At 36.2% G+C, this 129,680-nt stretch overlaps 4 protein-coding genes, 1 long non-coding RNA gene and 6 pseudogenes across 9 annotated transcripts; 5 read left to right on the top strand and 6 right to left on the bottom strand.

Moving 5' to 3' along the window:
- Positions 1 to 31,000: 31,000 nt before the first annotated feature.
- LOC109057661 lies at positions 31,001 to 35,088 on the bottom strand (annotated as a pseudogene).
- Positions 35,089 to 36,558: 1,470 nt separating this feature from the next.
- Positions 36,559 to 38,630, bottom strand: LOC122142472 (annotated as a pseudogene).
- Positions 38,631 to 39,638: 1,008 nt separating this feature from the next.
- LOC122134160 lies at positions 39,639 to 41,792 on the bottom strand (annotated as a pseudogene).
- Positions 41,793 to 46,611: 4,819 nt separating this feature from the next.
- Positions 46,612 to 62,200, top strand: LOC122134595 (annotated as a pseudogene).
- Positions 62,201 to 69,315: 7,115 nt separating this feature from the next.
- Positions 69,316 to 70,090, top strand: LOC122134203. The gene is made up of 3 exons (XR_006158613.1): positions 69,316 to 69,379; positions 69,464 to 69,580; positions 69,815 to 70,090. It is a non-coding gene; the product is annotated as an uncharacterized LOC122134203 (long non-coding RNA).
- A 131-nt stretch (positions 70,091 to 70,221) lies between these two features.
- On the top strand, positions 70,222 to 72,629 carry LOC122133998 (annotated as a pseudogene).
- An 895-nt stretch (positions 72,630 to 73,524) lies between these two features.
- LOC122142359 lies at positions 73,525 to 79,394 on the top strand (annotated as a pseudogene).
- A 4,765-nt stretch (positions 79,395 to 84,159) lies between these two features.
- LOC122142360 (protein NEDD1-like) lies at positions 84,160 to 88,075 on the bottom strand. The gene is made up of 5 exons (XM_042752778.1): positions 88,020 to 88,075; positions 85,476 to 85,593; positions 85,235 to 85,376; positions 85,048 to 85,156; positions 84,160 to 84,217 (listed from the first exon to the last, which is right to left on the bottom strand). Exons 1-5 carry the CDS (start codon positions 88,073 to 88,075, stop codon positions 84,160 to 84,162), a joined length of 483 nt encoding a protein of 160 aa, XP_042608712.1.
- A 6,978-nt stretch (positions 88,076 to 95,053) lies between these two features.
- LOC109046249 (endophilin-A3-like) lies at positions 95,054 to 99,775 on the bottom strand. 5 transcript variants are annotated; one of them, XM_042753179.1, is made up of 11 exons: positions 99,528 to 99,775; positions 97,844 to 97,912; positions 97,672 to 97,744; positions 97,378 to 97,521; positions 97,159 to 97,292; positions 96,320 to 96,478; positions 96,093 to 96,196; positions 95,891 to 96,006; positions 95,762 to 95,794; positions 95,583 to 95,657; positions 95,054 to 95,485 (listed from the first exon to the last, which is right to left on the bottom strand). In XM_042753179.1, the coding sequence occupies exons 1-11, from the start codon at positions 99,570 to 99,572 to the stop codon at positions 95,277 to 95,279; spliced, it is 1,161 nt and encodes a 386-aa protein (XP_042609113.1). In that variant the 5' UTR covers positions 99,573 to 99,775; the 3' UTR covers positions 95,054 to 95,276. The 5 variants fall into 5 exon arrangements, with proteins under 5 accessions (XP_042609113.1, XP_042609114.1, XP_042609116.1 ...); XM_042753180.1 differs by having other exon boundaries at positions 95,903 to 96,006; positions 99,528 to 99,771; XM_042753182.1 differs by lacking the exon at positions 99,528 to 99,775 and adding an exon at positions 98,719 to 99,093.
- Positions 99,776 to 100,759: 984 nt separating this feature from the next.
- Positions 100,760 to 111,658, bottom strand: LOC109060819 (glutaminase liver isoform, mitochondrial-like). The gene is made up of 21 exons (XM_042753223.1): positions 111,497 to 111,658; positions 110,930 to 111,030; positions 108,562 to 108,629; positions 107,102 to 107,195; positions 105,583 to 105,712; positions 105,420 to 105,486; positions 104,921 to 105,033; positions 104,679 to 104,808; positions 104,447 to 104,514; positions 104,015 to 104,178; positions 103,823 to 103,881; positions 103,708 to 103,752; positions 103,572 to 103,630; positions 103,419 to 103,485; positions 103,273 to 103,323; positions 103,022 to 103,198; positions 102,459 to 102,590; positions 102,054 to 102,146; positions 101,891 to 101,952; positions 101,167 to 101,307; positions 100,760 to 101,070 (listed from the first exon to the last, which is right to left on the bottom strand). Exons 1-21 carry the CDS (start codon positions 111,541 to 111,543, stop codon positions 100,974 to 100,976), a joined length of 1,965 nt encoding a protein of 654 aa, XP_042609157.1. The 5' UTR covers positions 111,544 to 111,658; the 3' UTR covers positions 100,760 to 100,973.
- Positions 111,659 to 112,900: 1,242 nt separating this feature from the next.
- On the top strand, positions 112,901 to 113,525 carry LOC122142361 (UPF0235 protein C15orf40 homolog). Its single transcript, XM_042752779.1, has 4 exons — positions 112,901 to 112,911; positions 113,002 to 113,120; positions 113,211 to 113,368; positions 113,445 to 113,525. Exons 1-4 carry the CDS (start codon positions 112,901 to 112,903, stop codon positions 113,523 to 113,525), a joined length of 369 nt encoding a protein of 122 aa, XP_042608713.1.
- Positions 113,526 to 129,680: the final 16,155 nt, after the last annotated feature.

The raw sequence follows: 129,680 nt of genomic DNA on the forward strand, positions 1-129,680 counted from the left end.
GGTTCAGCTCTTTGTATCTATATTTCTTAAAGCATGTCTTAGCTGGGCCCCGCTCCCCCCTTTCATTAGCTTCGCATTCTAAAAGCACATGTTCTATTTTTTTAACAAACCCCGGTTTATCACAATTTCCATTCTCATGTTTCCCAAATTTCTTTTTAAAGCATTGTTTTAAATAAAAAATGTCCAATGCTTTCCCTTGTGACAAAAAACGTCCTCTTTCCTTTTTTCCCGAATCTTCTTCTCTCTAAACCCAAATTTTTTTCCTTAAATCAGTAAAATGTCTCCCTTTTTTTGTTCCTTCTTTCCCTTTCCCTTCTGCCAAATTTCCTGTTTTTTTTTGCTTTTTTCATTTTAATTTCTTTTTTACTTAAGGGCCACTTAAACGTCAATTTGTGAATGTTTTTTAATGCCTTTTTTGGGATTTGTCAGCCCCTCTTTTTCCTTTCACCCCATATCGATGGAACCCATTAAAAATTTTTTAAACCAAATTTCCCCTACTGTTTTTGTTCTGTAGAGCCCTCTGCATTTTTGGGTTTTTATCATGCCCTTGCCTTGCGATGTTTTCCCCTTTTTCCAAAAGTATTTAAGCTGTTAGAAATCTGTACAAATTACTGCCCTTGTTGGTTGTATTTCTTCTACCCCACTAAAGGGGCTAGACATATTCTTTTTTCTGCAGTGAAAAACCCGAAAATATGATCTGAAGTTCTTTTTGACATTCTAATGTTAAAAAGTGGAATAAAACCCAACCCTATTTGGGGGTTTTTAAATTTTCTGGGCCCTTTTGAACCTCAGTATATTTTGCACTGCACTATAATAATTTGATCTATGTATTGCTGTATCCCCCCATTTTCTAATCTATTTGTTCGTTATCCCTTTTTTTTAAGAAATTTTGGATATAAATAAAAGGGCATTGGGAAAAACCCCAGGAGGAATTTTGCCCCTAGCCACGTGGGGGCCCAACATTAAATACTTAATCCTATTCCCCCGGGCTTCCCCCGGGGCCCTTCCCACCCAAAAACGATAACTTTTTATGCCATATTCCCAACATTCCTAAAACACCATTTTAACTGGGTGACTGTCCGAGTGCCCCTTTTATGCTTGGAAAACCCATCTTTAACTTGAGCCTACGAATTACTTGAGGCATTAAACCCTTCTCTACTTGCACTGCGGATATTGGGGGGGGATCAAAAGCTCCACAAAAAATTCGCTTAGCTTGTGACTAAATTGCCTCTAGTTTTAAAAGTTGTTTTTTGGATGCAGTGAAAATATCCATCGGGCCTTTAATCTTTTGCCGATCTTATTAGGCACAATAATTTTTTAAGGGACTGGCGACATGCTCCCCAATAAACCTCCTGCTAAACACCTCATAATTTTTAATGCTTTTTTGCTTTGTAAAACCATTTTCTGTATATGATTAAAATTCAGTTTCAAATCCATCCATATACCTAGAAACCCCCCAAAACGGGCTTTTTGCTTCACTTCTTGCCCCTAAAATTTTAAATTTTTAATTGTGGGGTTTTATTTTTCCTTTTTGAAAAGCAAATTACCTGATTTTTTAATCTACTAAAAAACAAAACCCCCCATTCTTTTCCCGGTTTTAAAACCTTTTAACAGCTTTCTGCAAACTTTTTTCCACATCTTTTACTTTCGCCCTCTTTTTCCGGCCCCCATCTCTGCATAAAAAGATTTTCCCAATGCCCCTATAAACCTTTGTAAAAATGTCGGTTAACCCTTTAATTTAAACAAATTGGGACTCTTCCGCTTCCCTGGGGTTTGTTCCATTCTCTATTGGGTGTATCTGGGAAAAAGCGGGGTACCCCCCTTCTTATTTTGGAAATATTCTTTTAAAACCGGGGGAAATCCTGACCCATTTTCCTTCCCCTTTTAAATTTTTCCATTTTTTCAAACCCTTAAATTTAAAAAGTCCCTCTTTCCACATCATTTTCCTTATCCCTTTTTCGCACAAAAAATACCCCAACTAAACCCTTCCTTATTTACCTGGCCTTTCTTTTTTCCCGGTTCCAGGCACAGTCCCCAGGCCATTGTATTCGTCCTTTCCTAAATCCATTTTGGTAAGGTGAAAAATTTTTCCCCTTTCAATGACATACACTGTCTACTCTAACCATACGCTCCATTTTTTTTGCATAAATTAATGTTAAAAACTTAGGCTTAGTTACTTGGCTGTGTATGAACCCTTTCCCGGTTTGGAATTGGCATAGGAAACCCCCTGCTTCCCCTTCCCTTTGGTAACTTTCCGACTCCCAAACCTTATTAAAAAGCCTCAAAAATTTGGGTCCCAATGGGTGTCTCTGATAAATGTTTTTACCATCTCATAACAAAAATCATCTCTGCCTGGAATGTTTGCTTAAACCCCGCAAAAGGGTTTTTTTTACTTCATACCAAAAGGGGGAAATTTTGAAACCAACTTTCTACCCGAAAGTCCTTTTTTCCTTCCCCAAAAAATGGGATTTCCAGGGGTCCCCGGTCCCCAGCTTTCCCCACATCCCTGTAAATTTGAATTACTATGAACTTTAAGAAAGTTTCTGCAAAAAACCTCTGCTTTACCGGTTTTTGGGTAAATTTGTCTATTATTATTTTTTTTTTTAAAACAGGTAAAGTTGTTTAAACTCCCTTTTTATCCACCCCTCTTTGGGATCATATTCCATAACCCCACTTATTTTAATGTCTTCCCCCCATTCTATTACAAAAAATTCCCCCCAATAATTTCTTTTAGGGTCCGAATAACTCTTCTCCTATAGCTTTTTGCCCTTTTTAACTAACCAAACGTTAAAGTTCTGACCTTCTTACCCTCTTTATGCTTTTTTCTCCTTTTTTTTTTGCCTCATTACATTCCTCCCCTTCCACCTTTTGGGCCTTTTGCTTTCCTCCCCGGGGGTGCCCCCTTTTTTTTCCCCCTTCCCCAAAACTTCTTCAGCTGTACTCTAAGAACTTTGCATATTTCTTTGTTAAAAACATCAAAACTTTTTTATTTCTTTTCTTATTTCCTTCATTTTTCTTTCACATAAATCCTTATCCCTTTTCCCAGTCCGCTGACTTGGGGCCCTCCACCTTTTCATTTTTCTCCCCCACTCTTTTTTCAATCTACTCCCAAATTTCTGCAAAAAAGGAAAAAGACACTTCCTATTGTACTTTTTATTAGTACCCTTTTCCCTTTACATTTACCGCTAAACTTTTTAGAGACATTGTCAAGTCTAATGCTGAATGCCTTCCCCCTTTTAAAAATCAATTCTATTAAATTCCATCATTAAAGCAAAACTAATCTTCCCCAATCTACATACCCTTGATGATCTCACCATTATAATCTGTTTTTCGCTTCCCCCTATTGAACTGTAGCATTAAAACCCCCACACCCCACCGTTTTTTTTATTCCATTCCCCCCTATACTTTCTAGAATATCCTTGGGAGCCTAAAACCCTGGATTTTAAAAATTAATTTTTCTAATACACCCTGATCCCTTTCCCCTATTTCCACCAACCCCCAACTTTTTATTTTTCCCCGTCCCACCTCAACCCGTTTTATCCCAATTCCTTTTTTATAAAAAGTTTGCTACTTCCCCCCTCCTTCCCTTGTGTCTATCCCCCCGAAAGTAATATAGCCCCGATAAAAGTTTTTATTGTGATTTAAACCAAGGTTTCCTGTATACATATAAAATCTGGGCCTTTCTCTTGGTTTTTTATAAATTTCTTAAACTCCCGTCCATTTGCTTCAAAATTCTTGCATTCCATTTCCCAAAATAGATAACACCATTAAAATCCACCACAGTTTTCGACTACTACTGTTTTAAAATTTTAAAGTTTGGAATCTTGAGGCCTTTTTTATCATTTAACAGTAACATTCCCCCGAAACCAAAATACTTTTTTTCGGCTCTGAAAAAGATTTTTTTATTCTTTCAGTCCGCTTTTAGTTTGAGCTGAAAGTTCCCTACTTCAGCAATAAATGCTACAAAAGCCACCTTATCATCCACTACTACCTTTTTTATCTCTTTGCTCTTTCCCCCTGTTTTTTTAATGAAATTTTTTCATTCCCAATTTCATTTTTTTTTGGGATCTTGGTTTTTTTTTCTTCAATGCCTCAGGTATTTTATCCCTTTTTCATTTTTAAAATTTTGAAAAACCCGCTGGGTTTTTTTTTCCTTTCCTGGGCAACCACCGTACCTGCACTATGTTCCCCCCCAGTTGCAGCATTTAGATTTACACCTTGCCCCCACTTCCCATCCTGTTCGCCTCCCCCACGCCCAAACTCTGGTTTTCCTCTGCATACTTGGGCCCCTACGTGACCAATTTTTTGACACCTTTTAACATCTTATGGGTGGGCGTATTTGGCCCTTTCCGCATATCTTTCAAATCCTAATCTTTCTCCCGGCATTTTATTTTTTATCAAAAATTTTTCATTACTGAGAGGGGTTTCTGTCTTTTGGGTTTTTCTAACACCCGGCCGTCTGACAAACTTTTCCGCGCCCTTTGATATTCCTTTTAAACTTCTCCTCCGTGACTCTGTCGGAATCCCCTTTATACAACACCCTAACCCCAAATTTTTTTCTTCTGGTATCGGCAATCACCTTTATGTCCAATCATTGGTTTTTTTTACCCCGAGCGATTTTTTTCTGCCTACTTTCCTTAAAAAAACAGCATCAGATTGCCCTCCCCAAAATCTTAATGCTTTCAACCGTCCCTATGGGTTTTTTTCAATGTTTTTTTTCAGCTTCAAAAAATTTTAAATTCATTTTACCAATCAACAAAAATTAAAACCCGTACCTTTTTACTCCTCTTTCCCTCTAGCCTGGAGATTTCCTTTCTCACTGCCCGAGTTTCCCCAATTTTTTCTTTCTTTTCCGATTTTCTACTACAAAATTTCCCCTTTTCTTTCATTTTTCGCCGCCCCCACTAAAACCACATCCTCCATTTTCCCGGGTCACTTTTTGGGAATTCGCTACTTTCCCTTCCCTCCCGCTCCAGTCCCCTCCAGCGTCCCCCCGCCCGCCAAGAGCCACCCCATCGCCCCCAACAAACCCCCCCCGTTCAAAGTCCTTAAATCCCCTTTCTTCCCCATTCTGAGGGTTTAGTTTGAACTTTATCAAATCATCTTACCACATCTAGAAAGGCTAAATGCAAAATTTCTGCCATTGAGGGGTGATTAGCAATTTGGTTCCCAAAAAAAATGAACAGGTGTACCTAATAAAAGTGGCTGGTGTGTGTGTGTGGTGTGTGTGTGTTTTGGTGTTGGGGTGTGTGTGTGTGTGGGTGTTTTTGTGGTTTTGTGTGGGGTATTAATGAAAAAATTCATGTAGGGTAAAGGTTTACCTAAAACAAATGGGGTGGAAATTCTAAAAGGAAATATTTTTTATTACTTAAAAAAAACTTAAATTTTTTACATTTTTTTTTTATTTTTTGAAATTTTGAAATATGTAAATTTAAAGAATGTTCCCGCACTTATTTGGCAAAACATTTTTTTTTTCTCTATGTAAAAAAACAACTTTTTTCCCTCTGATAAAAACTGATAAAAAGGGTTTGGGTTTTTATAATTTTTTTTTTATATAAAAGCCCCGTACTGTTTTTTTTGATCGTCAGGGCGATTGGTTTTAATACTTTTTAAAAATTTTCCTAAACTCTTAACACAGTTAGCCAAAATCTTGGGCTGTGTAGGGGACACAAATTTGCACATTTCTTGTTGCTTTGGAAAAAAATGGGAAAATTTTAAAATAAATTTAAAAAAGCTTTAACTTTGTTTTAAAACACAAGCTCAACCAAACCAAAAAAATGTAATTTTACTGGAAAATTTTAATGGTTTCCCCGGGATTCCCGAAACAAAAAAAACATTTTTGGGTTTTAAAAAATAAAATTATAGGTTAAAAATCAAAAATGAACAGCGTTTAAAAGTGAACTAAGGGACAAAATTTTTTTTTTTTTTCCATAGCTCATGATAAACAGCTGAAGTTTTGCAAATATATATATATATATATATATATATATATATATATATATATAAAATATATATATATATATATATATATATATATATATATATATACATATATGCTGATTCCCATCTAGGAAACATACTCAGGTGTTGAGGTTCTTTCAATCGCATGATCATACAGTATACAGTAAAAGAGGACCTCTTTGGGCTGATCTTGTGTGGAAAAGTGCACTCCTGCATAAATGTGAGATTTAAGAAGATCTGTACCAAAGACTGGTGCCAGAGAAAGGGGACAGGTGGGAGACCACTTGTCAATATATGTTATCACTGGAACAATGTGCCATCCACCATTCCCAGAGAGGTCAGTCAATGATGTCCCTCTTTTCCGTTGGCCCTTACTCCACTTTCTCAACCCCACTGAGGATTTTTTCTGAGTCCGGGAGATTGAAGGTTTTTGACATCCGGGTCCACAGGGCCAAATCTGCTCCCTGCCAATGGATACTGCATGGATGCCATAACAGCTGAACATACCAGAAGTGATAAGGCATACCAAAAAGATACTCTCCCAAGATGGCCTTGCCAGAGCAGATATCAGGTGTGATGTAGATGAGATCATGTGACTCGAAATGCAGACCATTGAGCAGAGATTAGATCACATTTATTATTTTATTTTTTATTCTCCAGCTTTTCCTGTTTACTTTTTTTGTATATTTTGTATTTTCACAGAAGGACATAAATATATACAGTAAATAAATGACAGCTAAATTGCATTTGTCTTGTATTTTTTTCCTTTCCGTCCCTACTGTCCTTTGCAAATAACCTTGAATACTGCAGCATTCTGTCTCTGTCTTCATTCCCCACATAAACCACATGTGCATTTTTATAAAGCTACTCTGGATAGGGTCATTCAGGTATTTTGCACTGAATTTCTGCAGCAAAATAAACAAAATACATGCATTTACTAAACCCAAAAAAAAAAAACTGTAGTGTAAAACACAAATCTATGATAAAGCAATATACTGGTCTATTGTGTGCGTCTCGAACGTCAGTCCTGACACCTAGACACTATAAGTGCAGGATGGGAATCATCTGCGGATCAAGAGAGGAATTCGCGATATATTCTCATGTTACACAAGAAATTGTTTCTGGTCCTCAATTGCTCCAAACAGCACTAAACCCTATTGTGCGCGAAGGCCAAATGCTCATTTTGCCTGAAACGCACTGAGTTGAAAGTGCATCAGGCCTCGGCTTGATGGTGCGGACGAAACCATAAGCGCTTTTCACCTGTTTAGACAGCGGCCAGACTTGCCATTTATTTTTCCATTGTGGATGAACCCATGCTGCATAATGGTGCCACTGGGTGACAAAATCAAACTACAAATAATAGTCTGCAAGCAGCACTACCGGGCCAAGCAGCGACTCCACGGCAAATTGAGAGTCCGGACAGACAGCATGGCAATGGAGCATCACAACAAGGTAGATCAGCAGTATAATCAGGTAGGTAAGCGAGGGGGGGGAGCTTATTGGTCGTAGGATAGATTGGTTATTGAAATGGCGGAGAAAAATCATTTTATACAAGCACTAGTATGCCGAGATTAAATGGCTGATATCACTTTTGACCAACAGGTGAAAAACGTTAATCAAATCTCATTTTGTGTGTTAGAATTGAGTCTGTGTGAGGTGACAATGGGCAACACACAGGAGAGAGCGAGGGAAGGAAGGGAGGAATAGGGGATGACTTTTGTGTCATAGTATGGGCTAAAATGCATTGTGCAGAAGTACAGGCTGAAGAAGATGGTCCATTTTGGCATCAAGGCCTGAAATTCGGTCGCTGCTGGGTTTGGCGTCACAGAACGTTACTTTTGTCTATCGATTAAAATCCATAACATTTAAGTCAGCACGATCTGCAAGATCATCTGAGGATGGTCATGAGTTTTGGTGAAAATCGGTTAAACGGTTGCATGAGGGAGTTACGGAGAAAAGGTAGGTTTTCCAGACATAAATCGGAAAATGAACGGGAGCAGAAGTTCAGCGTACTCTGGCAGCTATTTTGTATGCTCCTGATTGTAGGCTTTAGAACCATTTCAATTGCAATAGGCCTGTTGCAATAAATAGTTATTAGGCATTATTTATAAATCTTCAGTAATAAGTGGTTAGTGATAGTTGTATTCCTCGTGATGCATAGGTGGGCCTGTTAAACCAAGTGTTGATGTGGCATAGTCAGTGTGAGGTGACAACATGGCACATACAAAGTTTAATTACAAATATTGGGTCATAAGCTTGGTTAGCCGAGGGTATACAGCTTCAGAATGTTATTTTGGCATCTTAGGCGAACAATTTCGATTTAATGTGTCTCAACCGAAAACCTTTGTCGTATATCAACGACAAATCCAACTTTTTGTTACACGAAACGTGTTGTTCTAAAGCATTATCCGAGGACCCAATTGGTAGGGCGAGAATCTGAATTAACGATCTGGGAGGAGTCACGAAAAAACGAGTTTTCAACTTTAATATCAAAATGGCAGACGGGAAGTATGGCCGAATTTTGGCATAATTATTATCGATGTTCTCCGCATGACCCAAAGAATATGCGAAGAACCACCTTCATCTCAATAGTCTAATTTATATTCAAAAGTTATTAGCATTTTTATAAATGTAATTTTTTTTAAAAATGGTGTTAATGAAATGGTTTATTACTCTGACCAATGGGTGGCGCCGTTAACGAAATTGATGTGGCGCTAGTCGGTGTGAGGTGGCAGCAGCACATACCAAGTTTGGTACGAAAATATGTCAAGCGTTGCCGAAGATATAGACTCAGAACTCATTTTGGCACAGTGCCTAAAATTTGTAACGGTTCGGTAGGAAAACGGTTTTGTCAGTCCGACGCGGAAATGCATAACTTTTTGTCAGCACAGTCCCTTAAGATGATGATATACCGATTTTGGTGCAAATCGGACCAACAGTTGAGGAGAGGAGTTTTAAACATAAAGATTTGATTTTAACATAGATCAAATGGCGGACAGGGAGGTCAGAATTTCCTACAAAAACATTGATATGTCTGAAGATTTTGAGACCGGGTTTTCATTACAATAGCCTATGAAATCAAATTTATTATCATCTTAGAAATTTTGCAGTAAAGGTGTATGGGCGTTTTATTACTGCTTTTGCCAATAGGTGGCGCTGTTACCAAATTGATGCTGGCGCGGTCAGTGTGAAGTGAACAATGTCACATACAACAGTTTGGTGTAAATATGTGGAAACCTTTAACGAGATGCAGCTATAATTTGCAGTTTTGCATCTTTCTAGCAAATCCGTTCAATGGCTAAAGCGAAAGCCGTTAAGTGTAGCAACCACGAAATCCCATAACTTTTTGTCCAGCTGTGTGTGAAGAGGATCTGAGCAAAATTTGAGAACGAAAGAATCGGACCAACGTCCTTGGAGTAGTTTGAAAAAGTAGGTTTGGCCAACGCGGAATCCAAATGGTGGACAGGAAGATCAGCAAATATTGGTAAAACTTGTACTTCGGTGTTCTCGTCGACAGTCCAAGGAATCTATCAACATCAGTCCGGTTACATGAGGCTAATGTAAGCAACGTTGTGCTGGCATTTTTTCTAAATTTCATCATAACTTTGACCACAAGGTTAAGCTGCACCAAACTTTTTGAGTACCGCAACTGGGGCATGGAGCCAAAGATTTTTTGTAATTATTTTAAATAACGATACAATAATGCATTCAAAAAATACAGCATTTTAAAACATAATTCAAAATGTCCGACACCTAAAATGGCCGACCACGGGAAAATTGGATATCTTTAGAGCAACATGAAACCCACCGAATCTAAAGCGAGACCAGTTTTGTGATTTTTTGGCCAAACCATTCCGAATTTAAACCAGCAAAATCATGTCATTTTTCATATCTCCTGACCACTAGGTGGCGCTTTATCAGAAACACTGCAGATAGTCCTGGAACCATGATTGTTATAACACACACCAAGTTTGGTCTCAATAGGCCAAACCGTTGTGGAGTTATAGCCTCACAAAGCATTTTCGCATGCTTTTTGTAGAATTTGTATGCGTGGTATTCGAGAAACGATTGAATGAATCAACTTGAATTCCATAACTTTTGCCATCATCATCTGAAGATGACCCTGAGCCAATTTTTTCGTGAAAATTGGACTAGCCGTCTAGGACGAGTTCGTAAAAGTGTTTTTCGAACATGTAAAGAGCGAAAAAAAACTAAACCTTGTGATTTTTGAATTGTGGGGGTCCATTCAAACTCGTCTAAGCCAAGGATTCAGAGGAAAAAGAATTTTCCTTCTGTGCCTTACATTTCAAAAGTTCGAGCAGTAAACGATATTGAAAATTTGGACAAGTGGGTGGCGCTAGAGAGTTGGAGTTAGAGACTCCAAATTTGCTTATGGTTAATGTTGACACTGTCCTCTAGCACATGTACCAAATTATACAACTTTCCCGCAAGCGGTTCTATGGGCTGCCATAGAAAACCCTTGCGTCGGAGAGAAAAATCAAGCTAACGGATACAATAGGTGCATAAGCACCTTTCTGTGCTTGGCCCCTAATTAAAGCACAGATGTCACCCATTGAACACAACAACCTCAGAATTGATCACACTTGTGGCTAATGATGTTGAGGGGAACATATACAGTAAGCCAGTTCAGAGAGTACTGGTTTGTGGGGCCCTACAATGGATAGAAATCGGAGAGGAATAGTTCGTGTGAGAGGAGGGTCGAGGTGGTCGATGTGGTCAGCGAAGGACAAAGAACAGTAACATCTGATGAAATCAGAGCTACTGTGATTGACCATGTTCTTGGTCCATGGTAATGAGCATGAGGGAGGTTGCCAAAGGGTCCAACCAAACATCAGTAGATCACTGTATCCACCATAATCCGAGCAATTTAGAGAAGGAGAACAATAATGACTTTTTTGACATATATTACGTATGTAATGCTTGAACAGCAATTCCCTGTATGACATACTATATACTGTACCACGTCTACTGTAAGTACCTATATTGTTTTCAGTACAATCACTGTACCAATCTACTTAGTATTGTAATGGAGGGTTTGTCTACCGGTTTGTAAGGCCTAGTATTCCATGTATATTTTTGTACTCCATTTCTCTTTTTTGTAGAATTGAAAGACCTTGCCACATGGGGTGGAGGACAATTGTTTCTCACCCACCAAGAGAACGCCTAATTGTTGATATGTCCATGAGAAAACAATGCATTAAACTGGTGCAATTCAGCAGAAGATCATTGAGGACCAAGTAAATTTTGAGGCTATCAACAGTCGTAAGCCTCTCCTACGGTTGATCGTTGTCCTAAGCGCAACAGACTGCACATGAAACAGCTATACGAGTTCCCTTTGAATCGAACTCAGACAGGTCAAAGAGCAAAGATCCAGTATGTACAGGTTGGCATATAATACCAGACACATTCACTGTTGATTGACTCTAAGTAGTTTGATTTACTGTAGTGGTACTAAAGTTAACTATTTTCCGTATCACTTTACCAAATCTATATATATTTCTACAGAGGGTTTTTCAACTGGATGCAGTTGAAACGACCCATGAATACATCTACATGGATGGAAGCTGGGTTATACCATCTCACCAAAAGGAGAGGGGCGGCATAATGGCCCCACTGGCCATCGGGCCAATTGTTGGTGTTCCATCGTGGCAGCGTTAGGCCCGTACTTTTTTCCCCCCCCTCCTCGGTGGCCCACGTTTATTCGTCTCCATTAGCTTGTGCCTTTTTTTACGCCATCAGCAATCATGGGGATTCGTCCACCATACATGCCAGCACATCTGGGGCGCCTACGATTACACATCACCAGCTCCTCATTTTCTCCATCCGCAGAGCAATATGTTTCCAGAACACCCACGGCTAGCAGGAATGAGCATCCCACTCCATGTTTGTTGTGTTGGGAACATTGTGTAGTTCTCACGATGGGCGCACCAGAGCCCTCCAGGTTTAGAGAGTTTGGTTCAGTCATGAACCAAGGTTTTTTCAATCTTTGCCTTCCACCGTAACTCCCCTTTTTCTAAACCCCACTGAGGAATTCTTCTCTCCTCATGGCGGTGGAAGGTATATGGACGCCAACCTTACACCAGGGTAAATCTCCTGCAAGCCATTGGGACTTGCTGTGGTGACATAGGGTGTGGAGGCATGCCAAGGCCTGTTATACGGCATGCCAGGGTTTTTTTTCCCCCCCGCCGTTGCCTTGCCAGACAAAATTGTGTGCCTGTGATTGTGGATGAAGTCCTGTGGCCTGACCCAGTACGGAGACACTATGACCGCGAGGTGCGGCCTGAATAATGTAACTTATTTTATATATTTTTTTGTACTTTATTTTAACATGGGCTTAACTACTGTACACAAGTGGACAAACGCATAAGATTTCTGTTTTCTTTTTGTACAAGTGCTATAATGCAGGTTTTTTTTTTGTTTTTGCAAACATGCTTTAGCCTACAGGGTGAACAACAAACTTTCATTTCTCTAGCTTACTGATGTCCTGTCTAGCATTGTGTTTTTCTATTTTTCCTCTACTCCGTAGTGTTTAGTGACTGTTTCAGGTAGTGTTTTAATTTTGATTGACCTTGGGGCATGATTTGACAACATCGTTTCAGTGTTGGAGCACATCAGCTTGAACTGTTTTGAGCTGCGAGGCTGAAAGTTTGGTTTTTGCAAGAAAAGAGTTTGAGTGTTTTGTGAATGTAGCTTGAAAATTGGGTTTTGTGTTGCACAGTTAGAGAAAAGGAGAGCAGCTTTTCAAGAAACCTGTAATCAAAAACAATCTCTTAGCAATCGAGAAAAAAAACTGTAGTGTTTTTTTTGAAATATTATGTGCTATGATGTGCTAAATGTTCAGATTACTGAAAGGAACATGTGTTAGTGTTTTTGGACATAATAATTTCAATTTTTGAGATATTATGTTGCAGTGGTTTTGGTAGATGTAGCATATTGTGTTAGTGTTATCGGTACATGTACAAGTCAGACAAACGCGTGCACCGTTATCAAAGACCCCAAGCCTCGCATACAGTCGTGGGAAATATGTGTTCGGTAGTTAAAGACACGATGCGGCAGGTCGGTGGACTCGCCCTCGCTGCCCCCCCTGACTCCACATTGGAAAAAACCAATCCAGTTGTTCAGTAATTGAAGAGTCAGGGTGGCATTTCTGTTATCTGGTTTGTGACATCCTTTACGGGAAACACTGAATCATCAGAACACTTGCGCAAGGTGCTGCCCCTCAAGCAGCGCTTGGATAACATATCTCACTAGAACCGTTTTTGGAACCGGAACGTAGAAATTGCTTGCGGTTCCAGTTCTTTTCAAAAAAAGAACTGGGTTCTGAATAATAACCGTTAATAATAATATAGTAGTAAATGTTCTCGACCATATGAAGTACCGAGGTTTTAAAGCAATATTTATTAAATCAAGCAAATTCACAGACCATATTGTGCTGCGTATGAACGAAGAGCTTGTTAACATGACAGAAAAAACTAGGAAACAAACTGCGAGACCTAGGAATTACAATTAGTTGGGAAAATTAGATAAGAATGGTGAAACTGCGGTAAACAAATTTAAACAGAAAGAATGAGCAAAGTCATGGAAACTGTTTGGAAAAATTGTACTTGTTTCTTAGTGTAATGCAGTGAAAAACACTACGGCGTGAAGAGGCCTAGCGCAAAGTCAAGAAATCTTGCAATTTTAGGCGAAAGAGTTAGAACAAGCATTTGTGTATGTGTTGTTAGGCTATATTATTCTCATTGTCATTATAAAGATTTGTATGTTTATATTCATTCCAACGCTTTTATGAACACTGTTGCAGATTTTGTCTTAGTAACATGCAATACAATATTTTACTAAAAGATAACGCTATGGACTGTTTGAGTAACACTCTCGTCTCTAACACTTTTACTGTCGAGTTTTTCACCGCTTACCAGGCACCCCCAACTAACCGAACCTCTTCCTTTAAATTCTTTGATAATTATTTAAAAATAAATATAAGGCTTCTTGCCTGACGCCTATGTTACCGACTAAAACTAATATTTTTTGCTATACAAACACATTTGCAGTTGTGAAAAATTAGAGAATTTATAGATGTCAAAAAAACTGCTCACGCGCCATGTTTTTCTTAAAGAAGAACATGTTATTAAGACAGACATGACGAAGCGCAGTTGTACTGCAGTTTCCTGGATCAGACCTAAATGAATGACTAAAACAGTCAAAATCCTCCCACCTCTCGCTTAAATTAACTACTTATCAGAGTGGTTTATTTATTGAAAGTACTGTTTTAGAGATGCATATACAAAGAAAATAGTGCATCCATGGACATCCATGACTTGTAATGTGTCATTTATACGTAATAGTTGTAACAGAGACTCACTTTTCCCCATGTTGAAGCCTAGTGTCTCGCTGCTGTTCCCATTAATTCAATGTAAACACACATCGCATGTTTAAAGACTGTACAAAACACAACCAAAACAAAAATGTATACAGTAAGTAGAAAAAAAGGTATTTACAGAGCTACATTAAAACTTTCACAATAGTTTAGAAGAGTGGATTTCAGTATACTGATACATATTTCTGATGGGCAAACATAGTTCATGTATAAAAGACTACGTCTATAACTTTTTCAAGGGTATGTAGTGTAATGTTTTGGTTCTTAATTGCGATCACATTACAACAAGATGACATAGTCTCTGTACCAAATCCGCCAAAAGTGTACAAACAGAAAAATGTAGCACTCGGTAGCTGCTTATGCTTATGACCGATGGGGTGTACACATAGACCTAAGCTTTAATATGAAGCGGAAATGTTGAAAGAAATATATGATGAGTAAAATGTGAACATTGTCGTCAGCTATCTGAACAATAGGTCTAAATCTAGTATTGTAAGGGAAAAAAAGAAAAAAATTTAAAGCAACATTTATAAAAATATACCCAAATGATCACGAGTGGAATTTTCCGCATTCATATGGTAATTTTCTGTATCCTTTTCAGGAATGTGGAACCTTAACAACCTCAAACTTTACTGAATTTCTAGTTGTGAGCGCATTGGTGAGATGTGTTTCAGTTGAAAGTGTAAAACTGCACAAAAAAAATAAAATAATAATATGCTAGATTTACTTAAAAATATACTGCATCATTTTTTGCTTCCCTTTTCTTAAGTAAATTTCACATGGAATTTTAAGTTACCTTAAAATCTTTAGTCGGCAATACTTAAATATTTGAGTATCCCGATGAACAAATTTATTATTAGTTGTTGTAACACAATATTTTAAGTAGATTTTATAATAAATGTAAGCTATTTCTACAATAAAAGTCTTGCTTACCCCATTATAAAAATTTTACTCATTTAGATTGATAATTTTAAGTTTTTGTATTTTATAAATACCTAGGTACTGCTCAATACTTAAATTAGTTATATATTACAATGAGTGGAAGACATGACAGATGAATATTAAATGACTTTTTATGAATTTTTTATGAATGCAACTTTAAATCTATTAAAACATTTTTTAAAAATGACAGTACAGATACAGTAAAAATACAGATTACTGAACAGTAAGTATCAACATTTGTGGTGTTGTGTGTGTGTGTGTGGTATAAAGTGGAGTTTTGTCAGACTCAAACTTTGGCCACAGATGATACACAAACCTGCCAAATACACAAACTACTTCACTGCCTAGAGAAAACTAGTGAGATCAGTTCAAAACACTGTTACGAGAACCTCCTTTTGGGGAACAGAAATCCTTTTGCTAGTCTATGACCTCTTTTACAGTATATGACCATAACATAGAGGGATGCAGATACAGTAAAATACAGCAATAAACTTTAAGAAAAGTTTACATTCATTACACTAGTGTAAAGTAATCTTACAGTAAATGAAAAGCACCACGTAAAAAGCAATAGAAGAGAAAAGTTCAAAGACCAAATAACTGAATGTACAGTAAACACAAGTTGGGAAATAGTGTCAGTTAAATATATTGTTTTAAATAAAGAATATAATTTAGTTTTTGAAATATTTAAACGATAGATGATATGGATAGTAAAGATACTTTTAACATAAAATATAATTACAGCCGTTAGATGTATAGAAGGTAATTTTTGGCTTTTAAAAATAAACTTTTTTGCTTTTAAATAGAGGTATTTTTGAACAGCTAAACAGAGGCCTTGCAAAATGTCTTTTTCCGCTCTGTGTCTGAAAAAAGCATAGATATGTGTAAGGTTTACGACCATAGCAAAAGTCAAATAATTACTATTTCACGGCTAGATTTGCTCCATATATGAAAACACCATTTGTGTTTACACACACTTTTTAAATGAAGCATAACATAGCCTAATGGCAGTAAAGGGCTCAGTTCTCGAATTTCATACAAGCGTGTGAAACATCTCTAGGATGCATGGGTCTGCAGAGGCATCTGCCCAACCATCTTTCATGACTGAATACAATAAAGGGTCTTTCTCTTCATCTAAACTTCACAGCCACGTCTGTGCTGTGACAAACAAACAAGCTCCTTTGCAAGAATATAAAGCAAAATAAATATTTTTATTTGTATTTTTAAACATACAGAAAGACTTTGGGAACATTTTGTGTGTGTGTGTATGTGTGTGAGAGAGAGAGAGGGATGGTATTAAAATTTTGAAGATCATGCTTACAATAAGAACTTTAAAGAATCTAAAGTGTTTCATGCATAATAAATATAATATAATATAATATAATATAATATAATAATATATAATATTATATAAATTATTATATATTATATAATATTATATAAAATATAAATATTATACGTAAAATAAATTATCATTTTGTTGAAATTTAAGAATCAACGGACATTAGATGTAGTAGGGGTACTGTTTATTTAAACTTTACATTAATGTTATGCTTTGAAATAATGTACCCCATTTACTTAGATCATGCGGTCTGGAACTCCTCCCTCACTGCGCGGGGTCTGTGAAGCAGCCCCTCAGTTTCACATAAAGGAGAATACCCCTACGAGGACCTGTGAGATTTTATGATTCAACTAGGGCTGTCAAATGATTAATCACGATTAATCACATCCAAAATAAAAGTTTTGTTTACATAATATATGTATGTGTACAGGGTATATTTATTATGTATATATAAATACACACACATAAATTATATATTTAGAAAATATTTACATGTATATACATTTATATATTTATATTCTTATATTTTATATTATATACAAATATATTTAATATATAACATAACATATTCTTCTTAAATATATACATGCATGTGTGTGTATTTATATATACATAATAAATATACACAGTATACACACATATATTATGTAAACAAAACTTTTATTTTGGATGTGATTAATCATGATTAATCATTTGACAGCCCTAGATTCAACTTAAAAATTTTAATTTAGTTTAATTTAATTTAATTTTATTTTATTTTATTTTGGGACATTTCATTCATGTTTGGACATACTTTGCGTAACTCTGTCTATCGCTTAGCAGTCTAAAAAATGTAAGGCATCATTTTTTATATTTATCGTCAGAAATTTTTATTTTATATAGTATGTTATATATAATCACATTTTATCTATTACCATCTTTTTTAAAAGAAGAGAATGGTGTGTTTTATAAGTTCGATAAACTTAAATGTTGAATACTTTTTTAAAATGAATGAATTGTTTTAGTAACATGATGTCATATATAATTATTTATTTCTATATTCTTTAACCCCTGGAGTCTGAGTGGGGTTTTGGGGCACTGGAGATATTTTGGCATGCCCTGACATTTGTGTTTTTTCAGTATCTTAAAACGTATTAATGGCTAAAGTCTGAATATACTGTATTCACCACAAACGGGGCTATAAAAATATGTGAGCAACATGAATGTTCATGTCTGTGATTTTGAGAAAGCAGCGTTTATGCATGGTTAGTGAAAAACTAAAATTAAAATGTGTTTTTAAAATGTGTTTTATAAGATCAATAAACATAAGTAAATGTTGAATACATGATTAAAATGTATGACAAATGATTTGCTTTGCTTTAGTAACATGTTTGTTACTATGATGTGTTTTATAAGTTCAATCAATTTAAATGATGAATACTTGATTAAAATGAATGTTTTTCTTTAGTAGCATGATAGTAACATGCTGTCATATACAAAGGTGTCAAGTAACGAAGTACAAATACTTCGTTACATTACTTAAGTAGAAATTTTGGGTATCTATACTTTACTTGAGTAATTATTTTTCAGCCGACTTTTTACTTCTACTCCTTACATTTTCACGCAATTATCTGTACTTTCTACTCCTTACATTTTAAAAATAGGTTCGTTACTCATTTCCAGTGGTGTCAAAAGTATTCACATTCATTACTCAAGTAGAAGTATAGATACTAGGGTTTAAAAAGACTTTTGTAGAAGTTGAAGTATCAACTCAAGCTTTTTTACTCTCAAGTAAAAGTGTAAAAGTACTGGTTTCACCGCCGCTCACTACTTAAAGTATAAAAGTAAAAGTAATGTAAGGAAACCTCTCCCCAAAAAAAATGCCATGAAGAACAAAAAAGCTTAGGCCACGCCACAGGGGCCTATTGTGCACTACCCCACCTCCTCAAAAAAACATTTTTCTAAAGGCTATAGGGCCATTATGACTATAATGTTATATTAAAATATTCATGTTGAAAAAATTTGGGATGCACTAGATTACCTGTTTCAGCCGCATATATGCCCATTGAAAATGAACACACTTTAGCACAATGCAAATACATTAAAGAACTAGAGATATGATGATTAGTTGCCTATAAGTATTGTAATGGTGCAAAAAGTCAAACTTCAGAGGCATGTCATCAATAACCTTTAATGAGAATGGATTTAATGTACATCCAAGCTTAGCTGCAGGAATCTGCGAGGGCAATGAACAAGAAAATTGGTGTACCCAGGGCAGGGCTTAGTAACAATTACCCTTGTATGTTTGTCTATTTACAATAAACATTAGTGCTGTCAAAATGAATGATTAATCCAAGTGATTAATCAAAAAATAAAAATGAAAAATAATTCATAATCCTAATACCTTCTTGATTGATAGCTTCCTGTATTCGCTACATGGTTAGAGAGTTGGACTTGTAACCTGAAGGTCACAGGTTTGAGTCTCGGTGCTAGCAGGAGTTGTAGGTGGGAGGGAGTGAATGAACAGCGTTCTCTTCCACCCTCAATACCCATGGCTGAAGTGCCCTTGAGCAAAGCACTGAACCCCCAGTTGCTCCCCGGGCGCTGGATATAGAGCTGCCCCACTGCTCAGGGTGTGTGTTCACGGTGTGTTCACTTCTCACTGCTGTGTGTGTGCACTTGGATGTGTTAAATGCAGAGCACCAAATAAAAAAATCAAAAAACACAAACAACAAACGACACGACTTTCACATTGTCAATCACAAACGCTAATTTATTCAAACGTCTAGTTACCGGACTACCTACAGTAGCTTAATTTGTAGAGGATGAAGAGAAAGCACCCATTTGATAAATGAGCCAGTAGTTGAGAAATAATAACTTTTAAGTAGGGTCCGGTGCCATTTCGATACTTTTAAAATGGTACCGGTGCCTAAACGGTGCCTGAAACGATACTTAAAAAAAAGAGCCACAAAAAAAAACTGGCTTAACAATAAAGAACATTACAAATATTTAAAATAAATCCATAGCTTTCACCTTGGATGCTCTCATTTGGCCAAGTTTGTGCTTCCCTTACTCTAAGGCTAATAAATGTATTTCACAATCCTGGGTCATTATTTAATACAAAAGCACACATAATGTTTCTACTGTATCTCTGTCAATCACTCTGATATTTAGTTAAAATGAGTGGTGTCTGTCACTGTCTTTAAGCAGTTCTGTGAATGACTGTATGGTCATTCTTTAAAAAGTAGCAACAATGTCGTTTGTAAAGTACAGTACTGTGCAAAAGTCTTAGGCACATTAGTATTTTCACCCCAAAAAGGGTGAAACAAGCCGAAATGAGCAGAGGTGTCAAGTAACGAAGTACAAATACTTCGTTACATTACTTAAGTAGAAATTTTGGGTATCTATACTTTACTTGAGTAATTATTTTTCAGCCGACTTTTTACTTCTACTCCTTACATTTTCACGCAATTATCTGTACTTTCTACTCCTTACATTTTAAAATAGGGTTCGTTACTCATTTCGGCTTGTTTTTCATTCCGGCTTGTCTTCATTCAAAAAAAAAAAAAAACACCTATCCAGATAAATCGCGCCATCCGGATGAAGTGAAGTTGATTGTGGTTGGATGAGAAGTATAAACATATACCATTCCGACACCCTATTGGTTTGTACGCGATCCATAGAACCCTGCACATGACACAGATCACATCACACTCCAGTAAGGGCATAGCCAGTGTTGGGTTCGTATATCAAAAAATATATTTCTTAAAAGTAGGGTTGGGGTATGGAATGCCTGAGCGATCGATTGAAATGTTTTGTCCTGGGTCCTCTAAACGCCCTCAGGAACGATTGAATGTAGGCCTACACAAGAAGCTTGGGGCGTCGCTAGGCTTTTTTATAGGGGCTATAGCATTTAGCTCCATAAACTGTACTCAAAATTCGCGATCGCCTCAGAGTCAGTCCCCTTAAATTTCATATGAAAAAGGCGGCAGACCGGTCTACTCTCCGTCTTTCAGCGCGCTCTTCAATCCACAGACGGCGGTGGAGCAGCGCGAGCGCACTTAAACAGAAACAGAGGACACAAGGTGTGGTGTTTATCGATAGATTGTTAGAATATCTGTATCTGTGCAGTTCTTTGTCATAAATACAGTTTACAAAGGTCACGAGGGAGCAGTCGGTTTCTGTAAAGTTTTTGCTTGTCACCGCTCATCACACCACAGCTGTTTCCTCCAGCGACAATCTAGCCCTTAACACATATAAACGATCGCATACTTCAATTGTACTTATTTAAATATACTGAATTAAACTCATACGTACTTTATACATACACTACTGTGTAAAAGTCTTAGGCACGTTAGTGTTTCACACCCCAAAGAATGGTGTTCGGACAGTTATTTTATATATTTTGCTGTAGTGTGGTCAGTAGAAATCAGTTTACATTTCCAAACATTCATTTTGCCGTTGTCAGACTGCTTGTGCATTCAAAATCACACTAGATTATTATTAAATTAATGGCAAACTGATATTTCCTACTGACACACTACAGCAAAAGATATAAAAATAAAAGACTTAAACCCCTTTTTTGGGGTGAAAATACTAATGTGCCTAAGACTTTTGCACAGTACTGTACTTTACAAACGACATTGTTGCTACTTTATAAAGAATGCACCATACAGTCATTCACAGAACTGCTTAAAGACAGTGACAGACACCACTCATTTTAACTAAATATCAGAGTGATTGACAGAGATACAGTAGAAACATTATGTGTGCTTTTGTATTAAAATAATGACCCAGATTGTGAAATACATTTATTAGCCTTAGAGTAAGGGAAGCACAACTTGGCAAATGAGAGCATCCAAGGTGAAAGCTATGGATTTATTTTAAATATTTGTAATGTTCTTTATTGTTAATCCAGTTTTTTTTTGTGGCTCTTTTTTTAAGTATCGTTTCAGGCACCGTTTAGGCACCGGTACCATTTTAAAAGTATCGAAATGGCACCGGACCCTACTTAAAAGTATTATTTCTCAACTACTGGCTCATTTATCAATGTGTGCTTTCTCTTCATCCTCTACAAATTAAGCTACTGTAGGTAGTCCGGTAACTAGACGTTTGAATAAATTAGCGTTTGCGATTGACAATGTGAAAGTCGTGACATTTGCCAAGTATGTTAACCCATACTCGGAATTGGTGCTCTGCATTTAACCCATCCAAGTGCACACACACAGCAGTGAGAAGTGAACACACCGTGAACACACACCCTGAGCAGTGGGCAGCTATATATCCAGCGCCCGGGGAGCAACTGGGGGTTCAGTGCTTTGCTCAAGGGCACTTCAGCCATGGATATTGAGGGTGGAAGAGAACGCTGTTCATTCACTCCCTCCCACCTACAACTCCTGCTAGCACCGAGACTCAAACCTGTGACCTTCAGGTTACAAGTCCAACTCTCTAACCATGTAGCGAATACAGGAAGCTATCGATCAAGAAGGTATTAGGATTATGAATTATTTTTCATTTTTATTTTTTGATTAATCACTTGGATTAATCATTCATTTTGACAGCACTAATGTTTATTGTAAATAGACAACCATACAAGGGTAATTGTTACTAAGCCTGCCCTGGGTACACCAATTTTCTTGTTCATTGCCCTCGCAGATTCCTGCAGCTAAGCTTGGATGTACATTAAATACATTTCATTAAAGGTTATTGATGACATGCCTCTGAAGTTTGACTTTTTGCACCATTACAATACTTATAGGCAACTAGTCATCATATCTCTAGTTCTTTAATGTATTTGCATTGTACTAAAATGTGTTCATTTTCAATGGGCATATATGCGGCTGAAACAGGTAATCTAGTGCATCCCAAATTTTTCAACATGAATATTTTTAATATAACATTATAGTCATAATGGCCTATAGCCTTTAGAAAAATGTTTTTTTTGAGGAGGTGGGGTAGTGCACAATAGGCCCCCCTGTGGCGTGGCCTAAGCTTTTGTTCTTCATGGCCATGCATTTTTTTTTCCTTACATTACTTTTACTTTTGTATAACTTTAAGTAGTTTTGAAAACCAGTACTTTTTACACTTTTACTTGAGTAAAAAGCTTGAGTTGATACTTCAACTTCTACAAAAGTCTTTTTAAACCCTAGTATCTATACTTCTACTTGAGTAATGAATGTGAATACTTTTGACACCACTGGTGAAATAAAATCATATATTTAATCAATTCACATACACATTAAAAAAAATATAAATAACTCTCTAACTAGATATGATTATGTATATGTGTGCTTGTTTATATGATTTATCAGAAGTCGCCGGGAATACAAATTTGTAGAGTGGCATGGATATTACACTGATATATACAAGGGTAAATGCGGGTTATGATGAAATTTCTTGAGTAGTCATAATTCAGGATCGCTTAAAAAAACTCAATTTAATTAAAAATGTAAGTGCATGCAAAAAATGTATTGTGTGGTGGTAGGTGTACAGTAAAAAAAATAAATAATTATACAGCTTTTTGAAAAAGATCAAATATACTACATGATCTTTACAATGTTTACTGTGATGGGTAGGTTTATTGGGATGATACTGTATAAAAATCATTAATATAATGTAAATATGAATATAAAAGGTTCTAAATATAATGTAGAAAATGTGTTGCGACAATTAATGCGAATTGAATTGAATTGTGCCTATGGAAAGTCTGCATAAAACATGTCAATGACATGTCCGGACATGTCGGGGTCCCCAATAGCCCATATTGTTCGGCTTGTTAAATTATGTATATTTTTCCCAATCCTGGTGAAATGTACAACATTTTTATATTTTTAGTGATGACTAAAACTACTGTAAATGTTTTGTTTTATATTGTATGTTTTTCCATGTTTATTAATAGACAACCTTACAAAATAACACGTTATTTACTAGATGTTTTGACAATTTTATTTGCTGCAGTCTATTTAAAAAAATATGTTTTCAAATAATATTTTTAAAGCTGTGTTTTAAAGTAATAAAGCAAGTTGGTAAGGAATGTACCATTATCATGCTCGCTGATGTCTACACTTCCCTCTACGACATCATTTGGGTTTGCGCAGGGGCTTGTACCAAGAATTTTGTCCAGTACATCGTAAGGTGGCCACTTTATATCGGCTGACTGTCCATTAGTTCAAAGTTTGTGTCGTGTGGCCATATATTTCTGGCGCAATTTCTTTACTTTAACCTGGCATTGCAGAGCGGTCCGGTTAAATCCTCTCTCTTTCAGTTTTGCTGAAAATTGCAGAAACACTTTTGAATTTCTGTGGGTTGTTGACAGTTGTTTTTTTAATATAGTCCTCCTTCCAAATTTGTAGATGTGCATCCGTTTCCTTGTCTGTCCATAATATCCCTCTTCTTCCAGCAGCAGCAGTAGCCATGTTGTGAAAACATGAATTTTTAAAGTAAAAAAAAAAGAGAAAAAAGTGACATTTGCCAATTATGGTAACCCATACTCAGAATTGGTGCTCTGTATTTAACCCATCCAAGTGCACACACACAGCAGTGAGTAGTGAACAAACACCCGGAACAGTGGAAAATATATTCAGCGCCCGGAGAGCAACTGGAGGTTCAGTGCCTTGCTCAAGGACACTTCAGCCATGGGTATTGAGGGTGGAAGAGAGCGCAGTTCATTAATTCAATTCAATTCAATTCAATTCAATTCAATAAATTTATTGCCATGTCAACAAGTTGATAGGAATTTGTCTTGGTACAACTCTCAGACATAAATAACCCAAAAGACAAACATCATGAGTACAAAAAAAAACAAAAAAACAGACGATGTTCACCAACAATACCCAGCAACCAGTAAGACATTAGACCAACACCCCGCAGAAAAAAGACAATACCCCCTCGGCAGAGAAAGTGCACAGTGCATACAGTTAATAAAGTGCTGCTAGCAGTCAGTGCAGGTTCAGATATCTGATAGCCAGAGGGTAAGTGCTGTCTCTGAAACGTGATGTAGGGAAGTCTTAATACTCCTATATCTTCTTCCTGATGGAAGGGAGATTAAAGAGATAATGAGCAGAGTGAGAGTGGTCCGCTATGATGTTTTTTAGCCTTTCTGATTATTCTGGTGGAGAAAATGTGAAGAAAGTGAAGGGAGACTACAGCCTATAATTTTTGATGCTCTGCATACTACTCTTTCCATCCTAGTTTTTGTCCTGAGCGTTGTGTGACCGCCGAACCAGACAAGCATGAAAAAAAGTGAGCACGCTTTCAATAGTTGACCTATAAAAGTGGGTCATGACAACTCGGCTGACTCTAAACTTTTTGAGCTGCTGCAGAAAGTGGAGAGTCGCTGGTGAGCTTTACTGATCTTAAAATTAGTGTTGAGCTCCCATGATAAGGATTCCTGGATTGTGGTCCCCAGGAACTGGAAGGAAGTGACCCCTCTCCACCTCCACCCCATTATGGAGAGCGTAGAGAGGGGACTAGGGGGACCCTTCTAAAATCCACAACCAGTTCCTTGGTTTTTGAGATGTTAAGTATCAAGTTATAGCTTTCGCACCATTTCACCAGCCCCTCCACTTCTCTGCGGTAGTCAGACTCATCTCCATTAGTAATAAGACCACCTACAGAGGTATCGTCAGCAAACTTAAACAACAAAACTGAACTGGTGTGTGATTGACAGAATTGTGTGTATAAAGAGTACAGAAGTGGGGAAAGGACGCAGCCCTGAGGAGCGCCAGTGTTCAGAAACTTTGACTGTGAGACGTAATCACCCATTTTAACCACCTGCTTCCTATCGCCTAGAAAGTTAAAAATCCATTTGCAAAGTGATGTACTAACACCTAGCTCCTGTAAAGTGTTAATTAGCTTCACAGGAACAATGGTGTTGAACGCAGAGCTAAAATCCACAAAGAGGACCACGTACATATGTAGATTTTAACTCCAGATGTTGAAGAATAGAATGCAAACAGAGTGAAACTGCATCATCAACACTCCTATTTGCTCTATAAGCAAATTGATGGGGGTCAAGTGAAATACTGGACAGGTGTTTACATATTAAACGCTCAAACACTTTCATAATGACAGAAGTTAAGGCCACAGGCCTATAATCATTCAGACAACGAGATTTGCTATTTTTCTTTGGAACTAGAATGATCACAGCAGATTTAAAACAGGCAGGCACAATACCAAAGTTGAAGAGACCAGTTAAAAAGATGAAAGTGAGACAGATGTGTTAATTGATCAGAAGCACAGTGTCTTAAAGTGGCAGTCATTACACCCGTCAGGGGGCCCGCCCGCCTTCCTGATGTTCTGCTGACGGAGCAAGATTCTTACATCATGCTCAGAGATAGTGGGTGGAGGGACACCCTGCTCTCTGTAGCGGGGGGGGGCCAGGCACCGAGACTTAACCCTGCGACCTTTGGGCCACAGCTGCCTAATGGTTAGAGACGTTTCATGTAACGAGACATGAAAAGACCAAACTAAAGAAAATGCATGAATGGAAAAAAAAAACAAGTGAACCGGGAGGATTTGTGTTCACAATGGCCGTTTTTTAGTGAAAAAAACGTGCAATATCCAAAAGTGAACTGTACTCAGATCACCTCCCGAGGTGGTCTCGATTCCGTTTGCTTCTGAGGGGTATGAGATCATTTGGAGTGTTCACATATGGGCCAAAAATCATGCAAACCATGCTCAGACCCCTGAAAAGGACCAAGTGTGAAAATATCCTAAATTAGTCATAGGCACGTGTTCTTCAGTGACAGTTCTGCGTGAAGCCGTCTACAAAAAAACATTTTTCGGACTGTTCAGGGGGAAAAGGGAAAAGAAAAGACTCATGGCTCCTAAGTGAAAAGTAAGTGAAGTCACATACTTGAAAGGGAATTTTCAAAATGACGCCGGCCCGTGGCATAGGCGACATAGGCAGTTGCCTAGGGCGCAAAATGACTGGGGGGAACCGCACAATTTTATTTTATTTTTTTTGTCGGAAGTGCGCCATCTCGTGACCATTGTGCACTCCTACACCCATATATTAAGCAAAATAATTTCTGACATTTATCATAATTTTAGTACTGATCGATCATCAAACTGATTAAAATAATGTTACAATAAAATAAAATAGACAAATAAAAAAATTATAAGATATGACAACATGTCATGTTGGACTAATTTAAACACTTTCTGCGTCATGACAATTATAATACATCATCATAACGCATTAATTATGCATGGTGCACACAGTTAAAATAGTTTTGCCATTTATGTGCTCTTAAAATACAAGGCCGATGACATTTTTTATTTTATTTTATTTTATTGTTTTGTTTTGTTTTGTTTTTGCACACAAAACGTATTCTCGCTGCTTCATAATATTAAGGTTGAACCGCTGTGGTCACGTTGACTATTTTATCGATGTCTTTACCTTTCTGGACTTTCAAAGATGCAGTGATGTTGCTGCCTATGTGTGGTTCAGAAACCTCTCGTATTTCATCAAAAATATCTTTATCTTTATATAAATATATTTACTATACTATACTATATATTTAATATATTCACAGAACCCCCAACTGCTCCCCGGGTGCGACAGCATAAATGGCTGCCCACTGCTCCAGGTGTGTGTTCACAGTGTGTGTGTGTTCACTGCTGTGTGTGTGCACTTTGGATGGGTTAAAAGCAGAGCATGAATTCCAAGTATTGGTCACCATACTTGGCTGTATGTCACGTCACTTTCACTTCTTTTTGTGTTCCGAAAATGATCTTACATGTTTGGAACGACACAAGGGTGAGTAATTATTGACAGAAATTTCATTTTTGGGTGAACTAACCCTTTAAGTCATGAATTTGTATAGCAGCTCTCTGATAAAACTACTTGGAGGGGGTGATATTACCAAAATCTTTACCACAATATGAGACATTTTTAACCACAGTAAGGACAGGCATTTCAATGTAGTAATTAAGTCAGACGTTACTCATTGAACTTAAAGCCATATCCTGTATTTCTCAACATCTCTGCTTAAATAACTGCTAATTAAATGTGGAAATGTTAAAACCCACATCAGACTATTTGACAGCTGGCTATTTTACCAGTGGTATCTTCATTAATACTTTTGAAAATTGCTTAAAAGGATAGTTCACCCAAAAATGAAAATTCTGTGATCATTTACTCCCCCTGAAGTTGTTCCAAACCTGTATGAATTTCTTTGTTCTGCTGAACACAAAGGAAGATATTTGGAAGAATGTCAGTAACCAAACAGATCTTGCCCCCCATTGACTACCATAGGCAGTTCAAGTTGGATAGAAAGACCTTTGGCATGTACTTTGTAACCTTTTTTTAAAAGAATTGTTTACATGCACAAACAGCTATAATATTACTACCTAAAGGAAAAGGAAAATCCAAAGAAGGATAATATAGGCCCATTAAATTACACTGCTCTGTACATAAACTCTTTCCTTCAGGAATTCTGTTTGTTATCCACATGTGTCATGACTAATGGTCATTCATCACTTTTAGAGTTAACCTGCTTTAATTCACTACAACACTGCTTCAGTTTTACTTTTATACAGTGTAACACTGCTGTTTTTTTTTTCTGTGATTCTTTTGTAAACATATATTGAATCCCTGGAATGTTTATCATATATGCCAACTAAAGTTTATTTATTCTTTCAAGGTTGGTACTTATATGGTGCACTGCCTCAACAACGAGACAAGCCAGGATCTACATGTCTTGGTGCTTGGAGACAAAGAAAATTCTTCCCAAGTTTTCTTAAGTTAAAAATGGAGAGGCAGTTGAAAAGAAGAACTTACTTCAACCAGTGAATGAATGCTTCAAAATGTTCTACATCTATGACATAAACTACCCAAAGCCCTCTGCTCCCATTTGGGAGTTCTTGTATCATGCAGTCTATAATATTCCTGGAGGAGTTCCTTCTACACATTGCTGCCTCCTAAAAAACTTTGTATTCCGTGTTACTGGTCATCAGTACATCCAGTAGCCAAAACACAGGGTTAGTTCACCCAAAAAATGAAAATTCTGTCATTAATTACTCACCCTCATGTTGTTCCAAACCTGTAAAGCCTGGCTCACACTACATTATTTTTAGCCCGATTTAGCCCCGATTTCCCCCTCCCGAGAATTGGAGCAAACATCTTGTCGAGCACCTCGATCTGTCCCGATGTTCGGCGCGGATTATTTGGTAGTGTGAGGCGTTCACCGATCAAATCTTGCACCTCCCGATCTGCTCGCACACAAATCGGGGCAGCCCCGATTATTGTTAAACATGTTTGATATTTAGGATTTAAATCGGGATGATAATGGCTATATGATGACGTCAGTACTTTCACAGCCAATGCGCAAAACACGCAAAATGTCCGAGCAGGACAGAGGTGAGATGTACGGCTTGGTTGGATAGTTTTGTAGTAAAACGACTGTCTGTATAATGTGTCGAAAACGCATCACAACCGTAAGGAGAAAGAGAAGTGCTGGAGTGAAATCACCTCAGTTTTGAATGCACCGGGGGAGTGCAGTAAGCTACTAGCACGCAAAAAAAAGTGACGATCTGCTGTGTGAGATCATGTGAGACACTCCCTCTAGCATGATAATCTTAATTATATCTTGCAGTGTGTGATGAGCCACGATGTTCAAATCTTGTAGTGTGTGCATGTTTAATATTTGAGGGAAGATAATCTGCAATAATCTCCTTATGTGTGTGCTGCAACCAGATTTCAAAATCGGTTATGATTTTAAAACTCCTGTAGTGTGAGCTCGGCTGAAGACCTCCGTTTATCTGCGGAACACAAATCAAGATATATTTTTGATGCATTCGTACAGCTCTCTGACCCTCCATAGACAGCAAGGGTACTATGATCAACTTGCCCATGAGTTGTGCTGGACCCTGAGCCGCTGAAGCTGTCCTGAGGCACTAGAGAGGAAAAGGAGGGGTTCCATTCTCGCCTCAGCTGGAACGCCCCAAAAAACAACTTGCTTTCACTCCTCACCTCTTCGAACACCTCTGAGAGACGGAGTCTCATTTTCAGCGGGTCATGTCCTGCAGGGGAAGCACGTACCCGATTTTACTGCTGGGGGCAGGAACAACTTTCTTTCTTTCAACTTTACCTAAATTTCTGAAGGGCGCGAGGAGACTGAATCCACCTCGCCCTCAGACAATGCCGTGTTGGGACTTATCCATGGTCCTGAGGACCCTGAAAAGGCCCCTGTTTGAGCCGCTCAGTTCAGCTGACTTGTGGCCCTTATCGCTTAAAACGGCCCTTCTCCATGCTTTGGCGTTGGTTAAGCAAGTGGGTGACTTGCAAGCGCTGTCAATGATAATTTTCACTACAAATTTATGTTTAACTTTATACTTTACACCATATATATTAAAATTAATCTAAAACTCTGATGATAGATTTCTTTCCAGTTGGCAATTCATCCTAAAGGTACTGTTTTGTGACTGTTTATAGATTTATCAATGATTAATTAAACAACAATCTAAAAGTAAAATTACTTTGTATTATAAGTTGCTTTGTGTTTATTTAGATATTTGCTTAAAGAAGTGAAAATAAGTTCATAAAGAGAAAACCAAGAAGAATTAAAATTATAGGTTTGTTGTGTTAAGATGTACATTGTAGTTGGTGAAGAAATCACTGTAACAAGTTGACACCTTTTTTATTATTTTGATTCCAAAAACATTTTTAGTAGAAAATTAATTTAACCACAAGTTATCAAAAATCGCATTTTCACAAACAGCCGTCAGCTTTGCCTCGCCGATGTGTTACATTTGACGACTGCAGTTGGCGGAAAATGAAAGAAAAACACAGTAGTTAAAATATTTCATATTCACAGATGCAAATTTAGTAGCCTACTTATGAAGGTCTGTGCGTTTCTCATTTAGAGCAAATTCAAGCAGGATATGTCGAACCTATGAGCCATACAACTGTATTTGCGTTTGTATGGAGATTAATGGTTTCAGTTCAGTAAGGTCCGAGTTTATTGGAGGGAACTGAAATCCTCCCAAAAATGAGTTCATTCATTCAAAACAAAACTATTAACTGCACCAAAACAATAACATTAATTAAAAGACCTAAAACCTAAGTTCAAATATGTAAAGAAAAAAAACAAAACACAAAAAATTTATGATTTATAGCTATGTTTTATTAAAATGTATACATCGTAGTTGGTGGAGAAGACACTGTAACAAGCTGAAACTTTTTTATTATTATTTAAAAACACTTTTAGAAGGTACAAGCAGACTTTCACTGATGCTTTGTCATTTACAAAATACATTTACTTCACACTCATTTTTAAGGTTTTTTTATTTTCATTATTTTAATTCAAACAGTGATTCATGATTAAACTTAACCTTAACCTTGAACCTAAAAAATCTAAATGATTCCTAAAGCCTCAAACTACACTTTTGTTCTTTTATTTTGATATTTCTTTGGCTGGCTGCTGCCTTTAAAAGTGATCAAGCAAGCATATGACAAAAAAATAGACGCAACTTCTGTCTCAGAGGTAAATACTGATGCGTTCTTGTGCCAGGCGCAGTCTCTCCATGCGTTGGTGTAAGTCTGCTCTCTTCCCGTCCAGCTTCTGTGTCCTCCATGAGCATCTTCACAACATCAGCTCCATCCCGCAGGTCCATAGCATGAGCCCGCAGCATCACAGCAGCTTCCTTCAGTATGAACAGCAGGATCACCATGGGAATGTAGTCGGCCAGACGCTGATACACTATCTGAAAGATTGAGAGAACATGTGGGAGGTTTTCAGTGCATTCAATACCAAAAACACAAGCAGTTAACATTAAAATCATGGACTGATTTAAACCTCGTAGTAGATGATCAGTTTATCAGGCGTCAAGCTCCTGGTGTCAAAAAACAGCACAGTTGTGAGGTGAGGTTGCGTTCTCTCCTGTATCCAAACTAATGGACTCATACTCCTGTCGCTTTTCCACAAACTTGAAGTCAACAATTTTCTGGGTAAAAATGGGATCCTGCGTGTACACAAGTTTCTCCATGTTAAATGTACTCATGGATCCTCTTCTCCACCTTGCTTTCTTGCTTTGTTTGAATGTCGTCAATATGGTTCTAGGGGATTGAACACCAGAAATGTAATGAAATGTAAAATAAAATGTAGACTTTATTGTCTATTTAATGTAATCAACAGTTGTCAATTTAACCTACCAGTATCATGTGTCTCAGATGAGGGTAGTTTGGGAAACACAGCTCACACATGACCCTGAAACTCCTTCTCCCAATACCTAAGATATTAAATGAAAACTGTAATTATTAATCATGTCAAATGTAATCCACATATATTGTTAAATACAAGCTAAATTCCAATATCAACCTCGGATGAGCTTCAAAGTATCCAAGGCAGGTTGTCTAAGGTCTCCAACATGTTTCTTCACCATTGATTCATACACACAGTAGTCACTGAAGGTCACCAGTTCTCTTCCACGATGGGCCTCGTCATATTTTTCTGTCATCTGTTTTACGGACTCTCTGACTGAAATCAAATAATGCTACAATAGTCATCTCAAATTATAAGGTTACAAGTGAATAGTGACAGTTTTGTATGTAAAAATAAAGCAGTCATCACCCTGCTTGTTCCAGAAAAGCTGTATGTCTTTGTATTGGTGGAGGAGAATATCTAGTGACTCTTTCTGCAGGTATAACATTATTCCAGTAAGTGGCTTTATGAGTGAATCAACTCAACCGATTCAAAATGAATCATTCTGGAACGAACATTACTAATGTGTGTTGCTAAGAGACGTAGCGGTTATTCATTGCCAGGGGTAATGTTTGGCCAGTAACTGGCAATATTATACCAAATATATAAGTTAGGCTACTCAATATTTACTTTTTGCTCATTGGACTGTTGTAAAAAGCAATTTCTTGCTCGCAATTATATTGTTGGTATAAATGTATCAACAACAGCCTTGTTGGCGCTTAATTATGCAGGTTTGAAACGACTAAATGATGACAGAATGTCATACAGATGAACTGCACCTGTGTAGTGTATTGTACATTGCGTCCAATCATACTAAGATTGTTATGTATCAATATTACGTACATGATGCTTTGGAGCTACTCAGATGACATTCCCATTGCTTGAACACTGGTCGAAGATACGAATAGAGGTTCCCATCGTCTGATTCTCCTGTTCTACACAAAACTCGCTTATCTGGTCACTGAACTCCAAGATTTTCTACACATACGGCAAAAGTAAGTTCAAGTGTGTACATTTCAGTCAGGCTAGTTTCAGATACTGGGCAATACAAGTAATGAAGCTTGCCCTTACTGTACCTTGCTGAGATAAGGCCCCATTCGCTCAGGTTCTAAAGGAGGACCATCAGCATAATTCTTAAGCTCAAAACCTCGCCGCAGACAAGTGGATATGAATTCGATCTCTTAGAGATGGAAGTGAGACTGTGAGATAAGGAATAACTCCCTGAGTTCAGTGTTTAGAGTCAGTTTTGGGATATTTCATCATTTTTACACTTGCCTTGATATGTTCGACCAGCTCTTTAGTGAGTCTGGTGGAAAGGCAGGGTATTGTGGCCCTCTGCTCCTCAAGAAGATGACTGGTGGAGACAAGAGCACTCTTAAATGTCTTCGAACTTTACATAAATTGAATATGTATAATTTATACTAATTCAATACCTGAAGTGTGTGTTTTTGGCGAAAAACTCCTTTTCCTGTCTTGTGGCTTCAGCCAGAGAAACGTTTTCATTGATGTCACTCTGGCCTCTGCATCGGACAATAGTGTAGCCCTTTTTGAGAGGAACAACTTTACCCTGCAGTACTTGTAAGATATCGGCCTCTGCTCCTTTATCTACCAGGTCTGGCTTTGTCAGTATTGCTGAAGCAATAAAAAAGTTTTTGAATAGATATGAATGAAATTGCTCTGCACACTCTAACGTGAAAATTAAACTGTAGTTCATATGAAAAGTTATACCTAAAGTCCTTAAGCCATCAGGATCAACACCATCAACCATAATAACTTCCTCAGTAGTCGCGATGTCGACATTGCAGGGAACAACAACCAAATTAATGGTTTCTTTTTTGGAAACGAATTTCAATATCAGGCGTCGAATCTGGAATTAATAAGGCAGTGATTACATATTTTAAACTGTAGCATGCTACATTATTATGCACGTGACATCACGTTCCAGGTTTAATTCAAGTGCCATCCAGATATCAACTTGAAAGTGTAAATCTATTATTTTATATTACATTTTATTAAATCCTTTCTTAAATGTTATTTAAAAATTTCAAATTGAATTACATAATTATTTTGCTATTCAGTTTTGTGTAAACAATTTATTTTGCTTTTGCAGAATTTGCACAGAAAGGAACTGAATGCATAAATATATGGGATTATTCACAATTATTAATTCATTGTTTTCTTCTCACCTGGTCTCCAATGTCTTCCGGTTGTCCTTTCACAGGTACTCTTGTTATTCCAGGCAGATCGATCAGCGTGAGGTCGCACACATCAGGCGATCTGATCTCCCTGATGAGATCTTCGCAGATTCCTACTCCATCTCCAGCAAGCATATTCTGTGCTGTAAAAGACAAACACTACATAATTACTCAACCTTCATTTATCAAGTAATAATGTAACTAATAAGAACTTGTAGAACTGTCATTGTATATCCTGTTATGTATTATAACTTAGTAATGATATTTAGCTTTATATACAGCCTCACCCCTTCTGACGTAACTTTCAACTTGTGCAGGATCATGAAACGTCTCACGCACTTCATTGTAGGAGATTGTGGCGGCCCAGCTGCTCCCATTATTACTTTTTCTGAGTTTAAGCTCCAGTGGACAGCGGGTGACAATACCTGAATGGACCATATTAAAATACATATATATGTTTGTATATATAAATGAATAATGTATTGTAGGTGTACAAACGTACCACTCCCACGAGGTAAAGCGACTTCCTGATAGCGCCTCTAATACAGAGCTTTTCCCTGAGCTCTGGTCTCCCACCACTGCAATGGATGGCAATGCAAGTTCCTTCTCAATGCCGATTCGCCTCATGAAGTCTATCATCGCAATATAGGGCCGAACCTGTGCCTCCCACTGCTGCAGAAATATTCCACTGTTCTCGGGACTTAAAAAACACACATTCAACAATTAGACTGCATTTCTATAAAATGAGAAGTGTGATGATTTGTAGGTAATTTTATCTGTGATTTATCAGTTTAAGTGCAGAATAGGCCTATATGTTTTACTAAATAAATAAATAAATCAAGGTTTTCCTTACCCATTTTCATCTGAAGAATCGAAATCCAGTATTTCTGGTGAGCTGTCCATGACTGAAAGGAAATAAATTTCACAGAATGATCCTTAATTTGTTAGTATATAAAAAGTTAATATATATAAAGTGATTTCTTTTAGAATGTTTAGATGAGAACTAAAGATTTGCGTAAAATATGTCGGAATTAATTCAAGCTTGCTGTGAAATCCTCAGACGACAGAACTTCTGGCAAATAAGTGTCAAATGCATACTGTGAACCTTATATAGGTTTTATATTGCTTGTGGTTTTTTGGGGGGGTTAGGGGGTCAGACAACAATACTTAACCATAAGCAGAAATCAGCTTTACAAAAAGGAAGTAGTCAGCACTTGAGCAGAATAGAACAGAACAGAATGCAAATATACTGTAATTTTGGCAGATTTTTTATGGGAAGTAGCCAATTTGTATGCCTACTACACATGAGCATTTCATTTTGTTGGTGTTTTATTATTTTATAACACTTATATCACACTTGGAAAATAATAATTCTCTTAAATTCCATTTTAACAGTTTAACAGAACCAGATTCCACCATGTGTAAATTAATTAAATATAATCACTGTCCTGTATATTTAATGTATGATAATATTTAGGGGACCTGAATGAGGAAGCAGTGACCACAAAGCTGACTTGCAAAGTCTAAAAAAATATTAGCATTTGATGTTTAATACAAACCTGCAATGCAGTTTTGGGAAATCATTTGCATAATGGGAAAAAAAACTCCCTTGGTTTATGGGCTGCAGCACAAGTTATAATATAATATATAATTTATTATAAAAATATTGCAGATCTACAACCTCAACATACTATTTAAAAGTTTTTTCTCCATTGTATGACTACTTGTGACTTTAACTTAAGCACCTCATGTTTAGAACACTGTGTAAGCAAAAAACATGCACAACAAAAACGTTTTTATTGTTGTTGTTGTTGTTAATAGTGTAAAAATATATAAAGCACGGCTCACATGGATGTCATTTTTAAAACAAGCAGCTTTCTGCTGGTCAGTTCTCCAAATCTGCATGATAAACTTGAACAAAATTTGCATGAAATATTTCACAATCATGTGGATTCCTATCGAAATTACCATATTTCACCGTTAGCGGTAAATGTGACTGCACCTTTTCATTTCTGTGCTAATAATGAGTCCCTTCATGAGCCTTTTGCATTTACAGTAAACTCATTTCATAGTTCCTATGTGTATATGTATATAATATTAAGTATGTTAATATAATATTGTGTTAAGCAGACTAACACTACAGAGTGGAGTTATGATAAATCAGATATTCAATTAGTTTTAAAACAAAAAGTAATTGTCTACGAATAAAATAACTTGGGAAAAAAAAACTTTTCTCTTGGTCATCCATAAAAAGAAACAAGAGTGAGTCTAATGATTTTGAAGCACTAAATAAATATGAAAGACAAAAGACTGAAACAATAACTTTAATCTGAATGCATCAAAGGACCTGAAAATAAGGGGGAATAAATTTAACATGAATTATCCATTATGTATTGTACTGAACTACAATGAACTCTACAGCTCTGAACACATTTTCCTCTCCTCAGAGAACTGTGTCTTGAGAGGGGCAACTTAACCTTGAAACACGTTCATTTAAGTACGTTATTATTTTAAATAACAAGCAACACTGACAGTTTTTCAGTGATTTCAAAATCTCTCGATTAGTTTTTCGAACAAAAATATTAATCTTTTTCTGTCTTCGGCATATGGGGAGTGTGGTTCAGTGTGTCCCGTGCCGTTTGTCCCAAGAGCCATGGCGGTGAAAGTCTCTCTGTCTCTTTCAAGGGCCGCTCTGTCCCGCTCCAGTCTTGCTCTGTCCTGTTCCAGCGAGGCTCTTTCCCGGTCAATCGCTGCTCGGTCCTTTTCCAGCTGCGCTCTGTCTCTCTCCAACGCCGTTTTCTCCCTCTCTGCGACGGCCTTCTCGCGCTCCAGCAGCACTCGCTCTCGGTCCAGGTCTGCGTGCTCCTTCTCCAGCAGCTGTCGCTCTCGTTTGAGTTTGGCTCTTTCGAGGCAGCTCATCTGAGTCTCTGGAGGGCTTTTTTTCCATGGGTCGGTCCCTCTCACGCTTCCTGCTGTTTCTGATGATGGTCCTCCATCAGCTACCGTCGTTTGAGTATTGACCTCGATTACTGATTGTGTCAGTAAATTCCAGAATATCACTCCCCATTTCTACTTGATACATCTTCTTGCTGGGCTGGGCTGCACATTCGGACTCAATCGGCCAGGTTGGTCAGTAAGGTCGGTTTAGGAGGGTCGGCGTCAGTGGGATCGCCATCTATGGCCTTCTCCATGAGTCTGAACCACCGCCAGGATTCTGGTTTAACTGTTTCAACGTCCTTCGCGAGAGCTTTTAAAACCTAGGAGTGAAAGGTAGAGAAAACTACATCAGGAGAATTCCATGTATACATGTTTATTTTCAAAGAAGATTTTTATATTTTCTGAAGAACATAAAGCATGGTGTGCAGCTAAACAAGTAAATAATTATAACTAAATCTAAAGACAGATTCTATGTGTCCATCTTACCTTGTATTTGCATTTTAAATTCTCCCACTTTCGTTTTGCTCTTTGAGAAGTAATATTTCCATCCAGGTTGGATTTTGTCTCTTGTATGAATAGCCTACAAACACACACACACACACACACACACACACACACTTTGTGACTTTCTCATTATTTTTTTATTTATTTTATTAAAGTTTTTAAGTGGGTATAAAACACAGAATTAAATTTATCTAAATATAACTAAACAGTAACCAAATATGTTAAAAATTATATTTTTAAATATTACATTTTATACATTATTATAAAATATTATTATACAAACATATAAAAAAAAATTAGATAAATATACTAATAAATTATAAAGCCAATAATTAAAATAGTAATATAAATAGATACCAACATTTTTATTGATAATTTTACATAGTATAAATGGATTCTCACATATGAATCATCTGTCATTGTATATTAGAAAAGGGGTATGCATAAATGGGGGTCCCTGATTGAAAACCCCTTCATTATGAGTAAAACAATAGCAACAATGCATAGACAATTGGATACGCATGCACGACATGTACTGCAGATGTAAAATGCATCACATATTGCATATGAATCACAATGAGTACATACTCCCAGCCATTTCTGCATGTGTTCCTCCAGCCTGAGAATAAATAGCCGTGGGCCATGCGCCACCTGATCAGCGCCTCAGTGTCCTTGTGAGACCCTGAAACAGAACAGCGGTGCAGACGGACAGTGCGGCGTGAGTTCACTGTAGCTCTGGTGCTGCTGTAACGTGATTTTATACATGCAAAACAAACCGCCCAGTCAAGCCTCACCATAAACACTGACAACTGTCAGTCTGGAATAATAGGAATAAATCCGTATTTATTAACCGAAAGCAGCTGCACATACCAAGTGCATTAACCCGGTTTTAAATCCACCGTGAATTATATCTAACTCATAAAAGAGAGTTAAGGTAATGTGCGAAAGTTTTGCATGCGTGCACACAGTGCAGCTGTACACAATGACACTCACACTGTTGAGATGGTTGCGCCATTTCTTACAGGGAGAGAGGCGGCCAAACTCCTCTTATGTGACATACAGTAATACCATGAATATTATTGTTATCTTTCACTTCTTCAACAACCGTTTGCATCTCTATTGCGGACAGCACTTCTTCACAGCTTTTCCAGTTTTTAACAGACGGACCAGTGATATTAGATCATTGCCCTCTAGCTGTCAGGAGAAAAACAACTCTCAGGTTTTCATACAGTCTATGGGTATACTGCATAAAAACGATCTCACTAAAATAAGCATCAATTCATTTTCATCTTTAGTTATAGATTATATCTACAAGTTCTATAAGAAATCGAGTCATTAAAAATACTGAAACCTCTAATCCACAGCAGGGTTATTATTGCCATCTAAAACAAACAAAAGTATTTTGAAATAAAGCTGAAATAAAATGCAACACAAACATTAAATTAAAAATGTAAACTAAATGAAAATAAAATTACTGGAAATAAATTTAAGAAAAAAAAAAATTAAAGATCACAAAAGCACATAAAATTACTACAAATTAAACTAAAATGATCATGAGAGCTGAAAATAAAAGATAATATAGCATATAAATAATGCTAAAATAACGGTGATCAAAGGTTTTTCTAAACATTCTTTTTTGAATTACACCCATTTAAAAATTGATTTCGTTACAAATCTGTATCTGCAATATTTATTGCTTATTTATTATACACTGTACAAATATATGTTAATAATATACATTATTTTATTTGTTTTGTAAACAAAAGTGAAGTTTCTCTGGTGTATATTTGTTGTCAGTGTGGGGTTTATTTGTTTTAACCACAAAGCTAAAACATGTATAGATATAAACCATAAAGTCTTGACTACAAAAAGAAGCAAAATGAATGACTACAAGAAAGATACTGTTTGTTGAACACACATTACCCTCTGTGACTCAATATGGGGTAAGTTGTCATTAAACAGAATTTTACTTTTCAGCAAAGTTGAATTTTCTGATTCTGAATGACAGAAAGGTGGACCATGAATCTTGTTTGACATTTATTGTGCCGGCACAAATGGTACACTTTACTTACAGACACTATTATTGTACCATCATTTCCGTAATAAAGCATCACACTCCATGTTTCTTTCAACATTTTACAAATCAAGTAAACAAATCTCAAAAATATCTTAGTTTTAGGGGCCCTTGTGCACTCTCTTAATGTACGTGGAGTCCCTTATAGACTGTGTGCATTTGACAAATGCATTCAATTTTGGATTGAAAAATACCACCAAAAAAAAAAAAAAGTTTGATAATTTTTAATATAAGCTAAATTTTAACATTTAAATATATCTTCAGACAACAACCCAAGGATTGTTCAGACAATCTCATTAACTCACTGCAGTATGTTTTTCCCTGAGGTTTGCCCTCTTCTCAGACCTGCTTCAGATTTTTTCGATCACCCTTTCTAGTAAGAATATTAATCTTTCTCTGTTCTTTTCATGTGGACAGTCCAGCCTGTTGCATCCAGAAATGCTTTTCACGTGATTCGTGATATGCGCCGACCTTCGGTCTCTTTCAAGGGGCCACTCTGTCCCTCGCCAAAGCTTCTCTGTCTTTCTGCAGTCGGGCTCTGTCCTGTTCCAAAGACGCCTTGTCTCTGTTAACCGCAGCTTTGTCCTTCTCTACCTGTGCTCTGTCCCGCTGAAGCACCGCTCTTTCCCGATCAGCAAGGGCCCTTTCCCGCTCTAGAAGGGCTTTTTCCTCTTCTCTGTCCAGGCCTCCGAGCTCCTTTTCTAGAAGCTGTCTTTCTCTTTGAAGTTTGGTTCTCATGATGTCCAACGAGTGACTTTGTGTGTCGTCTGCTTGCCTTTTGGTCTTCCCCGCTTAACCAGATCCAGTCTGGAGGCTGGCGGCACATTCCCCGAAGCTCCTTCCTCTTCCAGGAATTCCAGTATTTCCCCTCCGACTTTAATCTGGCGTAGCCTCTTACTAGGATGAGGTGCATTATCACTGTTAGCTTCTGATGTGATCACTTTGCTGGCTGATCTTTTCATCGAACTCTTCACCCACAGAGCATCATCCATGAGATTAAACCATTTCCAACAGGTGGGGTTCTTCTCCACACCGGCTGGAGGATATTTTGCATCCTTGAAAGTGTAAAATGCATTAAATTGTTGAATGTGTTCTGTGAAAGTTGGCATTTTAAAAAAACACAACTACAATTGAGACCAACCTTATATCTTGCCTTCAGGTTTTCCCACTTTTTGGCAATCTGCTCAGTTGTCATCTTTTTCCTCAAGCCCCATTTCTCTGAGTATTGCACTGCAAAAAAAAAAAAAAATAAAATAAAATAAGCAAAATGATAACTTTGAATCTGAACACAGGTTGTGAGAAATCAATGCAAATTTTAAGATTACACATCTCACCTCCAGGCTGTTTTAGACGAATTTTTCCTCCCGTCAAAAAGCGCTGAGTTGCTCGACCGCAGCTGTATCAGTTTTGTGATATCCTCAGTAGACACTAGTGCACATAACACAGCCAGTTAGTTAGCTTAATGCACACATTACTAATTAGTTTCGCGCAAAAACGAACGACTTACTTTTATAAATGTGTTTAGAGCTGGTCGACGCCGAATCCATATTTTATATCACTTCGGAAAACAGATTTCTAGGGCCCTTAATAGTGCACGATGGCAGTGTGATTCTGTTATCATACCCTCCCTGGAAAAATGGCGCCGTACGAGAACAGCCTGGATAGGCTGCCTACTAAGTGCATGCCCTTATTTTGAAGGAGTGCGTCCTTAAAATGCATATTTCTTGAAATACAAATTTGGTTTGACTTACACAGAATTATTAAGTGTGATTGGAATATTAAACTCAAACGCATTTACGAGATATTTTTTATGGCTACTGACTAGGCTGAAAGACCAAACCAAAGAAGGGTAATTAGCATTAAATTGGGGCGTGGCTTATTAGACCGATGGGTGTCTCTAATAAGTACAATAATAAGTTTTAGCTTTATTAAAATCGCTGAGTATCGTTATTATTTTTGAATTATTTTCCAGATCTAGATTAAAGAATCATAGTATTCAAAAACAACTGTAATTGGTCTATCCCGAACAGCGCTGAGAAAAATAACAGTCTCCGCGAGACAAAGTGATCACGTGACAGATGTTACTTTTCTCAGCGCTTATCAGAATTGAACAATCAGAGTCGTTTGTGATTACTAGATGAGGATTTTTAAAAATCGTTTATAAGCGAGATCGCGGCTTCGTTTTCCATCTAAGTGTTAACAAGTTAAGAGATTTAAACAGTTATTTTTAGTGTACAAATGTATCCAATTAAAACGTCCTGAAATTTGAATACACTAAGTAGCACTGCGCCACCTGGAGGAAGACAACTTTTGTTTTATTGAAATCATTGAAGCAAATATTGAAACAAACCAACATTTTCCACCCATCGGTAACGATGAGAAAATAGAAGTCTAAGCCGACAAACATAGTGTAACTATATTAGAAGAGGTATTAGGTTGTGTTTAGTTATATGGATATTTTGGTGTATGAAAAGAATATGCCCAATGAAGACATACTTGTCACAAACTCAGAGGCAGTTTCGTGACTACTTGATTTACTAAGGCCTATATAGCCTATTCATCATATAATACAATACTCTTAGATGCAAATAAACAGCTGCTTTTTTGTCCTACCCAGATCTTTGAAAGATGTTTGAAATCACAACTAATGCACTTGACCTTTACAAGCCTCTGCTAAACTATTAATAATAGAGGGGGGCTCCTTCCCTAATGAAGAAACAGTCAACAAGTCCTGTCAGGATGAAGTGTCAACATACGATTCATCAACTAATTGGATGACAGAGAGGTGCCCCAGTTAATGTTCAGGGCTGCGTTTCTCAAAAGCATTGTGAGATTTTGTGAGATTTACTTAAGCTTACGATGCTTTTTGGAAACGGAGCCCAAGTCTGGCAAGCAGTTATTGCATAAAACTGTCAGATGCATTTTAAAAAGCTGGAAAGTTTGGAGGAAGTATGGCCTCTGTGTCAGAAAAAAAGAGGAGCAGTTGTGGGTTCTGCGCTTTGCTCAAGGGTCTCACCTCAGTTGTGGTACTGAAAGTGGAAGGGTTTTTTTTCCTTTTGTTTTTTTGCAGTGCAGACAAACAAATAGAATTTTTTGATTTTTTTTTACAATAATGAGTTTCCTAAAACTTTTAAAACATCTACAACATCTTTCTGTTCTATAAACTTCAATAAATCTATAGTACATGTTCCATCTGTGTGCTTTGTCATAAACTTTTAAAAACAAACATATTGTGGTTTCGGCACAAACAGAATGCCATTATTTTTGAAAACAGCCTTCCAAAAATGGCCAAACAAGATGACATAAACCATGAACATACACATCAGCATATATTAATTCATCTTAAAAGGATAGTTCAACAAAAAATAAAAATAAATTACATTTATTCAACCTCATGTCGTTCCAAACCAATATTACCTACTTTCACAGTTGACTGTATCTGTTTCAGTCAATTAAAAATATTTTTAGTTAAACTGATTCAGGTCCGTTTGACTCCCTTTGTATTGATTAAAAAAAAAAAAATCATTATCATTATTATTCTAAATATCATCTTTTTTGTTCAGCAGAAGAAAGAAAGTCGTACAGGTTTGGAACGACATGAGGTTGAATATTATGACAGAATTTTATTTCATTTGAGCAATGACTGTATGGGCATATGTATAGTGCAAATGCAATCGTCTCCTTTTTTCCACAAATGGACCTTCACACAGAACAACTCTGTTACATCGGTCTATCAGCCACTCTGCTTTATCATATTGATATCCAAATGCATTTTTGCATCATCAGTTCAGTCATGCGAAAGGGTGTGCTTGTGTTGTCCAGTGTGGAGCAAGGGGGCTAATCTCTGTGCATATGTCCTTAAAAGCACTGTTGCTGTTTTCCTCTTAAATTATAAAGCTTCTTCAGCTGCTTTAAACCATTGAGAGAAGATTAGTGAGGTTATCCTGTGACGGTGTGTTTGTCCGTGCGCGTGTGTGTGTGCAAATGAAGCGGTAATGTTGATGGTGTGTGTGTGTGTGTGTGTGTGTCTTCTCCTTTCTGTTCATGCATTGATGCTATTCGGTATCTAAATGAGAGCAGTCCAACAGAGGCTGCATCGATCCATCGGTGCCAATTAAACCTCACTCCCTTGTCTTTCAGAATCACATTTGCTGTCACGTCACATTGCATCTGTCACTCAAGCAACCAAAAGGGCCATTTTGTACCTAAAATCAACATCTGGATCAGATACAGATGTGTATTCAGCATGTTTAGCTATATAATTAAGATCTTATTAGTGCATGCTTGTGTTTTCATCCTGAACAAAGAGTTTTTTGACATGCACTGTATTTGTAATTTCCCTCTATGTGAATCTGTGCCTCTCTAATCCAGCAGTCTGTATCCTGTGTTGGGGAAGAAGAGGGGGGGTGTATGTGTCTCTGTAATCTTGCTATGTCTGTGTGGAACTGTGTTGGTAATCCTGCTGTGTGTGTGTGTGTGTACTGAAGTGTGTTTCTCCAATGTAATCCTATGACAGCGAGCATTTGTGCACGTGAATGGTCGTCAATGTTAAAGCAATCATGCCATGCGTTTAGCATCATTTTACGTTGTATATGGCCGGCCACACGGGCACACGATCGACTCCACGTGTGGGCAGGGTTTGACATCATCAGGCGTCATTGCCGTGCTGAGGTGATATGGCAGGGCAGGATCAGCAAAGACATTTGGCTTGATCTCTAACTTTCCAGAGGCATGGCTGGGGGAAGGGAACGACTGGTTCGGAATGACGAACTGGAATTAGGATAAAGATAGGAAGTAGTCTCAGATCAGCTGTTCCAAATTTGAACCATTATGGAAAAAATCTACAAATCTGCTCTCATAGTGTAGATATCTTGGGGTTTAATACAAAACAGGAATGTGTAGTAATCCAAGTTTTTAGAAGAGGTCTGTCGTGGGTCAAAATTTTTCTTTTTTGGGTTCTAAATGCCCATCTTTTTCAGAAGAAACAGTTAACCCCCCAAAAAACCCTCAAATACAATTTTTACAAATATACTTTTCAAATTTGAAGTACACTACAAGTGCACATTAAATACAAATAAGCACTCTTCTTCTTCACAACGGTTAACGTAGCAAATTGGAGGTATGGGCGGATGCTCAATCAACTCTGGGCTATGGAGAAGTGGGTTTAGCGATGGAGCCCGCGTCGCGAGAGCCTGCCGCGCTGTAGCCGAGCGGATAGGCAGCACTATTTATAGCTAATCCTGTTTAAGAGAGGTCATGCTCTCTACCATCCCTGAGATAGAGCAGTGGAGTTAAACGCTCGCGTGCCAGCGTATCTAGAAGCACCGCGTGTGCTTTTAGCTCATCGTACCAATCATAAAACACAACACATACACAAAATCACATCCAGGATTTTCTGTGCTTATTTTGCAGTAGTTTCACTGTAGGAAGCAGGGCTGTAACCACCATAAAATCATACAATATGTAATGTGTATAATAATAAGTGCTGTCAAATGATTAATCGCGATTAATCGCATTCAAAACAAATAATATATATTAAAAAATATATATTTATATATGAAATAAATCATACTATATAAATACACACATACAGTATATATTTTGAAAATATTTACATGTAGTTACGTGTCTATATTAATATTCATATAATTTATATATATATATGTGTATATTTAATATTTTTTTATATTTTTCTTAAATATATACATGCATGTGTATGTATTTATATACATATTAAATATACACACTACACACAACAAAAACTTTTATTTTGGATGTGATTAATTGTGATTAATTGTTTGACAGCACTAATTGTAATACCGCAAAATTACAGGTACATATGGCCAAAAAGTACCCCCAAATTTGTAATAATTTTTGATGATGCTCAGCTGCATTTCATTACCCAATGCTGTTGTCATTACGATGACAAAAAATTGAAAGTTATATTTTTAGTCAGCCTCACCGCTCATCAGTGTCAAAATGTTTGAGATGGCAAATAAAAATTAAGAAGGCCAGGCTTTACTTTTCCTCACACTTGTTTTTGGTCTAAAAGTGCGTAAAAATGAACCCTGTTATTGTTGACAATATGTAACAGAATTGACAGTTATGTTTGTGTGTGTGTTTCTCTGTGTATGACTGTCAAATCTGTTACGTGCTGTCAACACTGTTACTCTTAACAGTTTGACAGTAACAGAATTGACACTAATTCAGACAACAAGGAATCATGATTTTCAGCTATATAAGACACCTTATATATGGCCTGTAACATCCTGTGATCCATGACAATGACAAATTATTAAAATAATTAAAAATAACTATCTGGGGGGGAAAAGTAGAAAAAAATAATGACTTTGGGGCACTAAATGTACCTGCATATATATAACTTTGTGAAAAAGAAGTGGTGCTTATTTGCATTTAATGTGCACTTGTAGTGTACTTCGATATTAAACATATTTGTGTAAAAACAGTATACTTGCAGATGATATGATATTAATAATGAAATAAAATGAAATACATAGAAATAATGAAATAATGAAATATATATATATATACCTATATGTTCCTTTCCATTGCGTTAGCAGCGTAAAAGCTTGTGGGTTCGATTCCCTGGGAAATACACATGGTAAAAAAATGTATAGCCTGAATGTACTGTAAGTCGCTTTGGATAAAAGCGTCTGCCAAATGCACAAATGTAAATGTAAATTATAGGGCTGTTCGTAGCTGATGCGGGGCCCTCAAAGCACAGGGCCCTGTTTATAACTTTATATAACTTGATATATATATATATATATATATATATATATATATATATATATCTATCATCTTCATTCAGTCTTATATTATATGTGGCCGGATTGTGGAGCTAAAGCCTTCAAAAGATAATAATTTGTAAATCTATACTATGGCCCTCCTCTTGTTGCTAATAATAATACATCAAGTTTAGCATGGCCCGCTTGTCCATCACACCGAAGTATCTTTGCTGATTGCTGGTGATGACAGCTGTTTCAGCAAGGGATGACACCTGTACCTGGGACAAGCGCTGGCCAATTGGAGTCTGAGTTAAATTCCGATCCATGCCTCTGACGTAAACACTCCTCAGACTAGCGCGCGGTGGGCGGGTCGTTACGGATCGAGACGCAGATCCACGGCGCGAGACTGTTGATGCCAAGTGGAACTGACGCACACCGGTTCAAAGTGAGTACACATGTAGCATATATAGACTAAAAGTGTTGTTTCAGATATTACAGTATGGAACTCGATAGTTTTTAATCAAATGGCAAGTCAATACATATCGGAATTGTTAGGTTTAGTAGCGGAAACATGCTGTTTAAAGTTATTCTAGTAATTTGATGTGAGAATCGCGTGATTAAGACTCGTTTTCTCTGCTCATGTATGTTTTATTTCTTCCTTATATAGTCCTAAATGTTATGCTTTATACCTTCCGAATATATATTCTAGAAAAAATGTTTTCAGATGAATCTCTGCTGAGTGCGTCAGTCGAATGTAGTCTAGTGATTGAGAGTTTTAGTCTTTCTTGGTAACGTAATGTGTATTATGCTATTTGTGTCGCCAAGAGGATTTTACATCGATGGCACAGTGACTTCTTAACTGCCTTGTAACATGCTTTATGCTTTGGTGGACAGTGAAATTTGAGGAATTTCAATTCAAGTAATGTTTATAATTTATGCAGATAAGATAGACCAGTAGAATGGCATTATAGCAACAATGTAACCAGTCAAGAGTGCGAATTATGGGCAGTTCGTCAAAGTTGATGGGGTCTTAATACATGCTTTGATATTTATAAATACCTTATTATGTATATACACGTTTTTGTTTATTTAACCACGAAGTTTAATTACAAGCTAGTCATGGATGCTAATAATAGCAGAAGTTGCTGAAGTTGGTAACCATAGCAACAGCTCGCCTTTTAAGCGCTTTCCTTACGTCGACTAAATGTACATCGTCTTATTATAGGTTTACACATGACACATATATCTCAGAAAAAAAAAAAACCATTAGTATTTTGTTTTAAATGTTTGAGTTAAAGTTTTAAAGATGGTTAACTGTTAAATCACTGTGTAAAGGGCCGCAAAAGACAACTTGGGTTGCGCGACAACCATCGATAGTTGAAACATCAGATTAGCGTTACTTAAGGTAAGGTACTTAAATCCTTAAAAACTACTGAAAGACTTTGAATCATTTATTTTCGTGAGGTCTTAAAGCACTAGTTATTCTTTATTTTGTCCATAAACATTAGCCATTGCTACAGTTTAAGTCAGCTGCTGGATTTCTCTGTACAAACTGCATTAGGATAAAGCTAGGCCTGTGTGAAAAGAAGTTATTTATAAGTTGAAAAAAAAATAGCCTATTTTGGTAAGGTGTTATGTGATGTTTTATTGCCATATAGCAAATTATACAACACTAGACATATTAGGCAGTGAATGTCCTGATATAGAGATAGCCTATATTTATTTTGTCCTCTAAAGTGGCGAATTCTTCCTGCCAAATGCTCATTCATTAACATTTTCTCACTTATTCGCTTTATTTAGACAGTAAGTTTCCACATCCGACTTCCAGAGCACCATGCAGCATCACAATGTGACTCACACTCCTCATTCACAGCATGAGTAAATATAGATTTTCAGCATTCGTGCCACAGAACCGTTCACAAATTCTTTCCGTATTCAGTTTATTTTTGAGAGCATTTAGTGTGGCACATAATTGAAAAAGGTGCTTTTTGTAGGTATATTTTATCAGAAGATAATCTTTGTACATAAACATCTAATAGTGACATTCAGGCTTTTCTTTCAGCCTTATTCTTGCCATTCTTTATCAAATTCCTCTTTCACTGGTACAAGTCTATTTGTGATTCAAATAAATAAAAGCTTTTTGTATACAGAAGAGTAACTCTTGTGCTTTAGGCTTTATCCGGCTGCACTTACTTTGTTCCCTCAGAAGTCTGAATGAACTGAGGGTACTGTCTAAGAATGAGTAAATATGTTTGTCTGTGTTCAATAGTGCATACTCTTCCCTACAGCAGGAGTGGCTGTGTGTCTCACTACTGCCACAGATTGACTAATTAGATTAAGCAAGAAGCTTTTCCTGAGATAATCATTCAACAAGCCATTTCCTCTAATGGAAACTGTGCTCCTCAAGACCGTCCACTGAAGGTCAAATCATTTTATGTAGTAAAGGAGAATTTTTGGCATGATGCTGTGTAGTACAGACTTTGTGTTGTTTGGAGTAATTGTACGTGACGGCGAGTCGCTCAGGCTCTGAAAACAGCACCTTCTGACTGTGCTGGTCGAGGGGCTGCATTTGTCTCGTTGTTGCAGGAATGGACATGTAAAACAAATCTGTAAGTACTTTTCTATCTGTTTTATGATAATGAATCGAGGTAGGTCAACTATCATGGTGTGTTTTAGTTTAGTGCTTCTGTAAAGTCACTATTTCAGTCATTTGTTTGGCAGTTCAGATGTTTTGTTCTGTAATCAGATAAAAAGGTAAAGGTAAAACTCCAATAGTTTTTGTGAGCAAACATTTAATGATCAAAGAAATAAGAGGTGATTTAAAGTCCTAAAATGCAAATTTATTCAAGATGACACACGAACATATTTTGTTGTTCAGTGACCTTTGAGAGGGCTTTAGATGTCACTGCCTTTGAATCTCAACATAATTTACAATTATTAAAATCCTAGATTTCATTGCTGATTGTGGTGAAAATTGTTTATTCATTTGTTCAATCCAGGATAATTATAAAACTAAAACTTAAACGAAATGACCATTAGGAATGCTGCCTTTACTGAAGTAAATTTGAGAAGAAGCACTGAAATTCTAGAAATAAACTAAAACTGAAATAAATAAAAAATTAAATAGTAATATTTAAAAAACCAAAAGTAAAAAAGTTTACTACATTTAAATGATAACTGATAATATATTTAATAACTACTATAAAATATATAAATAATACTAATATAATTTTTTTCCATTTAATTACACTTTCTTTTGAATACACTCTAAAAACTTATTTCCCACTCTGTTTTTTGATCGCAACTTTTGAGTCATGTCTTGTCTTTGGCAGGTCTCTTTTCTTGACAAGATGCCAGTTTTATGTAACAGAACTAATTTTAGCATTCTGTTCTTTAAGCAGATGTGACGGATCTTTCCGCTCAAGGGCCATTACAAAAGCCAACTGTCACTTTGCATACCGGTCAACATTATCTTTAACCAATGCCATACGGTTCGATGTGACTTCCTTTGTTGATTGACATTGGTATCACTTGATCTGGCGGTTGTGACAGTACACGAATAATCACATTTTATGTGGCATGATAGAGCATGTAATAAACTTGCTTTTGTTTTGTTTTAGATGTAACTTGGTGCAAACCCGAAGATTTGACCATCTGTGACTCCAGTCAACTCAAGATGAGAGAAGATACATCGGAAAATCAAATGGAAATGGCATTTGAATTAAATCTGGTGTGTCATCAGAAGAGTTGCTTTTTGCATCCCTGAGGAATTAAGTCTGGATATTGTCACTGCTTACCTCAGGGGAAGCCACTTCTCCTCTACTTTTTGGTGCACTTAAGCGGGACTATGGCCAAAAACTCATTCCGTGGGTCGAAGTATAAGGCAGACGCCAATCATGATGGAGAATTTGGCTGCACACTCAAAGAACTTCGATCACTCATGGAACTCAGAGGGACAGATGGATTACAAAGGATTCAGGAGTGCTATGGAGATGTTCAGGGACTCTGTTCCAGGTTAAAATCATCACCAATAGATGGTAAATAATTCCTTTGCTACCAATGGTAATGTTTAAAAGACATTTATAATATGCACTGTTCTTTTATCTCCAAACTTGGTAAAAGTGGACCAAAAGTTAAAACCAATATTAACCAATAAATGGTCAGTTTTAAATTTAAATAAATTAAAATAAAACACTAACATTTTATATGTTAAAAATGAATTTAGGCACACGACATTATAATATACAGTTTAAAAATATATTCATTTTTAGATTTGCTTAAGATTACATTTAACAGTGTATAAAATTGTGTGCTTATAAACATTAACTATAGGTGAGCTTTAGATTACAATGAATCTAAATAAAATAGAGGAAATAAGCATGCACAATTAAATATCTAATATTAATTGATACCAAATCTCTATTATCGGCTGGTTACCAAGATGGTACCAATATATCATGTGTTCCTAGATAAAACACTTTGATCGCTTTCAGTTTTGCTAAACCTCATGTCTTATATTTAACCAAATGGTTTAGTGACGCTGAGACTGGTTTTAGCCTGGTGGTTATAAATCTGAGCTGAGCAAAGATTCAAACTTCACTGGGGTTGATCCATGACCTCTCACCATTTCAGCCCTGAGCAAGCACTTAACCTCAGGCTCTTCCTGGAAGACTGTCTCTGTAACAAGTGTAGCGTAATCGCTTCAGATAAATGCCTGAGCTAAATAACTAATTAGCAATTAGACGTTTCAGACATCTTTTTCCATATGCCTTTTCCTTTAGCCATTAGCACTGTAGTTTTCATCAAGGACCATATTTTAGCATTAAAACACTCTCTCAGAATTTCCCTTTGACAGTGGAGCAATAATGGAGCAAATAATGAGGTACATAGTTTTTGACTGCATAATCCAGTTGAAAGGCCACGTTTTTTAAGAGAGAAAGTTATGCCACTTAATGCAGTCAGTTGTTAATCTAAGAGCTTGTCTATTTTTTTGACCATATTATGAAGGATTTCCATCAAGCAAATATAATTTACTTTAAGTCTAACTCATGTCTAACAGTATATAATTTTGCATTTTCATTGAAGTCACTTTTAAATAAGTTCCATTTTGTGTACAATAGTTAACAATGAAAAATACTTCTAAAGCATTTATTTATCTTAGTCAATGGGTATTTTAACTAATGCATTATTAAAATCAAAGCATTAATGCGTTAACTAACATTAACTAATGGGACCTTTTATTATGAATTGTTATTTTAAAATAACTTTAAAAGTTATTTTAAACCCTTGGACAGCCCTAATAATTTTAGTTATTATTATTTTCTGTTTATATGTTTTTCTGAATCATTCCAAGTGCTCTGGTTATGAATAAAAGCTACAATGAATAATATGACCAGTAATTTTAGGTTTTTATACAGTACATAATTTCTAACTAAATTATTGTCAATTATTTTGTGTCAGTCAACGGACAAAAGTTTAAACCGCCGGGCATTATTGCCTTTCTTCTCACTTAATTATTATCAAAGTGACCATGATGTCTTCTTGGATTTTACAGTTCCTCTTTTTGCTCATTTCACCGTTTTATTCATCTTCTTCTGTGCTTCTAGTTTAGACCAGTCGGTCTTCATATTATTTCAGCGAGCTGAACTCCAATCATTTGTCTAACACCATGATCAGCTTATGTTTCCCTTGATAATTCCAGTGAAATATGTTTACACTCTCCTCTTGTGATTCTTTCGTTTAAGATTTTTGTGTGTATTAGAAATCTGTCTACCATCTGTTATAAAAGAGTCCTATCTCTTGTTAAAATCTGACCTTGATTATTGTTATTTTTAAGTCCTATTTACCTTATCATCCATCTATATTTTCCAGTTCGATATGCATTGGCTTACTGCTCTGCACTGGCATATTTAGCTCTGTCATGAGCAATAACAGACAGTTGTAGTTGTGACAGGTGGAACCAGATAAATTTACCTCATGTAATCCCACTCACCTTAAACCGAGGTAGGCTCTTCATTGCTCCGCTTCACTCTAATCTCACTGGCCGCTGCTCTGCTGCATGGGGTTTACATTCATTTTTGCCCTTGCCAACTGTGGGGTAAACCTTTGAGGGGGCAGAGAGAACCAGCGTTTTGTAATTGAGCAAGGAAAGGAAGAGAGGGATTACACTGTGTTAGTGTTCAGGCTGTGCTCTTGCTTGCGTGGGGAGTGGAAATCTTGATATTTTTTGGAATCCATTATATTTAAAATGAAAAAAACGAAACAAAGTAAACCATCTCTAAATCCAATTCAATTTTTCAAGCGTTTTAAAATATAGCTAGAACAAGTTTGAGGATTGACTTTTTCACTTGATCCATCTGTCATTTTTTTGGACATGTTAAATCATCAGTATGTTTTCTCTGTACTATTTCAAAAATTGTTTTTAAATTGCAAACTCAGTACATATAGAGATATGCCATGAGGATGTTTAGATTATCTCAAAGTCATATGTGATTCAAACATTGTCATTAATAATAATCTTGAGAGACCCATCAGAAATCTTTGTACAGTCCGGAGGTGTTAAATTATGCTATTAGATATCTTGACTGTAATATGGTATATCTTATTTTTCTATTGTAATAACAATGGTATAATATTTTTACAACCAGGAACAAGCTATTTATAATTGTAAAAATGCAAAAAAAAAGGCAGTTTTATGACAGCAATCTTCATATTTTTATAATCTATACCCTAAAGTTTTATGTAAATCGTAATGCGATAAACTGAAAAATAAATAAATAAAACAGTAAATAAAACAGATTATTGGACTAATGTTCAATGAGTTACTAGCTGTTTGTGAAATTTGCTAGCAATATCTGTGTGAAAAATTGTTTCTACACCAAATATTTAAATATTTATTCTGCTCTTTCTCTCTGTTTAGGGTTAAGTGGGTCATTCTGATGACATTGCCAGGAGGAGAAAAGAAGAATTTGGAAAGAATTTTATACCTCCGAAAAAGCCAAAAAAACATTCCTTCAGCTAGTGTGGGAAGCATTGCAGGATGTGACTCTAATTATTTTGGAAGTTGCAGCCATAATATCCTTAGGCCTTTCCTTCTATAAACCTCCTGATGCCGAGAGAGAACGTGAGTATCATCAGGCTTTTAAGCTCACTATGAATAATATACCCGTTTCTCTTACTGAGTGGTACTGTTGAATAACAATGAATTTGAAATTTTAACATGCCCTGAAGGTGACATAGTGCTGCTATGTATTCAGCTCACCCAGGGCCTCTGTTATTATTAAAAAAATAATATTTTCAAAAATACTTTTACCTGAGCCCTGCTGTGCATTTAGCAGTAAAACCCTGCAAATTGTCATGTTATTTTGCGTATTGCAATTGCGCAGTCCTTCACTTCCTTCCTAAATGTATACCCTGCTAATGTACCTCAAATAACATTTTAGACATTTTAGATGTTAAAGCTGAATTTTCAGCATCATACTCCAGTCTTCAGTCAGTGTCACATGATCACTGAGAAATCATTCTTATATGCTGATTTGCTGCCTCAAAAAAACATTTCTTATCATTATCAATTTTGACAACAGTTCTGCTGCTTAATATTTTGGTGGAAACTGTTTTTTTCCAGAATTCTTTGATGAATGGAAAGTTTAAAGGAATCTTACTGACCCCAAACTTTTAAACAGTAGTGTATATATAATCTGATGTATAATATAAGACTTATACACACAAGTTGCTGTAGTAGCTATTTCTAACCGTGACTTTCTCATTGGTGCAGACTGTGGTAGGGCGGCTGGAGGAGGAGTTGAGGACGAGGGTGAGGCAGAGGCGGGCTGGATTGAGGGTGCTGCCATCCTCTTGTCTGTCATCTGCGTGGTTCTCTGTCACAGCCTTTAATGACTGGAGCAAAAGAAAAGCAATTCCGTGGACTGCAGAGCCGCATTGAACAAGAGCAGAAGTTCACTGTGCTCCGAGCCGGTCAAGTCATTCAGATTCCTGTGGCCGAGATTGTGGTTGGAGACATTGCACAAGTAAAATATGGTAAAATGATCTCCCTTAAGATTTCTGTTTTTAATATATTAGACAATTAAGAAAAATGTTGTTACATATTTCTTTAAGCTCTTACACTGTTAAAATGGAAAATTTTTTAAAGAACTGTTTATGCAGCTTTTGCCATGGAGTGACAGTTATGATGACCTCTCAGTCAAGTTTCAAAAAATAGACAAAAAATGTTGTACTTTTTCACTTTTTGAATTGTCCAGTTTTCAACATTTTACAAAGAAAGCATCAGTTAAAACACAAAAATTTTAAAGCAGAAAGGTTTAATCAAACTTTTTACAACCATTTTTAAAATTCTGCATGTCATTGTGTGAGATTAAAGATTCAAGGCAAGTCAAGAAATTAACTCATTAGTTAGAAAATAAAGAAAATACTTTTTTTAACTTGCCTTTTTGGAGCTTGACAGCCATTGAATGAACTGTTGTTTTATGGAAAAGTGCTGTGTGAAGATAAAAAACAAACTTATAGGAAAATACAGCATACAGGTTTGAAAACAGACCACAGAGTGAGTGATGATAAAAAAAATATATTTTTTGGCTTAGCTTTTCTTTAAAAAATAATGTTAAAGCATATAAAAATAGTTTATTTTTTCATTAGTCTGTTTGTTTCTTCTTGTTTTGTTAGCATTTTGCCGTGCTCGATTAAAAACCTCTCTTTTGCCTGCGATGCAAAACATCTGTCTGTTGTGTCTCAGATGACACCATCTGTCCCTTTGCTTTGTGCTTGCAGGTGACCTCCTTCCTGCTGATGGTGTACTAATCCAAAGCAACGATCTAAAAAATTGACGAGAGCTCCCTCACTGGAGAGTCGGACCATGTCAAAAAAACTGCGGACAAAGGACCCTATGCTTCTTTCAGGTTTTGCTCTCCTCTTTTTTAAGTAACAATAACGGTAACCATCAAAATTTTAAGACTGATGCAGTTTTGCAATTGCAGCAGTTACTGTACCATACAAGACCTGGTTACATGCCCATTTTTGTCCGTGTTTACTCAGGCACGCATGTGATGGAGGGCTCCGGAAAAATGCTGGTCACAGCAGTGGGGGAGTGAACTCTCAGACGGGAATCATCTTCACTCTCCTCGGAGGCGGAGATGATGATGATGATGACGATGAGGAGAAAAAAGAAGAAAGGGAGAGGAAAAAGAGGGGAGAAGGAGGAGAAAAAGCGGGAGAAAGAAGAGAGCAAAAGAAAGAAAAAGAGAGGAAGAAGAAAGAGAGAAAAAAGAAAAAAAGAAAAGTATGTTCCTTAATAAGATGGGTTTCTGAAACGCATTTCCAAAATAATAACTAACGTATCCATTCTGTTCTAATCACGTTTAGGTGTCCCCCCCCAAAATTAAAACTATTATTAAATAGGCATACTATTTGAAATGCTTAGCCAGGGATTTTAGATACATCATTTTTAAACCTACATGACTATGATGCCCATAAGAGTCACATCATGTCACAAATATCTGATTGATCCATCTCAATTTTCAGCAAGCAGCCAAAAAGCCAGATGCAACAGATAAAAAGAAAGGTTTGTATTAGCACATATACTGTAGCTGTATGTCATAGCATTTCCTTTAGATCGGTGGTTCTCAAACTGGTGAGTTGTGATGTAAAAATGGGTCACATGTCTGGTTCTAAAGGGTAAAAACACATGCTATTCGTAAAGTAATAAAATGCAGCAAAACTACTGTAATAATTGGGCATTGCCTCCTATATCTATATCCTACATTAAAGTTGAGACCAATACAGTGTTTTGGTGCTAATTCATCTGTCACTTGAATAAATCTAATCAAATAGGCAGATGACATGCTTTCATTATCAGAAAACATGAACAAACTATGAAAGATATGACAAAATATGAACCAGACTGCTTTAAATATGGGCCCTTGTGTTCATGTTCTTTTTTTTTTTTTTAGAAACCATCTAAATTCAAGGGACATTCTGAAACCCAAATTTGACATTTTCCTTGTTCAGCCTATGTAATTTTGTACATTGATGGGTCTATGGAGTTTATTATTGACAAATTTCAATGTTTGATATGAAACTGGTTGAGAACCACTGCAGGAACATCACAGGAAATAGCAGTCAGTGACATTCATCAGTAGTTGCTCTTTTGGCACGTATTGTGTGCCTTTCTTTCCTTATGTATTGAGTGTACAAGTTGTGAGAATGTCCTGTGAACATATGCTAACTGTGCTCTTCACTCTTTTCATGCTGATTAGCAGTAAGAAAGATTAGGGCCTTTGGCCTTACAGCTCTACTTTTTCCTTTGTCAACATACAAACATACATACAGACTGACACATACTGTAAATATTGGGCTGTCAGAAATGTTGCAAGCAGAATTCAAACTCATATTGGCCAAAATGAACATTGGAATGCAATACACTACCGTTCAACGTTTGGGTCAGTAGGACTAATGTTTTTGAAAGTCTCTTATGCTCACAAAGCATGCATTTATTTGATAAAAAAAAATACAGTAAGAACAGTAATATTGTGAAATATTATTACAATTTAAATACATTTTTTATTTTAATATATTTCAAAAATATTTATTTCTGTGATGAAAAGCTGAATATTCACTGCTGAAAATGTATTATTGCACTTTAAAAAATGAACATGCAGTAATTACATTAAGAAGCTATATTGTAATTTTTATATATCATAATGTAATGAAATTGAGTTGATTCGGTAGTATTAAATCATATTTTGATGTAAATGAAACCAGCTAATTTAAAAAGCATTTTATGTTACATGACAAACCATTTTTGGTAGTTTGATACATGCACAGCCATTGTACAGTGCAATACATTTATAAAACAGATTACAAGTTACATTTATTTTAACTTCACTCTCATTCAGAGAAGGGATGGAGGCAGAGTGGAGATGGAGCCCCCCTAACAGTGATGATGAGACAGAAGAAGAGCCTAAAAAAACCAAGATTCCAAAGAAAGAGAAATCAGTACCTTCAAGGGAAGCTCACCAAACTCGCTGTACAAATCGGAAAAGCAGGTAAAACACACACACACACAAAAAAAAACCTTTTTTTTTCCGGTGTACAAAGCGGATTGAAATATTTTCCTTGTATAAGAAACCTTTAAACAGAGGATTTTAAGTGGGTTGTGTGATGTTCATGTGTGTTTTTTCACCCCAGGGCTCTTCATGTCAGCCATCACGGTTTCTAATTCTTGTGGGGCTCTTTGGGGTGGACACTTTCTGGATCCAGGGGCTATCCTGGATTAAAGAGTGCACTCCTATCTACATCCAGTTCTTTGTCAAGTTCTTCATCATTGGCGTCACTGTGCTGGTTGTTGACGTGCCTGAGGGTTTTAACCACTGCTGTCACCATCTCATTGGCCTATTCTGTGAAAGTATGTGGTCTGTTTTTTTTTTGCAGAAGTCTCATAAGAAACTTATACATACAAAGGTTACAACTGTAGGAAAATTCATCAATGTCATTCTCTGTAGAAAAATGATGAAGGACAACAACCTGGTGAGACATCTGGGACGCTTGCGAGACTATGGTAAATGCCACTGCAATTTGCTCTGATAAGACAGGCACCCTAACCATGAACAGAATGACCGTGGTTTCAGGTGTATATTGGAGACAGACACTACAAGAAGGTCTGGGACCCTGATTTGATTCCTGGCAACATCATGAATCTTCTCTTCATCACAGGCATAAGTGTCAAACAGTGCATATACTTCAAAAATCATGGTAAGAAACTATATTTTCTGTAAAATATGTACACGTCACAAATTAGTATAACAGATTAAACATAATACTGTGTCATATTTAAAAAAAAATATTTTATTATTATGCTATATTTAAGTTATTCTATTAATGTTATAACTTGCCTATATTTCAAATTTCAATTCATGTTTGTTTAAAGACATTTATTTCTTTTATTTAAAAATAAGATATTTGTTTAAAGAAATCAATGTGACTTTTGGGCCACAGTTTAGTTATTTATGTGATTTCTTGCAAGATTAGACTTGGTTTCTTATTTTCATAAATGCCTTTTTTTTGTCTAGGCCTGCTGAGAAAGAGGGCGGTCTGCCACCGTCAAGTGTGGAAACAAAACTGAATGTGCCTTGCTGGGGTTTTACCATTGATTTACGAAAAAAGATACCAAGCCATTCGCAGTGAATATCCTGAGGAAAAACTGTACAAAGTATACACCTTCAACGCAGTCAGTGAGGAAAATCCATGAGCACAGTCCTTAAAAATCCAGATGGAAGTTACCGTATGTTCAGCAAAGGAGCGTCAGAAATCCTCCTGAAGAAGTAAGTGCACATTTAATATTTCAGATGATAATGATATTCAGGTGATATGCTATTTGCTAGATAATATACAGGTGGTATTATTATGGCGAACGGATGTTCTCATTCAATAGATAATTGCATTGGTCCTAGACATCTTTATAGTTCAGGTTGAGGAGTCATTTAGTCCAGTTTAATTTAAAGGGGTCCTCGGATGCTACGTGCTCTTTAACAAAGTTGTTTAAACTGAATTGTGTGTTTTGTAGTGTGTGTACGCAAGCACCCTATAATGAGAAAATCCACCTAGTTTTTTTTTTAATCTACTAAAATCTTTACGCCTTTTATCAAATCGAGCCAATCTCAGATGCCTGTCTGTGTGGACATCCATAAAAACAGGCCCCTCCCACACTAGTTTGATCGACAGCAGCGTTTCAGCACAGACTGGAGTCAGTCTTACATTAGACCCTCCGGGAGTGAGCTGTAATCAGTCCACCATTGTTTCACCACCCCCGGAGCAGATGTAGAGAAGAATGACTCCTAAGCGACTGAGGTGTTTTGTTGTTGGATGTAATACCATGAACATAGCAGTCGTCATTTACTCCTGACATCTTGAGCTGCTGAAGACGCACTGGATTAATAAATCGTAAAAAAAAATAAATAATTACGTTTTGAAGGGATTTGCCCCCAGATCTACCTTTAATGTGTCATATTTCTCACAAAATCATTTGTGATCCAGGTTTCCCATCCAGAAGAAGTGAGTATAAGGTTTTTTAATGAATCTTTGCAAAATCACATTTCTTAATAATGTGCTAATTAGCAAGTTTCCACGATGAAGGCAGGCTAAAGTAAACAGTCCCTCAGAGATCCCGGCCCCTCGGAAAAGAGGGGCGGGGTCAGCAGAGCTCATTAACATATAAAGGAAAATGCTACAAAACGGCTTGCTCAGAAACGAGCTGTTTTTTTGACAGGGTAAAAAAGGTGTTTTTTAACACTCACATGAGAAATTTTAAACCAACACTATGTACAGACTTTTTATTAGAGACCCTAAAGACTCATATCAACTTGTGGAAAAGGCTCCGATGAAAAAAAAACCCCTTTAAAAGTTTGAAAACACTAAAGATTGCTGTATCATTTAGCAAAATTTTGCTTGCCAAAGACGTCCTTTGTCACACTTTCAATTAGTAAAAGCGATGCATGAAGCACCATTCACATAGAAGGTCACTTCAAACCAAGCACCTTTCTTTGGTCAATGCGGAAAAATTGACCTGGAAAACGTGAAACCCGATGTGAACTCTGCATGGTTCCAAAGTTAAATGAAGGGAGACTACATACTTGTAATAACTTTCCAAAAAGTTAATAATAGTTAATAAATCATTATATTTCCCCTAGGTGCTGGTAAAGTACTTTCAGCCAATGGTGTAAACCAAAGTCGTTGGAGCCATTGATCGGGATGACATGGTGAAAGAGGTGATTGAGCCCATGGGCCTCTGAGGGGTTTGAGGACCATCTGCCTTTACATACAGGGACTCCTGTTTCAGGCGGGAGGCTGAAGTTGTTAAGGATAATGTGAGGCAGATATATTGACTGGACTTCCCTGTATTTGTGTGGTGGGCATTGAGGCTCCTGTTTAGGCCAGAGGTAGCTGGCCACTTGACTAATGCTCTATCCCTACTATTCCCTCCACTTCACATGGAAAATATGCATTTGGAGTTGTGAAAAACAAGCAAAGACCTGCTGAGGTGCTCATTACTGTAAAGTCGGCATGTGGTTGTTGGACACCTAACCCGGGTGGTATAACCGCCACAGGTCCCCGATGCTATTAAGAAGTGCCAGCGAGCAGGCATCACTGTCTTTATGGTCGCGGGGATGCGCAATGGCACCACAGCTGAGCTATTGCAGCCAAGTGGCGGGCATTCTCCCTTATGGGTGATGACCTCCTGTGCATTGAGAGAGCAAAGAGTTTACCACAGCGGATCACATGGCAATGTGAACTTGGAGAGGTAAGGGGGTCAAAATAAAAAAATTGGACAGGTTTTATTCAGAGAAAAAGTTGATACTAAGGGCTCCTCATGTTTCCAGATTGAGCAAAAGCGCCTGGACAAGATCTGGCCCAAAACTTCATGTGCTGCGAGATCTTCTCCAGCTGATAAACATAAGCTGGTGAAAGGTAATGAAGTTTTTAAACAGGACGGCTGTTGTTAGGTATTGGGGAATCTTGCAGGCTGACTGCAAATAAAAATGTTTTGCTGTCTCTTTAAGGTATAATTGATAGAACCATTATAGAACAAGGGCAGAAGTAGGTGCTGTCACTGGAGGCGGAAACATGGATGGACTGCGCTAAAAAAAGCTGAAGTTAGATTTGCAATGGTAGGATTTTTTGTATAATTGAAAGGTTTACTAACACATCACTATAATAGACCTAACAAATGCAATGAATGCTGATATGACAAATAATAAAAAAGAATCGCTGTGAACATTGAAGTTGCAATTTAGTCTGAGTACATCTTGGTCAGGGTAGTGGCATATTTCATTTTTGAAAGGAATGAGAATGAGGATGTGATTTCAGTGGATTTGTAATGTACTGTAGCTTAAAGTAATAGTTCACACAAAAATGACAATTCTGTCATTAATTGCTCACCCTCATGTCGTTCCAAACGCGTAAGATCTTTGTTCATCTTCGAAACACAAATTAAGATATTTTTACGAGAATACTTCTTGTGCGCAAAGAGACAAAAAGTCTTTGTCGTGTGTTCCACGAGAGTCGACCATGATGCAATGCATCTCTCCTGAACGTCATCGACGACTGACAGGGAAGAGAAAAAATTGGGTTAAATAAGGTCGTTATTTTTGTTTTCTAAGGACAAAAAAAGTATTCTCGTTCTGCTTTTTGCTTTGGGGAGAAAAATTACCCTTCTTTTCCCCAACCCCCCCTTTTCCCACTGCAGGATTTGGTTTTTGATTTTCCAGTGAATCAGACTTTTTTTATTTTTGAATAAGTTTTTTTTAAATATTTGTCATTAATGATATTGCTTTGTTCTGCCTTGGGGGGGTTATTTTTGCGCTCCCTGTTTTCTGGCGCATGGAAGGGCGGGGAGTTTTTCAGAACAGAAGAATTACGATTAAACCACTGATGTCAGACTATTTTAAAAGTCCTTACTACCTTTTTGGGGCCCTTTGGAAGTTGTTGCTTGCTGTCTATGCAGGGTCAGAAAGCCTTGGGTGTCATCAAAAATATCAAAATTTTGAATCGGTAAGAAGGTCTTATGGGGGAAGACATATGGGGATTTAAGAACAGAACTTTTTTGAATGCTAACCCTTTAAAAAATACGATAGCTATCATTTTTAGAAGAAACTTCCTTGAATGAAACCGTTTTTAAAAAATTTTGAGTTTTGAAATTTACAGTCTAGTCTTGCGAATTCTCCTTGTTTTTAATTGCATAAAATTCAAAAAATGGACACTGGGGTTCCCGAAAAAACATGAACGGCTTGGGAAAATGAAACTTCATGAAAATTTTCAGTGAATTTTGACCTGTCTTTTAGGGCATTGCTGGAACAGTTGGGGAAAAAGGCATCAGAATTTTCCTGACAGAGATAACTTCAGCAGCATTTAAGGGAGGAGGGGGGGAGGAACGTCTATACAGTATCTAAAATTCCCCCAGTTTCAGCTGAAAAAATGGGGTGTTCATTTTGGCGTTACGGGCCGTATCCCCAGGGTTGACTTCTGCTTCCCTTTTCCGTCCCCGTTTTTTCTATTAAACTTTTTTTTTCTTTTTTCAACCTCCCACAGGATTCCCCCCTTTAAAACTGTACAGATGCTGTGGGTGAATTTAATTTGGAACATTGCATCATCACTGGAAAAGGAGCCCCCACTGAGGCTTTACTGTTGCCAAAAGCGGCCCTAACAACCTCTATTTCCGCACCAGATGAAGAAAACCCTTGGGAAAGCTGTTTTATCAAATAACTATATCTTACCTGCTGTTTGCCCAAGTACACCAAAAAAACTAGAGCGGGTTTTACCTGGTGGTTGGGAACCCCCGGGGGTTTATGAGGGAACGTTTGATAAACTAAACGTGCACTTATTTTTTTTTTTTGGAAGAGGTCTTAGCGTATTCTGCCAAAATAAAACTTTAAAATATTTAGTTTTAATGTTTGAAAATTTGTATAGAAATATACTTTTTGATTGTTGTTGGTAACCCGGTTTAGAGCATCCATTCAGAGATACCAGCTATTATATCTTGATTCTTTTTTTTTCAGGTGAGGATTTTAAGGGCAGTGGGGAAAATCCTCTTCCCCCCTTTTAGAGCACTACACCATGCTTTAACACATTTTTGATGAGCAGCTCTTTAAAGAAAAAAACGCTCGAAAGATCCCGGGGAGAAATGTTTTGATGGGATCTTCAAAACTGATTTTCTGCTCCACGATTCGGGGCCTTTGTAACCCCCGGGCGCACATTGTAATCTCTATAAGCCTGTGTCAGTTATCAACAATTCTGAATCCCAACATGGTTTGGTTTTTTTTAGATTCTAATCGTGCAGTTTGGAGGGAGCCTTTTAGCGCAATGTAGGTCTCTCTGTTGAGCAGTGGCTTGTGGTGTGTCTTCAGCAACTGGCTCGCTTCTCTGGGGGCAGGTGGGCGCTTGAAAAGCATTTTAACTGCTGATGACTTTTGAAATTATGCACTGGGTGATGGGTGCCTCACCTCCGACCCACAGTTGGGTAACCACCATTCCGACAAATTAAGCCTGAAGTTCCTGATGGCCCAACAGGTCATGGCACTAAGAAGGAGGAGATCCCTGAAGATAAGGCGCTGGAGGAGATGGAAGACCTGGATGAATCGACCGCGTGAAATGGAGCTAAGAAGGGGGCAGGTTCTGGTGCAGGGGGTCTCAACAGGAATTCAGACACAGGTACTAAATGAGGTTTCTTTCATTTCATGCCTTGAGATAGTTCACCCAAAAATGAAAGTCTGTCATTAATTACTCACCCTCATGTGGTTCAAACCCGTTAGACTATCCCCTTTAAATCTAAGTTTGATTTAATTTTTTAGTGGGGAAATTAAAAGTGTCTTTTGGCACACTTTTGCTATTTTTAAATGTATGATTTGTCCCAGACCCAGTTTGACCATCTTAAATGTAAAGTCCATTATAAAAAGAAATATGAATGAGTTAAACTATAATTTCAACAAATTCTAAATGGTAGACAGGGACCCGGTTCCAGAATCTAATCACTGAGGTGCTTCTTAAATTTGTGAGGTGCTGTAACTATATATATAGACATCGTTGCTATGGTGCAGAGGCTCCGTTCGCAATCACTAAAAGCTGTCACTCATCATGGCGATCTCACAAAGATACGTTAGCTATTATCAATAAAGTTCTCTGATTTGCACAGCGCATCAACACTTTGTTATAATGAGATGACTGATGCTGAACACAATGCCAGGAGCAAAACTCTGGCGATTTGAGGCGGTGAGTGGATTCTGTGAGTGGAACTTAAATGCCTCACTGATTTAAGAAATCAACAGATATGTCCGTGATTGGCTGTGCCTTCAACATTGTGAAACCATAACGCGCACTGGATAGTTGGCCAAAATAACCAATAAAATGCGGTAAGCAAAAGCACTTTAACAGGGGTGCTGCAGTTTGTTTCGTTAATAAGTGCCTCGACCTCTGATGTCTATTTGGTTTTGTTTAGCTTTCTTCAGATTCGTGTGGTTAATGCTCCGAGGTTTATGTATACGAGGCCTGGAGAGCGCCAAAGTCTCGCAGCTCTATTCTGTTTAGGCGTGCCCAGAGTTCCGTATTGAGGATTCAGAACCAGCCATCCCTCTCATCGCGATGACACAGACCCTGAGGGCCGATGCACCTACTAAGCGAAACAAGATTCACTTCCCCACTGCCTCTAGTTTTTATCCTAAATCAGAACAACAACGCATCTGACAACAGGGCTTCCATCGGCCGCTAAAGACATGGCGAAAACTATCCTTTTGCGCCCCGTCCTGGAAGTACTGCAGTCTGGAAACCTCTCTATAATCCACTACCACCCCTACATCAGATCCGTCAACAACCGGGACACGTTAAGTACAAAATCAGAGCTTCTGGACTCTGATAGTGAACTGGAAAAGAAGCAAACTTATTTACTTGTTTTTGTTTTGTTTTATTTCACGGGAAATTAGGTAGCCTAATGGTTGAAATTCCGGACTCACAATCGAAGGGTTGTGAGTTCCCAGTCTCGAGCTTGACAGGTAGTAGATTGGGGAGTGCATGGCACAGTTCTCTCTCACCTTTAATGCCACGCGACACAGGTGCTGCTAATGGACATGAACTTCTTTCTGGGCGTGGCATGAAATGGCTGCCCCGCTACTCGGTGTGTTCACGGTGTGATGATGTTCTGTATGCTGTGGTGCCTTCGGATGGGTTAAATGCAGAGCACTAATTCTACGAGTATGGTCTATACTTGGCTGAATCACGTCACTTTCACTTTGCTGCTTTCATTCTCTTCACATTTGGCCTGCTTTTTGGGAATGAGCGATTGTTGCTCAAATGTTGATTCTTTCCTCTTATATTTTGTTCCTTAAAATATTTTGATATAAGGTGTTTTGGCTGTTCATATAGATAAACAATATTGGGGAGTGTTTTGGACAAATTTTATTTGGATGAAAAAGGTTCACGTGTAGTTGCTGCTCTGTTTAATAATGAGCAAAACTTTTAAAGGTGCAATATTGCCTTAAATCCGTTTTGATTTTGATTTTATAGAAAGCTAGGACTCCTTAGATTATGTAAATTCAATTAATTAGATTTTTAAATGGGTATGGCTGGACGGTAAAAGTAAATTGATTACATGCCTGTTATTTCATGAAAAGTAAATTAACTGCACTTGCAAAAATGAGACATTCAAGGTGTATTAAGGGAATGAAAATATTAACTGGTTTACAGTGTACATTGTGCTCATTTTTGTCTTGATTTTTTTTTTTAATCAACCAATATGAAGGCTATGCTTAAATGTGTTTTATCAGTTTGATCCACCCACCTCCTTAAATCGCAGACAAAGACTCAAACACACCATGCAAGTCCCCTGAATTTGTCAAGATGCTGTTTATGACATTATTGTGATGGTAATATGGAGTATATTATTATTTACTGCAGATATTATCATTGTGGGACATGTTAATGGTTTTAACAAATGTAATAAGATGTTAACGGAAATTTACACAGTAAACAATACAAGAATAGAAAAAGCACGTAGGAAAGCAACAGAGAGAATTTGTGGGTAAATTTTATTTCACTGTAGAATATTTTTTCCAACAATTTTTTTTCTTTTTTTCTTTTTTAATTATTTTTGGCGTTTTTGCCTTTATGATAGGACAGTGAGTAGACAGGAAGCGAAGTGAGAGAGAGAGGGGGACGGGATAACGTGTTTATGAAAAATTACTTTGTAAATATAAATGGTTATGTGGTTTAATTTAAGGTGGGGGCCCTTAAAGGAAGTGTGTTTTTTGACAAATAAAATATTCCCCAAGCTAAAAAGTAACAGACCTTATCGGGAAATTTTTGAACCAAAGGGTTTGGGTAAAAGAAAACTAACGTTACCCACTGTGCAAATTAAAAGAAAACTTTTTTAACCCGTAACGGTTCCCCTCAAAACGATGCTGGGTTGGGGAACCGGTTTTAAACCATTTCCACATTTCAGTCGTCCCCGGGGAAAAGAAGTGGAACAGAGGAAACCCGGTGGCATATTGTAAAAAACCCCAGCAAACTACGTTTTTTAAAAAAAACCCCCCTAAATCTATTCCCCCAAAAGAAAATTAATTTTTTGGTGTTTTTATTTTTAAAATAAATTTTTTTAAGATTTTTGGGTTTTTGGGGTAAAGCCGTAAATGAAAACTAGAGCTGGGCTCTTTGAAGTTTGTGATAAAAGGTTCTTTTTTGGGGATCTTTTAACCTATTTCCAGAAAAAAGTTGGTCAAAAAAATACTTGTTTTGTTTTTTTTCAAACGTCATGAATAAAAACGAAAACAAAAAGACATAATTTTGAAAAATTTTTTGTTTTCTAAATATTTCACACCGTTTCCCCCATTTTATTTGGGATTTTAAATTTTAAAAAATTTAAAAAGTAAGAAAAAATTTAAAAAAAAATTATTTAAAAACAACAAAAAAAATTAAAATTTTTTCTGCATTTAACTTTTAAACTTTCCCAATAAATTAATTTTTTTTTTAAATGATTTGTGTTTTTTCAGAGTGTTTTTACCCTTGGGGGAGAAAATTTGATTTACGTTTTTTAAAAAATTTTTTCATTTTTAAACACATACTTTTACAATTACTTTTTTAAACTTCCCCTTTAAAACTCTTCGCAGGGGGGAAAACACTTCATTTTTCCTCATCTGTGTCCAGCATTAACTCAGTTTAAGTCCCCCCGGGTAAAGGTGCCCTTTTATACCCTTATCAATAATGCTATAGTTAATTTTTAAATAAAAATAGTTTTTGAATGTTTTAAATTTTTAATTGAAAATTTCAAAAGGGAAACCCCTATGGATAATAATCAAAGGAATAATGAGTTGTGATGCCAAAACCCATTTAAAGACCCCCATAGGTTTTACTTTGGAGTAATTACTTTAAAAATGAAAGTAGTCTTAAAAATTTTGGGCTCTACTGCCATTGTGGTTATGTAACTTCTCAATTCTTCCTTCACCAAAAACGTTTTTTTTCCTCCTGAACTCCGCCTAAAGCTTTGGCCCCGTTCCTCAGCATGGACAGGTTCCCGTACTGGTCAAAACCCCTCTGTTTCACCAAAAACCCCAGACCCCCCTGTCGCAGCGGACCCCATCTCTACACGGGGGGGAGGGTGTCGAACTTTTTCCCAGCCCGTTAAAGCTCCCTTAAGAAAAAGATCCTTTCCCCCCCCTCCCCCTTTGACCCAGCAAAAATCAGCTGAAAAAAACCTCAAAATCCACATCCCTGCTCTGCTGCTAAAGGGGAAGTGCTCTTAGAGGAAACCCCCCTTAAAGGCCCCCTGGTGCCAACACCCCCAAACTCCCTGGGGGGGTTCGGAAATCAGAGGGTGAGAAAAACACAGTCATGTTAAGAATGGGAACTACAGGATAAATCTCTCAAAACCTGATTCATACCCTTGGGAAATTAGCCCTTTAAAACTTTTTTTTTTTTTTTTTTTTTTTAAAAAAATTTACATAATAAAAAACATAGTGTGACCCCGGACCCCAAAAAAATCAGAAAAGACGGATAATTGTAGCCAAAAAACTTTTATGGGTCAAAATGATAAAATTTTTTTTATCCAAAAAAACATTAGGGTATTAGTAAAGTCTTTTCCCTGAAAATATTTTTTTTTCCTAAAATATATCAAAACTTAATTTTTTTTAGATTCCCGATTTTCAAAAAGTTGTATTAACAAACCATAAACAAAGGAAACTTATTTTTTTATCCATTCAAATTTTTGAAAAAAATTTATGATTTTTTTTTTTTTTTTGGGGCACTAAAATTAAGGGAAAAAATTTTTTTTTTTAAATGCAGAAAAAAAGAAACGGTTTTCTAATACTAATGTTTTTCAATTATTTTTAATTCTTCTTTAAAACCCCTGATGAATTCCCAATTATTTTTTTCATTAAATAGTATTTTTAAAAATTAAAGTTTATATCTTAAAAATTTCTTAAAATTACATTAATACTTAGATTAAAATTTTTGTCATATAGATAATATTTCTGTATTTTTTATATTAACAAATTTTTTAACATTAATTTAATATTGTATTATGGGTTTTTTTGTGCAACACCCTTTTATTTTTTGATTTGAAAGACTTTCAATATGACAATTTGCACAAAATTTATATATATAAAATAATAAAATATTATTATAATAATTTTTTAAAAAAATCATGATTAAAAAAAATCTAAATGGTTTTTACAAAAGGGGGAAAAACTTTTTTTAAACTAATGTATGATTTTCATTGACTTGATTTTTGGGGTGAAATTGCCTGAACTTGACCCCGGAATTATTTATATTTTTTTTTGGTATTTAATCAGGACATTTTGCATTAAGTATAGAACTTTAGTTTTTTAGTTTCCTCTGCCTACGTCCCCCGTTTATAACCAAAGAATTGGCATGCAGTTGGGAGAGGTAATATTTTAAATATTCCAAATTTTCATTTCTTTTGAAAAATTTTCTTTTTTTTAAAAATGTCCCTTTCGATTTTGATCATCTTTGGGGCCTCCATTGGGGCCCCCTGCACCCTCGCTATGGGGAGCAAAATGCGGAGACCATCAGCTCTTCCCACCCCAGTCAACCGCCGTATCTCTGGCATCCCTGCACTTACACCCAAGACTTGTGTCACGTCTGAGTAAACCTTCCCAGGTCACAGAGCACTCATCAAGCTCCAGCCAAGCGGCCACTCATTCAAGGTGGTACTTTTGGCTCTTAAACGGCATCTAAATCTAAATCTCTAAATCACGTCATAGCGTGTCACAATCTCTTTATATGTATAAAGTCAAACTTTGCTTTTACAGCCCTGAAAACATGAAGGAACATGAGAGTCTGGAAGAAAAGCAAACTTCAGCGTCCAATGAGGAGACCTGCCCTCCAGCTGACCTCCAGCTCTGCTCCCTGGTCTTTAATATGGAGGATGAGCCTGAGGAACCTCCTGCCTGCGAGCCAGCAGTTGTGGAGAACCTCTAATTCGCCTTCATGTGATCCAGAGCCCCCTCAAGTCACATCAAACCCCAGCACTTCCAAGCTCAGCAGACACCCAAAAACACCTGCAGGTCTCAGAGAAAAGGAAGTTAAAGAGGTGAAATAAACTCTATTTGGAAGGATTTTATTTTACATGCGTTAGAAGAAACCTTAAACAGATCTGAAAATGTTACAATTGTAGGTTTTGCTCGTGGACGTACCTGCACCAGCACTTCAGTCATCAGAGAAGCTGCTAATTGATCTCTCCAATACCCCAGACCTGATCAAGACTTCCTCTGGAAAGCCTTGGGGAGGACAGGTGAGAGGAGAAAGATATTATATTATATTATATAAAATACAAATGTGTTAGAACATTATAAATTATAAATCCCCAGTCTTCCTATGTGTCCTTAGTGAATAAAGATAGTAATATATATATAAATTGACCCCAAACTTTTAAACTGTAATGTGCATTCTTATATTGCTTTCATTCATCAGGTACTTATAATGTATATTTAAATTAATTTGTAATTGTTGACTTCTTTTCCTCCAGTTAATTGATCTGAGCTCTCCTCTTATAAAGTGGAGTCCAGAGGACAAGAAAGAAAATGCTGAGAATGCAGCTCCACTGATCGACTTGTCTTTTTAGAGGATCTGCAAAATTTACTGTGAATTGTGCCAAGAAAAAAATGAACTGGAGCATTACATACTGTTTAATACTATTGAAATCAAATTAAGAGGGAGCTTGGATGCTGCTGTGCTTCAATAGCCTTTGTGTTTTTATTTGTGTTGTCTGTCTTACATGATTGTATGTAATTATGGTGATGTGCAGTATTTAGAAATCAAAGTTGTTGTATTTTCCCCAAAAGGTACAAATAAATGTTAAATTTACGTCTGTCTTTGTTTTTTGGTTACATTTTGGGAAGCCTATCTATCGCACACAAACGTCCTCCTAAGCGGTAGGGGGCGGTATGCATGGACTGCTTTCAGACTTTCAGCATCTGAAGCACAGAAGAAGACGCACATAGAGCGGCATGTTCATTTACCAAATGTTTACTTAGAATTCTAAATTAAAAATGCGCTTTGCTTTATAACTTACCTTAACACATTTATACAACTCAACTTGTGATGTTAAAATGTCAACGCTCGTCTTAGACAATGGTGCGTACTTCGCTAAAATCGGGTACAGTATGAGAAAGTCAGGTACAGTGTATTATTATGCATTCCTTATTGTTTAAAACATTTGATTTACATTCGTTATATTGAGCTAAACCCATTTTCCCCTTTCATTAGTGTTATCCCAAATTGCCAATTCCGTTCGAAGACCTCCAGACTGAAAAGCATTCACTGCTAATCCAGCTGGATGAAATCAAAGACCCGTCTGGACTCTTCTGCATCCTTCCCCTTTTCAAAAGGTATGGCCTCGATATGAATTATAAACGTCTCTGCAAGCTATATAAAACGGAGTGTGTCTTGGAATTATCTCTTGTTATATATATCAGGGTATCTTGGCAAACTGGGATGTGCAGCGCGCAAAGTCTGGGATCATCTGTTTGGAAAGAGATGTTTAAGATTACTGTAATGTGATTGCAAACTTTTGTGCCATTGCTTAAGTTCATAACTTTGTGCAGTATAAGAGATATTCAGCCTGTGCTGAATATATGTATGCAGTGGTCTTTACGGAATACCATGACTGTGATACAAGAACCATACTTCACCTTCAAAATGAATTCAGGGAATCCATGAATGAGATTTTATTTGAAGACTATCAGTTCCAGTCCGGTACTCCAGAATTAATGGAAGTAAGTTTGTTGAGCCTAAATTTAGCTTAGGAAATGCTACCAGATGATTTTTCATAAAATCAGATTAAATTTCATTTTTCAAGCTGGATCTTTGGAGTGCTCATCGTTGCTTCCATGAGAATAACGCATGAGTTGTGTTGCATTGTGGTGGACGGCCTCCTCCAGCATTGTTCCTCATTGAAGGAGAAAAGATGAAGGAGGGCATTTGCAGGTGAGCTGCTAATAATCTAATGCTGTATAATTCTATATGCACTGAAGATCTTTAGTAATCTCTTTGCATTTTCTAGGATAAATGTAGGGAGGCTTCTCACCAACCATTTGAAGGAGATCATTTCATACAGGTGCGATTTGTACCATTTAAATGCAGTAAATTCTTTGCCAGTTCTTAGGTTATAGCTTGTGACAATTTTGTATTAAAGGCAGCTGCATGTGATGGATGAGACTTATGTGATCAATCAGGTCAGGGAAGATGTGTGTTATGTGTCACAAGATTTCTACAAGGACATGGAGACTGCTGTGGTAAGTTTGGATAAGCTGAGTTGTTGTGCACATATACTGTACATAAACATACAGTACAAACACAAAAGTAATACTTTATTCAGCAAAGATGCATTAAACTGATCAAAAGTGACAGTAAAACCAATGTTACTGTTTTACTGTATTTTTGATCAAATAAATGCAGCTAGTATAATTAAAGCATAGCTTAATTAGTATAATTAATTCTGTTGATTTCACAGATTGAAAGGAGAAGATAATACAGTTATGAGAGAATATGTCCTGCCGGATTTCAGCTCCATCAAAAAGGGATTTTGCAAGGTAAGCAGATGTATAACGGTTTGTGAATACTGCAACTCTATTCTTGTGACCCTATCCTTGATTATGAAAAATAAAAACGCAATACTTGCTTTTGTACTTTTTATTCTTTATGTGCTGCAGCCTAGAGAGGAGATGAATTTTACTGGCAAATATAAAACTGGGGAGCAGATTCTGCGGCTCACCAATGAGAGGTTTGCAGTGCCAGAGATGCTCTTTCACCCCTCTGACATTGGCATTCAGGAGATGGGTATACCTGAGGCTTTGGTCAACTCCATTAACAACATGCCAGAAGGTAGGCTGCCTCTCATTTGATGCATGTGAGATTTAAAATGTTAATGCATTAAAAGTATTAAACTCTAATATAAGGCTCTTTTTATGTCCAGAGATGCAGCCCCACTTCTACAAGAACATTGTTCTTACTGGCGGCAACGCCTTGTTCCCTGGATACAGAGATCGGGTTTACAAAGAAGTCCGGGCACTCGCTCCTGTAGAATATCAAGTTTCTGTTGCTCTGCCACAGAAGTATGTTTTGAAAGAGTGATTGCAATAATATGTTTCTACCATCTAGACTGAATATTTGTCTTTTGTTTCAGTCCTGTTTGTTACCCATGGGAAGGAGGAAAGTTATTGGCTGAAAACCCTGACTTTGAAGAGATGGTGGTCACGCGAGAGGATTATGAGGAGAATGGACACTATGTATGCGAGGAGAAGTTTGATATTTGACCTGCGCGTGAATTGTCTGTCATTTTGCACATATAAAAATTTGAATATGTGTTGTATGAAAACTAAGCTGTGGCTGGCATACTGTGCATTACACTCAATATCTCAGATCCAACATACCTTTTGACATTAAATGTCATAATTTTTCCATTTGTTTTCCCCCACTTTTTTAAGATCTTTTTTGTATATATGACATATTAAAATAAAAGCATTGAGCCAGCGGAGAAAATCGGCTTCACCAGTTTTGGCTTTTTTTTTTTACTTGTTTTCCAGATCCGATTAATTAAATGATAAATAATTTATTTTAGCCTCCCCTAGACTAATATTTAATATATTATGAAGTGCCTCTGGTCATTAAAAATGCAGCACGTGATCAGCGGCAGTGAGATCTCTCGGCGCTCAAATTAAACAGCGGGAAACGCCTCAGAGACATAGCGAAGTTCAAACCGTCGTCAAACTGTTGGTTTTTTGTTAAAAGTGAAGCAAAATATTTTAAAATTTCTCTAAATACTTGCAAGGTAATAACATACAATAGTGAGAAGTCAATACATTTCCGGATAGTTTTCTGAACTATGCAGTGATTGGTTATAGAGATCCACACCCGCCTTACCACTCTCACTCAGGTAGCGTTAACTTACAGGTGATTCAAATTCGAGAACATGACCTTACTAGAAAGGGAAGAATATATGTTTATGCGATAATGTTTTATTTTTTTTGTGCGCCAAAAACACTTTTTATATAAGCTATAGTATCTGGTTTCAATCATTTTCACGTAGTGTTTTAATTATTTAAAAAAGAAGTAAGCTGAACGATATCATGATCGATCAATTATTTAATTGGTTTTTACATGTTGGGTTTGTATTTTGTTGCTGCTTATATTTAAATAGACCAGACCACAGCCAGATACTATTTCACATAAGCGAAGATGGCAGCTTCGGGGAGAAAACAAGACAAGAAGACCAAACACACCGACAGCTCCACATGATACGAGGCGTTTGACTTCGGTACTCTGGAGGAAAAGAAAGGAAGTTTGTCCGACGATGATGCCAGAGATGAATGTGTTGTCTGTGTATTTTATCATGCCTTTTACAAAAACATATTTGGTGGTGAGTAAAGTGATGGCATTAGAGGCTATACCGTGATATTTACCATCGGTATTCCAAAGTAGAGATTAATTAGAAATGTAAATGTATTAACAGGCTAATAAAAGAGATATAATAATATTGAAGGATTATATATGAATTAATTGTTGTACAAGAGTCTATATATACATATAAGAGATGATGTAGCTGTAAAACTTGTCTGTATATTGTTCTCATTTGTTTACATTGCATTACTGGCTTTCCAATCATTGACAAAGCTGATATTAGAAAAGATCTGCAGATTCGTTTGAAGACAATGATCTTCATACTGCAGGTGTGGGGTAGAGTGCTGAAATATATACTCCTGGCTGAATGTATGAAGCCCTTTCTCTGAAAACAAAAAATCATTTGTTGTCCTTTATCTCTCAGGAATGAGGTTCAGAAAACTATGCTGGAAAGATTTGGTGGTAAGTGAAGTTAACCACTGTCACTTCAATAATATTAGCACATATTTCATGTTTTCCAAATGAATATAACTGGCTTTGAGAGAAATACTGTTTTGTATTCATAAACGATGACTGAATGGCTATTTGGGGACATCAGCAAGGCCATGCAGACCAAAAGGAAAGCGCTTGGAGGTTCTCACAAAAACTCCTTAAAGGGCAGCACTCAGAAACTAGAGCAAATGTGGAAAACTCAGCAGAATCAGAGGTGAGTGAGTGCACTGTATGATAAATGAGACATTTTTTCTGTGGTGTTCAAACACATAAATGTTTTGTATTCTTAGCAGGCAGAAGCTGACACAAGATTATTATTCTCAGCAAGTTTCTCTCTGTGCTCCAGCAGTGGGAGACCAGCGTTTCAGAATTCTGAGGAGCAGGAGGAGAAGCTGAATGTAGAAAGTGGTTCCTGTGGCTCAGTGGTGGGGAGCTTTTAGATTGCTTAGCATAAAAGGTTGTGGGTTCGATTCCCAGGAACACATGTTAGGTGTAAAAAAAATATATATATATATATATATAAGTAAGTCAGCTGGATAAAAGCATTAGAAAAATCTAGTCGAGAAGTTGTGAAAGTCGAAGCGTGTCATTCTGGGGGCAATGACATCACACTCAGGGAGAGGAAATATTCTAAGGATTAAGGGTCTTGTGAAAAATACAAAGCAGCTTTTCAGGATATCTAGCAGACATTTAGAGATGTTTATGTAAACGTCTCACACATGGCCTTTGAGCGCCCTTATTTCTGTTTTCACAGAATTTGTTTTTGCCAGCAGCAGAAGCTCTTCCAGCAGCCAGCCAGGGGGTCGTGCAAAACCAGAAAATGAAAACCATCAAAGACCTGTATGAGCAGTTTGTCAAGGTCACAGATGCCGTCATCTCTTTAATGATTTGAAATTGAACTTGAGACCCTTTTTTTCATCATTTGGCTGGACCGAGTGAGGTCTTTTGATTAGATGTGCAGAACATGGAGGAGATGGAGAAAAGCCATCGAAGCCTTCCTGCAGAGGCACCCAGATGGAGCTGAGAAAGGAGATGGCCCTGCTGCAGAAAGAAGATAATGATGGACACGGTGGAGTGCCTCAACAAAAAGATTTCACACACAGTTTAGACTCTGCATGTTACAGATGTCTGCTTTAAATAACCCTTCAATCTGACGTATACTACATTTGCAAGACAGGTTTGGTTTAGTTATGAAAACTGAAGGAGTTTCTGTAGATAGTTCAGTAGTAGAGTTGATGTAAGAACAGATTTATGATAATTGCACGTTTTAATCTTTACAGCAACAACAGGAGGATGGCCACTGTTCGGAGAGTCCCTCCAGTCCATGCTGTTCCTGAAACATCTTTCTGTTCCGTGCAAGACTTAACCTTCACGTTCTAAAAGGAAGCTTTCTTTTATTAAAAGGAATGTAGAAGTTGTCTCTATTTTTTTCTTTCATTAGTTTGTTCATTTTAATCCCATAATTGTATAATAATATGTACATAATTTTATTCCTGTGTCAATATTAAAGAGCTCATAAATTAATTTTTTCGCTTTGCTTTTGTGTTAAGGCATGTTGTTGAAAGTTTGGCTGGGACATACTAAAGGACTTTTGTTGTTAGTTATACATATTATTATTATTATTATTATGCATTAATTTCTTAGTTTTTTTCTCTACTTTTTGCTTGCTAGTTAATAGCCAGATGGCATTAGAGGGTGGGATAATCTAAATATAGGAGTATTTGATTGATAAAATATGTGAAAAAGATGGGTCACTCGATATATTTGATTACCTTTCCCAAAAAAGACAGACGGGGGCATTTAAAGAAAAAAAATAATCCTCTCAAGTTTGTCTTGAGATTTTTTTTTCCTTTCTTTTAAATTAGCATTTTTATCAGTCTCCTATGTTAAGATTCAGTCATTTCACTTAAATGGCAAAGAAAAGGTTGTTAGTGAGTTGTAGAATGCCTTATTTTCAAAAACTGTCCAGTGATATTTTCATAGGAGCCTGATAAAACAATTTCAGACGGATTTAGAGGTTTTTGCATTTCAAGTCATATATATATATGTGTGTGTGTGTATATATATATATATATATATATATATATATATATATATATATATATATATATATATATATATTTACACACACACAACATTATATATATTTATATATAGTAAAACAATGCTATTTCTTAATATGAGAAAAGTAAAAATGTAAAATGTCAGGGTAGCTGAAATGCAAACCCAACGATCCATGTACCGGAGGTGGCGTAACCGGAAGACAAATCAGAAGTTCGGCGGCGGTGTTTTTCCATTGTGACTTCGCTATTTGCTGATGCGGATGTATTGTAGAAGATTTTTGCTTTTCGTAGTGGTGTGTTTCTGCAAAGATGGTGAGTAAAGTTACCTTATTTCATTTGGCCAATAAACACGGAGTTTTTGTAAACTGTGGCCATTTCCAAGGATCTCAATACAATGTGACTTGCTAAGCCGTTCACCAGCGTCTTGGATTAAACGTCGAATCCAGCCGATCACAGATCAGTTTCACACATCAGTAACTTACTGTTGTTATCACAAACACACGCGGAGGATCGCGAATATAATGAACGCTGTTTTAACTAGCAAAAGACTACTACATTTCAACATATCAATAAGATATGAAGTATAGACTATTTACATTCAAAGTGAGCGTAAGTATGCAGCCTTTAATGCGTGTACACAGAGGCTTTTATGTATCTTCCTGTATTGTTTTCTCTTCCCAGACTTATCCGCACACAGTCTGTCCGCTATAGCCAAAGTATATATACATTAATCCAGAGTCGAAGAGATGGATGAGATCCAGGAGAGCTCGGAGCCCGGCAGTCCTCTGTGCAGTCCCCTGTCTGGAGCCAGACACACCGGATTCCCCTGAATAATGCCTGTCTGATGAATGACACTGACCCCCTGTTTTTGAAGACAATGGACACTTTCAAGGAATTTTCCTCCCACTTTTGTTCCTGAGACCCCTAGGTAACCTTTCCTTTGTAAATATTGATATGAATTATTGGTGTTTTTGCTATGTAGTAGATAGTTCATAATAATGAGCAATGACAAGAATCTGTCCTCAATTTATAGCCCCCTGATTCACAGAAGAAAACGCCATGCCTAGAAAGATAGCTTACAGAAATGGTGGTAAGAGAGAAAGAGCAGAATGCAATACTATAACACAACTCTATTTTCTGTATTATGCATGAAGTACTGCATGGTATAAAGATTTTTTCTCTATGCACAGAAATACTTAGTTGTCTCATAAGCATTTCCTACAAAATGTGCAGTATGCAACAAAGCATACTTAGGATTACTGTTACCCATAATACAGTGAGCTTGACCTTTCATTTCCGTGCTTATAAGAACTCTTAAGCATTATTAAATGAAAACAACCACTTTATATATTATATAATATACCAATTAAAAAAAAATTATTTCCTGTAAAAACATACAATTTTTTAAATTAACAATCAGGAAGTGTGTGTGTGTATATATATAGGCCTATATATAAACCACTTACCATTTACTTACAATTATTCTATTAAATTAAAAAAAATGCTAAATGATAATTTTACATGTATAATATAAAAAGACAAAATATACTTTATCAATTTGAAAACAAATTACAATTCATGCAAAATAAGTAATTTATATGTTATGTAAAAATAATAAAAATAATCATTTATTTATAACATTTAGCAAAAGTCATTTTACACTTAAAATGAAAAATAACAATTTATTATAAAAACGCAAAAATGGCTGTACTTTCTTGGTTTATTTTTTTATCTTAATGATACAAATGTAACTTAATATTTAAACAGTAAAATCGACTGCAGTCTGAATTTTGTTATTAGTAGTACATAATACTGCAGTATACTATTTTTTAAAAATTAGTAAAACAGTATGCTAACTTACACTCCATAGTATGCCGATTTTAGAAAATATTCAGTTTTTTTTTTTTTTTTTTTTTTTTTTTGGGTGTATTCATAAATGTTTTTATGCTTGGTTTGAGCAACATCATCCTGTTCAGATGGAAGAAAATGGGAAAGAAGACATGAACACATTCCAGGTTACATGAGCACCACTCCAAGCTCCCAGAGAGCGATGAAGCGGGCGCCAGGCTGGAGGACCTCGAGTGCAAGCACACTCGCGTGGACACTCTACTGTTCCACCGGGGAGCAAGCGGTTGTAACTGGCCTGCGATCTCTTTTTACCCCTGATTTTACATGGTTGGAGTCTCCCACCGTCCAACAACCTCCCTCTGCTTCTCATGCTGCTTTCTCATTCTTCCAAAACCCAAATCCTCAGCTGGGTCTTCAACGTCTGCACTGGATCCAACTAGTGATCCGGCTTATTTACATGAGCTGCTAGTAATGGGTCACCCCTCTAAGCAAAAAAAAACACTAAACACCAGCAATGGAAGGGAACAGAGGTCCAAAAAGACCAAATCTAAATCCTCTAAAGAAAAAGTACATCAGCACGCTCTTCTTTACACGCAATAGAGAATGAAGCTTCACTGCTGGATGCAGGTATGGATAAACAGGATCCGCGCGTTTCTAGAAATAGTTAATGAAAATGCACTCACCCCCCAGACTAGAGCTTTTTATTTGTTCATCTGAACAGATTTTGGAGAAATTTGTTCACCAGTGAATGCTCTGCAGTGAATGTGTCCCGTCACAATGAGAGTCCAAACAGCTGATAAAAACATCAGAAGTGAATCCACACATCTCATCCATAAGTTAACATCTTGTGAAGTGAAAGCTGTGTATTTGTAATAAACAAATCCATCATTAAGTTTTCTTTTTAAAACATCGGTTTTCACTTTAAACTGTCATTTCCGGCTAAGATATGACTCCTTTATCGATTACAATTTCTCCAAATCTGTTCTGATGAAGAGACAAGCTCATCCGCATCTTGGATCAACTATGTCTTTAAATGTCAGGAGGATATTGCTCAATGTCTTTTCTATAAAGTAAGATTTTTTTTTTTATAGCAAGAGAGAGAATGCAAGAACCAGCAAGTTCTGGCCTGTATGTCCGATACCAGAAGATATTGTCATCATAGAGGATGATGCTGATGATGTCATGATTGGAGAGCATGGTTCGCGACCGCTCAGATGGCTGAGGATGAAGCGTGATGCCAGGGAGCCTTCAGGATCTGTAAGCTCTCACTCTCCTGATCCTTATGGAGAAACAACAGAGAAGTGACTAAATCTGTTATTCTGGTGTTTGCAGGAAACAGTTTGATATGGAGGAGCTTAATGGAGCAGCAGAGGCTACAGAACAGAAACAAACTACATGGTCAGTTTGTTTTATTTGGAGCACTGAATGATGCTGCTGCGTGATCATACTCAAACAAAAATGGATGGTTTCTGCAGGCTGATCCGTGAGTGCTGGCTTGGGCTGGATTTCTCCTTTGGGCCTCAGTGATCAACTCTGCATCTCTCTCTACACGGACCACTCTGAGCTTTCAGAGAGCTGCAGCAGGTCATCTTTGGAGAGCAACCCCGTAGAGTCACCAAACACCAGCCAATCTCTGTCTTGATGATTTCATTTTGAATTAAGAGCAGGTTTTAATAAATGTTCAAAATCATATTAGTATGAATTATAAATGTGTATGAAATATTAATTATAATAAATATGAATTGGTTTATAGATATTGTTTATCATCATAATATATAATATATGTGATATAAACATTAAAATATTATTAGTAGTGTTGTCACAATGATTAATCATAGATATCAAGTCGCATCCAAAATAAAAGTTTTTGTTTACATACTATATGTATGTGTACCGTGTATATTTATTATGTATATATAAATACATACACATACAGTAAATATTTTTGAAAATATTTACATGTATATACATTTATATATTTATATTCTTATAGTTTTATATTATATATAAATATATTTAATATATAAACATAACATATTTTTCTTAAATGTATACATGCATGTGTTTGTAATTATATATACATAATAAATATACACAGCATACACCCAAAATAATATTAAAACAAAAACTATTACTATATATATAATAAATCTTTATTAATAATTCAAAACAACCAAATAACAGATATTATACAACATATTCTATAGTATAATTTGAAATTACAATAATTATGTAATTTTTATATATTGTATAATAATACATTTTATCTGGTAGTCTGCCTTTCTTACACCTTAATGCTTACAACATGCTAAAAAACATAACAATAAAATTGCATAATAATAAATTAGAAAAATAACACATTACTTAAAATCACAATAAATAAATAAAAAGATATTGTTATATAATAAAAAGGTAATTTTATGTCTACCAAGACTGTATATGTTTATTCAAAACTATAATATTGTGAAATATTATTACGAATTTATAATGATTTAAAATTATATTTTAATATGTAAATAATTCATATGATGGCAAAGCTGAATTTTCTGACAGCCATTTCTCCAGTCTTCAGTGTCAGATGATCCTTCAAGAAACGTGTCTTATTAATAATAAATATTGTAAAGAGTCTCTGCTGCGCATTATTTTTTGTGAAAACTGAAATATTTTTTCTGGATTCTTGGCATAAAAGAACGCATTTATTTGAATGTAAAGCGTTTTCGTCACTTTTGCATCTAAGCTTGAATACAAGTATTAATTTATTTAAAAAAAAAAAAAAATATCTTATTTTACATCCAAATCAAAAGATGTAAAGTTTTTTAAAAATATATATAATCTTTTGATTGGACAGGCGAACGGACGCGGTCAAACCGAAGAACTTCAGAATTCCCTACCGCCCAGACAAGCTCTCTGGGCACTGGTAGATTGGATATGTTTGATGACAGCAAGGGAAATAATTATGAGGTTTGAGTCTCCTGTTAATTCACAGAAATCCCGCGGCTTGACTACACTTCTAAAGTGTTGTCTTGTATCTCTGATACTGTTTGTTGCTTTGTCAGGCCCTCTCTTCTAGCGGTCGAGAGCAAATAAGGTGCTGGTAGCCCAGAACACTCTGGACAAAGGCTTCAGATCGAACGGCTGCCCATAAACAGCGTCGACCTCAAAGCACACAGCGCCAGGAAAAGACAGAGGTAAGTCACAGAACTGGATGCAACAAAGAGAGAGATCTCCCATAATGCAATAGTTTGCAACTCACACTCTCTTTACAGTTGCCAGATCTGTTTCCAGTGAATACAAAGCGGGTGAAAGCGACTCAGGATCCTTCCATGTTCTCATCGACATTACCACGTCAAATGCATCGTAATCGCTGGCTTAAGGTCCAGCTTGTTTTAACAACATAATCCCATAATTCACCGGTGTTTTTCCTAATCATTTTCTGTGTTTGTTACAGGAGAACGCCACATGTCCCATCTCTGGCAGAGCGGATGTATCAGAGTGTGTGGTGGTTTTTCCTTTGGAGCTACATAAACTTCAGAATTTGTGTATCTACCTCACAGCTGGTCAACAAGTGTCACCCTATTTGACTTTTAAACAGTCTTAATTTGAGTTCTATTAAATGATTTTAAATGCAAATATTGTCTACGTTTGAACTAGCATAAGGCAGACTGCTACACTGTTTTTTATTTAGAAAGATCCTTCTAAAACATATCAGACATGACTGTATCACACCAGTGGCAAATAAAACCTGCTGGCAATAGCTGAACTTGAATATTTGGATTTTCAAATAAACACGGCTATTTATTTTTTTCGTCTGTTTTATTATAATAGCGATAAATGTGTAATTAGGGATAATATATGTTGCTGTTACAGTCATTCATCGCTGCTGTTCTGTCGTTTATGTAAATATCAAGCAGTGTGCAGCATGTGATTTTTATTCACTCTGTTTCGTAATATCGCTTCTTCAAGGCTCTGTACTTCCGAGGTAATAGAGCGCTCGAGCTCTTTCACCACGAATTCTCCTCGGCTGATGAGCTCTTTGATCTCTCGGGTCGCTCACATCTTTATTCTTGGCAAACGCAGCCCTCAGTCTGTCTCTGAAATAGTCGGCTCCCTTCGGATACTCCCGTCCAAGAAACAGCAACTTCCAAGCAGCAGAAGAATCATTGTGAAGAGGAGACAGGATTGCGAATTCTAATGCCTGGAGTCACAGATGTGAATGCTCTTTTTTCCTCCATAATTTTAATATGTTTATCCTTCCTTACTATAGATGAAGACTGAATTCTATATAGTTAACCGATATTAGGAAGATTGTACTGTCAATACTATTGTCAAACTAACGCAATGAATACTTTTCTAGTCAAGTTTTTTTTTTTTTTTTTACAAAAGTAATTCTTTTTGTCAACCAGCACTGATATAGTCTGAAAATTTCTTTCTTTTTTTTGTACAATTACGTGAATATTTATACTTATAAAAAGCCAATATATCAAAATAGCTGGAGAAACGCTGTGTAATTTGACTTTTGACTCAAAAAACAAAAAAAAAATTCAAAAACGGATTGCTACAGTCAAGAAGAATGAAAAGTAGATCAGTGAATATGTGTAATTGTTAGGTTTGTTTCACGGCATTTAAGGGCAGAAGGGGGCAGTGTACTCACAGTTTTGTACAGCTGCACTACCTCTCTGCTCGGAGTGGGCTGGCCATTTCCCAAAGATTCCCCTGATCTCCAGCCAAACACACTTCAGCTGACCCAGCTTACTCTCAGCCAGGGCTTTCTTTTTCCAAGCGGACGACGATTAAAAACACCTTCAGTTTCTAGATTACATAACGATGAGCTTTCAGAAATATTGCTGAAATATCAAAACACAGGCTTTATTTTTTCTACTTACTTGCTAATGTCTCACCAATTGCCCTTTGACGCAATGAAAAACAAAACTTCTCTTGTCATCGAATACACAAAGTCAAAATGGCAAGTCCCCAATGGTTTAACTGGAAAATCGATACACTAGCTGGCTGGTTGTCACACATACATGTTATTATAATACATAGACGTACACATAAAATAAAAGTCTTCCCAGGTAAAAACAAACCAAACGCAAATATCTTTTGGCCATGGTTGTAGTGAAACGGAAAGAAAACAAAACACAGCTACAGATGAATGCAGATGGCAATTTATTTGTTTTCAGTCCATAGGAAGACACCTTAATAACTGTAGGGATTAGGAGCACAGTGTATGTGATAATGGTTTTGAGTTAGTCAGTTGCTTTTTGTTGCCAAATGTGCTGCCAAGCACATGAAACTGATTCAAAAATGTCATGTATTAAAGCACTGGCATTCAAATAACCTCCAATACAGACCGGTCTGAAGCTACTCTTACAACATCACTAGTGTCCCTCTCATTTTTGGCATGTGGTTTGCAAAAATAATCAGGACAAAAATTACGATAAGGAGCACAATCCATAGTGGCAAAATTCACACTGAGATGTTTCTTCACTCTCTACAACATCTAAGCATTACACATCCTAAGTGCCAATACATGACTCTGTCTGTAAACTATGCTATAGATAAGTGAGCAAAACACGCTTTGAAAAAAAAACAAAAGTGTGTTCTCTTCTTTGCTATTTGATTTTAAGGCATAGAAATCTTACAAAAAACACTCTTTATAACTCTGAAACAAATACAAAAGTGTGTGCCAATATGACAAATGGAGAAGCAGACAGTGAGCGTGTAAGTCTGCAGAGAGTGAAGGCAATCTAGTAGAACCGTGAGCTTCTCTCTGTCCCTTCCCTCTGATTCCTCGCCAAGTAGCATCCCAGACTGACACAAATGGGAGATGCGTCTATGGATGTGTCTTTAATAATTGGCCTCGTGAGTCGCTTTGTTTTCCTCTCTCAGTTTTTCTATCTCCTCGATGAGGGAGTCGCTCTCACTGAAAGTATTTCTGCACTGTGACCGTGGATTCTATCTCTGGAAAAGAAGAGTGGCTTAATAATTTTTTTTTTTTTTTTTTTTTTTTACTTATTTTATAGGATTTTATCTGTAAAAGACAAATATACCCAGCTGAATATAGAACTGTTTAAAAAACTTCATCTCCACCTGTAGGATTCTGGATAATGTCTCTATGACAAGTGTCCCTGAGGGAAACAACAACAAACAGCCAAAAATGACTAAATGACTCCAAAAAGAGTATCTAAATATGAATATGTGGTTTTATTAGTAAAAAAAATATTGTGTGTATATATATATATATATATATATATGAAAGCAAGAAATGATTCCCTTGACATCTAACTGAAATATTGACTAAAAAAGATCTTTATCTTTACAAAAGATTCTCACGATATAATTATTGTTGTTCTTTTGAACTTTCTATTTATCAAGAATGAAGAAGAAAATGCAGTAGTTTCTACAAAATTTTAAGCAACTGTTAACTTTTTTTTTCAACACACTTGACAATATTGCCATAAAATGATTCTTGAGCATCAAATTACCATATGCGTGACCCTGGGAGCACAAGACCTGTCAGAAGTAGCAATATATTTGTAGCAATAGCCAACAATACACTGTATGGGCCAAAATGATCAATCTCTTTATGCCAAAATCATTGGAATATTAAGTAAAAGATCATGGTCAATGAAGATATTTGTTCCCCACCGTGAAATATAATGTTCTAATTTCTTTGATCAGTAATATTCATTGCTAAGAACTTCATTTGACATCTTTAAAGGAGATTTTCTAAACATTTTCTTTTTTTTCTACCTTCAGATTCTCATTTCCCCAAAAAAATTGACCCCTTTATAACTATTTTGTGGTCCAGGGTCACATATTAGAATGAGATTTCTGCTGATCATGTGACAATTGAAGACTGGAGTAATAATGCTGAGTACCCAGCTTTGTATCACAGGAATAAATTACAGTCATTTTAAATCATCTCTACATTACTTCCTAATCAGAGTTAACTCACCTGAAGTCTTCCAGTGCCTCATGGATCATATTACGGACAAAGTTCATCTGAATGGAGGTGAGTGGAGCTCCACGGCCCTCGGCTCCAGATTCGACTGCCGCCGCTGGAGCTTTAGATCAAAACATCCATCACTCACTGTGTCCCATTAAAGCGACTTTTAATCTAATCGTGGCCCATTCAAACACACCTGGTGCAGCTGCAGCAGGAGCTCCGCTGACCGGCGAATCATAGGTGAGCTGGGTGGGCAGATCTCTCCTCTGAGCGGGCTCGGGGCTGTTGTACGTGTTCACAGACTGAGCAGCAGGGAGTGTGCTTGTGACATCACACTCCTGCGGAGACCGTTATTCTTCTGACCTGTCGACAATCCAGATAAAAAATGAAATCTATAAATGCAAAAACATATCGGATTATAAAAAAAAAAAATCAACCTTGCTGCCATTCTGTACATCAGTCTGTTGCGGTGGGATAGTGATGGACTCCTTTGTTGGTGGGGGGAGTCTGAACCAAGGGATTACAGCGACTGCCTGGAGTCCCCAAGGGGTCTTCCTTGGGGAGCCCCAGGGAAATGAGGTGGGTATTCAAAGTCAGTCACGGGAAATGCAATGTTGGAAAAAGTGAATGTTTTGTTTTCTTATTACTCTAATTTGTTGATTAAAATCCCGGGAACAAACGTTTTTTCCCTTGTCATCCCAGTCGTGCCTTTTGTAACAAAAGTCTTTAGCAAAAATTTTGTGTAGATAGATTTTTTTTTTTTTAATTAAATTTTTTTTAATCAGCAAGGAGCATTAAATTGATCAAAAGGGACAGAGGCTTCATGAGTTTAAAATATTTTTATTTCTTTGAGCGTGGAAAAAAAGGAATCGTTTTTCACAAAATATTACCGGTTTTTAAACATTGATAATTGAAAATGTTTTTGAGCAGCAAATTACAGTTTTTTCTGAAAATCATGGACACTAAAGTTTTGGGAAATGATGCTGAAAATTCAGCTTTTATCACGGGAATAACTTAAATTTTAAATATTCAAACAAAAACATTTTTTAAACTTTTAAAATTTTTCACAAAATCAGTTTTTACTGTATTTGTAATCAAAAAAATACAGGGGAAATTTAAAAACATTAAAACCCAAATTTTGGGAAGATTTTGGGTGTCATATAGTCATGTAGGGGCCCAAAGCTTGAAGAGTTTCCTCACCATTCGTAAGGTAAAAAGATGCCCAAGCTGTTTGGCCGACTCTGAAGCGGTTTGTGTCGGCCTTTCCCCTTTCCTGAAACACCTATACCCCCCTAAAAAAAAAAATAAGCAAACATTTACCCATGTAATTAATTTTCCATTTATTGAACATATGGGTAAATAAAACCCCCTTTTTTGTTTGGAGTATCAGAAAAACCATGGTTTTAAAACCGTAGAAAGGAGGGAAAAAAACCCGAAAACCAAAAAAAATGAGAAGACAGATGACGAAAAGAGAAAAAAAAAAAGGGCAATACGGGGATTCTACCATCATTAAGAGGGGAAAAATATCCAAGTTTAGGCTGTTCGACCGCGTTGCTAAATTTCTCCATTTGCGTGGTCTTGGGTGGACCTCCGCCTTTTGAGCACCCCGGCAGCCCTACAAAAACAAACATTCATACCTATAAAACCCAAACAAAAGCTATAAACGGGGCTTTAAATAAACCGAGCAAACCCAAATATGACTGAAAAAGTAACATCTTTTTAGAAAAGGAAGGTGGACCGTGATTTCTTTTCCCATCACCAGGAAATTCAGACCCTGGCACACCGGGTGGGACTGTAGATGTTGGATGGAGGCCCGTTGCTGCCCCCAGTTTTACTAAAACCTCTTTTTTTGATTGAGAAGTTGTGGATGTTTTAGGGACTGGGGAAAAACAGGGTGGTTTTAAATAACTATAACCAGAGCGTTTAAAATCTTAAATGGTTGAAATAAAGGGGCAACATTTTAAATTTTCAGATGTCCAAAAAAATTGAAAGTAAAAATAAACAATAAAAAAAGATAATAAAAAAAACATATTAAATAAGAATCACAATACATACAAAAGTAAGTACATTTATTCAATTATTTCCCATATAATGCATGTTACTGCATCTTTTAATCATAATTTAAATAACACTATTCCTTAGAAATATACTTTTTAAACTATATCAGATATTACAACAATTATAAGTTAAATAAAAAATATAAATAATTTAAAAAAACATTAATAAAAATGAGAATAATTAAACATTAAAAATATCTCAATAATTTTACACTAATTAAAATACTATATTAAATTAATTTAAATTAAATAAATAAATATAAATCTAATATAAAAGGGCACTGCATGTTACCAATCAATCAATTCAACATTTATTCTCAATCTGAACATTTTGAATAATTAAATAACAATTCCCTTTGAATAGATTTAACTACATAAGATTTACAATAAGTATATACATATAATTTAAGAAAATAATACAATTAAAAATAAAAAAGAAAATCTCAAATATAATTAATTAAAACTAATGAAATGACATTTCTAATTTCATATAAAACAGCATTGCATGTTACATATTTTAATCAATTAAAATATATTCTTAATCTAATTTGCAGAATTTCTAAGATATGTCAGGTTACCAGAAAAATTAAAGAACAAACATCTGCATGGATATTTTATTCTACATTCTGGAATGATAAGTGAAATGAGCTCGTCGAATAAAAAACATTACCTCACACCTAAACTGAGGGTGGCCTTGTAGAAATGCTTATGTCCAAAATAACACAGATAGCTGTACCTTTAACTTGAGGTGGAGTTCTGAAGCTTAATGCAGGTCACTGACGTCTTAGGAGCTGTGGCGGATTTTAACTCGGTGCGCTGAGTTTCTGCAACTGCATATTAGCAACCTGGGTCCCATGCTTGAGCTCCACAACCAGCCCAGTCCTCCCATCTGGAGTAAAATCAATACAGGAGTGGAGACTCCACCTGCTTGGTTTAATGTAAAACACCTTGGGTGGAGATGCCACCATGGAAAACCCCATTAACAATCCAGCTTGGAAATCAAACTCCAGTGTCCAAACTGCATATTAAATGTGATGTTTTCTCTTAATTTTTTGGGGAAATGTCAAAAACGATCTTCTTATCGCCCCCAGTGTGAAGAGCAAAATCATTGGCCGGGGGAGAAGGCCAGGCCGAACAGGGCTTTGTGGGCCTAACAAATGGCTCCTTTGAGTGTTAGCCCCCGAGCCACAGAGCCACTGTCGACCCGGCCAGAGAGCCTCTTACCGGGGTACCCAGATCATGGAGGGCTGGAAAAATCACATGTTTTTTTTTATTACAGCACCTGATTCATCAAAAGAAAAAAAAAAGATGGCTGAAAGTTTTTTAAAAATTTAAAAAATCGGGTTGTATAAAATAAAGACTCATTTTTTTTTTTTTTACAGTGAAAAATTAAAGGAATGGTAATATTTCTAATTTAAAAAAAGAATTGGACAATTAAAAATGTAGCTAAGTTTTGTTACTCATTGTATTTTAAAAACTCAAAAAAATCGATCACCCCAAATTTGGCCCATGGCAAAGGGGTTTTCTGGGCAGGTTGGTTGTGATACTGTGGAGGGTGTTTCCACTATGGGGGCCCGTCCTTTTAGCTTTTCCCCCGTTAAAGACACACATGTCACTTTCCCCCTTGGGTCCTACACAGAAAGAGAACTGATTGGTTGGGTTATTTTTGTGGTTGTATTTTTGGCTTCAAAGAAGAAATACTTCAACAAACTTCCCATGAAAAGTCCTTTTGAAACGGTCCAAAAAACAATCTGTATCATAAAAAAAATTTTGAACCGTGTGCCAAGGCTTGGTGCAACCTTTTTCTTTAGGCCAGATGTTAACCGGTTTTCCGTCCTCCTGACCAGGAACTGTGCGTGGAGTTCAGATAAGGGTTTGCTTTTTTACAAACAAAAGTCATTATAAAACTAAAAACCCAGATATATTTAGATAGTAGGGGGGGGTATGAGCCTCAGCCACCCCCCACCAGCTCCATCACTGGAACGGGGAGGACTTGAGACTGGGCCCACCACTTGTCTCCCATACGCTGGGATGACCGGTATGTCTCCCGTCAAAGGGAAACACCCCAATAATAAATCAACTCTGGGCCTTATCCCCTACATCCATTTAAATTCATTTAAATGCAAATAATCAATAAAATGCATTTTGTTTCATGTTTTTCATTGTACTCCCATTTAAAAAATACCTATAATCAATTTCTATAAATTTTAGTATAATAATTTGACCCCTCCTTCCCCCTTAAACCTAACCATACAAACCTTCCCCAAACTTACCCCCTCCCCTCAATAGCGAAAAATTTTTTTGCAAAAAAAATATGAAACAATAAATACATTGTACTTATCTTGGATGTAAGTACATGCATTACCTGAAATTAAAGGGGGCCAAATTGCTATAATTTAAGAAGATAAAAATATACCCCGTTTTACCCTTTAAAAATTTAAACTTATGCAAGGGGAATCCAAAATAAAAGGAGTATATATTTTTATTTGAAGAAATTTTAAAAAATTTTAATTGATACGCAAATTAAAAGTTGTTTGGGGAAATATTTAGTTTCGAAAAAAGTTTTTTTCTTTTTCACTTAATTTGTACTATTCTTATTTTTTAGATTTATTTAATAAATTTTGAATTAATTTAATTTAATGTTTCTATTTTTTTTATCTATTTATTTCAATATAATTTATTCATGTCTTTTTTTAAACAATTGCTTAAACAATTGTATTATTTTAATTAAAATGAATATAATTCTTATTTTTTATATAATTTTAGCATTTCTTTTCAGTCAAATAAAAGAAATTACACTTGCTTTGGGAAACAGGTTGCACACACACATAAAGCCCATTATATAATATTTGCCTGGGATCCCGTGAGAATGGAAAGCGCTGAATCCCAATGGAAATGGTTTAGGTGATGTGACAGGGGAAAGGGTACTGCGCCCCCAGCACATTGAGCCAGGGGCGGGCACGTGAGGGCGAACTTCCAGCCGCTGGGGGTCGGTCCCAGATCTTCAGAAGTCACCGACGACACCAGCCGCGGCGTCCTCCATAGAACGGTGCCAGGGGAAAAAAGAGGACGCTGTGGCGCGCGACCCCCTGTTTTCCCCTACAAGAATCCAAAACTTTTATGGGAAAAATGTTTCAAATAATCGATAATATTTCACTTTTAAAATATTATGTCCCTTTTATGATTAGGGAAATTTAAAAACCATTTTTTACGCCCCCAAATTTTTTTTTTCATGGTATTTTGTAGTCTGAATTTTTATTTTAACGAAAATATTTTTATCCTTTCAATTTTAAAATATGCTTTGTGACTTGGGGAAATTACAGCAAGTTAGCCAACAAGCATTGAGCTAATTTATCAATCTTAACTTTAAAAAACAAATTCTGTTAACATGGTTTTTAAGTTAGTGTTGTTTTTTTCTTATTTTTATAGTTTTAGATTTCTTTTTGTGTTTTTGTTTTTTTTCGTTATATGTTATATAGTTGTTTGTTTGATTTTGAAGGGTGTTGTGTGGTTTATGGTTGTATTTGGGGTGGGTATTGTTTTTGTTTATTTTTCGTTTAGTAATGTTGTGGATTTAATTATTATTTGTCGTTTTTTTTTTTTTTGATTTAGTTTGGTATTTTTTTTTGTTTTTTGTTAGTGGATAGATTGTGGTTTTATTTTGATTTTTTATTATTGTGTTTAGTTTTTTTAGATTTTGTATAGTGTTGTGTGTTTTCGGTGTGTTAGTATTAGATTAGCTTAATATGTATTATGGGTATTTTTTATTGTAATGTACACGTTGCAGGCCTGATAAGAATTGTTGTATTGGAGTATATTTGTAGATATGTTCAGATTGTTATTTAAGGTTTGTATTGTTATTTAGTTGTAGTTTGGATGTTGTGATTTAGTTGTGGAGTTTTTTTTGTTGGTTATATGTGTTGTATGGTTTTATTAGATTTAGTTTTTGAGAGAGGTTTTTGGTTACTGTTGTTCTTGAGTTCTTGGTGATTTTAGGTTGAGTGTAAACTTTTTAATATTACTTGTGTTTTATTGTTTATGGGTTTTTAGGTGTGGTTTTCCGCTGATTGGGAATGTGTTATTTGGAGTGTAAAACATTTAGGTTGTTTTTGGATTTTTTACGTTTTGTGTATTTTGTTGTTTGTTAATACAATGTGATGTGGTTTGTTGAGGTTCTTTTAATAATTTAGATTAAAGTTTGTAGCATGTTACAAACCGTATTTTTCGAGAGTTTTATAGATTTTGTTTGTGATTTTTTTGAAATTTATTACAGGTTTTTTTTTAATTTGTTTAAATCTGATTTTTATATGATGTATTATAGGTAGCAGTGTGTTTAGTTGTAGTTTATATGTATTGTGTTGATTTTTTATTGTATTGTGGTGATAGTTGTAGTCATTGGTTTTGTTGTTTTGTTTTTCTTGGTGTGCATGGGTCGGTTTGGGTGTGTTATGTGTGTTTGTTAGATAGGGTAGTTTTTTTTTTGTATTTTCGTTTTTGTATTTAATGTTTGGTGTTTATTGTTTTGTATCTTTTGTCATTTATGGATTATTTATGTTTTTTATAGATTGTATTGTCTGAGTATTTTATTGAGTCGTTTGATATCTTGTTATATTGTAGATTTTGTGTGTTTTTATTATTTAAGGTTAATGTTTTTATGTTTGTTATTTGTTGTAGGAGTTGTGCGGTGTGTACTCATTTGAATTATTATTACGGGTGTGGGGGTTGAAAAACCTTCGAACACTAAACCCGAGATCAGTGTCAGAAATTAATTTTCACCAAAAGAGGGCACCTGATTTTCAGTTTTGTTTGTTTTGTGTGTTTGTGTACCGTTTTTTTTTACTTTTACCTTTTGTATGTCATCTGTAATGTTAAATTTCTTTACTCCAAAAAAAAAAAAAAATAATAATAATATGACAATAGGCTGTTACCAATTAAATCAGTTTTCAGAGATAAAGAACCTCGCTTCTGAAAGATGCTTTAATGAGATCTGTATTTACCAGTTTGAGGCTGGATCAGACGGGTCGGTACGTTAATTTACATAGCCAATGCATACAAATATTGTATAACGTGACAAATATAGAGTGAATGTTTTTATACAAACATTTCTAATTACAGAAAAATGAGCAAAATGAAAATGATTTTGAAAATGAAATAAAAATGAACACTGACAACTTGAATTACGAAAGTAATCATCACCACTAGGTATGGCACGGTTTATTTCTCTGTGTAACTGTGAATAAAGAAGCCTTTTATTCAATCTCATTCGGTTCAAACAGCGTTCATTCATTATAACATTCAGAGACTTTATAAATCATGTGGGCTGTCTATAATAAATTGCTCAGTGAAATGTTGTCTATAAATAATGGGTCTTTCAAAGACATGAATCAGGGGGACCGATACACCACTCTATGCACTACTGTGAGTCAGTCACACAGCGGTAGTCTGTGGCGTGGGCTTTAGTTGGCAGAGAAAATAACAATGTGTCTATGCTATCAGTTAGGCTGGCCAACACCCAATTATTAATTAAATCAACTCAGAGATTATTGTCTAAAACTACCGTAGGTTCACATAAATTAATAGTGAGTGGTCTGCGCCTTAGGTCTAATACCAGTCTCCCCACGCTGCAGTGCCGACAAAGGTTGTTGTGCCAAACGATGTATAGGCTAGTATGGTAGTTGTGAAGGTGCAGAGTGCGAAAGTAAATTAATATTTATGAGCTAAAACTAAATAGTTTCACTGGTTAGGTGGCAGGAATGTATCCTACACAAAAGAATAGCTCTGTAGGCTCGCCTCTGTATGGTTGTGTTCTAGCCAATTCGTTAATCATGGGCTGCTGTTCCCGATAATGATTGAATCGTAGACCTAAAGAGCGTTTTCTACGGTATGCTTACATGTTACCGCATCGTTCGCTACTGTGTGTCACATGCGCTTCTTCCCAAACAAGTTGCATCTCACAGGCAAATAGCACATAGCCATGCCATTAAGTCATACTTAAGGACGCTCGACTGATGAGTCCGTTTGTCGAAGTGCTGAAATGTCACACCTTATAGAAGATGGTTTGTAACTGTAGTACAACAGATCGTTTAGTTTATAATGAGACTAAAGATAATCATCCTGCGTTCCCAGACAACTCAGATATAATAACAAATTATATTAATATTATTATGGTTTATATAGTGTGGTTAATATTATATTTATAAACATAATAATTATATACCTTAACCTATAAATATATATATGATAGAGGAGAGAGATGTTAAGAGAGACGAGTACGAGAGGGAGGATCGAGAGGATGCAGAGGACGTTCGAGTTCGAGAGATAGAGATGATGAGAGAGAGATGTCATTTCCAGGTCCAATACATGGATGGTATTAGTGCAGTTCGTCCAAGCGTAGTCAAGTCAATGACAGATTTTTCCCCCCAGTCTTTTGAAAGCATCAATTTCCTACTCATTTGTTGATTCATTTTCACTTGTTCAATCATTTAATTTAGCATGTATTTCATATTTTTTCTGCCCTTTAATAATATTTTCATTTTATGAAAAAAAAGAAGGAAGTCAGTCCAGTCAAACCAATGAGTGTACACTAAAGTACAATCAAAATCATTATCAGATAATAATTACATTGCACTGGAATAAAGTAAAACGGTGTTAATCTGCCCAATTGTCCTGCCAAGGTGACCACATAAATCTGTTCTTACGATGCACTTAGGGCTTTATTATTACTCCAGAGCACTCATAGATCTACGATGAATTATAAGTGCTACTTAAGTTATGACGCGTTTGAGCGAACAGACCTAGTAGATATTAATGATCAGTAGTATCTAACTCGTTTATTAGGAGCTTTTGGGATAACGCTTCCTGGCTGTTTGATGAAGAGAAAGGATAAAAAATGTGTAGTAGAAAATAACAACCCGTTAAGGAATCCGTAGTAAGCGACGGAGGACTCTTATTATGTTTATTTAGGACTATTATTATGTTTGGTAATGTTTGGTTGACAAATCAGTGGAGAGGGGCGTTTAAATTCCGCCCACATGTAGAGATCGAATATTCAAGTTGTTAGTATATTCGTTTTCTGTCCATGAACGTAAAAAAACAAGCGAAAAATTGACGCGACGATTCTTGATTTTCGTTGTTTTTGTTGAATGAATGAAAAATGAAAAATGTGCCATTTTTTCATTTTTCAGATTTCAATATTAAATTAAAAAACGAATTATACGAAGGTACACGGTCCAATATGCGATCACGTGAGTTTATAGTGCTGTTAAATTCAAGTAAACAAAATGTATTTTGCGATACGACCAACAGAACATTGGCTAGAAGATGTTAATGCAGTGCACGTTCGGGTTTAAGGAAAGACAAAGAAAAAAGAAAATCACTCCTGAGAAGTCATTTATTTTTAGATGTTTTGTGTGCTATTTTAAAAAAGAGAAAAGAAAATAATACTCAGGGTTATGACCATATGTTGTATTTAATAAGCTCATGTGACCCTTGACCTAAATATTAAACGGGTTAATTTTTTTGTTTTTTGTATTGGAGATACATAATCTGAAAGCTGAATAAATAAGCTTTCCATTGATGTATTGTTCAATATGATACTATTTGGCAGAGATACAACTATTTGAAAATCTGAAGTTGCAAAAAAAAAAAATCTAAATATCGAGAAAATCACCTTTAAAGTTGTCCAAATGAAGTCCTTAGCAATGCATATAACTAATCAAAAATTACATTTTGATATATTTATGCTAAGAAATTTGTTACAAAAATGATCTTCATGGAATATGATCATTTGCTTAATATCCTAATGCTTCTTGTCATAAAAGACAAAATGGATAATTTGACCCATACAATGTATTGTTGGCTATTGCTAAAAATATTACCTGTGCTACTTATGGACTGGTTTTGTGGGCTTCAGGGTCACATATATATCATAGTGCCACATATAAAGGGATACTTAAGACTTTAATATAGCAGCATATTTATTTAACATTATAAGATTCATAAAAAATAATCAGATAAGGAATACAAGGCAGGCTACATGATTTTGCATAGTGATTATATAGATAAATATACAGCAAGGGCTCAGAAGTGCTTCACATATTAACTTATATCAAATTATCAAAGTTTCTGAATCTTCAAAAACTGGCACAGTTCATGTTGTCCAGCTGCAGGGCCTTCCCGCCGTCACTGTGGCAGAGGTACAAGGACTTTGACGAAGTTCATGGGAAATAAGCCAGCCTCCCCTCTGATCATTCCCTCACACCAGTTCTCATCGATCTGGCTGGTCAAAATGATGATGTCGCCCTCCTTAAAGCCCAGCTCGCCCTTGTTTTCTGGCTGGAAACTGTAAAGTGCCTGACAACAAGGCTGGTCCAAAGGGGGGCCGTTATCATCTAGCACACAAGAAGAAAAATGCATTTTATTTATACAAGGTTATACAAGGTTAATGTCACTTTAAAGCAAAAAAAAAAAAAAAAAAAAAAAACTTACTGTTGCTGGTTGGCTTGTCTGACATTTGAGCTTTAATGGTGACTTTGTTAGGAGGGTGAACAACAACTGGTGCATCTGGTAGAGAAAGATTGGAAGACATTAGTAGCAAAGCAAGCTGGGATACTTCCAGCTACCTTATAAAATAGCTGAGTTTGTGCATCACTTTTAAAATGACTTACATTTTTCACTCAAAGCTTCAGTAACCTCAGTATCTGTAGTACATGATACAGCATTTCAGCTATCAGAGAATTCAGAAACTCTTTGTAAACAGTTTCTGTTTAATGTAATCAAATGACTTAATATCATGCCTGATGACTGACCGGATGAGCATGTGGAAAATCCATAAATATCCGTGTAGCACACTGTGCTGGCAACTGATTTAGATGCAAATTTCCTTTTGGGTTGATTGCTTGCGTCTGTTATCCTGTATAGAGTGAAAAATAAACTCGCACATTAAATGAAACCAATAAAAGGAGAGAAAATAAGTACAGCTGAAATCATGATTCTAACCTGCTCTGCAAACTACTCCTGAGATTTTCTAGAATCTGGTGTGACTGGCGGTGGTAGTCCATTACTGCCTCTAAAAGACCTGAGAGGTGTTGCATCCGTTGTACCTAAAACAAAAATGTCAAAAAAATCAAACGATTTATTTATGTCTGGAAAAATGTTCAAAAATATAAACTAACAAGCAAAAACAAATAATAAAATTATTTATATGAATATAAACACTAACTTACATCTCTCTCTAGGAGATTAAACATGCTTCTCTCAGCCAGGTCTTTTGATTCTTCAAACTTTTCGAATGCTTTCTTAATTTCAGAGTCTGCAATCTTGCCTTTACGCCTTTTCTTGTAATCAAAATCTAGACGGCGACCTTCAAGTTTTCTCAGATGATACTGATAACCAGAAAAAGAAGAAAAGTTATGTTTATGTCTTTATTCACAACAAAATACATCATAATACAAACAAAAACCCACAGAAAAAACAAAAAAACCCAAAAACACAACAATACGCAACAATAGTAAATCTGATTTCATCATTTCACCAAAAGTTTGGGGTCAGAAATTTTTTTCTTTCTTTCTTTTTAAAGAAATTAATGCTTTTATTCAGCAAGGATTTGTTAAATGCATAAAAAGGGATAGTAAAGACTTATATTGTTAGAAAAATATATATATTTTGAACAAATGCTGTTCTTTTGAACTTTTTATTCATCAAAGAATCAAATTAAAAAGTATCACAGGTTAAGCAGCACAACAGTTTCAACACTGGTAATAAATCAGCATATTAGAATGATTTCTAAAGGATCATGTGACACTGAAAACTGGAGTAATGACACTGAAAACTCAGCACTGCATCACAGAAATAAATTGTATTTTAAAGTATATTAACATAGGAAACCAATATTAGAAATTGCAATAATATTTCAAAATATAACAGTTTTTTCTGTATTTTCGATCAAATGAATACAGCCTTGATGAACATAAGAGACCTCCATTAAAAAACATTACAAATCTTACTGATTCCAAACTTTTGAACGGCAGTGTATATCAAGCCCATTTACAACATACAGACTGACCGCAATTTCCTTCAGCTCTTTGTGCTGCAGGGACTGCAGAGGATCAATGAAGGTTCGTTTCACTCGGACATCCATGCAGTCTTTTGCCTGGGCTACTTGCTTCAGCGCCTCTCCCATTTCAAGCAGAGCAAAACCTACAATTGTAGTAAAACTGGTATTTTTACATTTTTAAAGCAGTAAAAAAAATACCCATTGTGTTTTTATTTGTCTTAAACATACCAAAACCAGACTGAGCTCCAAGCTCATTGCCATAGCGCAGCATGCAGTCGCCCAGAATGCCCTCTGCCTGAGGATATCCCACAGACCTCACCTGCCCACGGATTTTGGACACTGTACTGAGCATGCTGAGCTTTGCTCTGTATGCTAGGAACAAAAAAAGAAAAAGAGAATCAATGAAATATATAAAATTAAATATTGTAACAAATATGATAATATATCTTAGATAATACACAATTATAATAAATAGCATATATTGTAAATCTTATAATAAATAAATATTATTAAATATAATACCTGGGTTTGGCTGAAGATATCCTATAGTTTTTGGAACAAGGTCGAGAATCAGTTTGTGGGTAATATCAGTTTTTTCAATAAAAAAGAAAAAACAAAAAATACTTTTTGATGCATTGAGATCTTTAAAATGTCTAATCTTTTTTCTTTATTCAGCTGAGATTGATATTTATACCCGCTCCATGTTGAGGAATTCCTCATCCAGTTTTGTTCCCTCAACTCCATTGATCTTTTCCTTTAGCAACTGTAAGGATAATCAAAGAGGGGGAAAAAATAATATCACTTACTGTTGAGTGGGCTTGAAAAAAACTTTATGCAATAAGTTAATCTAATTCAACATACAGTTCAGATGAACATTTAAATATTTTGACTAATTATATTTTTCATAAGATACACAATTTTAAGGGCAATACAGAAAGTGATCATAATAATTACCTTAATAGTTTAATTGAAATCTTACACAATATGATAACGAGTGGCTAATCTGATCACAACAGAATCCAATGTCTACAACATTTCCAAACAAAACCCGGAAATCCACAAGCCTCGCCTTTTTAAACACATTGTGATAACTGAGCATCTGTTTCCTGTGGTTCATAAGCCAAACTGTTTATGAAGGTCAGTTGTTTGGCCAATTCGTCCAAAACACTAAGAGGATTCAGTCCGCCATGAATGAATCGAAAGAATGTGACCTTGGAAACTTTTTAATTAACATACTTTACTGGTGGCTTGGGGACCTAGAAACTTTTATTAATACAAAACCTCCATGAGTCAATGATCAGGCTGTATTATAAATTCCTGGGGATTTATCATACACAATAAACTTGATATGAACAAAACAATAGGCTAGCAGATAGTAAGAGGACTTTGGATCCAAGAAACAGACAACACCCATGTTCCCCATGTTCGTGTGTCTCACACTAGTTTGCATTTTAGCACATTCAGCCTTCAAACCTCAGAAACACAAGGTGAGAAGCACATGTCTGATTACATAATTTGGATGCTGAGAAGCACAGTTCTAGTGTGGAACTACAGCACTTAAATCTTTACCTGATAAACAGGAACAAAACATTTACACATAATCTAATGCCATGTATTTTTTAGCTTGGCAGTTCATCATTAACTGGGCCACCATATCAGGTCACACACGGTTGGCTTCAGTTGCTCTAGATCTGGCGAACAGAGAAAGATTGCAACGAAGTGAGGAAAAGTCTGATTAATTCCCGGGAATCGGTTCTTTTGAACACATCGTTTCAAAGAATCGGTTCAAAGAAGTAATTGCGTCATCGCGTGGTTCATGTCACGGCACATATCGCTAACATTTGAACGATATAATTTTAAGGGTGTTGCAATTTAAAATATGTCCCAGTTTGTTGCTGCCATTCAATTTAGTTCATTCACAACGGAAATATAATTTACTTTATAGTTTATACAATACTAAACGTTACATCTCTGAAAACGTATTGTATTTTTTATTAAAATTGCACCTTTTTAAAACCATCTGTTTTGTATGTGTCAAGTAGTAAACAAAAAATACTTTGTATATTTTATCTCTTCTCGATACAGTTCTTGGTTCAGTGAATCGATGAGTTGTTCACTCGAGAATCATACAGACTGAATCATAGTTTGGTTCACCCGATTCACTGAAAAGATTCGACTCAAAAGTGCAGTTCATTCACGAATCCGCACATTGCCGCACGCAGCCAACAACGCAGTACATCATAAAAGTAAAACAATTCTTTAAAATTAAAGCGCAGTTATGTTTATGTACTGTTGGTAGGCTATCATTTTAAAGAAATAATTTGATCACTTAAATAAATCTTGTCTGCATCGTGACACAAAATCAAGCTTCGTATTACCTGACTCGCTTTGTGAAACTGTTTCTTCAGTCCGGCCACTGACATTTTTATCCGCGCTCGTCCTCAAATGTTTCACATGGACAATCGTGTTGGGATGGCTGCGTCTGTGTACTATCTCCACATTGCTCTCCACCCTCCTCCGTCAGTCGCAATGTAACGTTAGACTGTTATTTTGCACCTTGGGACATTGCCCAGATTTGATTGGTGGGGCTGTGCTGAGATCCTGCAGCTGTGGCGGTCCTAGAGGTCACTCATCTGTACAGGCGTGTGTCTACTGCAACAGTTTCAGCAGAAGGCGATACAGGGGACAGGGTTTGAAGATGTAGGGCAGCGTTAGCCTACATAAAGCCTTATATTCTGAAAGTTTCCATAAATAACTAGCCTTTAGGAAAAACCGGGGCTAGTTATCACGTTTTCAACTCCAGGTTTTTTTTTCTCTGGATGTTTTTTGAAAGTCAGTTTCTGTATAGGCACATATTTTAAAGTCTTAAAGTATAAAAAATAGCTTCTGTACATTAAAGATACAGTTTCTTGAATACAAATTAACTAGTAGTGGGGCATGTTGTCACAAAGTATGGGGTAAGTTGTCACAATTGGCATTAAACAGCACGTCATTTTCAGCTAAATTAAAGTGATTTAAGTGTAAGTAAAATTGTTTAAACAGCACACATGTACATGATAATGTAAAACAACAACAAAAAACAGTTTTCATCTAAAATATTGTAATTATTAAACTGTATAAATTTATATCATACCAATAAAGTCATTAAGAATTTTTACATATTTTCGATTAAGTATTTTAAGCTCACCAAGGCTGCATTTATTTAATAAAAAATACAGCTGAAACAGCAATATTGTGAAATTTACAGTTTAAAATAAATCTATTTACATATATTTTAAACTGTAATTTATTCCTGTGATGGCAAAGGTGAATTTTCAGCAGCCATCAGCAAGAATGCATTAAATTGTTTTAAAGTGTCAGTAAATTGTTCAAAAGTTACAGTTTGAACTTTCTAATCAGCAAAGAATCCTGAAAAAATCCACAAAGCAGCATGACTCTTTTCAACATTGACACAACGTGTGACAACTTGCCCCACTATGACATTTATGAAAATACCCTTGTCCAGTTAAATTGCATACAGTTGTCTATCCAACAACTACAGCAAAAATAAGATGGCATTGGATTTGTGCACATTCATTCATAATGTTTGAGTGTTGAATCTGTAAACACATGCTGTTGAAGGATTTATTGAGAAAACAAGGTTCCAGTAATTCTCAGTAAGCAGTGAGTGGTTGTCTGGGACTGTCGCCAGCAGAATACAGCTCATGTTTTCCATCCAAGTCTTTGCTGCTCTTTATAACCACCTCTTCATTCTAAATATAATCCATATCTTGAATGTAAATATCAAATCTTAATGAATGCACCCAATGAGTTATTAGTATTTATCATAAACTCTCTTCATAATCTATGTATTTCTTCAGGAACTGGATGGCAGGGTCTTGATTGCATCTCATGGCCTCCTGTAAGGCCGTGTTTCCCCACCTGCGAACATCAACATGGCACATTAGTCCTGTTGGCTGGTATATACTGTAACACCTGTAGTAATAGTCATATCATGCATGACTTTGATAAAGTTACCTGTCCTTGAGTCTGCAGTTTGCCCCTGCATTCTCCACCAGGAACTTGATGACGTCCAGACGGCCCTCAGAGGCTGCGACGTGCAGCGCTGACCGTCCGTCATAATCCACAGCATTCACATCTGCTCCTGACAGAAGGTACCTATAAAAGAGAAATTAACTCTGGTTTCACTGTTTTCAGTATAATCCACCGTGCAGGTTTAGAGGTCATTTATAGACAGATGGAAAACAAACTTAATTCAAATGCTATGGTGACATATTGGCAGTCAAAATTAATTAAATTTTGCGTAAATTGTCATTGTCAGTTGTCACAGATACTGTCATATCTGTGATTTTTTTTTTTTTTACATTTAAATTAAAAGGCAGAGCAAGAAATATTACCACAATATCTAAAAACTTTACAATTTGTATATAATTCAATATATATATATATAATTCTCTCTATCTCTCTCTATATATATATAATATTACTTAAATGTATATTGACTTAACATTGAAATCATTCGTGCCAGACGCTCTATTCGCGTTTGGTGTGAACGCAGCATAAGATTTATTTTTAATTGTGTTAATATATCATTTTTAATATAGAATTTGTATATAATATTTGCATATAATATTTCTAATTTAATAGTTAATTTATAATTTTTAATATAATATTTGTATATAACATTTTTTTCAATAAAATACTTGTGTCTGAGGTCTATATGTTATTATGGACATCCTACCTGCGCAGAGACACTATGTCCCCTCTGTAAGCAGCCAAAAGTACATTCATAATTTGGTATCCCTGTAATTCAAGAAAGAAATATTTATTTACCTCCATATCGCGAAAGCATCAGGAATTGTAAATGCATTTAATATACAGTATATATCAAATATTAACCAGACCTCTGACTCCACTTTCCACTGTCTGTAACACAGCACCTGTCTGAATGGAGTCCTGATGTCAAAACTGTGCAGCTGGAAGGTTGAAACCAGCTCCTTTGACAAAACAGACAATTATTATATAATTTTTTTACTAGACAATAAGCTTTAGGTTTGTCAGATTAATAGCCAGAAGCAGGTGGTACCAGGGGGAGGGGCGTTCTTATACTAGACAGTATATGATTGGACATACTGGATAAGTCATTCATCTCTTTGGTCTGACAATGCAAATTTTAAATGCGTATGTTTTCTGCAAGTTCATTTTTATCTACGTAAGTTAAAGAGTGCACTAGCCTTTAGATGAACTGAGCTACAAGCCACAAAACTCCTGTATACACAAAACTGAAGTATATTAATCCATTTTCATACCTCACAGAAATGGACACCCCTCCATGAATTTCCATTGCAGTCCAGTCCAGGAGACCAGCACATGAGTCCCAGAACTCCAGGAACCACGATCAACACAGCTCCAGACTGACTGGACTTAGCAGGCACAGATGTCTGCATTGTAGAATTATATTGAAAGCAATTATATTATCCAGCCTAAATTATTCTGCTTTAAATCCTCGTGCACATTTAAAATGGGTACATCTGCATTATTATCCAGGATTTAAAAAGCATTCTGGACTGTGTCCATTAGAGGGCAGTAGGGGAATACATAATTCTTTCAGACATTGTTAATTCATGGACACATCCACTGCTATTTATTATCAATGATTGTTACCATTATTGCTAATTAACGTTGCAGGGTAGAGGCCATTTTAATTAGTTACATGAAAGTGGGAGCAAATTTAATTGCTTCAAAAATCCTGTTAGAGATGTGGGAGTGAATTTAAACTGAAGATTTGCAGAACTTAAACCCAACTGATGTTAAACCTGCGATATATCACACAAATATGACTCATTATTTACCAGCTTGGCCACAAACTCACCTTGAAATGAAACATTCTGGAATAATCATTCATTCCAGCCACCTGCATCATGGAAAGCATGCTGCGGACGGCGTGGGGTGACATCACTTGGTCACCTGACAGGGGGCACAGTCCCCCATTAGCTAGGGTTGCTGCCAGTGCAGCGCCAGACTCGCAGGTGACTTCTGTCGATAAACACTGAGACGTATGCAAAATGAAAATTCAATCATGCATTCTTTCTTATCAAGAATATAATACATTAAGCTGAATACCTGTAACAGTAAATCCAGTGTAGAATTGATCCCAACACCTTCTGGGAAGCACTGGAATGATTTAGTTATCAAAAACAGATGAGTTTAAAAGACCCTTTGTGACGTGGAAACAAAATCGATCTTTTAGGGAATTATCCCCGACTTACTTTCTTCTCTTGTAAGTAAAATGAAAGCGCGTGGAGATGGATGATGTCTTTTCGCAGGTTTTGATAACTGCAACAGTAGTGATGATGGTTACAATTAACACTAACAAATAAACACTGAATAGCACAGAAAAAATCAATTTCTCATGACAATACCTGGTGCAGTTTAGGTTTGCGTGCTCCTTGTTGCACAGTCTTCTGATGATATTCAAAACCTGCGTGAGAATGGTTTGCTTTAAGATTGCCTTATTTTTCATCAAATGTAGCTGGTTAGTGTAAAATTTAGGCTTACAGACTCATACTTTTCTTCTTCATCGGTGACTGGTCTGGTTGCCAGCTGTTTTATGACAAAAAACAGTCAATAAAACATGCATTTTTGTTGATTTTTAAACAAGCGACATTGTTACCTGTAATAAAGAAGTGCAGATAATGGCTCCTGTCTCAACCAGAGGACTATGAGGCACACCTGCAAACAAGTTTGATGTTTTTAAGCACTACTAAGCCAGATGTTTTTGAACGGAACATCAAACTGTTCTTGAGTGCAAAACTGAACATAAATCAAAGAAATGGAATACGTGGAATGAACTGACTGAACTTACCTTGCTTGGTCAGGGTAAATGGAGACTCATATTTGCAATATTCCTCCATCCCTACAAATCTGTGCACATAGTCGGATCCTTGCTGGTCCACTGCTAGTCCGTATATGAGAGGCCAAGAAATCTCTCCCAGAATGCAAGGTTCAGCCCAGTCTCCTAAGGAAAGTCTAAAGTCCAAAAAACAACATCATATCATTGAAATTCAACAGGCAAACTGAATTGATCATTTGGAAATAATATTAAATTTGAGCCTATTTCTAAATTCTTCTATTTTTGTTGTTATATTTTCTTTTTATATATTTTTGCCTAACATGTATTGTCTGACAATAATTGCCAGACGTCCCACAGTACCACTGTGGACCCCCTAAGGGATAAAAAAGACCCCCTGTTGAAGACCACTTATCAAATTAATTGAATTGGACTGTTGTGTGGTACCTCTGTCCATCCACGGTACAAACTGAAATGCCCCATTTTGTGGCGCTCTCTCTTACATCTTCTTTCTCCTGTTCAGAAATGCACAGGATATGAGTCACATTGGGATATTTTTCACGAAACAGTCCATTAGAAAATAACCTGTGCTACTTTAAGGCTTCTTTGCACGTCTTTTTCACTAGACTGTTATATAAAAAGAACAACAACAACAGCAGCGGAAACAGATTTGACGTGCCTTCACAGAGGAGAGTTGCTTGCATTTAATAAACAGCTTTTGTGTTTCCTCTGTGAATGTAGAGAAATCTGGAATGACAAATCTTCCCTGCAGTGCCTTCAGGATGAAAGACACAAAGCCAGTCACGCACCTGCAAGATGTTCACAAATGAAGTATATTAGCAGCATAATAGATTAGGGGTGTTTAGCATTCATATTTAAGATGTTTTAAATTTGACTTCTGGCATCAAGATTCAGTCTGGCCTGTGAAAAGTGCTCCTGTCAACAGTTCCGTCTGCTTCCTGTAATTTCCGCATCAGGCTGTAGCAGTCTTTAATCCGTGGGTCTGTTCGGATGATTCCTGAGCTCCACAGGGCCTGCCAAAATACAGACAGATATGACATCCTGCACTATTGAATATTAGCCAATATTAAAGCAATAGTTCACCCAAAAATGCAAAATTGCTGAAAATGTACTCACCCTCAGGCCATCCAAGATGTAGATGATTTTGTTTCTTCGCCAGAACAGATTTAGAGAAAAATGTATTACTTGTGGATTATTTTGATGCTTTTATCCGCTGTTTGTACTCTCATTCTGACGGCACCCATTCACCGCAGAGGAATCACTCGTGAGCAAGTGATGTAATGCTACATTTCTCCAAATCTGTTCCGATGGAGAAACAAACTCATCTACATCTCAAATACCCTGAAAACTAGTACATTTTTGGCAAATTTGAATTTTCAGGTGAATTATTTCTATGTACCTCAAAAAACTGATTGCAGTTGACTCTTCCCCCAGAGGCAAAACTATCAAAGAGCACATCAGCAGCCCTTTTGAAAATAATGTGTAGTGTATGTCAGTATACATATAGCTAGTAGCTCTTGAACCAAGTTAAGCGAATGCTGCCTTTTGCATTTGACACTCACACTTTTTTCTTAAAATGACCTTGATGTGTCTCTGGTCGGCCCAAGTGTTGCCATGCTTGGCTGGCATGAAGTTTGTCCTGCTCTGGTACTGTCCGTTTTGTGCCTCCATTGCTTATAAAAGATGGCATGCCTAGGGAAAAGAATAGGAATTTCATTAGAGCAGAAAATGAAAACTAGACTAGCATTTCCTGAAGAAACAAAAAAAAAAAACAGTACTTGCTAGACAACTAAATATTATATATTAGTGCTGTCAAAACGATTAATCATTATTAATGGCGTCCAAAATAAAACTTTTTTGTTTACATAATATATGTAGGTGTACTGTGTATATTTATTATGTATATATAAATACACACACATACAGTATATATTTTGAAAATATTTACATGTATATACATTTAATATTTTATATATAAATATATTATATATAAATATATATAATATAAAAATTTTTTCTTAAATATATACATGCATGTGTTTGTATTTGAATATACTTAATAAATACACACAGTATACACACATATATTATGTGAATGAAAACTATTATTTTGCATGTGATTAATCATGATTAATCATTCGACAAGATATATATATATACACACACACACACTGTCACAAATGTTCAAATGTCTGGAGCCTGCAAGAAGTGTCTTATTCTCACATGTGTTTAATGTGTTTATGTGATCAGTAAAACAGTAAAATTGTGAAATGTTATTACAATTGAAAATAACTGTTTTATTTTTAATATATTTAAAAATGTAATTTATTCCTGATATTCCTGATCGTAGATTTCATTTCAATACAATATTATAAAAAAAAAATACAAACCAAAGCATTTGTTTGAAATAAAAATCTTTTGTAATAAATTAAACCTCTTTCCTGTCACTTTTGACCAAGTGAATGCTTTCTTGCTGAGTAAAAGGTAAGTATTAATTTCTTTAACTGACCCCAAACTTAGAACAATAGTGTAAATAAAATATTATATTAAAAAAAAGTCAACCAGCCACACACACAAAAATCAACACATACACACTGTACAGTGTTAAGGTAGCAATTAAATGCTTAAATATATGCAAGGCAGACAAGATCAATCACAATTTATTATGCTAAAATAACTATAAACGTAGACCAATCCCAATACATTGCTGTAGAATCCCACATAGCATTCCAGTCAATTAAAAAGAGAATGAGAGATTTTCAGAGAGAAAAACGAAGCTGAAATTACCTACAAATAACATTTGAATGGAGTTCATACACCAAGCCCAATTATTTGCAGACATTTAATACTTAAGGTTAGAGGTGTTGAACAAACACTGACCAGAATGTTTGAGGAATATTAATACACTGCTGCCCTATTACGAGAGCCGTAATAATTAAAAAAAAGAAAAGAAAAGAAAAGAAAAGAAAAGAAAAGAAAACAAGAGTACAAAGCTACATAGAAGCAAAAGAGAATTAACAGGAGGTACAAACATGTGCCGCTGGAGATAAGTGCACATATTGTTTTATTTTGCTCTTGTACCTGTAGAGCCTGGAGAGACGTAATTGACGGGCCTCTGTGATGGAAAGGTATTTCTTGGCACAGGTTGTGGAATGTTCCCTGCAGCTTTTGTTTCCTAGTAACATTAAAAACATTTATTGGGAGCTTGGCTGTAAAAAATTATCTATATATAGACTATTCCATTTTAATTGTATATAGCATCAAACAAACAGTCTGCGCATAATTTTTTTGAGTGAGAACAAGCTTTTATGCGGACCAAGACATAATAATGCATGCGACGCCTGAATTAGCTTATCTGTGTGTTTTACACCTTTTGAAGCCTGATGAAATACAACATGCAACATAATGCTGGTGCCATACACATCTTTGAAGTCTAACTAATTGCAGGTGTTCAGGGCTGTGGGGAAACATATTGAGACATATTACTCTTTTATGTCAGCATGTGAGCTAACAAATGTTAGCCTCCAGCAGTAACAACGTCTCCAGGGCTGGGATTTTATTACAGGTGAAGTACATGCTAACTTATTGTCTTTGTACAGACATGCTAGACTAAGCAGTGGAGACAATGTCTTTAATGCATTCAGGGTTTTTTGTTTTTTAAAGCAGAAAAGCAGAGTAATGGAAGTGAATGGGGCTGATTTGTAAACATTGGACCCTTTAGCAAAAGATGTGCTTTTAATTGTATTTGGGTGAGTGTACTTCAAACCTTAAAAGTGTATATATTTTTAAAATATTTCCTTGCAGATAATATGATATTAATGAAATAAAAGGCCACTTGCACCTTCATGAATAGCGCACTTTGTAATAATATCAAATTAAATGTTTTATTTGAAAACGTCATATTTCAAAAATTTTGGTTGTGCTTTAAAGAAGCACACTTATTTTGAATGACTAACATTATAATGCACATGTAAAGTACTGAATTATAATTTTAATTGTATAGTGTTATTTGATATATTCTAAATCGCAACTTCATCATTACATGTGTAATTACAAATTAAAATAGTAATAGTAAGATAAAATAGTTTTTCTGTGCATTTCTGTGCAAGTTATTAAATTTTACATGACAATGCAACTCCATAAACTCTAAAACATTTGTAAAATGACTTGAATAGTTAACATCTTAAGAATAAGATTAAGAAGAATAAGAATTAATAGTGCGTTTATAAAAAATGCTTTAAAAACCTTGGCCAAAAATTACCCCGTAAGTGTCTCACTGCCTTTTTTTAAAGAAAAGGAGAAAAAACAGTCTACCATTAAACTTGTATTGAACCAGGAATAATCCTTTTAATCAAAACATCTCTTTTGCAAATGTCAGCTGAACGGCTGAGTCTCATTTTAGACAGCAGTAAAACGGCACATTAGCACTATTGAAATGTCCCTCACCTCAGTCTTTTTAATAATGCTGGTCATAGTTTTACGCCTCCAGGTTTGTTTTATATTTTATGCGTGGGTGTGGTTATGCAGGACTCAGCATGTACCTTAGACGCAGTAAACTTCACAGAGTCTGCGCTCCTGTTGGTGAGGGCATCTGTCATCTCTCCATTCTCTGAATGAGTGGGGGGTAAAGAATAAAACCCAGGATGAGAAAAAATCCTCCTTTGCTGAATCTTGTGAGAGAGTTTTAGAGATTAAGATTAGTGTTTATTTGTGAGTGCAAGATTTAAAAAAGGATTTTCGAAGTTGGAAACCACTAAGCATTGCCTCAGCAAAGAATGTATATGAGGCTATTTTAGAATCTAGGACACAGAGTTTCTTACGAGTTTAAGACATTGTTTGTGTTGTGTTGTGTTGTCCGCTCGGTCCAAAACCTCAGCAAATCCCACACAATAACATTTTCTGAAAGCTAAAACTTATGAAACCATGCTGCTGTGGATAGGGGACGGAATGTAATCTGTCTATTTTTACTCTTAATCTTCCATCCAAAAGAACAATAAATCTTAAAGGCATACAGAAGTTACCCAAAATGAAAATCATGTAATCCCCAAACCTGTATGAAATTTATTCCACAGGACAAACACAAAAAAATATATTTTAGTCTATACAATGAAAGTCAATGGTGTCCAGTGGTTGTTTTGGACCCCATTCAGTTTTATTGTATGGACAAAAACAGCTTATTTTGTATTCCAAAAAAAAAAAACTATACAAGGGTGAATTATTTTCATTTTTGGATGAATATCCTCATCTCAGGAAGTTGATTTTGTGCCCAGATATGGTGGTACATGCCAGACAAAGTTATGCAGACAGTACTTCCATCCCTTGGGGTGAAACTTGAAAGCAAGTTAATTATGTTTCTTTTAAAGGAAACCCACATAACATAAATATGGTTTACAAAACAATATGAATGTGGTTTATAACAGTCTAAGATGTTTTACTCTATGCCACAAGTCTTTGGGTTCCTCACTTGCTGAAAATTTACTCATCCTCAAGCCATCAAAGATGTAGTTAAATTTGTTCTTCAGGTGAACAGATTTGGAGAAATGTACATTGTAATGTACAATTACAACACTTGCTCACCAGTGGATCCTCTGCAGTGAATGGGTGCCGTCAGAATGAGAGTCCAAACAGCTGATAAAAACATCACAATAATCCACAAGTAATCCACATGACTGAAAAAAAATAAGCTATCCAATGATGTATGGCTTGTTAGGATAGGACAATATTTGGCTGAAATGCAACTATTTGGAAAATCTGGAATCTGAGGGTGCAAAAAAAATCTAAATATTGAGAAAATCACCTTTAAAGTTGTCTAAATGAATGCGTATTACTAATCGAAAATTAAGTTTTGATATATTTACGCTTGGAAATTTACAAAATATCTTCATGGAACATGATCTTTACTTAATATCCTAATGATTTTTGGCATAAAAGAAAAATCGATAATATTGACTCATACAATGTATTGGTGGCTATTGCTGCAGATATACATGTGTGATTTATGACTGGTTCTGTGGTGCAGAGTCATATATAAATACATTATCATAGATTTTGAATTATTGACTCATATTTTGGCCAGAAGAGATGATTAAAAGTTAAAGTGCCTTTAAGAATTTGTTTATTACAAACACACAACTTTTCACTTTAATTGATGTACTGGAGTCATGTGGATTATTGTGATGTTTTTATCAGCTGTTTGGACTCTCATTCTGACGGCACCCATTCACTACAGAGAATCCATTAGTGAGCAAGTGATGAAATGCTACATTTCTCCAAATCTGTTTCCATAAAAAACAAATTCATCTACTTTCTCGGATGGCCTGAGGGTGAGTACATTTTCAGCAAATTTTCATATCTGAGTGAACTATTCTTTAAAACTGCTGCTGCAATCTTCATTTGTAAACTAAAATACATATGTAACTAATTTCAAAATAAATCTCTATTTTTTTTTTTATTGTAAAAAGGTTTCAAATGTTTTAAAAATGGTTATATCAAATTTACATTCATGTCAGTGGAAGAGGAAGCTTTAACAAAGATTCTAAAGCTTTATATAGCATTATACGTGTTCGTCAGCCACACTAAAACCAATATATGCCACATCACTCCTCCCCAGAACACACCCACTGCCTTTGCACATTTTTATGGCCCAGATGTGTTGCCCACAAGCATGCTTAAATGAGAGCGTCTACAGAACTGTCCCATCTCATTTGGCCTACTTTAAGCAGCACTCTCACACTGATCTTGGAGTTTTTTCCTATAGAGCTGATGTGAATTTGGAACCATAATCAATGATCAGAAAACACTTTCCCACAGCTAATGTGACACTCACAACTGGGGTCACTCTCAGTGGAAACACCAAGTTCACTGGCTCACATCTATGACACTCTTCCAGTGTTGTTTTGTTTTTTGTACCTCTTGTGTCGCCCTCCTTATTTGGCTCTAGCAGTTTATTACCATCCAGGCCTCCGTAGCGCTTTCTCCACTTACGTCTGAGAGACGGTGTTCTCTGAAAACTAGAAAAACCTTTTTTTGCTGTCTGCTCACATGGGTTTCTTGAGAAAGCATGTATGTTTCATTTCAAATATGCATTAACAAAAGTTAGAAATGCAAGTGTTTTTGACAGCTTTCCTTTTGCCATAATAAATATCAGAAAACTATATTAATATATAATTCTCAGAGGATTTTGTGTATCCACTGAAATAAGACTTTGGGATCAAAGCAAGTGTGTCTGTGTAAAGACAAGTCTAGTCATGAAAAGCAGTTCAGCTGTGAGAAACATGAGTTCTGACACAGCTATCAATTGCCAGCTCAACTCAAAGCTGTGCCCAAGTGCTTGATGAGAGAATATATTCTGCACTTTATTTTAGTTTAATTCGTTAAAGACAGCACTGTGCAGGGCTAAACCATCAGAAAAGACTGATTCAAGGTTCAGACTTTATGCATTTAAAACTGACTTTCCATATGTTTGAGAGTTCTTACCACAGATAGGGATTTTCCTCTGCTTCTTGGCTTAAGCTGTTCTCCATGATGACACTTCCCTTTATACTTTGGTAGTCAACTAGGCGTTTTAACAAATCCAAATAGTGTGTTTGTCTAGCATCTGGAGACAAAGATGACTCTTTTTTTGGCAGCTGTGCACACAGTGAGAGTGTTTGAGCCAGTCTCAGTGTGAACAACCAGTTTTTAGCTGGATGAAAATAGGAGGAACTTAACTGCATCTTGGAGGAGGGATCTCTATTCTGGAAAGGAATACCTTTTGTAAATAAAAAGAGAACCAAAGAGGCAAGAAAAAAAAAATACTAGTATTTAATAGACAACTACTGCTACTGGTGTTAATAATAATAATAATAATAATACATTCACTATTGCAATAATAACAGTTATTTATTTAAAAATATCTTTAAAACAATTATTTTAGTATATAATAACAATGCAACTAAATTACTAATTATACTCGTCTTTTTATTATTATTATTACTACTACTACAGCAACAAAAATATCAATACATTTAAATTCAACTCCACTCCTACTAATAATACTTTAATAATAATAATAATATATATTATTATTATTATTAAAATATATAATACAACTAAAATCACTACTACTAAGTTATTTATTCATTCATTCATGTGTTATTTTTAATAATAAGTGTATATTTTAGAAAAAACAACTAAAATCACCACTAGCACTACTAGTTCTTCTTTATTTATTGTTTTATATTAATAATTTAAATGCAAAAAAATAAAAGTGGGTTTATTTTAATTTTATTTATATAATAATTATTATAGTATATGTAATAAAATTTACTATTATTATTATTATTAGGTCAGTTAAGTTAGGATTAAATAATTGTATGATGATGATGATGATAATGATGATTTATCCTGAGAAATAATATCATATGCCATCAAATTAAATATCAGATCAAACATTGGCCAAATTGCTTTTTCTCCACGCGGTCTCTGTTCTGCGCATTTAGCGCGCATATTTGACGCTCTAAACGTATTTACATTTGTTGTCATGCGCGTTTCTCATGTAAACTGTTGTCACAAGTAGCTCATGCTGCTCACTCAAGACACTTGAATAACTGCGTATGTCCTCCTAGCTAATGCACCTCCCAGGTTCACCGTTTTGTGCGATTAATTTTTATTCCATTAGCGCGTTCCTCAGCATTGTGCAGCCGGTCGCGGAAAATCCCCCTTTACAGCTCCATCTCTAACATGTTTTACTCACAATACAACAATATGCCTAAAAAGGACAAGACGGTAGGGCTCATTAGATATTACAATGAATGTCTTATGAATATTGGTATTTATTCATGCATGTGTATGAATAACAATCGGTCTAATAATGACAACAGTAAGCCACATCACCTAAACATGAGGTCAAGGTATTAGCTTTAATTCTGGTAACGTTATGTTCTGAGTGTAGTTAAATGGCATTAACCTGTGACAGTGTTAAAACTCTATTCTCTTTTTAGAGCAAGAGCACACCCCAAACCACCGGAGACACCTCCCGGCCCGGTTACTAAAGTTAAAGATGGGACAATCACAATAGCAATACATGCTAAACCCGGAGCCAAACAAAACGCAGTCACTGGTTGAGTATTGTAAAATATGAAGAACCAAAACTTAGCCTTTAATCTACGAGGAGTCCATGCACCCTAAAAGCGTTTGTTTATGTGACAGGATGTGTCTGAGGAGGCGGTGGGGGTCGCCATTGCTGCGCCTCCGACAGACGGAGAGGCCAACGCCGACAGCTTGCTGCGATACTTTACCCAAGTCCTGGAGCTGAAGAAGAGTCAAGTATCGTTAGATAAGGGTCAGCAGACTACACGCCAGCTATGGGCATTTAAATGTTTTCTGCCTGCCCACTATAAGGAATATATTATTAATAACAATATATGGTTTCATTGCTTCATAGGGACAGCCCTCCAACATCCAGAGAAAAGGTTATCAGGGTGACTGCAGCCATCAGCCAGGAAGAAATCTTGAAGAAAACTGAGGACCGAGAAGGCGGCTAGTGGTTGATAGCCAAGTGTCATTGGTTTGTTTCGAGACACATTTGATTTGATTATTTTCTACATGTCACAGTTTCCATCTTAAAAACCGTGCAATATTATATTTACATTTTGTCAAATAAAAAGCAATTTTATTTCTTAAGTATTACCAGTTTTGAAATTATTTTGTGTTTAATGACAGATGTTTGGAGGGGAGAATGTGTGAATGCAGCCCAAACATTTCTTGTAAGGAGACGAGGAAATTATGATCTTTTAAATGTATAACAATATGGCTCAACAATAAGGATTTTATTCCCCACTATAGTTCAGATTTTACACGCCTTGCCAACATTGCCCCAATGCACCCTTTTATTCACATTTTATTTTTGACTACATACAAAATTTGTCACAAAATACATATTTTAAATTTTTACTGTTTAAAGTTATCATATATTTTATTATTATATTTATTATTATTTTATATAGAAGTTCAAGATAATTATCATGCTCCTGCCTGTTCTTTTTTAAAGAAGTGCCTAAGGTTCAGTGACAAATGTGTTCATTAGGAAGACACCTCATTAGTATGATTATCAGACATTCTCTATTAAGCTAAGAAAGCCCATCAGTGAATATTAAAAGAGAGTCAGTATAGATTTTTTGTATTCGGTTTTAAAAAATCTTATCTTTGATATCACCTGGGACATCAAGAATGTATCCCTAGTCATTTTTTAATCATAAAAAAGGCTTTATATGACGCACAAACGCATTTTTAATCACACACATTTGTGCATTTAATATTAGCTGTGATTTTCACACCATGCATGCAAAAGCAAGTATTTAAATGTAATAAATGAGGACGCATGTAAAATTAGAAAGGATTATAAATTAAACTATTCTTTTGTTTTTGATTATTTACCTTAAGTACATTTACAAAGTAAAGAAGCAAATAATTTTTTTTTTTCCTTTAGTGACATTTTGAGGCACTATTAGGAGAGGGATAAAAGCCCATGAGGACTGACACATGTAGTTACATTTAATCAACGCATCCGTAGCTCGCAGCATCCTCCGACATTCATTATTCTTGCAATATAACCCTTTCCATAAATGGAAACCTCTGGTTATTGCCTGTTCCCAGATCTCGTCGCAGTGTACTCTCTGTAATAAAAACTGATATTGCATAGGCCTTATGAAATGAAAAACAAATAATTTTTCATCTAAAAATGTATCGACTTGTTGAATTAAAAATTAATTGTCAGAGATATCCTATTTTTACAATACCTTACACTTGTTATACAAATAAAACCCCACGAATAGGTCTCATTTTAAAAATTATCTGTTTTGTGAATTACCAGAAAGGGATGCTAAGACCTGAATGATAAAATTCTGCTCATCAGCTATTATACATATACATATATATGATATATTCTTGGTTGAACTCCACAGGTTGTTTTGATTTCGATTTTTAGATTTACTCCTACAAGTGACTCAAGGATTTTTTCTTTCTTGTACAACTATAAGCTTGATTAAACCAAATGATGTTGTCATTAGCGCAGTCATGAAGACATATCTTGTTATTACGGGACTGTGCGGAGTTGATTTTATGCCCCGTGGATGGTGAAATCCTACCAGTAATTGAGCAGAAACGTCTCTTTTAGAGCTAAATGAAGATGAGTGGGAGGAGAAGGACAATGCTGGCCCTTCTTCTTCTGAAGTCATATTTCACAAAGCTGCCCTTTCTGAAAGCCATTAGAGCCGCACAATATGTCATGATTTAAACACTGTTCTGTTAATGGGATGAGAATCTATTAAAGTCATTGTGACATATGTTAATTGCAGGATTTCTTCATTTAACAGCTGCCCTCAGATATTAGCTGTGGCCTTTTCATGTAAATCTGCGTGAGTCATTGAAATTATGAATTTATATCACATTTTTTAATGCTATTGATCAGGCAAGCTCTCATCCTTGACTTCAAGTGCGGCCCTCTGCTGGAAGTGCAGGAAATATATTCAAATATGGCACCTTAGCTAAACAACACAATCTTTTGCTGGGAGCTACACTGTACTGCATAAATCTATGAATACGATTTACATATAAATCAAAGTCTCAGTGTTTTACCATGAAAAATTACTTTTCAATCTTTCTTTGCAGATATCAAAACTGGTGACTTTATTACTTATGCTCAGCCAGATCCATCTCTCCTGCTAGTATTATGTTTACAGTATAGCTGAGGCAAATTATATTTCAGAAGTATCAGCCTATAGCACATGAAACCCCTCAAGCCCTTAAGAACAACTCATTGATGTATTGAACTGAGACCATTGTATATCTATAAGATTAGTTGAATAATGAATGATATATTTTTAATTTACCCAAGAGGACCCGCTCCAGACAGATGTGTCTCCCTTCCGGGGCAAGGCTACATCCTGCTTTTATTATTAATGATGACACTACTCAGATATGAAGTGAATCCAAGAGGTCTCTGCATGCAGTAAAAGTTATGCTAAATTGCATTTTGAAGAAATCGTTCATTCATGAATGACCCATGAACATCTATTTTATTTTTTATCCACCATTTGTCCTTTGTCCTATGTATGGTTATTTATTTATTTATTTTCATTTTTCAAACCACTTGTTCTGCTGTATGTGCGATTGTGGGTTTATTTAAATACATAAACCCTACAGACAGTAGGACAAGTTTATTTATTTTTAAAATTATTAAATTTTTTATCAATCCATTTTCCAAACTGTTTGTCCTATAGTGTCCCAGGTTTATTTATTTATTTTATTTTATTTTGTATTTTTTTTCAAAACCACTATCTCCTATGTAGGATCGTGGGTTTATTTATCTATTTTATAAACCATTTTCCTGTAATACCTCTTTGTAACACCAAAGATTTAAATATAATCATAAATATTAGTGTGGCATCACTGAACAACTTACAATTTAGAAACAAAATAGAATAACTTAATAAATAATACTTAATACTGAATACTTAATAACTTCTAGAAATTAAGCATAAATAATTAAACACAAATATGCAAATGTCACAAATTTCAAAATAAAATATCAAAAATAAAATACAAATACCTAATATTTCAAACTTAACGAATGAAAATGCATAATCTGTGATGATAACATGAATGGTGGTTAAAAAACACACAAAGGTTAATGCACTTAAACATAAATACTATACTTAAACGGAACTTTGCACACACGAACAATTTGGGGATCCCGGTGTTTTGTAAAACAGAGAAGTACAGGAAATATTCTCAAATTTCAACCCCAATCAAGCGGTTTGTTTTCCACGGTTGCTCTTTTTTTTTTTTTGTGCTGTATCAGAGCAGATTCCCCTCCCTACAGATGCCATCAGCATTTTAATTGAGTAATGGGTTTTTTTTCTCTTCAACACCCCACATAGAATATACCAACCAGCTGCGGTATACGCCCCATCTGAACGTGTACATCCAGATCACGTGACAATATTGACTGGTGATATGGGAGTAGGGGATGAATCAAGAGGAGATAATGAGGCCTGGTCTCTCACACACCGGGAAAAGAGAGTCCTACAGGATTCATCTTCAAAGAATGGGTATGTGCTCTCATTTTCTCACACACAAACTCATATCCTTGCATAGTTTACTTGGGCCCTTATAATTAAACAGTTTCTTGCCTAGATGCGACACCCATACGTATTAAATTAAGCTAAATGGAAATAACAAACAGATTTTGAGCACACAAACCCCTTCTCGGAGTCAGAAGCTGATGATTTAAATAAAAAGAAATGCACTAGTTTATAACTCATAATATCTGCAGTATTTTTGTCAGCTTTGCAGAGGCTGATGATGTCACCATGGCATCCAAGACCAGCACAGGAAGAAGCTCAGAGATCATAAAACATGCCCTTTGAAAGAGTTTCTCTATGATCTCGTAAGAGTTTATTTTCTCGTTAACTTCGCTTCTTTAATCATGGCAATCCTCCAAACACCAAACTCTCCTGCCAAAGTAAATGAGCGCCATTTATTAATGTCTGACAAAGCACAGCTTATGAAGAAAAACTTCACCTGGGTTGCTAAAGTGACGCTCGCAAACATTCTACTGACATGAAAAGTAATGCAAAACGATCGAGATGACAGGTTAACTCCTGGGGCGCCGATAAATCTAATTTGCTACTGGGCGCTTGCATTGGGCTGATCTGCCTGTCAAATGAGGAATTGGGCAGATATGTAGGAGACCAGCTGTAAGTGACATGGCCTTTAAAATTCATGGGGGAGAACCTGTAAGCACCAAAGTCTGTTCTGCCCTGTCCTTCTCTCCTCAGCCTTAGACTATGAAAAACAAGCTCTGCGCAGTGGCCAGTAAATAGCACACACAAATGCAGCTAGCCTGCAAGGGAATTTGGGAACCTTATGAGTGTTGCCTTGTGTCATTTGTCCTGACTGTTTTACATCTACAATCTAGCAATTCCATTGACATTTGTGTTAATGATTTTGGCTTTGTAACACTACTTATTAACAGCTACCAATTTTTTTTTCATAATATAATATAATATAATACGACAAGTATTTTTGATTTATGACAGTGACCATCTATATGAAAAAGTCCTTTAGGGGCTGTTCACATGTTTGCGTCTTTTGTGTGCCTAAGTTTGTTATTTCAAATGTTAGACGTACTGCAAGTATGCGCAAATAGAGAGCGACGTGGTTTAGATACAACCTGAACAGTCCCTAATTATGCTCTATTTACAGCTACACATTACCTTAAATCCCAAAGAACACTTCACTTTTTTACACATCCTGAAGCCCACAGTATGCTTCAGTTTTTTATGTGAATGCGTACCAGTCGAACACACAGTCTTTCAGTGTATACTTAGTTTTGATAGCATCGGTCCACGCATGCACTCTAGAACGATAAATCTGTGTCCACGTCTGCTGTATTATCTCCAGACATTACGATCACTAAAAATGTCTATGTACTCTTTTAAACTAAGTTGCACGTCTCATACATCTCCTCACACACAGTGTTTGTCAATGCGGCCCGTCTGTTTTTGTTGCAGTCTTTGCCCTTTTTTCTGGGACTCTCTTTAGTTTTTTTTTTTTGTTTTTTTTGGCCCCCGGATAGTGTTTCCACCTGTGTGAACAAATGATGCCTAATCAAGTCGAACAAAAAATTTAATAACATATGCAACCTGCGCAATAACAAAGTATGCGTGGTTACAAAATCGGATGAGTGCGGCTTATAGTACGCACATACTATTCTGGTGATGAAATGTGAATCCCTCGCACTGTACACGGACACTCACGTATGCTTAAAAACCTAAATATCTTTGGCCTTAATTTCAGTGGTACCTTCACCAAAACAGTTGGCCTGTACTGCATGCACACCACCAGATTTGTTTGGAACGGTGTATACTTCGTAAGCTCAGGTCCCACATGTGCATTGAATTTCTTTGTACAATCAGTTGTTCCACAAGGTGGCACCACTGACTGGACCATAGTCTCATAGTAGAAAATGAAACTAAGGAGACAGAGCAATCAAAAGCACAACAAATTACCTTGAGACTGCAACAACAACAACACCCGCACAAAGGACATGTCCCCATGGCAGGGACTGTTTTTTAATGAGGTCATTAATCTTCGTCTTCACTCCATGATTTTTGGTTCAAAACACTGATTCATTAATCACAATGTTCTTCTGTCCTTTGTTTGAAACTATTTTCATTTGAAGCACAAAAATAGACACAAACTACTAATGGCATATTGTATCTAACATGTAATTGAAATCATTTTGTTAACATATTTTTAAACTGTTAACGCCAGCATATCACACTTGCGGATAGTCATTCTAATGTTTGCACTCACTGACTTGTTAGAAACTGGAGTCCAAGCTGAAAGTGCAAGTTTAGAAAAGACCTAGTTGAGGTTATTATCCTCTGAGAGGTTAATCTTATTCTTTCAAGCAGATGTAATTAGATGTTTAACACTATCAGGTGTGCTTCACCTGATAAGTAATCCATTGTCTGACTCATTTTCTGAGGCAAGTTGTGTTGTGGTGTGTCCCTTCTGATCAATGAGCAGATCAATGACAGATTTTTTTTTTTTTTCCAAGGGCTTAATTTAGTTGACTGTCATTTTGATAAACTAAACAGTGAAAAGGATTCCTGAAGTCCGTATTTAAATGGACACAATGACCAAATCTGTGCACATTCAGTGCCTGTCACTTCCTGATAATCCTACAATGATTGTGTTAAATGCACGATTAAGAATAGTTCTCGCTCTCTCCCTTTCTGCAACAGTGAATATGATGCACTAAGGAATTAATAGCTTGTGAAATATTTTACTTGCTTCGTTCAACGTCTGTATGACCGGGCTGATTCAAAAACAAGCTTGTAACCATAATTTAAACAAAGTAAAAAGTAACAGCCAGTTGTTTAGGAACAAGAAACAAATCATAAAAACGAACAGCACATGCTATAGGAATGGAAAAATCATAAAAAATTGCGTCCATTGGAATAAAGAAGTGATCTTTTTTTTTATAGTTTTGCTAAGTATGTTCAGGACTGTCTGTGTTTGCTACAGGAATAACCTAGCACAACTGATGCACAAAAGTAAGACAAGTTATTTAAATGTGATTCGTAATGATCCTCTTCAATCAATGATACAACTGAGAATTATGCAAAACAGAATGCTTACAAATGGACAGTGTATACAGATATAGACCTTAGTCAAATAGCTCCCATTTTTCATTTCTGACAGGAATGAAATGAGCATGTGTTAAAGGTCTATGGGTTAACCATTGGACCATTTAAGCCCTGAAAAACCTAAGTTTTATCCTTTTAAATGTTGATGCTTGAACAATTTTTAAACAGCCAATCGTTTCAAATCATGTTGTGTGTCACCTGTTGAACATAAATAGAGGCTGTAAACATAATTTAGCGGCCTTTTGTACTTTTCTCAGTGCATGAGTACAGAGAGACTGATAGTTTAATTATGGAAAAAAGCATGGTATGTCAAAAACCTGCAGGGGTTTATGGACTGGGGGGGATGAATTTGGGAGGTTGAGGAGGCACATGGGGTTTTTGGAAGACATGGCAGACGTGGGCAGACATAAGCGGATCCCAAGGAGACAATGGAATCAAATCATGCCCCATAGCGAAGACTGAATATGGCAGTGGTGAACAAGGGTAAGATTTTTAAAACCCCTTAACTCAACACTCACTGCAGTGCTAAAAATAGCTGAAGGTTTGTGCATTGCACTTGCCTGTGAAAACACCCTGTTTCCAAGGCCTTAGGCAAATGTCACTGGGCAGATTTTGATTTGTTATTTTAATCTGAATAGCTGGTTGATGGATGACGACCATCCTTTTGATCAAGACTGGCGAGTTTAAGCAGTGGTTTTCAACTGTGATATGTGAAAGACAAAATTTGTCTTGTACCAATGAACCGGACAGTTGCTACTTGTAGTTAAAGCCCAGTTTAAATGCTTTACCAGCCTAGCCAGAGAATGAGTGTAAGTCAGTAAAAGCATCCAAAATTGTTTTTTAATCAGCCTGCAGAGAATCATTTTGTACATTCAACACATCTCTGAAAGTCTTCAATCTAAGCTTGTCCTGGTGGATATACATTTTTAATGGGGGTTCAGGAAGATTTTACAACAACGACGAAATGGGTTTATCATTCACACCATAACCTCTATTTCCGATCCAGCCTGTTTGGGAAGAAGAACGAGTTTGGCATGCACCGACACTGGTTGTGTATTTATGAACCTCATTGACAGGGGTTAGCCTGGCGGGGGGCGCGACATCTTTCCAGTTTAGTTTATTTCCACAGCGTAATTAGTTTGGGTGCCCATCCATTGTCATTATGTGAATGGGAATTGTGCACAAATAAAATATGGAATTCAACATGTTTTTTTTCCTGGTTACGACTGACAAGACCACATTCTGTGTTTTTTAAGAAAGCCTTGTCAGCAGTTGTATGGGCACAGGAGATTGGGGCTGTAATTTTTCTAAAACACACTTGGTGTGTTTTGCCATTGTATCCGTTATGTTTTGATTACAGATATGGACTGAAGAGAGTGAGTCATATGCCTCACGCCCATTGTTAAAGGGTCCTGTTGGGAAATTAAAAAACTCACCTTTTTGATCTCTTGTGCAAGTTAATCCCTGGCATATAGCTGACAGAGGACTTATTTTTATTTCCCCACAACACCTAACTGTGAGAAATTCATGGTTGTAATGTGAATGTTGTCGGAAGCAAGAAATGTATCGATCTGTTGAGTCACAAATAGCCTCTCATCAAATTCAACCTGAAAATAATTTCCTCTAAATATGACGTCACAGACAGGCAAAAATATTAGCCTATTACTTCTAACCAAGAAAAAAAGGCTTCTATTGGAAAACTTTTTTTTATTTTAAATTAAAAAATCCCTATTCACATTCCAGTGAGGCTTAGGCTATCCCCCCAGAACAGGTTTTAAGTAGTAATGTGCCTACACTTTTAGGGTGCGAGATTGCGCTATGGCCCTTGCATTAAAACACATAAATGAGAACATGATTAAGCATTTCCCACAATCCCTAATCAGCAAACTTCCGCTTCAACATTATCCATCTCTAAAAATATTAGAATGTTTCAAGTGCTCATTTGACGTTGTCTATGAACTTTTAAAGATTGAAATGGCAAAAAAAAAAAATAAAAAAACATAAAAAAAAATAATAATCATAGGCATTTTAATTTTATGTAACCCTATACATTCCCCTCACATTTTAGTCATGTTGTTCAAATATAGTCAGATTATGCCCTGGTATAATTACGGTAAACAGCAGGTTCCCATTTCTAATTATGTCCCTGCTGTGTATGTGAAGCATATGTAAAGTCAAGCATCCGTATTTATGTTCTGGTGTACAACAAATTTTAACAGACATATATGTATTAAGAAGTCCCTTAATGCAAAGCACTTTAAGCAGCCATGCGTTGTTGTCCGAAAGTACTCCAAATGGTCAAAAGCTTTTCTTATACAATCGGACAGAGCCTTGCAGTAAAACACATAGACGGAGGTTGTCCCCTTGGTTAAGTTTAAAAAATAAGACATTCAGGAAGGCAACTCATTAACGCATATGATGAACATTTCTCCAGAGCATTTACTCAATGAATGCGGGCGCATTACGTGCGAAACGAAATCAATTTTAAGGCTGGCGACAACAGATCACCTAAACGCATGCAGTTTGGATCACATAAAAAGGGTGCAACGGCTGTTTGAGATGGTTATTTTGAGCCCAAAACTTTGCATTGAGACATACAACTGCGTTGCGTGCGCTCAGGGTGCCAAAGCTCCCTAAATTCAGGAACCATGTGAGAGCTCTCAGTTCTGAAGACGCGCATGGCTCTGTTGCGCGCTTCTGCTCGGCTATGTTGCCGGAGGCCAAATCGAACGAGTTCAATGCCAGAAGATAAGAGGTTGAACTGGACACCAGAGCCAGTCAGAGACTTCTACCCCAAAGACCCAAAGCCTGACAAGTGAAAAAACAGCCTTGTGAGTAATTCAGCTTTTGCTAGCGCAATAGACCTTAAGGCTATACACACAAGTCCCCAGTAACTTTTAAAAGTTTTTTGCTTGATTTTTTGTGTGAATTGTTATATAGCCTTATTTGCGAGTGATCTGATTTGACAAAAGAGATTGAACAGGAAAAATCTTTTTTTTCTAAATGTTTTTGTCAAACCAGATCGGTGCTCTGCAAGAAGTTCTGTAAAAAGCTGCAGAACCAAACGAATTCCCCCCTTGGGAGAAGAAATTCTGGTCAAGTTCCCATGGTATATATTTAGATTATTCCATTTTAACACTTTGCGTATAAGTGCGCGTTGCTTGTGCCTGACGACACTTGACATTGTGCAATTGCATGGATAGGGTCTTGGCTTTTTTTATGTCTGCTTATCATTTAACATGTAATAGTGAAATAGCCCTAATTTGTTTATTTATCAACTAAGTAGTATTGTGTTGATGGATTATTATTTTTTTCTTTCTCATAATACTTGCCATTAGCGTGTCTCCAACCATTTAGCTTTAAACAAGTGCGCTTTTACGCGCTTACGCAAAATGCTGTAATGGCAAAAGTACACGATCTCTCCTGTTTTCTCCCCAACCCATCCACTGCCAGTGTGATTTGGGGGAGCAGTGCGCGATCAGAAAAGGCTCTCGAATCGGCAAGATGTGCGACTTGTCCCGCGCGGGGCTTTTTCCTGCAACGTTTTCTTGTTAAGTGTTTTGTGATGGAAAACACGACAATTCTGGATGGACCAATTGTAAATGGGATACGAGTCCCTTATTGCATTATATATCATACATAACTACACAGTTTTGATTTTATACTTAATATTTTTTTTTAAGTGAAGAGACTGAATACACTGAAGCAAAGTTGTCAAGGAAATTTCTTCTTCAAATATTTGCTTTATGTAAACGTGAATTCACTGCTCATATTTAATTTTAAAATGTTTAACTCTGCTGTTTTGGTGCATTCAAGTGCAATATAACTCTGTTTTGTAACGTTGTCTGTGTATCAGTTTATTTTTAGTATTTGCATTAGAGGAATAACATAATTATGTTTTGTGATAAAAGACAATAACAATTTAATTTTAAGACGTTTTTTGCCCTAAATCTTTTAAAATATAAAACTACTATTAGGCTGAATTCAGGTGATTCAATTTAGTTGAAAATTTTTCCATAAAGCTAAAAAAAATGAACAAAAATAATTTAAATATCAAATACAAAAAAAAAACAAAAATCAATTAATTAAAAAAAAAATGCAAATAAATAACTCACAAGCCTATCATTTGAATGTGATCCATGGCGCTCGGTAATAGTTAGTTAATCATAGAAATTTTTGCATTGTTCAACTTCTGAACAGCTGTGTTTTACGCTGGATAAAAGACAGTTTAGTGTCGCTTCATAGCTGGACTTGCCTGCAGACCAGTAAGAGGTATGCAATTTTCACATCTGTAAAATAAAAAAATAAAAAATGAACAATAAACTACAAAAATTACAGGCCATCCTTCGTTAGTCCACTGTCAGTCCCCTACACCTGGCCAATACTGTCCATTGCATTGTGCAAATCTATTTTCTACCCTTTTCTAATTAATATATAATATTATATTATATTAGTATATTATATTATATTATATTAGTCTTATATAATTAGTCTTATATATCTTACTATTTATTTATAAACTATTTTTACCATTATAAATTACACAAAATGCTGCAGTCCACTGACGAAAAAACATTTTTTGTGGTAAAAAGAAGTAAATAACATTCAATCCATTCTTAGAGCCCTGAAAATACTTATCTATCCTTTGCCTGGAATGCGTATGTCTCCTCTTTCTCTTTTGGAGCATTACTTGCCACTTTGTTCACTCACCAGCTAAAGAGGTTCTGACAAGTGCATTGTTTGGACGTCACTTTGTTACTTTGCTTTCCGCGTAGCAAACTCTAGTTATAAGAGTCAGAATCAGATTGTTCTGATCAGGAGCCTTTCAAGAGAATCCAATCCTGAAGGAAAAACAAAGGGGGAACATCAAGTGTGTAAAAAGAGCAAAAAAGCTCAAGCTTCTGACATGGATATTCCTCTGACTGGTCAAATGCTGCCAACATTGCCTCTCGTCACAGAAAAATAAGTCAGTGATGGAAATTACACAACATGATTGATGGCTTGACAGAAAGCAGGCTGTGATAAATCTATCTTTGAAGCTGTCTTCTTTGGCTAAGCTGCCGGAAAACCAGTTTCAGACAGAAACAATTTGGTTGTTGATGGTTAGTTCAGAAGTGTGTAATGCCCAAGAAAACACACCTGGCTAACATCCATCCTCACCTTACTTTAAGGTGCTTTATGTGTGGGCCTTTAGACTTAGTGCTCGGCTTTGTCCACTGATGCCACATTGTATGCTGCCACCGCCAAAAACCCACTCTTTTGCAGATCAATATTTAATCAGTTTTTTGGAACGAAAAAAAAAAAGAGAAAAAAAAAGAGCTTGTGGGATTTGCCCACTATCAGATATAAAAGTAAAGTAGAGCGAGCCATGCTTTATATGGCTGTGCAAGACCATGAAGGCGCAGTGCTGAATGGATTTGTACAATGACATGGAATTTCGCCTGGGCAGCAGTGTGTGTAGGGATTTGAAAATGCTCATAGCTGTAATCAATCGGTGGTTGTTAGTGTATTTGAATGTGCCAAGTCTTTTTATTCTCCCTTTTAAAAGTCAAGGAACAGTTTATACTGGCTTGCTTCCCGGGACGGAGATTCGTATATGCCTTCTAGAGTTTAAACTGACATTGGCAGAGCTCAATTAATTTGGTTTAATACTACTTAAGGTTTCTGCTAAAGAAAGAACAAATTTGATCTGAGATCAAGTATGGTTTGACAGCTCTGAGAAAGTTCAGTAAAAAACATAACACAGTAATGTAAAATATATTCAAAAAAAATATTTAAAATGGTTTTGATGTTTATATTTAAAAATAACTCTATGTGTGTGTGTGAGGATATATATATGTGTGTGTGGGTGTGTGTGTGTGACAATATAGAATGTTACATTTAATTTAGAATATATATAATATTAAAAATAATTACAATTATTTAATTGCTTTAATTCAAACAATAGGAAATCCCAATATAAAATATATTAATACATGTTTTAAAAATAAATAAATAAATAAATAGGATTCAACAACAATGCGTGCTGCTACTGTGTTTTTGGGTGACACATTTACCCATATATTTACCCATATTTTTATGGAATTCTTAGGGAACATTTTTTTTGCTTTGGACCTAAAAGACAACCTACACACTTTGCTATATTTCTTTCTGCTTGATTCTGTGTGGGGAGTCTTTCTAGTGATTGATAATATAATAACATTTGGAACTTGATATAAATGATGTGTACAACAAAAAAAATAAAAAAAAACAACAAAATAAAAAAGGGGTGTTTTGGCTATAATAATATATAGACATTACATGAAAACCCAATTCCATCCACAACAGAAATTATACAATGATGTGGAAATTTCATAATTCAATATATTTATTCAGAATACGAACAATGATGGTAATGACATCAATATGTTTAAACAGAGAAAAGTTATAATGTTAAAGGGAAAAATAAATTTGATTTTAAATTTCATGGAATCAACACATCCGCAAAAACGTTGGGACAAGCCATGTTTACCACGGTGTGGCACCCCGGGTCTTCTTGTTAACAGTCCCTGCAAACGTCTGGGGACTGAGGAGAGCAAGTTGCTCAAGTTTAGGCTAGGAATGTTGTCCCTCTTGTACTATACAGGCGTCTAGTCTTGCTCCAACGAATCTTAGGTCTTCTTTGGCGTATCTTTTCACTCTTTATGATGCGCCAAATGTTTTCTATGGGTGAAAAGATCTGGACTGCAGCTGGCCATTTCAGTACCCGATCCTTCCTTCTACGCAGCCACTGATGTTTGAAATTGATGCAGGTATGTTGGCTGACATTGTCATGTGGAAAATGCAAGGTCTGAAAGGGGGGGAAGAGACGACGTCTGGATGGGATCATATGTTTGTTCTAGAACTGGATATACCTGTCAGCATTGATGGTGCCTTCGAGATGTGTAAGCTGGCCCATGCCACAACAACCGCATGCAGAACCCATACCATCAGCGATGCAGGCCTTCTGAACTGAGCGCTGATAACAACTTGGGTTTGTCCTTGTCCCTCTTGAGTCTGGATGACATTGGCATCCCACTTTTTCCAAAGAGAACTTACAATTTGATTAGTCTGACCAACAGAACAGTTTTTCCACTTTGGCCACAGTCCATTTTAAATGAGCCTTGGCCCAGAGAGAAAACGCCTGCGCTTCTGGATCATGTTTAGATATGGCTTCTTTTTTGACCTTTAGAGTTTTAGCCAGCAACGGCGAATGGCACGGGGGATTGTGTTCACTGACAATGTTTTCTGGAAGTATTCCTGAGCCCATGTTGTGATTCCATTACAGTAGCATTCCTGTATGTGATGCAGTGCCATCCTAAGGGCCCGAAGATCACGGCAATCCAGTATGGTTTTCCGGCCTTGACCCTTACGCACAGAGATTGTTCCAATTTCCTCTGAATCTTTGGATAGATAGTATGCACTGTATATGATGATAACTTCAAACTCTTTGATTTGCAATTTTTCTCTGAGAAAATCTCCTTTATGATATTGTCCTCCCTATTTTTCTGCGCCGCAGCATTTGGGGAATTGGTGTGATCCTCTGCCCATCTTGACTTCTGAGAAGACACTGGCCACTCTGAGCGAGGCTCTTTTTATACCCAAAATCATGAATGCCAGTTGAACCTAATAAGCTGCAAATGGGTCCTCCAGCTGTTCCTTATATGTACAATTTAACTTTTCCGGCCTCTAATTGCTACCTGTCCCAACTTTTTTTGAAATGTGTAGCTCTCAGATGAATCCAAAATGAGCCAATATTTTGGCATGACATTTCAAAAGGTGTCTCACTTTCAACATTTGATATGTTATCTATATTCTATTGTGAATTAAAAATAAGTTTATGAGATTTGTAAAATTATTCCCTTCCTTTTTTACTCACAATTTGTACAAGTGTCCGCAACTTTTTTGGAATCGGGTGTTTGTATATATATCTCACTGATGTTGAGAATTCAGGTTCTGTTGTACCTTTCTAGATTTCCTTTCTGCTTGCATTGGCTGAGGCTTTCTAATGACTAATCTAATCTAATATGGCAGCTTGCAGCAAAAAAAAAAAAAAAAAAAAAGCAATTAATATAAATCATATCTGTTAATATTATCATGAATATTGTTAAAAGTGAAATAAAATCATCAATTATAAAATAGATTAAATAAATATTTTTATTTGAAATAAATTAATACATTTGAACTTAATCATTATATGAAAATACATATTATAGACAATTAAATTATTATTTAAATTCGACTAAATTCGACTGAATTTTGACGCTCAAGCACAACTTTTCAGAATGACTGACACTGGCTTAATTCGTTTTGCTTGCATTCCTGGGTGAGCCTTTCTCATGACTATCTAATCTGGCAGCTTGCAGCTAAAAATACCAGCATCACCTTGATGGATCAGAGAGTAGGACTGCAATGTCATCCTAACCCTGCCGGCGTGAATTTGTGGAGGTTTTTTGCTCTACCGCTTTATGTGAAAACTGCCAGATCCACTTCAAGCTTCCTCAGCTCAGCTTTAAAGTTGGACGGTTTTACTGGCCTGTCAGCCGAAAAATTATTGGACTTGTCAGTCACAGTGTCTGGGTACTTTAAATCCCCAAGGTGCTGAGGGATTAGAGGAGACCAAGACAACAATTAAGACAGTCATTGAGGTTGCAATATTGTTTTCAGTAACTGAGTACTTTGTATCTGATATCTGATGCACTGTTTGTTTAGTCCGGTCCGCTTTAAGTGTTCACCTTAATGACAAACCAACAAATACAACTCACAAACTACCCTAGCGTTATTAATTTGAAATAATATATTCAGACAATGGTGGAGTACTTGTGCACGGGTTGTCGATAATGTCCGCCCAGAGGGCAGTAATGAGCTCATTCTTCTATTAGACTTAACAGACTGCTGACTACACTGTCAAATCCAGCCTATGACCAGACAGGGTTGCTTCTGCATCTTAACTCACCTTCAGAGGGAAAGCCCAAGCTTTTCAGTAATTTTATTTTTATATCATCTCCGTTTCTTTTTCTCTCTGTTTTAAATATTTGTTTTGCCGTACACTAACAAGATTTGTGAAATTACTGATCTAGGCAGATTTAAAGCCTGTACTGAAAAATGCCATATCGAGTATGGTTCTGTAAAACAGCTTCTTTCAACAATTAATGTTTTTGTGATGTAATGCTTCTCATAATCTGTAAAGTAGTAGGAGGATTGGTGCCGTCAGTCTAGTAGTTTGTGTCATTCACATAAATCATTGCTTTTTTTTGACTAACGTGTAAAAAAGCAAAAGAAAAACAACAATTTTATACTATTTGTATGAAGAAAAAAAAAGAAATGAATAGAAGAAATAAGAGAATTCAGTAGGGCAACCCAAATAAATGGACTATGAACTATTAATTTGTTGTATTTATAGTGTGGTTCAATAAAATATTCCATAAACATAGTTTGATTGC

This window comes from Cyprinus carpio, chromosome B25 (genome assembly GCF_018340385.1).
Source record: "Cyprinus carpio isolate SPL01 chromosome B25, ASM1834038v1, whole genome shotgun sequence".
Classification (NCBI taxonomy): Eukaryota; Metazoa; Chordata; class Actinopteri; order Cypriniformes; family Cyprinidae; genus Cyprinus; species Cyprinus carpio.

Bases quoted from the DNA above. Each gene is read 5' to 3' on its own strand.
- LOC109060819 (XM_042753223.1), bottom strand. From the start codon at position 111,543: ATGGAGAACAGCTTAAGCCAAGAAGCAGAGGAAAATCCCTATCTGTG. The intron at 105,487-105,582 runs GTGAGTGTCAAA...TATTTTCAAAAG, and splicing joins GGTCATTTTAAGAAAAAAGT to GGCTGCTGATGTGCTCTTTG. The intron at 101,071-101,166 runs GTAACTTTATCA...TGATGTTCGCAG, and splicing joins AACTGCAGACTCAAGGACAG to GTGGGGAAACACGGCCTTAC.
- LOC122142361 (XM_042752779.1), top strand. The intron at 113,121-113,210 runs GTTGAGTATTGT...TTATGTGACAGG, and splicing joins CAAACAAAACGCAGTCACTG to ATGTGTCTGAGGAGGCGGTG. The intron at 113,369-113,444 runs GCATTTAAATGT...ATTGCTTCATAG, and splicing joins AGACTACACGCCAGCTATGG to GGACAGCCCTCCAACATCCA.
- LOC122142360 (XM_042752778.1), bottom strand. From the start codon at position 88,075: ATGGGGTTTTCCATGGTGGCATCTCCACCCAAGGTGTTTTACATTAAA. The intron at 85,377-85,475 runs GTTGATTTTTTT...CGGTCTCCGCAG, and splicing joins ATGTACAGAATGGCAGCAAG to GAGTGTGATGTCACAAGCAC. The intron at 84,218-85,047 runs GTGAGTTAACTC...TGTTTCCCTCAG, and splicing joins GAGGCACTGGAAGACTTCAG to GGACACTTGTCATAGAGACA.
- LOC109046249 (XM_042753179.1), bottom strand. From the start codon at position 99,572: ATGTCAGTGGCCGGACTGAAGAAACAGTTTCACAAAGCGAGTCAG. The intron at 95,795-95,890 runs GCATGATATTAA...CATGTACTACAG, and splicing joins CTCATCCGGTCAGTCATCAG to ATACTGAGGTTACTGAAGCT. The intron at 95,486-95,582 runs GTAAGTTTTTTT...CTTGTGTGCTAG, and splicing joins AGACAAGCCAACCAGCAACA to ATGATAACGGCCCCCCTTTG.